This window comes from Dendrobates tinctorius, unplaced genomic scaffold (genome assembly GCF_039654945.1).
Source record: "Dendrobates tinctorius isolate UK_male_01 unplaced genomic scaffold, ASM3965494v1 ptg000129l, whole genome shotgun sequence".
NCBI classification, from domain to species: domain Eukaryota; kingdom Metazoa; phylum Chordata; class Amphibia; order Anura; family Dendrobatidae; genus Dendrobates; species Dendrobates tinctorius.
The window spans coordinates 37,871,252-37,994,686 of record NW_027361797.1 but is presented as its reverse complement, the minus strand read 5'-3'; the positions used below and the strand labels follow the sequence as shown (position 1 = coordinate 37,994,686).

Below are 123,435 nucleotides of genomic sequence, written 5' to 3'. Positions count from 1 at the left end.
AATCGAGGAACCTTGTTGTTTAGTCGTGAGGCCATGAGATTCACTTCCGGAGTGCCTCAGCGATGGCCCAACGGAGGATGTGACTCACTTCGTGCATGGCCAGCCTGCCCCTGACATTTGATATACGCTACAGCCGTGGCATTGTCGGATTGGATCCTAATGAGGTGACTCGCGAGGAGATGGTGGAAGCTCAGTAGGGCTAATCTGATCGCTCGTATCTCCTAAATGTTGATGGGGAGGAGTGACTCCTGAATTGACCAACGATCCTGTGCCGTGTGGTGACGAAACACTGTACCCCAGCCCAGAAGACTTGCGTCAGTGGTCACTACTGGCCATCGTACTGGGAGAAAAGACCTCACTTGACTCGGGGAGGATTTCAGTGTCCACCACTTGAGGGCTTGTCTGACCCGCAGGGACAGAAGGAACCGACGGTCCAGGGAGGACAGGTCCTTGTCCCAAGTCAACAGCAAGGCTTGTTGCAAAGGGTGGAGATTGAACTGTGCGAATGGGACAGCTTCCATTGCTGCCACCATCATTCCGAGAACTCACATGCTGAAACGAATAGAGTGAGAAACCAGACGGGAAAGAGTCCGCGCTGCCTGTCGCAAAGCTCGGGCATTTTCTGGAGGGAGAATGACCAGCCCGTGGGAAGTGTCCAAGACCATTCCCAAAAAGGAAATTTGCTGGGCCTTGTTGGGGAAGACTTTTCGAAGTTTATCTTCCAACCCAGGCGGGAAAGAGTATTTACTGTGATATCCACGGATTCCTCACAGGCTGGAAGGGACGGACCCTTGATCAGCAGATCGTCTAGATACGGCAGTTCCACCACTCCCCGAGCGTGAAGAATGGCCATGACAGCCGCCATGACCTTGGTAAATACCCTGGGGGCGGTGGCGAGTCTGAAGGGCAAGGCAACGAACTGGAAGTGTTCCTCATGAATTGCAAAACGCAGGAACTGTTGGTGGGACGAGCAAATCGGGATGTGAAGGTAGGCATCCTTGATATCGATGGATGCTAGGAACTCTCCTTTTTCCATGGAGGCGACAACAGATCGGAGGGATTCCATTCGGAATAGCCGTACCTTGACAAACTGATTTAACAGCTTGAGGTCCAGAATCCCCCAACTGACCAAGAGTCGCTTGATTCTTTTATAGAATCAGTCAACAGGATTCTGAAGTTGTATGAGGAGAATATTCCCGCTCCGGAACACGCTATCTCCTTTAAGAGGACTAAATGTGTGCGCAGGTTATTTGCCAGCCATCCAGAGTCCAAAGACATACGGACCGACTACATAAGCGTTTTACAGAGTAAAAGCCTACCGAGGCTAAATACCCTTTTGCTCCAGATCTAATGAAGGATTGGTTACAATCCCCTTCGGTGGACCCTCCTGTTTCGCATTGTCAGACTCAAATTCAGAGTCATGTTCGCTGCGAACATAAGGAGAGGGAGAGCAAGAGACAGAATTCGCCGCTGCTGAAGCGCAAGCGTGACTAGGGGACGCATCATGGGTCGGCCCCTGCTGGTGGACGGTTCCCGGCTGTCGCCAGAGCCCTGCTCAGGCGGTAAAGACACGTTCTGACTTAGAGAGGATTCCCGGAGGGAGTCTATAGCCTTGGTCAGTGATTCCACAGATCATGACAGGGACACAGCCCACTCAGGGGGACTAAACGCAGGGAGACCTGTCGCAGCGGCGGCGGGTGGCGTTTGAGCACAAGCCGGGTCGCAATCCGTGCAAAAACGGATTAGTCTTGGCACAGGGTAAGGCAGCCTTGCAAGTGGTAAAGAACGCAGTGTGCTTCTTAGTAGCCCTCTTAGCTTCCTTAGATTGAGACATAGAATCATAGAGTTGGAAGGGACCTCCTGGGCCATCTGGTCCAACCCCCTGCTCAAAGCAGGATTTGCTAAATCATCCCAGTTAGATGTCTGTCCAGCCTCTGTTTGAAGACTTCCATTGAAGGAGAACTCACCACGTCTCGTGGCAGCCTGTTCCACTCATTGATCACTCTAACTGTCAAAAAGTTTTTTCTAATATCTAATCTGTGTCTCCTCCCATTCAGCTTCATCCCATTGCTTCTAGTCTTTCCTTGTGCAAATGAGAATAAAGTTGATCCTTCTACAATGTGACAGCCCTTGAGATATTTGTAGACAGCTATTAAGTCTCCTCTCAGACTTAATAGCTGTCTACAAATATCTAAAGGGCTGTCACATTGTAGAAGGATCAACTTTATTCTCATTTGCACAAGGAAAGACTAGAAGCAATGGGATGAAGCTGAATGGGAGGAGACACAGATTAGACATAGCGCCCCTGAAAGGGTTAAAGGCAGAGCCTGGGCTGCAGGCAATGTGCAGAGAAGGGGTTAAGCTTTAATCTGAGGGCAGGTGCAGCTTACCCACAGTCCTGTGCTGTGTCCCCGGGAGGAATAGCGGTGGCCCTGTAGTGTCACCAGGTGATGTCCATCAGTGTGCGCGCCTCGCAACAGTCCCAGATCAGGCTGAGGTAAAAGACATGGCCCCCGAGACTAGCAGGGCGCCTCTCGCACAGAGCGAGAAGCGTGAAAGACGTGGGCGGCGGCGCTAACAGTGGGTGGCACTATGTAAATTGCGGCCTAGTAGGCCTAAAAGCCGGGGACTAAATTTCTGGGCCTACCCATGGTGAGCGCCGGACGGGGGGGCCGCGACGGGGCGCCTGTGTGCCGCTGCTGACACTAAGTCAGCGCTTCTCCTGGGGACCGGGACCCGACCCCATACCTCCACGCCAGCGCTCAGGCAGGCCGCGCTGTCCGGGGCCTTCCAGCTGCAGGTCTCTCATCCTCCTGGGCGATGTAGCAGAGCAGGAGGAGTTCTTAAAGGGGTATTGCTCAATCAATCCTCCCTATGGGCAGGGGGATGGAGAGCTATGGGGCTGATTCAGGGCATCCCAAGAGCGCGTCTGAAAACTTCTCTGTGTGCTCGCCCTCGTATCAGTGAGGGGAGACTGGGACCGTAAAGGAACCGTCGCCCAGAAGAATCAGGTATGCCCCAGTCGTCGCAGGAAAGTGTACGAGGAGGTATACTCCGCGTGCTTGCCTGTTGTTGGTTCGGGGGAGAGCAGGCCAATGAAAGGAACCGTCGCCCCCTTCACTCTGTTAATAAGAAAATAAAAATTGAAGAATCAAAATCGAAAATAAACACGGTGGGGTCTGAAGCCAGACCCAAGTGCCTCCTACAGACACTAAGCAAGAACTGGGGAAATCTCAGCCAGCGAGAGGGTGTATACTGCAGGGGAGGAGTTAACATTTTTTCTGGTTTACTTAGTGTCCTCCTAGTGGCCAGCAGCATAACACCCACTGTCTGTGTCCCCCAATGAGGCGTAGGAGAAAGAAAGAAGTATTAAAGGACAATCCTTACACAACACATCCAAAAATCCTGTCTCGCTGCTCCTGGGGGTTGACACATCGTACACAGGGACCCATGTTATCCGTATGTCTAGAACAATTCAGTGTAAACTGGACACAGTGGGGGGCGGGAGGCAAATGATGAAACCAGCAGTAGTTGATCAGGCCTCATCACCTTTATTTCTATTATTGTGTGCTTGCCAATAATTACATGAGTATGAGCCAGTGACATCACGCGGTACCTCATTCCCAGTGATGTCATCAGTTCCAGTTCTCTTATTGGTTCCTCCGCGTCTGCTCCCAGCACTTGACAACCCTATTGGCTGACCGCAGCAGAGCCGCGGGGCATCGTCCTTCCTTATAGAGGCGCATGCGCACATCTCCTTGTTACAGTTCATCCTTATGAGCAAATCGATTCAGGCCGTTATTGCAGTCAAAGCCGCGTTTGTGGACATCGTCTAGATTCTGATGTTGGCACGTGTGTAAACCCAAAATTCACCCAATCTTTTTTCTCAACTGGGTGTGCAAATTAATGTGAGGTTAGAGAACAAAAGGGATTTTAAAAAAAAGCAAATAAAGACCTCAAAAGAGCAGCTTTCTTCTTCGGAACAGTCTTCCTGCCACAGACCATACAGCATGCTGCATCCTCTGCCTTTGGTAACGATTTTGTGATGGTGCAAGGGTCCAACGGGGCGTCATCCAGAACAGATCCGATCTGGGCTTAGGTCACTGGATTATTCTACTGCCTGTTCCCTGGAACCATCAGGACTGTACTGTTCCTTTAAGATACCACATTCCTCCGTAACACACACAACAGTCCTAGGAAGAGAATCAGAAATTAATGTAGTGTCTCCTTTTTACTCGCTTCCTAATACATATTGTGCACAATTATCAGACAAGTATTTTGGTCATATTATTTTAACTTTTATTGCAACTAGTCAACAGGGTCACGAAAAACAAACATTAACTGACAAAGGTTTGCGAAGAGACCAGGAAGCCATTATCCTCCATTGCTGTCATGTTCCAGAACTGCAACCTCCCTGGAGCCCAGAAGTACAAGGTGTTCAGTGCTCAGAGACATGGCTGAGGTAAGGAAGGCAGAAACGCAACCACCACTGACCAAGGCCCAGAAGTACAAGGTGTTCCTTACCTCGGCCGTGTCTCTGAGCACTGAAGGCAGAAACCAGACCACTACTGACCAAGACACAGAAATACAAGGTGCTCATTGCTCAGAGACATGGCCGAGGTAAGGAAGGCAGAAACCTACCACTGAGCAAGACACAGAAGTACAAGGTGTTCAGTGCTCAGAGACATGGCTGAGGTAAGGAAGCCAGAAACCCAACCACCACAGACCAAGACCCAGAAGTACAAGGTGTTCAGTGCTCAGAGACATGGCTGAGGTAAGGAAGCCAGAAACCCAACCGCCACTGACCAAGGCCCAGAAGTACAAGGTGTTCCTTACCTCGGCCGTGTCTCTGAGCACTGAAGGCAGAAACCAGACCACTACTGACCAAGACACAGAAGTACAAGGTGCTCATTGCTCAGAGACATGGCCGAGGTAAGGAAGGCAGAAACCTACCACTGAGCAAGACACAGAAGTACAAGGTGTTCAGTGCTCAGAGACATGGCTGAGGTAAGGAAGCCAGAAACCCAACCACCACAGACCAAGACCCAGAAGTACAAGGTGTTCAGTGCTCAGAGACATGGCTGAGGTAAGGAAGCCAGAAACCCAACCGCCACTGACCAAGGCCCAGAAGTACAAGGTGTTCCTTACCTCGGCCGTGTCTCTGAGCACTGAAGGCAGAAACCAGACCACTACTGACCAAGACACAGAAGTACAAGGTGCTCATTGCTCAGAGACATGGCCGAGGTAAGGAAGGCAGAAACCTACCACTGAGCAAGACACAGAAGTACAAGGTGTTCAGTGCTCAGAGACATGGCTGAGGTAAGAAAGCCAGAAACCCAACCACCACTGACCAAGAAGTACAAGGTGTTCCTTACCTCGGCCGTGTCTCTGAGCACTGAAGGCAGAAACCAGACCACTGCTGACCAAGACACAGAAGTACAAGGTGCTCATTGCTCAGAGACATGGCCGAGGTAAGGAAGGCAGAAACCTACCACTGAGCAAGACACAGAAGTACAAGGTGTTCAGTGCTCAGAGACATGGCTGAGGTAAGGAAGCCAGAAACCCAACCACCACAGACCAAGACCCAGAAGTACAAGGTGTTCCTTACCTCGGCCGTGTCTCTGAGCACTGAAGGCAGAAACCAGACCACTACTGACCAAGACACAGAAGTACAAGGTGCTCACTGCTCAGAGACATGGCCGAGGTAAGGAAGGCAGAAACCTACCACTGAGCAAGACACAGAAGTACAAGGTGTTCAGTGCTCAACGACACGGCCAAGGTAAGGAGAGCTGAAACCCAACCACCACTGAGCAAGACCCAGAAGTACAAGGTGCTCAGAGACACAGTCGAGGTAAGGAAGGTAGAAACCCAACCCACCAATGAGCAAGACACAGAAGTACAAGGTACTCAGTGCTCAGAGACACGGCTGAGGTAAGGAAGGTAGAAACCCGACCACCATTGAGGAAGACAGAGAACTACAAGGTTCTCAGAGACATAACCGAGGTAAGGAGGAACACCTTGTACTTCTGTGTCTTGCTCAGTGGTGGTTGTGTTTCTGCCTTCAGTGCTCAGAGACACGGCTGAGGTAAGGAAGGCAGAAACCCAACCATCACTGAGCAAGACACAGAAGAGAAACGTCAAGACTCAGCCAATTAACATTTGCAGATATATTGTTCAACGGCTTTATGAACTGATGAGATGAGAGTGACTCTTGATGGACCAGACGGATGGGCCCTGTGGTTGGATTAGTAACGGGCACACATCTCCACTTCCAGTTCGACAACAGCAATGTGGAGGTGGGTACTGAATTGGGCTGGTATTACCAAAAATGAGCTAGTTGGACTGTTGTTTGGTTACAGATCGACTCAAAATCAAAGAGAAGCCTCTTGTCATGAGCAGGGTTAAAGAAATCACTGGTAAACACAGAGAACTAGGTGTTAAGCCAATTACCAAGCTCTGCCAGAACGGCGCTTACAAAGAGGGTTCATTCCTTGCACACGTCTTACCTTCAGCACCTTGTCCAGCTGCAGCTTACTGACACTTTCCCCAAACTCCTGGCTCATCCTGGTCTGGATGGCATTCCTACGCAACCTGTGGCCCTTGGAGAACAGTTCCAGCAGGGTTTGTCTTTCCTAAGGGACAAACATAACATGAACATTTATAAGCGCGGAGACCGGTGACCACGTAACACTGAAGCCCTAATGGCAGACAAACTCATATCAGTGGAGAGAAGGATCTGGCATATCCGATTTCAGAGTGCCAATCCTTTTATGTTCTTTGGGAGATAAGTCGAGAAGTCTGACAGCGGCGCTGAGAACACTCAAGTGATCGGCAAAACAAGGAAGCTTTTTGTGGTAGCAGCGCACCTGCCCGCCCTGTTCTGCATTCCCTCTGGAGCTGCTGAGTGCCGATCTGCTTTTTTCCAGGAAACCCATAGAGAATGAATGGAGCAGCAGTCAGGCGTCCAACCCGCCACTCCATTTTAATCGGGGTAAAAGTTACCCATCAATGAAAAAAAAAAAAAAAACTCTTGTGGGCTCAAGCAGTCAGACCCCCCATCAATCTGCAAATTTTCTCCTATCTCGTGTATAAGTGACCTAGCTATTAGGTGCAAAAATTGACCCAGCAAACCCAGTGGTGCATAAGTGACCAGACACCTCTCCACTCCTGGCCACGGGGGAACAAGGGGCATAAGTCTCCCGTTCTGGCAATCGATGGTAGCCCCATTGGTGGGATCCACAGTAATCCCAACAGTTACCATGTATCTAGCCGATAGGTAATATCTTGTTTAGGCTGGAATATTTATGTGTGGCTGTAGTGTAAAACTGTTTATTACAGGTTATTAAATGGAGAGGTGTCAGCAGTTCACACCAGACACTGTACTCCATCTTACCTTGTCATAAGGGTCCCCGCAGGTCCAGAGTGCAAACACTTTTTGTTCCTCAGGTGTAGCCGTGCTCTGAGGAGGGAACTAAGAACAGAAAAAAGCCTTAGATACCAAAGACAAATGTCAAGTCATTAGCGGTACTTTGGTTTTTACTAGGCCAAAGCCCATGTAAGGTGTTCCCCACTGCTTTTTAAAGGGAACCTGTCAGCTGTTTTGGCCGATATAAGATGCAGCCACCGCCTCTACAGCATTCTATAATACTGTAGATAAACCCCCCGGTCCATCCTGAAAGATAAGAAAAATAAGTCTTATTATACTCATCCGGGGGGGGGGGAAGGGTCCGGTCTGATGAGTGGCGCAGGTCCGGGTCTGGCGCCTCCCATCTTCTTGCGATGCCGTCCTCCTCCTTGCTTCATCGCTCCCTGGCATCGCACTTCTGCGCAGGCGTACTGATCTTACAACAGGGCAGAGAATTACACCTGCGCAGAAGTGTGATGCCGGGAGCGATGAAGCAAGGAAGAGGACGGCATCACAAGAAGATGAAAGGCGCCGGACCCGGACCTGCAACACCCATTGGACCGCACCGGACCGCCCCCCCGGGTGAGTATAATAAAAATTATTTTTCTTATTTAAATAATTTATTAATTATTTCTTATTTAGATCGGGGGCTTATCTACAACGCTGTAGATAAGCCCTGAAAGGCGGGGGCCGCATCTTATATCTGCCAAAACAGGTGACAGGTTCGTTTTAAAGTGAATCTCGTGTAGTGATAAAAAAAAAAATTTACAGACATTCTCACTTGATCTCCTGCCCCTCCTCAGCGTCGCTACCAGCGGCCCCGACACTCCTCAGCGTCGCTACCAGCGGCCCCGACACTCCTCAGCGTCGCTACCAGCGGCCCTGACACTCCTCAGCGTCGCTACCAGCGGCCCCGACACTCCTCAGCGTCGCTACCAGCGGCCCCGACACTCCTCAGCGTCGCTACCAGCGGCCCCGACACTCCTCAGCGTCGCTACCAGCGGCCCCGACACTCCTCAGCGTCGCTACCAGCGGCCCCGACACTCCTCAGCGTCGCTACCAGCGGCCCCGACACTCCTCAGCGCCGCTACCAGCGGCCCCGACACTCCTCAGCGCCGCTACCAGCGGCCCCGACACTCCTCAGCGCCGCTACCAGCGGCCCCGACACTCCTCAGCGTCGCTACCAGCGGCCCCGACACTCCTCAGCGTCGCTACCAGCGGCCCCGCCACTCCTCAGCGTCCCTACCAGCGGCCCCGCCACTCCTCAGCGTCACTACCAGCGGCCCCCGCCACTCTTCAGCGTCACTACCAGCGGCCCCCGCCACTCCTCAGCGTCACTACCAGCGACCCCACCACTCCTCAGCGTCACTACCAGCGGCCCCGACACTCCTCAGCGTCACTACCAGCGGCCCCGACACTCCTCAGCGTCACTACCAGCGGCCCCGACACTCCTCAGCGTCACTACCAGCGGCCCCGACACTCCTCAGCGTCACTACCAGCGGCCCCGACACTCCTCAGCGTCACTACCAGCGGCCCCGACACTCCTCAGCGTCACTACCAGCGGCCCCGACACTCCTCAGCGTCACTACCAGCGGCCCCGACACTCCTCAGCGTCACTACCAGCGGCCCCGACACTCCTCAGCGTCACTACCAGCGGCCCCGACACTCCTCAGCGTCACTACCAGCGGCCCCGACACTCCTCAGCGTCACTACCAGCGGCCCCGACACTCCTCAGCGTCACTACCAGCGGCCCCGACACTCCTCAGCGTCACTACCAGCGGCCCCGACACTCCTCAGCGTCACTACCAGCGGCCCCGACACTCCTCAGCGTCACTACCAGCGGCCCCGACACTCCTCAGCGTCACTACCAGCGACCCCACCACTCCTCAGCGTCACTACCAGCGGCCCCGCCACTCTCCTCAGCGTCACTACCAGAAGCCCACGCCACTCCTCAGCGTCACTACCAGCTGCCCCCCCCACTCCTCAGCGTCGCTACCAGCGGTCCCCGCCACTCCTCAGCGTCACTACCAGCTACCTCCCCACTCCTCAGCGTCACTACCCAGAACTGTGATTTTTCTGGGTAATACATTTATTGAACTAAACAGAAAACTGAATTCTGACCATTTTTGTTTTGTACTAGCCCACAAAACTTGTAGCCCAAAACATCACATTCTGTATAACCCCCTACATATTTTTTTTCATGGAGGTAAATACAAAACAGTTATTAGTGATGAGCGACCGTGCTGGGATAAGGTGTTATCTGAGCATGCTCGGGTGCTAACCGAATCACTTTGGCGTGTTCGAAAAATATGTTTGAGTCCCGGAGGCTGCATGTCCCGCGGCTGTCCAACAGCACCCCTGCATGTGTTGTGCCTATCAAACAGCCGTGAGACATGCAACCGCGAGGACTCGAACATAGTTTTCGAGCACACCAAAGTCACTCAGTTAGCACCCGAGCATGCTCAGATAACACTTTATCCCAGCACATTCGCTCATCACTGGTTATTATATATCACCCCTCTATAACACACTGACTCTAGATTTGCAGCTCAGTGTTGCTGAGTTACAGCCTCTGAATAGGTGCACTGTTACCCAAATCTGCAGGAAAATAAAGGATTAACTGAGTCATTATTCAGTAATCAATGCCATGTAAAGACGAATGCAGGGAATTTTTTTGTGTCGGTGACCTAATTAACCGGATTATAAGAGAAGGTGCACTGAACAATAAAAGCCTCTGTAAGAAAAACATTCCTGTGTTCAAGTGACCTGGGTACTATTCCTCTCTCATTCTGGTATGTAACCGCCTACATAAATACAACTGTGGACTGAATTAAAGGGAATATGTCAGTAGGTTTTGCTATGTATTCTGAAAGCAGCATGATGTAGGCGCTTATTCCTTGATTCCAGTGATCATAGAATCATAGAATCGTAGAGTTGGAAGGGACCTCCTGGGCCATCTGGTCCAACCCCCTGCTCAAAGCAGGATTCGCTAAATCATCCCAGTTAGATGTCTGTCCAGCCTCTGTTTGAAGACTTCCATTGAAGGAGAACTCACCACTTTTCGTGGCAGCCTGTTCCACTCATTGATCACTCTAACTGTCAAAAAGTTTTTTCTAATATCTAATCTGTGTCTCCTCCCATTCAGCTTCATCCCATTGCTTCTAGTCTTTCCTTGTGCAAATGAGAATAAAGTTGATCCTTCTACAATGTGACAGCCCTTTAGATATTTGTAGACAGCTATTAAGTCTCCTCTCAGTCTTCTCTTTTGCAAACTAAACATTCCCAAATCCTGCAACCTTTCCTCATAAGACAGGGTTTGCAGACCGGTCACCATTCTGGTCGCTCTTTTCTGAACTTGCTCCAGTTTGTTGATGTCTTTTTTAAAATGTGGTGCCCAAAATTGGACACAATATTCCAGATGAGGTCTGACCAAAGAGGAGTAGAGGGAAATAATTACTTCACGTGATCTAGACTGTATGCTTCTGTTAATACATCCTAGAATTGCATTTGCCTTTTTTGCTGCTGCATCACACTGTTGACTCATATTCAGTCTGTGATCTATTAGTATACCCAAGTCTTTTTCACATGTGCTGTCACTTAGCCCTATTCCTCCCATTCTATATATGCTTTTTTCATTTTTATTGCCCAGATGTAGTACTTTGCATTTCTCCCTGTTAAAAACCATTCTGTTAGTTGCTGCCCACTTCTCCAGTTTATTTAAATCTTTTTGAATCCTCTCTCTCTCTTCTCTAGTATTAGCTATCCCTCCTAGCTTTGTGTCATCAGCAAATTTAATCAGTTTACCCTCAATTCCGTCATCTAAATCGTTGATAAAGATGTTGAACAATACAGGGCCCAGGACAGAGCCCTGATGTATCACTTACTAGGCTCGTGGTGTAGTTTTGATATAAATCAGTTTTCTCAGCTGCAGATCTAGCAGTGCCTTGAACGCTGAGCCCTGTATGGGCGGCATGGTGGCTCAGTGGTTCGAATCCCACCAAGGACAACATCTGCAAGGAGTTTGTATGTTCTCCCTGTGTTTGCGTGGGTTTCCTCCGGGTACTCCGGTTTCCTCCCACATTCTAAAGACATACTAATAGGGAATTTAGATTGTGAGCCCCATCGGGGGGACAGTGATGATAATGTGTGCAAACTGTAAAGCGCTGCGGAATATGTTAGCGCTATATAAAAATAAAGATTATTATTATTATAACCCCGCCCACACCACTGATTGGCAGATTGCTGACAGTGTACACAGAAAGCTGCCAATAAGTGAAGCGGCGGGGTTACACCAAGCAGGAGGACTACATAGCACAAGACAACTAGTCACATAGTGATATAATCTGCTGATAAAACACAGATTTTTCTTTACCCCTTCACGCCATGGCTATTTTCAGTTTTCGTTAAGTCTTTAGTGATGAGCAAACGTGATCGGGTAAGGTGTTATCTGAGCATGCTTGAGCTCAAGAAATATGTTCCAGTCCCTGCGGCCGCATGTCTCATGGCTGTTCGACAGCCGCAATACATGCAGGGATTCCGTTTGTTAGATAATCCCCGTATGTGTTGCGGCTGTCTACTGCCGCAAAACCTGCAGCCGCAGGCAGGGCTGTGCAGTCGGTAAGCCAAACCTCTGACTCCACCAAAATGGGCTTGGGCAGAGATAAGTGTTACCAAGCCAAGAAACTGCAGATAGACAAGTATGAACTGCTGCAAAGTACTTACAGGCACCATGATCTGTTTACAGCCAGAACTTAAAACCGTTTCCTGCAGCATTTTATCCGAGATGCCGCTAAACAGAATATGTCCGGGAGGAAGACTGGCCAAGTGGAGATTAAATAATCGTTTAAGTTCATTCATAGTCAGAACATACTGCCTCCTAAACGTGGACTCCACAAACGCTACGAGTTCTTCAGTCACCAGATCCTTCTCTCTGTTCACGGACTCTTCTGAGTTCTCGTTTGTATGGACACCATTGACCATCCCGTTATTGAAGCTTTCGTACGTCGAGGTGTCCATGCTTTCGTCGTCGCTCATCGGCTCCTCTTTGATGTGGACGTCGGCCACTACGGTCACGCTGGAGGTCAGTTTGGTCTGTTCTTTCTTTTTCAGTAAATCCTTTTCCAACCGTTCCTTGTTCTCCTTGGCTTTGGCTCTGGCTAAGCTCAACACTTGGTCCCCTGTGATCACAGTGGATGGAGCTCCTGAATACAAAGCAAATGTAACGAGAAATGAAGACCAAGATCTGGTAACAATCGCACATCTACTGTCCTGTACACTAATGACACCACTTCATATAGTAAGGAGTTCTAGAACCCTGATACTTTTGATGTAACCTTTAGATTATAAAGTTGGCCAAGTAGACGGACATTTTCTGATGGACTTGTCACTCACTGCTGGTATGTCAAGGTTGTCATTTTGGATGCCAAGTTTAGAAATCACTGATCAATCAACTTCTATGATCTGTTGCCAGATCTAGGTTTCCATCTATGGGAGACAATGGTAACTGATCATCCATGATCAATTCATGCGAACCCAACTACAGCACCAAACAATGGCCGTAAAAATTCCAAGACGATAGATCATCTTTTTTCCCCCAAAAAAACCTGCCTTCAGTCAGCACCAGTCATGCTCGTTACATAAAAAACGATCACACAGTTGGCCTAGATCAGTGATGACGAACCTATGGCATGCGTGCCAGAGAGGGCACGCAGCGCTCTCTCTGCTGGCAAGCAGCATCGCCTCATCTATAAGTGTCCTCGTGCCGGAACTGCAGCTTCCTGCCTCACATGGCAGTCAGCGGCGAGGCGGGATGACATCATGCAGCTCCACGACCGCTGTGCCAGTGAGAGGTAAAAGGTGTGTGTGTGTGTGTGTGTGTGTATGTATATATAAGAGTTGTGTGTGTGTAATGATGGGGGAGAGGGCAATGATGGGAGTGATGGAGAAGGCAATGATGTGGTTGATGGGGAGAGGGCAGTGATGGGGGTGACGGGGGAGAAGGCAATGATGGGAGTGATGAGAAGGCAATGATGGGGGTGACGGGGGAGAAGGCAATGATGGGAGTGATGGAGAAGGCAATGATGGGGGTGATGGAGGAGAGGGCAATGATGGGGGTGATGGAGGAGAGGGCAATGATGGGAGTGATGGAGAAGGCAATGATGGGGGTGATGGGGGAGAGGGCAATGATGGGGGTGATGGGGGAGAGGGCAATGACGGGAGTGATGGAGAAGGCAATGATGGGGGTGATGGGGGAGAAGGCAATGATGGGGGAAGGGCAATGATGGGAATGATGGAGAAGGCAATGATGGGAGTGAGAGAAGGCAATGACGGAGGTGATGGGGAGTGGGAAATTATGGGAGTGATGGAGAAGGCAATGATGGGGAGAGGGCAATGATGGAAGTGATGGAGAAGGCAATGATGGGGTTGATGGGGGAGAAGGCAATGATGGGAAGAAGGCAATGATGGGGCAAGGGCAATGAAGGGAGTGATGGAGAGGGCAATGATGGGAGTGATGGAGAAGGCAATGATGGAGGAAGGGCAATGATCAGAGTGATGGAGAAGGCGGTGATGGGGGTGATGGGGAAAGGGCAGTGATGGGGGGTGATGGGGAGAGGGCAACGATGGGAGTGATGGGGGAGAGGGCAACGATGGGAGTGATGGGGGAGAGGGCAACGATGGGAGTGATGGGGGAGAGGGCAACGATGGGAGTGATGGGGGAGAGAGCAAGGATGGGAGTGATGGGGGAGAGGGCAAGGATGGGAGTGATGGGGGAGAGGGCAAGGATGGGAGTGATGGGGGAGAGGGCAAGGATGGGAGTGATGGGGGAGAGGGCAATGATGGGAGTGATGGGGGAGAGGGCAATGATGGGGGTGATGGGGAGAAGGCAATGATGGGAGTGATGGAGAAGGCAATGATGGGGAGAGGGCAATGATGGGAGTGATGGAGAAGGCAATGTTGGGGGAGAGGGCAATGATGAGACTGATGGAGAAGGCAATGATGGGGAGAGGGCAATGATGGGGGTGATGGAGAAGGCAATGATGGGGGTGATGGGGGAGAAGGCAATGATGGGGGTGATGGGGTAGAAGGCAATGATGGGGGAGAGGGCGATGATGGGAGTGATGGAGAGGGCAATGATGGAGGTGGTGGAATGGGCAATTTCTACATGAAGGTGATCAGGATGGGACATTTCTACATGAAGGGGATCATGATGGGGCACATAACTACAAGGGAACAATGATGGGGCATATTTCAGGGTAGAATCTGCTTGCATTCCATGCTAAAATCTATCTAATCTGCATTTTTTCCCCTTAGGCTATGTGCACACGTTGCGGATTCCGCTGCGGTTTTTTCAGCGCGGAAACGCAGGTAAAACCGCAGGTAAAGTGACCTGCGGTTTTGCCCTGCGGTTTCACACCTCTACTATGTTAAAGGTGTGAAACCGCAGCAGAATCCGCAGAAATAATTGACATGCTGCGGAAAAAAAACTGCAGCAAAACCGCGCGGAAAAAACCGCAGCGTGAGCACTGCGGTTTTGAAAACCGCAGTGCTAACATGGTAAAGTACCATGTCTGCGGAACTGCTGCGGTTCCGCAGGGCCAAAACCGCAGCGTGTGCACATAGCCTAAAGATCAATCCAACTGCTCTGTCTGGAAAGGGCAGTGTGAGTTGATCAGTTTCACTGTGTGATAAGCACGCATGAGCTTGAAGCCCCCTTGCTGAACAGAAGAGAAGACTGCAAAGGTAAGTTTAAAATCAATGAATTGTTTACATAATAGAATTGATCATCAGGGTTTAGGGACGGCGAGCACTGTACAGGGAAGAGAGTTGGCAGCTGTGGACTCTCCTCCTGTGCAGCGCTTATGACGATCACTGCTGAGTAGTTCTCATTCACTTTGAATGAGGGCAGCGCTGCAGTACCTTGAGACGGCCGCTACACGTTTTTCATCACACAAAATTGCCCGGGTGGCAGTTCGTCATAAATAATTGGGTTTTAGGTTGCAGTTTGGGCTCTCGGTCTCAGAAAGGATCGCCATCACTGGCCTAGATGGCCACTCAAAATCTCACCCAATTCCAAAAATAGGTGTATGGCTAGCCGGAGAAAAGAGTCAGCCAGTGATAAAGGAGATGTACGGTACGCAGGGTATACCTGGAGGTAATTATAGAGGTTTTACATTCGGTTCATAACCGCGTCACGGTGTCCTTTACAAATGCCGTTCCCGATCCGCCATACTATAGACACCAATGGCGCCCAAAGACTTATGATGGGTTAGTGGGTAAGTGTCTGTCTTAAACAGCAGAATGACGTTGCTACTAAAATGAAAGAATATGTAACAGCACCTCCAACAAAGAAGTTGTGAAGGCAGAGAGGTCAAACTTCACACAGACACTACACCCGAAATACAGTGACCAGGCCTTAATAAAGCGGGATTACACATCGGAAATAAAATCCTTAATTGAGCCTGTGTATATCCTCTTATGAGGTTTAAGGCAAGCCAAATAAAATGCCAGGACGGAGAGATTATTCCACAGAAGATAATCGTCGGCAAAGAATATAACAGGGAGGGGGGAAAATAGGATGACTTTAGATCCTAGTTTCCTCCGGTGGATCCATCATGGAGCATCAGCTTCCATGGCAGCATTGTCTTCAAGGACACATCCATAAACAGAAGCTCAGGGATACCATTTTGAGCCAATTCTTAAGTTTTAATCCAGATAAAAACTAGGAGACAACCATCAGTTGTTATAAGGCATGAGTAATGTACGTCGCTAGAAAATATAGTAGATGTGTACCCCTCCGTCCGTCCATTTTGGACCCACAACATTACCTGAAGATGTTTCCGTCTTTTTGGACATCAGATCTTCTTTAGACAAACTGAACACTTTCTCTAACCTGCAAAAGGAGACAGACATCATGTAGGCCCATGTAGAAGAAAGGTTGCACATCCGCGTAGGACGGGAAGATCACCGGACTTTAGCTGTCTCAACGGGCAGGATCCTTTTTGTATGGGAGATCCTGAGCCCCATCGCCATTACCTGCGCTGCCAAGTTCACACATACACAACTTACATAGAATTTGCTGTAAAAATAATGTAAAATCCCTTCTAATAATGAGCGGTTCATTTCATGTCACCTGATGCCGCACATTACAGTCCAGATATATACATTGTCTGGCACGGCTACAATAGTGATGGCGCCCCGCGAGCCCAGATGTAAAGAGACTGCCCATCTCTGGGGCCTTAGAAGAATACTTCTTCTAAAGTAAACCAGAGGACACTCTGATAGGACAAACCCTGCAGAGGATGAGTCCACGAGTTAGTTTTTCCAGAATGGGGGAACGGTGTCTACAGAACGGAGTTTCCCAACCAAGGTCTCTTACGAGAACGCCCAGCTCATGCTCTTCGAGTGGCATTATCTCCTTACCGGTGGTCCCCAACGTAGGTACGTGCCATCAGATGTTGTGACGCTGTACTTACTTGGACTGTATACCTTTCCACAGCATAGACTGTCTCTGGACCACGTCTGGATGCTTCTTCATAAAATCTTCATCAAAAGGCAGCATAAACTCCCAGCCTTTGTTAATTCTGGGTATGGCCATCTGGTCCAGGAAATCCTTCACATCTTCTTGGCAGAGCTAGGAGAAAAAAAACAAGTGTGCAACCTACGTTCATAGCATTAATACTTAGCAGTATAAATACTACGCTTACTATAAGATAAAGTGATTTGCAGAACCCGGTCAGGGATCCATGGCCGTCGGCCAACCTCCTATCGGCGGGAATCTCTGGGGCCTCCTCTGCCCAATAGGTCGGGACAAGGTCATGCGAGTCACTAAAAGCCTACAAATCAGAGGCGGCACCGAGGATTCTGGAGCTTTGAGGTGCTTAGCACGGGCTCCTGTACGAAGGCCATGGTTCACTGACATGGTCGCTGGGACTAGGGTCCATTCTCCGCCCTCCGCACGGGCTGTGTGAGATGGAAACTGACAAAGTGTTAGCTGCGGTACAGCTCTGCAGCGGAGCGGACAGCACTATAGAGCTACAGTTACAGATGTGTTTGTACTGAGACACAGATCAGCTCTGCTGAGTGTGATTATAACAAGCGATGAGCGCCTGAACGCCGCACAAGGGAGGGACAGACAGACAGAAGACGTCTGTACCATCTCTCAAGGCACACGTAACCGTATGATGAAAAATCTTTGTCACCATCATTGCCCCAATCAAAGTCTGGGGTCCAGTCTCATTCCCAAACTGGTCACAGTGGATCGCTGGGCCGACTGAAATATTCCACCTAGAGTTCTGCTAACACCTCATCCAAGTCCATCGGAGCACATCAAACAGCGCCTGCCGTCCGGAGCTGGGCAGATTCCCACTACACCTTGCGATCCAGAAGAAGGCGCCATCATTCAAGGCTCCAGGGCTGTGGAGTCGGAGTCGTGGAGTCGGAGTCGGAGCTCATTTTGGTGGAGTCGGAGTCGGAGTTGGAGTCGGTATAAAATGGACCGACTCCGACTCCTAAAATATATAATAAATTGGGTACAGTAATTCAATGCAGGATGTGCTGAATATTTTTTCATAGGAGTTTGGGAAAGTTATGAAATGTCCTATAAATGGCTGTTATATTCCTGATCTAAGGCTACATTCACACACAGCGTTTTTCCTGTGTTTTTTGAGGATACGTTTTTCAGCTGCAAAAGTTGATCATCTTTTTAAAAAACTGCATCACCTGAAAGGTTTTTGAGCTCATAGATAATGTTTTCAATAGCAAAAACAGATTAGAAATCTGCTCTATCTATCCATTTATCCATATCTGTCTATCCATATCGTATCTGTACCAAAAAGAATGAAAACCGGGTAGTACACCAATATATATTCTGTTCTATCTAAATATCTTGATTATTGGATCATAAAAATGATTAAATGTCTGAGGTTCACATTGTACTACAATAAATTTTTCACTTAAATATAAGCAATATGTGTGGGAGTCGGAGTCGTGGAGTCGGAGTCTGAGTTGGAGTCGGTGTAAGGGAAATTGAGGAGTCGGAGTCGCAGGTTTGGCTTACCGACTCCACAGCCCTGCAAGGCTCCTCTACAAAGTAGTAGTCCCAGCTCCTACCATCACAAAGCGCCCCCAACACAAATCACCCAAAACCAGCCTGACCAAGCCACCAACCTGCACGGCCTGGCAAAAGGCGAAATCAGGAAGACGGTACAGAAAGGCAAAGAGGAACATCTCAACGTCTGGAGGAATGACATGATCAAGTTACAGAAACTGACGCTATACCAGAACCTACAGAGGTAACTCCCCCTTTCATGTAAAATAATCTCTGGAGGCGGATCCTCGGGGAGATCTATGTCCGGCCCATAGATCTTAACAGCTCATTTACATATAAGAAAAAACGTTGATTTCTCTGGAATAAGACATCAGAACACAGACATCAAGGTGTCATTTTATCCAGCTTCCTATAACCTACAAGCCATACAGATGGCTTAGGAGGGGCGATCCTACTGACATGTGCCGGCTACACAACACAGAGAACACAATGGTGAGAATACGTCCATCATACCCATTCCGCATGGATGTAGACTTATAGTGGTCTTACCTTTGTCACGGTGGCCACCTCCTTCCGCACCACCCAGCGATCTTGTGTGAACTTCCACATCTAGAAAAGACAATCAGTAGTGACGACGATTTGCTCTGAGTCTAGATGCCGCATCCATATTGATTTTTTGTTGCTTGGAAGTATATGACATTTTGTAACCCTGCACTTCTGTGGATCGTATACTGTGAATTTAATTTTCGCACGGGAATTAAATTGATTAGCAAGCGTCCATCTTTAAGAAGGACTCCCATCTTATTAAATGACGGCTTCTGGCTTGGACATACCAATGACTTCATGATCTCCAGGATCAATACTAAAAATAAAGAGGGTAATTGCCAATGTTTTTCCTGCTCAGCAGCCCCCTCCCTACCATGTGGCTGTGAAAGGAATTGCAGCAGTCCCCATTCATCTGACTGGAGAGGTCTTACAGCTGTGGCGATCAGAACAGGAAAAAAAACTTAAGGGGCTGCAGCCTCAACAACGTGTCGGGGTCCCAGATGGGGAATCTAACTACACGCCATCACTTACTGAGACAGGAGTGCCCCTAAGGGATCTATGCAGCTGCAAATAGGTAACAAAATGAAGACAAGCCTCCTCCAAAAGCCACATATACAAAATCCAGCGACCAATATGAACCAAGTCTCTGCAATATTGAAAGCGCATTAGTCCATTTACACAAACTATGTCGAAAAGCCTCATGTCTTACTGCCCTCATCCCCCACAACTAACTAAGACAACTCTAATATGTCAAGGTTATCATACTCTAACTTGCTCTCCATTTTTTTTATTTTTTTTGAGTGTGTGGGTTCCTCTTAAATCAGCATTCTGCTGGCACTATAGGTGCTGGAACATCCTCTCCTTTACTCTCCATAATGCAGTGCTCCTGCCCTCCGCTGCCTCTCTGTAGTTTAAAAAATTGGTAGCAGATAGACAAATATCAGTCCCTCTTCCTGCAATCCGTCTGAGGGTCTCTGCTACTGGAGACGGATTACATGTGACACAGGATAGCAAATTACATAGATGGAAGAAAGCAAGTGGCCGGCACAAGTTGTCTAAATTTATTGAAGTGACCATTTACGTCATCATCTGAAGGGTTTCCCCCTTTATATCGCCGGTCACTGTATTGCTCTGTATTACATCCTATGCATACTTACAACAAAATCTCTTCCACGGCACAAAACCTCAGCGGAGACCCCACTGTGAGGGCTGGACGACTCTTTGGGGTACACAACATCACTGGAGTAAAATCATAGAATAAAGATTTATTTATTTTTTCCAGAGCAGTTTAGAAAATAAAAACAGATTGGATTCTTTGGGTAACACGGCAGATTTCTGGCACTACGGTGAAGGACAATATTCCATTAAAGTAGGAAAATTCTATAATTTCAATTATTACTCAAACATATTTATGACTTAGGACACAATTGTGATTTAGGAGAAAATAATCTGCCAAATATTATTAAATTAATGTATATTAACAAGGGGGATCAGCCGCCGATCGCTGGAAGCGCTGGCGCTCACCTCTTAACCACCCAGTTTCCCTGCACCAACATCGCCACCTGCTGGATGCACCGCAGAACTGCAATAGATTCCGTACCCGCAGCCATTAACCCCATCAGGTTTGCAAACGGAATTACTTTAACTGCAGAGAAAAAAAAAAAAAGTTAAAAAAAAAATATATATAGAAAACAATTGTAAAAATGATTTAATCCAATAGATATTGAGAATTGTGACCTTGTCAGGTATCCCACCCTGAACCAGGACCTTGTGGTACGTTATGTTGTGGCTTTCCGCTCCTGCATTCTAGGTCAGACATACCGTTTTTCATCAAGATCTTGATTTGATCGGCCAGTGGTAAAGTCCTCAGTTGAGCCATGGACAACACGTTGCTCGGAGCTACCGGCTTTTCACTGTACGGGGCGAAAAAAAATACAGAATTAATCAGAAATCAAATACATTTTTTCCAATCCTGGCATACTGCAGTGCACTGATTATAGGGGGAGGATGTATAATTTTTTTCTAAATAAGAGGTATATCCTCGCTGACATGAATGACCGAAATTTCTTTTTAAAGGCATTTACAGCAAATATAAATAAACTGAACTTAAAGGGGTTGGACGATGAAAATAATTCTCTCCTGTCCACGGGATAGGTGACAACATGTTGATAAATGGAAAGCGGACCCTTCAATCCTGCAATGATCGGCAATGTACATATGCTTGACCGCCGTTCCATTCATTCTCCATGGAGAGGATGGGCGCTGCACATGGTTTTAATTTCCGCCAGACCCATGAAAAATGGCCAAAATGACCAGCTCATGAACTTGAGTGTAAGAGCTCGCTCAGACAAGTAAATTTTCGGTCTTCGTGCACGACGAACCGAACACGGAGCAATCGTAGCCAAAGCACAGTATTCGGTAGTCTGACCCGGTTATGGCCACCATCTTAATGCATGACACAGATGGAAGCCGCTGCCGTCAGCACAGAAAGTTGTGGACGCGACTGGCCCCATCCTCTCATAACCATGTAAAGACCCGAGTTTCCCCACTGTTGATTGCTACTCCACCGCCCCATTCAGGCCAGTGTCAAACATGACTGCCAATTGTAGACAGACAGTAATCGGTCTAGTAAAAATCGCTATAATATCCATACAGGACATTATGTGAAATCCGATGGGCGCCATGGCATCCTGATCCCATCAGTTTTCAGGTCCCATCCACTTCCCAGGTGGGAACCACATGCGATCAAGCAGTCAGACACCACATGATAAAACATTCATGGTATACGAAATCGAGAGACGACAAAGTACTTACGTTTCTTCCTGAACGCTGGGAGGCATCAGCATCTGGAGATACTCACTGATCACAAAACAGAGGGAAAAGACTGTATAAACGGAATATACAGAAAAGCTATATTGTTCCTGTAAGAATATATTGCTTTATTATATATACTATTTTATCACAGCACCTGAGTGACTAAAAAGGGAAAAAACGTTTTCATATTGTGCGTTTCTTGCTGCCGCACGCGCTACGCCTCACGCGCTCAGCGCACTCAGGACAGACGCCTCACGCGCTCAGCGCACTCAGGGCAGACGCCGCACGCGCTCAGCGCAGGCAGGGCAGACGCCGCACGCGCTCAGCGGCGGCAGGACAGACGCCGCACGCGCTCAATGGCGGCAGGGCAGACGCCGCACGCGCTCAGCGCAGGCAGGGCAGACGCCGCACGCGCTCAGCGCAGGCAGGGCAGACGCCGCACGCGCTCAGCGCAGGCAGGGCAGACGCCGCATGCGCTCAACGCGGGCAGGGCAGACGCCGCACGCGCTCAGCGCGGGCAGAACCCACAGATGCTTACCTGGAAGATTTCATTAATTCTTGGTTTTCGGTCATGGTTTGATTTTGGCAAAGCAGATATTGTTTTTCATGTTCTGATCGACTGTCCTAAAAATAAGAATAATGTGTAAAAAAAAATTAGCTTCTACTCAACAAACTTAGTTGCATCTTTTAGGTTACGCTGGAGAAACCCCGCCGTCTACCCCTTACCTTGATGCCACAGTAGTGGAGATGCACCCAGGACTCCTCCGCTTGCTTCTTCTGCAGAAACTCATAGGATTGCGCCCTCCTCTGCTTCGCCTGCTCAGTTTCAGGGCGGGAAAAACGTACCTGCAAGTGGATAAAGCAACATTTACAAAGAAACAAAAAAAAAGAAAAAAAAAGAAACACTGATCGTAGCGGCTACTGAGAAGAAACACAGCATAACTCATGTCTGCATCGCCGTTACACCTTCATTGTTAAATATCCCAATCATTTCATTAAGAGATTTCACATATAACATCATGTAGCCAGGAAAACCTGCCGGAAATGGAAAAAGCAGACATCAGCAAACTGTGTCCAAGACCGTAGAGCCACGGACTAGTTGGCGGAACCGACAGAGCCTGATACAAGTCAATGGCCTCCACTGAGCACCATTAGTAGGTCCTGTCTGATAGACAACATGACGCAGAACAGGGTCTGGTACAAATCAATGGAAACCAAGACAAAGATGTATAAAGTGTTAGGATCAGTTTATAACACCAAGAATAAGAAGCGTCGCCATAAGACTTACAGTTACTTGCTTGACGTCATCCTCACCTTCATCCTGGGAGGAATCACCAGCAGCTAAGACAAAGCAATAAGTAATGGTTAGAACGCCGGAAGCGAGTGGTCACATCTGCCGTGCACGCGGCATCACTGCGGCCTACCGTCATTTGCAGCTTCTCGCTCTCGATATTTGCTATCCGCTTTATCTAAATATGTGAAACTGGGACGTAACTGCAAAATCCCGTGCAGAGGGGTCACGTGAATTTCACCTGCATTGAAGAGAAAAACAAAAAATAATTGCACAAAGAACAAGGGCATTTAAAAGGAGTGGACGACCCCTTTAAGGACTATACGGATGAATATTACTGCAAGATTGTTACTGCTGTTTTTTGTAAACAATGTGGGCGGTAGTGCGGGAATAGTGATGAGCGGACGTGCTGGGATAAGGTGTTATCTGAGCATGCTCTGGTGATAACCGAGTGTCTTCGGCGCGCTCGAATACTATGTTCAAGTCCCCGCAGCTGCATGTCTCGTGGCTGTTTGACAGAAGCAATACATGCAGGGACTGTCTAACAAACAGACAATCCCTGCATGTGTTGCTGCTGTCTAACACTCGCGAGACATGCAGCTGCGGGGACTTGAATATTATGTTCGAGCACGCCGAAGACACTCGGTTAGCACCAGAGCATGCTCAGATAACACCTTATCCCAGCAAGTCTGCTCATCACTAGAGTTTAAGTATATTAATTCATAAAAAGGTGCAAACAGCTAATTGTGGGGGTCCAAGATGTCAGACGCCCACTGAGCTGACCTGAAAGAGAAAGATTATACAACGACAATTTTACCTTTTCGATAAAATCCAACCGCGTAGCGAGAGGTGCTGCCTGCAGCTTGTATGGAGGAGAACGTCTGTTTGTCCATAAGTTTTCTAGAAGGAAATTAGAGACATAAGAAAAAAACTAAATATATATATTACACACACAGAGAAATGTATATGGTGAGAATAATAAACGGTGTGCTTACGAGGAGTAGGTGCTGGTCTCGTCATTGCAGGTTCCATCTACATTCAGTGCAATCTGTTCCCCTTTACTACGACAGTAATTCGGGCTGACTGTATTAATGGCCATGTCAATTTCCACCTGAAAGAACGCACATGGCGATGTAAGCGCTGTCAAATTCTGGACGAGTCGCTAAAGAGGGCAGATTCCGTCTGTATCTCCCACCTTCTGTTGCTTCGGTTTAATCCTCGCTGAGAGGTGCGGGACGCCATCATAGTTCATCAGCGACGGTCGGATCGGATACTGGGAACAGGAAAGAAACAACGTTCCACCGAGCTCGGTACATGTCCAGGGGTGAACACTTGTTTTTTTTTCTTTTTAACAGCTTTAATATGTCCACTACAATACCAGAGATTGCTCCTACCGTCCCCTCCACATACATGGCCGCCATAGGTTTCCACTACATGTAATAGCTAGACGACGACAGGCAACGTGATGGTGGATAAGCGGCCACAAATACAAAAGATGTAACCCGTTATTGATCGAGCCTAGGAGCCTACCTGGAATAAGTACAGCTTCTCCGCCAGGCTTTTGGCCAGATACACGTCAAGCTGCAAAATAACGAGGGTCAGTAAGGGGATAACGTATGGCTACGATAAGGCAGTAACGTGTCATCTGACGCGCGAGGCCACGTCTAGTTCATCCTGCCGATGGTTATGCCCACGGTGGCGCGATTGATGACCAAGCAAAGCCCTCGCCGTCTCCTCCCTGCACCGCAAATTCCGCACACTCGCCCAACTCTGCAAGAGCACTGCAGACACGGAGCTGAGGAGCAAGGAGGAGGACAGCGCTCGCGCCTTCGTGGTGTGACATTGGCAAGATAAGCTGGGCTGATCCTCACTGAGCGCCTCGTGGACTAGGACAGGTAACTATAATAGGCAAGGCCCCAAAATTTTATGAAAAAGGGGGGAACATTGGCGAAACAGTAGGGATGATGAGAAGAAAGATGCAGCACTCCCATCAGGGAATCCTGCCAACATTGGATCTACAGACTTGTTAGGGGAATATTTAGGAGACTGGTGAACTAAGTATATAGCTTCTGCTCCAACACATACATCTGATTAACCCACCGACTACCATCAGAACGGGGGCCCCAGCTGCCCAAACCTCCGCACATATACAGGATTATTAATAATGGCGATATACTGATGGTTCCACTTACCTCCTGTATAATTGGGTCGTCATCTTCATTTTCCATGCTACTGTAAGACAAACCAACGCCCTGCGCTCCGCTCCACTCCGGACAGAACGATGGCACCTAAACACATTGCGGTATACATTGAGGTCCCATGTAAAACAGTTTTCTCACTTACATTATATGTACACGTCGTCTTTTTCAGGCAGATTCTGCCTGAAAAAAATGGTAAAAGTGAAAAAAATAAATAAATAAATAATGAATATTTGCAAAGTAAACCTGATACTGAAAGGGAATGTGGATTGTGAGCTCCGATGGGGACAGCGCTGTGGAATGATGGCACTATATAAGCGACTAAAGGAAAAAAAAAATGGCAAATCAAGGTCTTATAAGTACACTCCGCACATTGCAGCAATTAGGCCAAGTATCCAATTCTGCAGCAAAATCCGATGCCGGCCTTCAGGTTTCTGCTGCGGATTTGTTGTACGACGCTAAACTGCAAAGGGGGAAATCCATAATGAAAATCCTCAGCATAAAAGGGAAAGGGCGTCATTGCAGATCCGCCATATCGGTCAATTTAGGCAGAATTTCAGGGCAGCGTGTGGATACGATTTTGATCCCAACAATGGTACCATAATATGCTGACTCACTGATGTTCCAGGAAGTCCGGGCTCTCCGGCTCTGGGCTCGGCCGGCTACTGAGATTATTTACCTTGCACAGAAACAATGGCTAACTGGGTCCGTGTGCTCTGACATGGCGCACACGGGTCCGTTACGTCCGCCCTGACATGGCGCGCACGGGTCCGCCCTGACATGGCGCGCACGGGTCCGCCCTGACATGGCGCGCACGGGTCCGCCCTGACATGGCGCGCACGGGTCCGCCCTGACATGGCGCGCACGGGTCCGCCCTGACATGGCGCGCACGGGTCCGCTCTGACATGGCGCGCACGGGTCCGTTACGCCCGCTCTGACATGGCGCGCACGGGTCCGTTACGCCCGCTCTGACATGGCGCGCACGGGTCCGTTGCACACGGGTCCGTTACGCCCGCTCTGACATAGCGCACACGGGTCCGTTACGCCCGCTCTGACATAGCGCACACGGGTCCGTTACGCCCGCTCTGACATAGCGCACACGGGTCCGTTACGCCCGCTCTGACATAGCGCACACGGGTCCGTTACGCCCGCTCTGACATAGCGCACACGGGTCCGTTACGCCCGCTCTGACATAGCGCACACGGGTCCGTTACGCCCGCTCTGACATAGCGCACACGGGTCCGTTACGCCCGCTCTGACATAGCGCACACGGGTCCGTTACGCCCGCTCTGACATAGCGCACACGGGTCCGTTACGCCCGCTCTGACATAGCGCACACGGGTCCGTTACGCCCGCTCTGACATAGCGCACACGGGTCCGTTACGCCCGCTCTGACATAGCGCACACGGGTCCGTTACGCCCGCTCTGACATAGCGCACACGGGTCCGTTACGCCCGCTCTGACATAGCGCACACGGGTCCGTTACACCCGCTCTGACATAGCGCACACGGGTCCGTTACACCCGCTCTGACATAGCGCACACGGGTCCGTTACACCCTCCTACGAGCCCTAATGGGTAGGAGAAGCTAGAACATTTTTTTTTTCTTTTTACGCAGAAGAAATAAAAATTGTAATCTGGCATTTTTACACTGGGACTTTATTTAGACTCGTTTCCTTTCAAGACCAGCTTTCAGCAGTCTCATTATCATCCCAGGCAGGTTCACAATGACAGATAACGCCTCTATACACAGCTGAAAACACGGGATCCACCATTCACAATAGTTGATGAGACAGACGAACCTGCTTCGCCTCAATTCGCTCCAATGACCTTTGCGAACGTTCATCAGACACTTTAATTCACAAGGTAGGGTCTAATGTACGTGTGAATTTTCAGGATTAACGACGTCCTGAAATCTGAGAAAGACGGGCAATTTCAGGCATTATGTAATACCATGAATATGGTTGGGCCCAGAAATCAAAATCCGCTGCTGGCAGCTTCCTGTGTAATTGCCAACCAGCGATGCCCCGAATGTGTGAGATGGAAGACAAGTCTGGAGACGCTGCAGGCCGTGGGAGCACGGTCAGGTCACACAGGCCGCTCACGAGCACTATACGGCTTGGCGTTGTTGTGTTGGAGAACTGCTCCTGGGACACTGTGGAGAAATAGCCACACCACCGGTTCCACGATCGATCCATTTTGCACGTCACACGCCAAACTTCCGGCATCAGTGTCTACACAAACCATCAGTAGGCATTTGCACCCCACTAGGCTACAAACCAGGCGTCCAGAAACAGTGACCTCACACAGCCGCTATCAAAGGACAGCGAGATTTTTTCAACACGAAACCGCCAGGCCCCTTGTTGCTCGTGCTACTACTTTGGCCAGCGTGGCCTGATCGTGCTCCCACGGCTGCAGCGTCTCCAATCGAGCACATCTGTGACATCACTGATCGGCAGCTGCAAAAGTAGCTGCCAGCAGCGGACACTGATGATTTACCTTCCCAAGTACAGAGCGGCGGAATCCATAATAGCCTCACTGGTAGCAGCCAAGGCTGTAAGTGCGCGAGGGTGGCACGGGAGGATCGTACTGAATACATCAGGACGCTCTGAACATGTTTTCCACATTTGCAGATCAGTAACGTGTCCGTCCTGTGATACGCAGGATTCCACAACATTTACTTCTTGTTGCTGTAATGTTGAGCAGCGTATCTATATTATAAAGATTAGATAGAGATGTACGGGGGTCAAGGTGGGAGCACAGGAACCGGGCGGATTTACACTGCAGGACGCTGTGGGGTCACTGCTCAGAGAGGCAGGAAAGGGCAGCAATGGGCAACAGTAAAGCGGGAGTCACACATAGCAATCTCACCAGCGAGACCTCTGTGTGACAGCGAGCGCCCCCCCCTGCCGGTATCGCTGCAAGAAACCTCTGGACATTTTTTTTGTTGCTGGTCTCCTGCTGGCCAGCACGCATCGCTGTGTGTGACAGGCGGGAGACCAGCGATCAGCTGTAAAAAATAATAAAAAAATATTGTTATTCTCACCTTCCGACGTCCCGCGCAGCCTTCCCGCCTCTCTCCACGAATGACTGCGAGACGTTGCGCTGCCGCGAGACCGTGACATTCTCACGGTCATTCTTGCAAAGGATCACTGGGACCGGAGCGTGGAGAGAGGCGGGAAGGCTGCGCAGGACGTCGGAAGGTGAGAATAACTATATTTTTTATTTTAATTCTATTTTTTTACAGGGATACGGCATCGCTGTGCTGATCGCTGGTAAGTCGCTATGTGTGACTCCAACTTTAAGGAGCAACAGGAAAGGGGGCAGTGGCCAACAGTAAGCAGGGACAAGGGGCAGCAGTAAGCAGGGGGGGGCAGGGGGCAGGGGCAGCAGTAAGCAGGGGGGGCAGGAGGCAGGGGCAGCAGTAAGCAGGGGGGGCAGGAGGCAGGGGCAGCAGTAAGCAGGGGGGGCAGGAGGCAGGGGAAGCAGTAAGCAGGGGGGGCAGGAGGCAGGGGCAGCAGTAAGCAGGGGGGCAGTAAGCAGGGGCAGCAGTAAGCAGGGGGGGCAGAAGGCAGGGGCAGCAGTAAGCAGGGGGGCAGGAGAAGCAGTAAGCAGGGGGGGGCAGGAGGCAGGGGCAGCAGTAAGTAGGGGGGGCAGGAGGCAGGGGCAGCAGTAAGCAGGGGGGGGCAGGAGGCAGGGGCAGCAGTAAGCAGAGGGGGCAGGGACAAGGGGCAGCAGGAGGCAGTGGAGAGAGCAGGGGGCAGTATAGTGGTAGCAATGAGCAGGGGGGCAGCAGTATACAGAGCAGTGACAGCTGGATGATGTAATCACACGGTTGTTATTGGGGAGAAGTTCCCGGCAGCTGTGGGATGATGGTCGCAGACATGGATGTGGGCACCTAATAAACACAGCCCGGGAGAGGCCTGTGCCCCGGGCCTGTATATCCCCCCCTCCGGCCTACCTGCCGCACGCGATTCCCAAGCGTTCGCTCCCAGCCGGGGCTCAGGCGGCGGCCATACTGCTTACAACGCAGACACGTGGGGAGCGGCTAACCTTACCCACAATGCACTGAGCTGTGTGTCTAGCGACATCATCAGGAGGTGGCGCTGTTACCCCATTCAAAAAATATAAACTCAGTGCAGAGATGAATAAATACAAAAGTACTGTGGCAGCGGTGGGATTCGAACCCACGCCCCCGAAGAGACTGGAGCCTTAATCCAGCGCCTTAGACCGCTCGGCCACGCTACCAGCTGCTGAGTTATTTTGTAGGTTGTAGTATCAACCCCACATGTATCTCAAAGAAATGTTTATTTTATATTTTCTTAGAAGAAAATGAATTATTTAATTTTATTGTTTGCTTTAATAAAAAAATCTCCATCCCGTAGATCTGACGCGCCACTCTCCCTCCTGTGGGTCCGTCGCGCCACTCTCCCTCCTGTGGGTCCGCCGCGCCACTCTCCCTCCTGTGGGTCCGCCGCGCCACTCTCCCTCCTGTGGGTCCGCCGCGCCACTCTCCCTCCTGTGGGTCCGCCGCGCCACTCTCCCTCCTGTGGGTCCGCCGCTCCACTCTCCCTCCTGTGGGTCCGCCGCTCCACTCTCCCTCCTGTGGGTCCGCCGCGCCACTCTCCCTCCTGTGGGTCCGCCGCTCCACTCTCCCTCCTGTGGGTCCGCCGCTCCACTCTCCCTCCTGTGGGTCCGCCGCTCCACTCTCCCTCCTGTGGGTCCGCCGCGCCACTCTCCCTCCTGTAGGTCCGTCGCTCCACTCTCCCTCCTGTAGGTCCGCCGCGCCACTCTCCCTCCTGTAGGTCCGCCGCGCCACTCTCCCTCCTGTAGGTCCGCGGCGCCACTCTCCCTCCTGTAGGTCCGCCGCGCCACTCTCCCTCCTGTAGGTCCTTCACACCACTGAGGAACATATAGCTTTTCTTTCAGCCAGATTCATAGATCTCCCCCATCTTTCGGACATACTTGCACACATTTCTGGAATGTCCACGAGATTCTTAGAAAAATGGGAGTCCTCCCTGAATCACAGAAAATTTTGCAAGCATCATGGGCACCACATACTCCTCTGTCAAAGCAGATTTACCCCAACTTTTTCTTTGGCATCTAAACAGACATGCAGGGGAGATAACAGTCCGTGAATGATCAAAAAGACGAATACTTCAAATAAGTATTTGGAAATGAATTGATGAAAGATGACACTTATTCATTTGGCCCATCATGGTCAGACCCACAGAAGTCCACGGACACATTTGGCCTTTGTACTGAGAGCACATGTGCTGATCCAGTGTCGGACTGGGGTGCCAAGGGCCCACCAGTAACCATCCATCCATCAGAGGCATCTATGTAACAAATACATCTTGGCACAAATGCTAAACAGATGCCTAACGGTAGGTGGACATAGTCTTAGATGGATGCACAGTTACAAAGCTCAAAATCGCATGTGAAGCACCAACAGGTCATATCTACCAGGGGGGGGGGGGGAAGTATACTGGTAGGGTCAATATTTAAAAAAATGGATTTGTCACCAGATTTCACAATTCAAACAGTATACATTATTAAATACTGTAGATCACATAGACCCGACGAGTCTGGTGTACTTACTTTGAAAAATCCATTTTCAGAATGGCTGTATAAAATTGTGCCTTTTAGGAGTCCAGCTAAAAACTTTGAGAACTCATGAGTCCAAGTATATTCAGTGCTCTCCAACCCAGCCTAAATGACAGCTGCAGCATGTACTGAGCAACCTGAGATTTCAGCAGCAGCAAGGAAGAGGGTCACTGAGGAACTGTCAATCATTCTGTGTGGGCAGAGATTAAGATTAAATGTTCAAAAGAATTGTAATGTATTTCTGACAGTTTTTATAAAGTAAGCACAGCAGCCTCATCAGGATGAATAGATCTATTTAACCCCTTAATGACAGCCAATACGTCTTTTTACTGACCTGAGGTATAAGAGAATAGCATCCCCATACAGGTGACAATCGAGCAGCTGTCGGCTGTCCACTATAGCTGACAACTTGCTTTATCACAAATGATCAGTGTTGGCACCGTCCATATCTGTTTAACCCCATAGTTGCTGCTGTCAAAAGTGACTACATCAAATAAATGGTTAATAGATTGTGGGGGCTTCCACTTTAATCTAATTGACACACCGAGATCATGATCGTGTGATCCTGATGTTTTCCATAGCAGTTCATGGCCAAATAGCGGCCTTAGTGTCTCTCGGATATAGCGGCCAGTACAGAAGTTAGCGACATTTACGTGGTAAACACACACTTTTTTCATTCCTGCTAAACCACTTAGCATTAATTCTCGAAAATCACCTGAAGGGTTAATAAACTACCTGACAGCAGTTTTCAATATGTCAGGAGGTGCCGTTTTTAAAATGGTATCACGTTTGGGGTTTTCCAATATAAAACACCCCAAAGTCACTTCAAACCTGGAAAGGTCCCTCAAAAAAATAAATTTTGTAAATTTCCTTGAAAAAATAAAAAAAACCTCCTAAAAGGCTAACAAAATAAATTAGCATTTTAAAAACAGCGCTGATGTAAGACAAACATGAGGGAAATGTTATTTATTAATGTTTTTGTGTGGTATGACCATCTGGATTAAAGGGATAATCGTTCAAAGTTTGAAAATAGCAATTTTTTTACATTTTTGTCAAGTTTCTGATTTTTTTTTTTTATAAATAAACACAAAACATATCAACCTAAATTTACCATTATCATAAATTATGTGTCACAAAAGAACCTATCTCAAAATCAATGGGATTTGTTGAAGCATTCCAGAGTTATCACCACATAAAGTGACATTGATCAGAATTTAAAAAAATTGGCCCCGTCACTAAGGGGTTAATTATATATGTGGTTTGTATTGTGAAGACTGGTGACGGGTCTGTCTGCTTTAAGAAGTATTCAAAAGCTATAACAACATCATACTGGAGATTCGTACATGTTCTTTACAGTAACAACATTCACCCAACTTGACATGACCGCAATACCCCTTAAAGGGAATCTGATAGCCACATGATGTTGGGACAGATACCCTGATTCCAGTGATATGTCGCTTACTTTACTGAGTGCAGCAGGTGTGATACAATCACAGTTCTCTCTGCTGCAGCTCTGAGGGTACGTGCACACGCTGCGGATTGCCGTGCGGATTTGGCCGCGTGGATTTTGTAAAATCCGCAGGTAAATCTGCAGGTCAAAAGACCTGCGGTTTTACCTGCGGATTGCTCTGCGGTTTTGCCCTGTGGTTTTTCATCTCCACAATGGAGGAGATGGCAAACCGCAGCGGAATCCGCAGAAAGAATTGACATGTCAATTCTTTCTACGGTTTCAAAACCGCAGAAAAATCCGCACCGTCTGCACTGCGGTTTTTAATATCCATTGGATATTATGGTACTGTACACCGCAGCAAAAATGCTGCGAATCCGCTGCGGAACCGCAGCAGAATCCGCAGCGTGTGCACACACCCTAATAGATGCTAATCAGTGGTGAGTGTGGTTGGACCAGGAGGCATGAGACAGCTAGTCCTGTAGTGATAATCTCTGCCCAAAAAAACCACTGGTATAATTGAAACAGCAAAATACAGGCCGGCAAGTGACACATTCTTGGAATTAGGGTCTCTGCCCCTACATCTTGCTGCTCTCAGATTTCATAGCAAACCCTGCTGATGGATTTGATTTAAAGGATTAAGAATATCCTTCTTCCCTACATTCTTAAAGCCCCGCAGTGAGAAGAAAGTGGAACAAGAGATTCATTTAAATAGAGCTGCACTAAATTTTTACGCACAGCAGACAGCCAGGGGCCTCTGTGTAGGGAGAATCAGTGAAGTACTCACCATTATAGCAGCAGTACTTTCCTTTTATTCTCAGGTTTGGTGGGGGGTAATCCTGAAAAAAAAGTGGAATGTGGTGTTGCTATAGAGCGAAAAAAAACTAATAGCACATCCTAGAGATAGCGCTTTATAAGACGAGAATAAACCAATGATCTAAACAATAACAGCACAAGCATATACGTGGGATAAAGGGAATCGGTCACACCAGGAAGCCTTTAAGCTACTAAAATGAATATTCCTGGTGATTTTAGTAAACCGGAATGAAAATGGTGCTTTGCGTTGTTTTATCCCTTTATGTGTACGTTTTCAAAAGTTGCTGGGACAAATGTTTTGCATATTTTGTCACGTAAAGTCGAATTTACCTACATTTTTTGGGGGGGTTTGTTTGTGTGTTTTTCGGCTAACAAAGACATAGCCAAATTTATCACGAAATGTCGGTGTAAGGACATATTGCCCTGCTCCCCCTTGAAGACATCAGTGCTCTGTATAATGTGATAAGTAATCTGAATAATGTTTTGTGGCTTGTGTACATCTTGTGTCATGTGAAGTGTAGGATGTTTGCCTATGTAATGCGATCACGTAAGGTATTATAAAAGCATAGTGATGTGATTCATGAAAGATTAGGACTTAGGACATGAGGTAGTGTTTGTATAGAATGTAGGTGAAAGGGTATGTTTACCCAGCAACAGACTGCAGGGATAGGGAGTGTTAAGGCCCCTTTACATTTAGCGATGCACCAGCGATCCCGACCAGCGATATGACCCGGTCAGGATCGCTGGTGCATCACTAAATGATCGCTAGTGACCTGCCACACAGGAAGATGTCACAGCGATGCAGCAGCTATACAGCGGACGATACTTACCTTTCAGACGCGGCGATCCTGACGTCCTCCCGCCCGCGTCCACGAGTCGCTCGTCGGCGCCAGCAGGAAGCGCCCAACGAGAAATGGAGCTGCGAGATCTCACGCGATCAGCGATGGACAGCGGGGGAGCCAGTCGGAGGTATCACACATAGCGATATCGCTGCTGCGTCACCAAATCGGTGATGCTTTAGCGATATCGCAATCTCTAAACCCCCTTTAATGTTGGGACAAGCCCACAGTGGTGGGGGGCTTAGTGCTAGGACAAGTAACCTGCTTCCTGAAGTTAGTCAGAGAGAGGAGTTCGAAATTTGCAGAAGTGACAAGTGTGCAGTGCTGCCTTTTGGGTGAACTACAGCAAAGGAGACGATGGGACAATGAGAAAACGTGACCAGGAAATGACAGAAGACACCAGCGTGGCCAACCTTAAAGGGATCCTTGGATAGGACGACGTATCATGAGAAACCCTGAGCTTGATAAACACCTGAGACTAGTGAAGGTCCTGAGCGATCCATAGCCATAGGACACGAGCCATTGAGCCGGGTGTGGAGAAACTCGCTGAACTGTACTGTGGCGACAAGCTAGGCTGTGATGAAGTATGGCGAAACAGTGTGCAATACCGGCCCTGGGGCAGACTACAGTGGAAGGAAACAATGTCTGTGAAAAGGCCTCTTGCGGTGAATGAAAAGTGCTGAAGACTGTGCACTCGCCATCTCTTGTATAGAACCCTAATCAAGTTCAGTAACCATAATCTCCATGTTTGAACAGAAGTCTCCTTTCCTAATCTGTGGAAAATGTGGTACCATCAGCTACCAGCAGCCTGCATGGGCACAAGGCCCTCACAACACTAACACCCAGCTAGGACCCACCATTGTCTGCAGGATGCCAAAGCGAGTGGGGACAGAAGCTCGCCCACGACTACCACGCTTGGGCATCTTACATCAGGAAACTGTGGGGCGACGGCTAAGAGCAGTAGGTTTGAATGTACAAGTTCCAGTCAAGAAGCTTTTCACCTCTGCAAAGAACTGGAAGGTCAGACTTGATTTTGCCAAAGAACACAGTCAATGGAAAGAGACAGATTGGTCTAAGGTGGTGTGGTCGGATGAATCCAAGTTCTGTTTGGTAGTGATGCCGAGCACTTACACCGCCCAATTGGAAAACATAATCATGTAAGGTACCAAACACCTACAGTGAAACATGGTGGCAGCAATGTCATGGTTTGGGGCTGGTTTTCTGCATCTGCCATTGGCCCTCTGCATAGAATTGCTGGAAATATGAATGCTACCATGTACAAGGATATACTGGAGAATGTAATGCTGCCATATGGTACCAAACCAAAGTAGGCAGGGGCTGGAAATTCCAGCAAGAAAATGATCCTAAGCACACATCCAATTTAATCAAAAATTGGTTAGCAAAGAAAAATGCTTGCCTTTAGCAATGGCCAAGCCAATCACCTTATTTACACCATATAGAGCCCCTTTGGGATGAGTTAAGGCCCTGTCACACTAAGCGACTTACCAGCGATCCCGACACCGATATGAAGGTGTCAGGATTGCTGGTAAATCGCTATGTGATCGCTGGTGAGCTGTCACACAGACAGCTTCACCAGCGATCAGCACAGCGATGCCGAGCGCCCGGCATCGCTGGCCATCCTGTAAAAAATAGAATCAAAATAAAAAATATAGTTATTCTCACCTTCCGACGTCGCGTTCAGCCATCCTGCCTCTCCACGCTCCGGTCCCAGTGATCCTTTGCACGAATGACCGCGAGATGTCACAGTCTCGCGGGATAATAAAGTCTCGCGGTCATTCGTGCAAAGGATCACTGGGACCGGAGAGTGGAGAGAGGCGGGATGGCTGAACGCGACGTCGAAAGGTGAGAATAACTATATTTTTTATTTTTTTTATTTTTTTACACCTGATCGCTGGTCTCCCGCTGTCACACACAGCGATGCGTGCTGGCCAGCGGGAGACCAGCGACCAAAGAAATGTCCAGAGGTTTCTTGCAGCGATCAGCGATACCGGCAGGGGGGGCGCTCGCTGATCGCTGTCACACATAGCGATCTCGCTGGTGAGATCGCTGTTACATCACAAAAGTTGTGACTCAGCAGCGATCTCGCTACCGAGATTGCTTAGTGAGGCGGGGCCTTTATGGGTACAGACCCCAAGTCGTTGTCCTAGCAAGAAAGATGAATTGTTTGCAGATTTGCGAATGGAATGGAGCAACATCCCTCAGGGGTTATCTTTATGGGATGATGGCCCAAGTCCCTTTGTTACATTTTGAAGGAACACTGAAAAAGTCTTCTTTCAATGGGTTGTGCCCATTGAACAAAGCAAAGTCCATAAAGGCATGGTTGGGCGAATTTGGTGGGGAATAACACGACCGGCTGTACTTCAGCCCCATAGAAAATGTTTGGGATAAACTAGAATGGGGATTATGAGCCTGGCCTTTGACAAAAAGGATAACAGGGCACCGAGTTATCATAGAACAGACCTTTGTTACATTAATAGATATGAACCCTCCCATCCCCCCTGGGCTGAAGGAACAATAGACTCATAAAAAATGATCACACATCCTAAACATGAAACAGGATTACTGTTTATTTGATAAAATAAAACATTGAAACAATGAATTAAACCCCCATACTACATGCGTTTTGCACATAAAAAGGTATTTGCACATTCGCTCAGCCAAGCTCCAATCATTTCGGACAACAGTGTAGACTTTATCTTCTGCTTTAATCAAACCTTGTACTGAGTGTATATTTTACCTAGGAGGCAACTAGCACATCCCCTATAGCATGTCACACAATACATTGCATATTTTTTTTTTTTGTAAACATTTACATCACATTTTTTAAGTTTTTAGTAAGTACAGTCTTTTAAAACTCCCCCCTTCCCTTCTATTAAAGCTGCATTTGTCAAGAATAGGAGCTTGTCATTAGCAAGTAGAAATCCTCCACATCAACACGTGGATTTCTAAGCAAAGTGTTTAGTAAGGATTTAAACCCCTAGCGTGCACACCCAAGTGTAGAAAAAGGTAAGAAATCGGAGACCAGTCACAAAAAGTTCCTGCACGAGATGTTCTCGTATGTTCTATACAGACCATGTTGCAGCCACCTGAACCCGAGAAAAGTAGAAGAAAACTCTCAAGAGTTGTTGTCTAGGGTTTCACATTAGTATTTGTGGGATGAAGTGGATGGAGAAAAAAAAAAATAAAAAAAAAAACTTCTCCCAAAAAGAATTGTTGGTAAAGTCCTATACGTTTCAATACCATCGGAGATTGCAGCTGCTAAAGAGTCAGGTGCATGAAGCCCAAAATGGTCAACTGAGTCATATCATAGGAATACATGTGGCCTGTACGCGGCGCTGTTGGAAATCGAACTTGTGAAAAAAGCCTAAATTTTTTGTATATTTAGGGTTTTTTTTCCCTACATATCATCAGATACTAAATATCTAAAAATAATGAGCACATTATACATCTCACCCAAACTTTGGGAAGGTAAAACAAATAAAAGGAAACTATTTTTTGGGAGAATTTGGCTTAAAAGGTACACCATAATTAGATTTTTTTTTTATCATAGTTAATCCCATTCCAATCTAACATGTCCCAAATAGTAAATTCTCAGATATCACACACCGATCACTTCTACAGTTACTGTATATTGACTGCATAAACTGAATTACCATCCGGTCCACGACCAGCTTTGATAAAGCAAGAACCGTGCTCATCTTACCCCATTATTAAAAAATGGCCGCAACCAACTAGAAATTTATAAAGCAAAATGGACCAGAATCATTGTATAATTTGCTGCAATAAAGCAATATAAAACTCTTATTTCATTCAAAAACTTAAATGACTAAGAAGAAGGGCAAAAAATGCTAACTAAAGGTCATTTGTGCACACAAAAAGGAACTAAAATAAAAAAGTGTGTGTAATTGTAGCTTATAAAGTTCTGATCAGTATGCTAAAAAAAACCAGAATTTGAAAGACCCCAAAAACCTAATATCCCAGCTTATCTCAGCAAGAATAGGATTTAAATGAAGGTTTTAAAGCGATGTCTTCAGAGCATTACCTATCAGAAATGAAGGCACACTCTGGAAGACATTTTTGGGCCAATGCCATGGGTATTTCAGCCAAAGGTGCCATATTATACCTTAGTATAAAAAGAAATACAAATACATAAATGGGAATTTTTAAAATAAAGTTCCACTAATAGTTTACCTATGATATATAATAGGATGTAGTCAATTTATCCCAATTGCCCTTTAAAAAAAAAATTCAGAGTTAATAGGTAGGCGGTCGTCGTTTGGGACCTGAAGCTATGGAGGACCAAGAATGTCCATGTAATACATGGACAGCTGATTGATTTTAATGTGGACCGTGTAATGCTCAATTTTCCCTGTGATGGCGCTGCAGGGAAATTTAACATTTGCAGCCAAGTTCCTTGTGGATCACAACTGATCACTGACAAAAGGACACCTTGTGATCAGCTCTTCTTCGAGGCACTCTTCTAACAAAAAAGGTGGTCAAAAGTAGACAAGGTCATGGTCAAGAGTAATAAAGACATCTAATCTGATGAACACAGGCGATATCTAAAAGGTACATTTTCTCACAGTCAGGTTGCCAAAAAGGAAAAAGAAAAAAAAAAAAAAAAAAAAAAAAAACACAAAACACGTTCTCAATGTTTTTTTTTTCTTAACAGAACCCCCATGATCTCAATGGAGACATTACAAAATAGGATGGGTCGAAATGACTGTCGTAAGTGATCATCTTCAGGCATGAATACGTTGGATCAAACAGAAAGCAATATGGCAGCTGGTACTTCATTCCTGAGAGATGGATCAGAACCTCGGGGTGCATAGGGCCTCAGTTAGCAGTTGTGAGGTCTGCTTAAATGCAGAGAAGAACCTGGGTATCTTGCCCCCTGTTACATGATGTATACGCAGGATCACACAGGATTACTGCTAGATCTGCAGACATTCTTTCTCATCATACAACATCTACGCTAATTGGGTTTTTTTTTTTACATTTTTTTTTCAGTGTAAAGTATTAGTAGGGTCCAGAGACGACAAAATAATTCTGTAACAAATATAAAATATAATCCACGTTCGAAGAGTATTTTCAGCTGCCATGTTCAGTGCATTACAGGCGTGGTTCATTCCTCCATGAGGGCCCAGGCTTCCTCTGCCTTCTGATAGTACTGATTTGCAAGTCTTCCTTTCATGGCCTCCATTGCCGATTCTGCAGCTTCTGTGTATAGGTCACCTAGGAGAAATCAAGAAAAAGATTACTACAAGTTGCATCTTGAATAGAAGAGGCATTAACCAAAAGATCAAAGGCTGGGAATGATTAATGTCAAACATACATAATAGCTGATACGCGGACTGATGGTTTGGCCCACTCTTTGGTCAGTAGCTCTGTGTCCACTATGAGAGAGTTGCAGTCAGACCCTTCTCACCGAGAATAAAAAGGATCAGCAGTCTTAAGTCAGATAATGTTGGATCTTTAATTCCCACAACATCATTTGCTGGTATTTGGGGACCCCAAGACACAAACTGTTGGCCGAGCCTGACGATAGCGGTGGGTTCAGCTGACAATCTAATATATAAATGGGGAACTTAAAACTAGTCACAAAAAGGAGATTTTTGTTAGTGAAGAGAGCTGAAATTTTCCACATCAGCCATGTCAGAGTGAGGAGACTTATAAGCCATGCATGCTCCTCTGGGAAATTATATCGGCAAATTGTCTCTTCAGAGAGCAAGAGGACTAAACTCTAGAGCCTCCTATTGGAAATCCTAAAAGTCAATATCGACTCTTGAATGTGCCTTGCCATATGATTCATGTTAAAAGCCAAACCAAAATCTCAATTTGCAGAAACTGTTTCGGGGTGTTGCTCCTCATCAGTGCAAAGTAGGAGATCTGTTTGGGTTAAAAGGTACGGCGACCCAAAAAAGTCACTTTTTGTATTCCCGTTTTCTTTATGGTGTTTACAAGTTAAAATTTTTTCTGATTTTAATAAATCATACTTTTACAGCAATAGAAATTGGAAACGACCCTGTTTCTCATTCCTAACCTATTAGATGCAGTTATTAAGGGATTAATCTTCTGAATGCCAGTTGTATAACAGAGCTGGCAAACAACCTGTATGGAGCAGCCAACTAAAGCTGGCCATACATATTAGATGGCTGTCTGCCAACAGCCATCTCAGCCGGCTTCCCCGAACACAGCAGCACTATTTCGGCCTAGTGCTACTCTGCGCGCTTTGAAAAAGCTGCCAACTGACACATCGGCCAGGGCTAATCGGCAGACCGAAATCAGACATGCCTGATCGACATCTCTTCCGGCATTCGGTCAACCGCCACCCCCATACACATTAGACCATTGATCAAACCCGCCAATAGTGACAAGTTTAGCCAACATAAGTAATGTGTCTGGGCAGCTTTACAGATCGCTCCCATCAAGGCAGGCCGATGCTCGAAACTTGTGCGCCGGCAAATCATCATTATATTTGCCAACATTCTTACCCACACAATTCAGGCTTTCTTGATAGATCATTCTGTTTATTATCTTGCCAGTAATCTGGTTTAACACTGGTAACTGGACATATACAACTCTCTGACCCTGCTATACCAGGCACGCCCCATGAAGAAGCAGGGTGAAACATGTGTCGGGACATCAGGTCAGCTTTCCTCATAAGTACGTTTGCCTATATCTTGGCATTTAATCATCTATGTGTATTTCTTTATTGACCAATGAAGGAGCCCATACTGTGGTTTGTGCTTAACATAAGTACCAAACTGAGATCTTGGTATGGTAAGAAACCCTCTATTATTTTGGGGCTGTTTTGCTGTTCCCTGTGTGTTTAATTGGTTACTATTATATTACTTGCAAGCATTAAGTATGGATATTAATATTGAAATAAATCAAGTGGATTTTTTTAAGCAAAATTGCACCCTTGTATTTGTCCAGCTAATGATGCTGCACTTTTGCCATACATGTTAGGCACAGATCACCAAAGGTTTTAAAATCCCATGAATTTAAATGTGTTAGCACTCAAATTCATGTGGTTTCTCCATAAATGGCCAGAAATGTGCCTTTCCCAACTCAGAGACCCTCCGGAACTGGAAAACTGGACGTCTGGGAACTCCTCTGCCAATTCCCAGAAGACGCACTCCGCCACATTTCAATGAAGAGATGCAGTGCGCATGTGAGACCATTTCCACTAAAGTCTATCAAATTTAAAGTAAGGAACTACGCAAGCAGCTAAATCTTCATTCAGCGTAGACCATGTTTCAAAAGTTGAACAACATAATAAAATTTATCTAATTAAGTCATTTTTAATTTTAAATAAAAATGTTACCAGATCGCTGTGGGTCCTTCTCCAGTTTAAATCCTCCAGTAAACAGCATCTCCGCTTCCCTAGCTAGCAGCAGGTATTTGGGTTCATCTTGGGTGCCATCATATTCCCCTCCCTCATCATAATCAGTCATGTTTAGTGCAGAATTGTACCAAAACAGAGCTTCCTGCCAGTCTTGTAACCTACAATACAATAAAAAAGATTTCTTTTTAACCATAAAACCCACAATAATGCAAAAAAAAAAAAAAAAAAAATTATATATATATATATATATATATATATATATATATATATTTCCCAAAAATGCAATATAATACGTAGTGAAGATGTCACAATTTTTATTACTTACCTGTCTGATCCAAGATTTAAACCAGTATCGTAAGCTCGAGCGATATGGATCATGGAGGGCCGGTCGCCTGCTTCTGCAGCCATTAATAAATAGTTAAAGCCTTTAATTCGGTTTTTCTCTGTGTCCTTTTAAGTAAGGAAATAATCCGAATAAATATTTCTAGAATTAGCAGCATGCACTGGGACATTCTAAGTGGCAATATCTCATAAGCAGAATTATAGAAGAGCAATTAGGGGAGATAAGCGGCCGGTAGGCACCGCTGGTACAACAACAGGGCTGACAAGATAAAGCTAAAAACAAACCAAAATGCCTCTTCACGAATCTGAAGTGTCTGACGAGTGGCGGCGCTATGCCAGAAATCTCACTCCTGGTGCGAGAACGCCAAAAGTCGCTAAATTTGGGCGCAACTCAGAGTTGCACCAAAACTTTGCAACTTTCCAAAGCTTTTATGTCAGAATTCTGGAGTGAAATTTTTGATGAATCACACCTTTCATGACTCACTTTATTATGCTGAATTTTTGTCATTTCAGTTGGTGCCTATGCAGAGCACAGCACCTAATGACAACTTTTACTCGCAGTTCCGGGTAGGCACTCGCGCTCTGCTCCAAGAATTTTAGACTTTGACGCCTGGTCCCCATGCTATACAACAAAGTGGGTGAAGGGGCTGCGCTAGCACCTGGGCATCCGAGCTTTGGGAAGCCCCAAAGGTCCATTTGCACTATATGAGAAGACCAATGTTATTAACAACCTGAAATAGTTGAGGGACCTGTTGGAGATTTTGCATTGGGGCCCACAAGATTAAAGTGATGCCCATGCAAGCGTACCCATAGTATCAGTACCATGTCATTGCATCCAAATAATCAGTACTTGAGCCTTATCAGCTCCATGAGAAAGCTTTACCTCCACAGATACTTCAGTCAGGATATGATGGGGCAGCTGAGAATACATAAGCCCAAGGCCAATAATGGCCTCCAGTTCTCCACAGTGAGCAGCATGTTCCAGGTGGAATATGGCAGATTCTTGATCCCAGTCCTGATCTTTTTCACAAAAGCGCCCTCCCTCATGATAGCGCACCATCGCCAAGTGAACCTGTTGTACAAATTAAATTAAAAATTTTTTAATACGCTATGATTCACACATGTATTCAATAACGACAAAAAATGTCCGTTTAATGTCACTAATGGTTATTGATATTAGGCCTCATTTATCTAAATTGTCAGACAGTAAAACCATCTGTTGCCCATAGCAACCAATTAGAATTTAGCTTTCATTTTTCCAGAGCAGTTTAAAAAAATGTAAGCCGAGCTCTAATTGGTCGCTATGGGCAACAAGTTGAGTTCTACTCCCAGTTTTGATGAATGAGGCCTAGTAGGAAAGGCAATTCGTTAAGCCTAATCTGATTGTTTGGGATTTTTTTTTCTTCCCTTTATTTGTATTGGATGAAAACTTATAGGAATTATACAGTGTTTGCTATTATTATCTGATGATAGGAAACAACTGATGGAAAGTGTCAGATTTTTACTACCTTTCCCAGAATGGATTTCCCAATTTTCTTTTCTATTTCCAGATTGTTGAGCCTCTGCACTTCTGAAGCGACGCAAGAGGATCGGTGGATGTGCACGCGGGATGTAAGGAATTGGTTCCACTTCTCCACCGACACCTAAATCACCAAAATAGAAAAGTTTTTGTATCGGCGGTTAAAGGAAAAAAGAAGAATTTCATGCAAATCATCATCATCATCATCATCAACGGCAGCTTTAGAAGTTGGTCAGCAAATGGTTACTAAAACGGGAGAATTACATTTGGCAAACCATTGAAACCGTGTACAATCTCGTAGACTGTAATACCGCGCTCTGCCTGGAGGTGTCAGTGTCAGATTCGCAGAGGTTTTTTGGCCTAATAAGTGATTACGCTGACAAATAAGGTGACCTTACCGACTAAAGATGGCCGAACCCGACGCTTTTGGTGTGACCGGCGGGGCCACCGTTCATTTGACAGATGGAAAAAAGTATGCCATATGTGATACCTCTTGATTAAAAAATAAAATAAGCCACCCCCCATTGAGAACGCATGCACACTCGTTCAAACCGAGCATGCATATGTGTGGCCACCTTCATAAAATAATCTAGTAGTTATACCAAACAATCAATACAGACCATAAAATAAAAAATCATCGATCTTCATGCCTACATTGTTTGTCCAAAATTATTATTCGGAGTGTTTTAAAGCAATAAGCCTTGTGGATCCAGCACAGACGATCTAAGCACCAGGACAGAAAATTTCCCATCCACCAGGACGGCCTGTCCTGGATCCATGGTGGCGGCGAGTGTGCCTTATTTTATGGTTTAAAACCACTTCCAAATTAATTTTTTTAGATGTCGAATAACCCCCTTTAAGGCAACTCTTAAGCTATGTGCGTGCCCAGCGTTCATAAATGAGGTCTAGGCTCGGTCGACGTACAAGACAATGCTGCAGATTGAAAGATCGCACTGCTTCCTACAGATCTAGAACCAGAAGAGAGGCAGTAAGTGTTGTCATAGGGACAGAAAATTACAGTAAATGCACATCATGTCATAAGAAATAATTTCAAAAGACAGAAAAGTGGCTGCTGGGGCTTTGTAAAGCTTTGCTGGCTATTACAAAGATGAAAGCGCATATTGCTCATGCACAGCTACACTTTGCAGTGCCATCAAAAGAAAAGATCAGCAAAAACGGAATCCAATAATTATCACGTTTATCCGTACGCGACAGTGAATCACGCCCTACATGTTGGGACATTAAGCATGCCACATGTCACACAGACGGGGTAACTGGATCTGGCATCAAACTCTGTAGCTGACATAAATGAAAAAAAAAACAAAACAATAAAATACGAGAAGCACAGTATTTGGATGGATGCCTCCAACAAGCAGCAGTCGGAAATGGTCGAATCTGAGGACTATGAAATAAAATGCATTATTCACAATATAATATGGAACTATGATCCATTTCTAAGTTAATTAAACAAGGAATCTGGAACATTTTTCTGTATTATTTAGACATCGGTTGTCCCAATAGTTTTGATTAAGCAGTGTTTATTCTGCTGCAGCTCTGCTAGTCCTCGCTATGATGAGCTCCTGCTGTGTAGACCTTGATATTCATGCACTGTCAATCCTCCCGCACTATCGATTGGCAGCTTTCTGTCTATGCACAGTGTAGGCCGAAAGCTGCCAATCATTGGTGTGCATGGGGTTATACAGAGCTCATCAGTGAGAGGACTAGCAGAGATGCAGCAGATAAAATCATGATTTTATCAGAACAGTAAGAAACCCAGTTACTGATTCATCGATGCAATCAGGGTCTCTGTCCCTTTTTTTATGCTGCCATTATATTGTGACTGCACTCTGGGAGACTTTGTGCTTCCTATAAAAGATTAATATGCATTACGCATCACCAATATCAGCTCTGTACAGATAATGAAGAAGCAAGGGATACTGAAATATGTGAGCTTGGAAGCCAAATAAGTGATTTTACCGATCACTACAAGATAATCTAATGTGTACGGTAGGCCTTTAGTTAAAATCCACCACAACTGTCCCTTTTTGATGGTGATAGTAGAGAAAATGATGCGATAGGTGACCTTCTGACTACGACGCATGATGTTGGGGAGATGAGGATTGGGCGGTTTGTAATTGAGATGCCCAATCCTTTCTGCCGTCATTGATGTCAGGCAGTGGCATACTTCCTTGTCCCCATTCAAAATATAAGAATGCTTGGCCACCATGTGTATGGATAAGTTGGTCAAGTAGATGTGGGCCAAAAGAATTACCGTATCTATGGTGTACGGGCATTACAACACTATTTCCAAGGTTACATAAATTACATACAGGAGAAAAAAAAATGATGATTATTTCACATGTCAACGTTGGATTCTGATAGCCGATGATATTAACGCTGCGCAATATAAACTAATATCTACTTTCAAGTTGACGATCCATCCAAACATGTGCAATGTGTAATATCAGCAAACAGGAATAGAAGCATTCACTGGAATCTCTGGCAGCAACTCATGCAGAATCACCAGTTTATTCCTGGGGCTGTTTTTAAGGTTCACATTGGCTTTTAAGTAAAGACATTTGCTCTATATGGAGAAAAATTAGAAAAGGAAAGAATAGATGATGTGATGGGTTAAAGATCAAAAAAAAAGTACAATCACGTAGGAACACAGCAGTACTAGCCACGTAATGCGTTCTACCAGACATAGAAGGCTCTGTTCACACGCCCCATCAGACTTTACGTTGTGCTCAGGTTTAGGAAAAGGCAAATGGAATAAGTGATCCGCTGCATCAGCCATGTAATGAAACGGAGAGGGATCCATTGATTATTACGGGGTCGGTCTGGGTTACGTTTCTTACAATAGAAGTGACAGCTGTTAAATGTACACTGGGGCTTGCAAAGTGTCAGCAAATATTGAAGTTTGGCATCGTATGGTGTGGCCATGATCTTAGGTGCAAGACCAAGCTAAATAAAGGAGAGGGAGGTGATGCCATACAGAGTTGTACTTTTTGTATATGAACCAGTACTGATGTCTTCTCAGTGAAGGGAGCTTACGATGGAGGATGAAAGATAAGCAAAGGCTGCTATTGTTGTAACACATACCTTCCCGAAGCTGTCCTCAGACTCGGACTCAAACCGTCTCCGGTTATAGTTTCCATGTGGCTATAAATGGAGAAGGTGAATACATAAAAAAAAAAAATCCATATAATGTTTATATCCCGTAGGAAATGAGACACAGAAAAAACACACAGTATGACAAACGTGCATGAATACTCTGTTGTAAAATATATGTAACATATATGTAACAGTAAGCAGCAAGTGAAATGTAGCAGTGATGTGGATGTATCTCTATTTTCCCTATGGCGATATAGAACTAGAATTTCCGGACTAGAAAGTTTCCCTTGACTGTCAGATTGGAAATAAAGTGATACTGTCTACTTTTGTACTTCACCACTGGGGTGTGAACACTAAAATGACGACCGATCCTATCCTTAGAACAAGACTGCACTGTTCATGTTCCTGTATAGAGATGATCACAATCAGCAATGAGAATTCCTTTAAATGGCTTATCCCATGAATCACGTTCATCATTTTGATAGACTGTTAAAAGAGGTTTAAAGAGCCAAATATCCGTTTTGCTTTCATGTTGCTCCCTTTTTGTTGCTGCCGATTTGTGCTCCTGGAGACAGGTTCTGGAGAAATCAGTCTCCTTCCCCCCTGGCAGCTGACAATGTAATCCCTTGTTGCTTTCCCTAAAGAATACATGTTCTAAGCTATTCTGCGATCCTCCTGCAGTGGTTCCCCGGTGGTGAAATCTTGACAATGACACGCATGGATCACTTTTTTAAGTGATAGAGAACTGTGTTTGCTGGGTGGGCTTTGGAGCATGCAGTTTTTGATATGGAGTGCAAGATTGGTACTAATTTTTTATGGTAGTTTCACCCAATGGATGGTGGTGGTTTCCTATTGATCAGTGCATTGGGTTGGTGTGGGCTTGTGGTGGCTGGAGTTCTCTATTCCCTTTCTGTTTAATCTCTCATCTTTTATGGCGGGGACACCTAACTTTGGACATAGACATCTAACTGCATGAACATTACTCTTAGGCACACCCGGCATAGTGCATCCCGTGGGTTATATCCGGCCCTTTAAGACTATTCCAGTCCGGCCCACCGGACAAGACACAATAAGGGCTGAAAACCCTGGCCCACGGGCCGCACCACGTGATCCCATACTCCGACCTGATGCCCCCACTATCTGCATCCTCAGGATGCAAAGAACAGCAAGTACAATAGTGGAGGAGGGGGCCGCAGCTCCTTCTTTCACCATTCAGCGTGTGCGGCTGAGGTAGCACTGTATTTATGGGGGCTAACATTTTATTTAGGGAGGCTACGTGAGGGCTAATACAGTATACGGGGGTGGCTGTGTGTGGACTCATACTGTATATAGGGGGTTGTGTGGAATCCCAATGTATATCGGGGCCATATATGGGCTCATACGGTATATAGGGGGTGTCAGCATACTTAATTCAGCTCAATGTTATGTGATAATTTTAGATTAATTTTAAATTGTAATTAATATTGAGCAGAATTAATTTCAGCTTATTGGATTTGTGCCCAAGAACAGTCACGGTCTCTCACGTGGCTCCTCAGGAAAATTAATTGTCCACCCTTGCTCTTAGGGGACAATAGTTATTAACCCTATAGCAGGTCAGATATTTTGTGATTTCACTCTGGGGGTCAGTAATAATTATGAGGGGGTGTATTTTTTTTTTTATCACATTTAGACCTTTTTAATAAATAGTAAAATAAGAGATTCCCCTTTAAAAATAAATTAAAACAAAAAACAATATTGGTTTTCAGTGTGCCTGGATTGGCTTACCCTGTGCTCCATTTCATCTGATTCACTTCTCTTTTCACTGGGACAACCACTGTCTCCACCATTTTCAGAGTCCTAAGAAAAGTAACAGGATAAAGCCAATGCTACGTTTGCTCAAAGTGAAAATAGTATTGGGAAAATGAAAAGGGCTAAGTGGAAAAAAAAAAAAAAAAAAAACTTACTCTATTGTTATTCTCTTCATTATTCAAGTTATCAACATCATTGAAGATCGGCCAACCTGTGCGAGGAAACACAAGCGTCACCCTAATGACCATCAGCTTGTGGATCAACGCTTCTATCGGCCGCCCAACCCTAATGCCATCAATAACCAGAGACAATCCCTTTAAGGAGTTTTTGGAATACGTGTGTGTCTGTATACTATGATGGAGTCCATACCATGCACATCGAATCTGTGGCCCTGAGGGGTGGCCGGGGAGGGCGAGCTTGGCAACGAGTCGAATGCCATGTCGCTCATGTTGTCATCTCCAGAGTTTTCCGACAACCGAGAGAGCAGAGGTGGACGGCTTCCAGACATGGTCCTAACCCGAGAGCTGCCACATTTCTCTTCTATGCCACGCACTACAGTCTGGGCAGATTGCTGAAAAAAAAAAATGCAGGAACAGAAAATTTTTGCAAAAAAGCTCATATTTAGATAGTAGGAAATGCACTGGATGCAGCAGATTAATATTATTCTCATGCGGGCAAATGGCAACTCAGAGGCAGAAAAAAAAAAAAAAAGAAAAATTCTTGACCATTGTATATAACATCCCCGCCCCACCCCCAGTGTACAGCAACCGTCCCCTCGAGTGCCGTCGCCCTTTACTAATGTGACAGAATGGCTGGTGGTGCAGAGCTCACCGATACCGGCGCAGTCCTGTAACAAGAGCCACCGGGGTAACAAGTCTGTTCCTGATATTTCTTACACCTAAATCTTCCCCATCACATGTGAGTGATAATATGGAGAAGTGGTAGAAACTGCAGCAACTCTGCCACAAAGCGGAGACCCCCGTATCGTTACAAGGTGGGGTCACTGAGCGCTGAGGGGCAGAGGGCAGAAAAGTCACCAATGCTCTGCTGACTCCGTAACTGCACAGTCCAGATTTCCCCTGGTGCAGCGGAGCTTTATGGCTGAGGAGCTGTATGCAGCCTTACATCACCAAGCACAATGCAGAGCATCGGATGGAGTGGTGTAAAGCCGCCACCACAGGACTCTGGAGTAGTGGAAACGCGTTCTGTGCAGTGATGCATCACACATCTCTATCTTGAGTCTGGTGGACAAGTTGGGTTCAGCAAATGCCGGGAGACCATGACCCGCCTGACTGCATCATGCCAATAGTAAAGTTTGGTGGAGGAGTAATAACGCTATGGGGTAGGTTTTCAGGGGGTTTGCCTAAGCTCTTTAGTTCCATTGAAGGGAAATCCTAATGCTTCAGTATACAAGACATTATGGACAATTTTATACCTCCAACCTTGTAGGAACAGTTTGGGAGAAGGCTTTTTTCTGTTTCAGAATGGGCATAAAGCAAGGTCCAAGGTTGGGCGAATCTGGAGTGTAAGAACCAGACCAGCCGAATACAGGCCAGACTGCAACCCAATCCTACACCTTTGGTATAAACCAGAACAGAGATTGTGGGCCAGGTCCTCTCCTGCAGCATCAATGTCGGACCTCACAAATGCTCCATCTATTACACACACTATATGAACAAAAGAATCAGGGCACATAATATATATTATATATGTGCAGACTGACATCAAAATGCTGTACACCGTCACTATGGGCTTTTTATAGTATAATCCGAGGGGCAGCGGCAGCTGCAGAGAGCTCAGATATTCTGATTCAGCAACATTTATTGCCCTACAAATGAAAAAAAGTTCCTAGGGGCTCCCTAGACGGGGGTCAGTCTGAGCTGACCGAACAAATCTCCGATGATGGAGCAGTGCCAGACATGGACAGGGGATCACCTCTCCACTACACTCCGAGGGATCCCGGGATCTATCCGATCACTGTATACATTTAAAAAAGGCATTAAGCTGACAGCTAAAGATAACAACCGAGAGTATAAAAATCGATAAAAAAAAAATACATTTTTCTAATTGACGTTACGAAACATTACACAAATCTCTTAATAATGTCTGTAAAGCGCTGTGGAATTAATGTCGCTATATAAATGAGTAAAATAAATACATTTAGTGAAATGTACCAGCATCTTGGCGGAGTTGTCCAAAACTGCTTTTTCCTGGGGGGAATGGTCGAAAGGTGTCAGCCCCATGCTTTTACAGATTTTGTTACAGGCATGGGAGTGGAAGAACAAGGCCATACCGCGCACTCCTGGGGAATGGGAAAAAAAAAATAAAACTATTCATTAAATGTCATGTAATTAATGCAAAATTCTGTCTAAACAAAACACAAAGACATTTAAGATCATTATTTTTAGGCCAATACGGGTTTGAACATTATGCTGCAATCCAACCCTTAAAAAAACAGGATATGCCCGTAAATGTCCAACAGATTCTTTTCTTTACTGTGCGAGCAGTGAGACTATGGATTTTTTACTGTGCGAGCAGTGAGACTATGGATTCTTTACTGTGCGAGCAGTGAGACTATGGATTCGTTACTGTGCGAGCAGTGAGACTATGGATTCGTTACTGTGCGAGCAGTGAGACTATGGATTCGTTACTGTGCGAGCAGTGAGACTATGGATTCGTTACTGTGCGAGCAGTGAGAATATGGATTCGTTACTGTGCAAGCAGTGAGACTATGGATTCTTTACTGTGCAAGCAGTGAGACTATGGATTCTTTACCGTGCAAGCAGTAAGACGATGAATTCTTTACTGTGCAATCAGTGGGACTATGGATTCTTTACTGTGCAAGCAGTGATACTATGGATTCTTTACTGTACGAGACTTGAGGCTATGGATTCTTTACTGTGCAAGCAGTGAGCGTATGAAACGATCTGACACATGATGTAATGATTAATTCACCACACAAGTTCAAGGAGACCCTGGATGACTTTCTTAAAGAAATATATTACAGGTTACAGGTACTAGATTCTGTGATGGGATATTGATCCAGGGAACCAGTCTGATTGTGGTTCATGAAGTTGGGAAGGAATTTTTTCCCTAATCTGCCTCATGTGGTTTTCGCTTCCTCTGGATCAACATGTTGGGCTATAAGGTTTAACTTGATGGACTTGTGTCTTCTTTCAACCTTAAAAACTATGAACTCAGGTCCCGCATCTTTCTACAGAACATTGTGTGCTGTTAGACATGAATGCAGATCTACTCCTCCATTCATTTCTATGGGAGCTCCAAAATTTGCAGAGCAAACTTGCTTTGAAGTTTTTGGAACTCCCATAGAAATTATTGGAGAAAGCCACGCATTCGCAGCCACCACTCCATTCCTGACCACGTACGACAATGCCATGTTCTAGAGGTGGGTCTTATTGGTGCATTTAGTAGACATTGAGGGCATTATGTTAGGATTTGCTCTAAGGTACAACAACCCATTACAGTCAGGTAATGAAAACATAAAAGGAAGTACCCAAGTTGCCGTCTCCATAGTCAGTTCCACATTCTGTATGAATTTGGGGGTCCGTGTACAAGTCTCCCACTCCTTGAATGTCTACAACAATCAGCTGATGCCCCGACCGCTCAAATGTAAAGTGGCTGAAAGCCTAAGAAACAAAAGAACACATTAGTCCACAAATGTAAAGTGGCTGAAAGCCTACAAAACAATAGAACACATTGGTCCACAAATGTAAAGTGGCTGAAAACCTACAAAACAATAGAACACATTGGTCCACAAATGTAAAGTGGCTGAAAGCCTACAAAACAATGGAACACATTGGTCCACAAATGTAAAGTGGCTGAAAGCCTACAAAACAATAGAACACATTGGTCCACAAATCTAAAGTGGTTGAAAGCCTAGGAAACAAAAGAATACATTGATCCACAATGTTCATACATCTTTATAGAGCGGTGCTATAAGTATGAAGTCAGAAATCATACCCTAGAGACACACTGCGAGTATCAATTAACACATGGATCGGTATCAATGCCGCAAAGAGTTGACTGAACAAGGCCTACCTGTGGGGTGAGGCGAATGTTGTCGTCTCGGACGAATCCAGAGTTGGAGTTATATTTTATGTATTTGCCTTCAATGTAATGCTCTAAATGGAATAAAGGTTTGCCGGGTCTGTCTTTCATTTCAAGGATGCACATCTGCATGATGTCCACCTGCATGGAGGAATCACATATTACAATGTTATACCAAGCTGGGGGGATAAAAACATTCTAACATCTATTCTGGTCTATGGAGATGGTTTATAAGGCTGTATTCACACATGTCAATTTCGGTTGCAGCTTTGAAGACAAAATGTCAATACAGACTCAACCTAGAAAAGGTCATGAGCCAGCGGCACGGGGTAAATACAATGAATTCAGTTGTGTTAATACATATAACAATTGTAAGCTTGTAGCACATTCATATAGCTGAGCGTCAATTAAAGGGACAAAACGGGAAGCTGTAAATCATTTTTTATGAACGCAGCCTGGTTGCATTGCAAGGTGCAACGCTCTCTAAGCCAGACCTACAGGGGGATTGTAGTCATGCTACAGCAATTCTCAGACGAGAGGCGCAACCAAAAATTTGCCCACTTGACGTTGCAAAATCATTTTAGAACTGAAATGTGCAAACAAGTCACTTGCAAAAATCTCCAAAAGTTCCAACAGGGTTGTATTTTTTTTTTTCATTTTCAACAGTCCTTGCAGAGTGGATCTCCCACTGATAATCATTATGTGACGCATCAACCTTCACATCGTGCACATCAAATGAATGGGGAAAATGGATATAAAATCCCATTAAAAATGAGCCTATTTTCACGAGTATTTTTGCCTGCCAACACTTAAGTATCTGCAGCAGATTATTCTGCATTAAAAACCGAAACATGCGCACATAGCCTTATAGTTGTTAGAAGTCCAGTATCTACAGACTAGTGTCTCACTTCTTACAGGTCACTTCAGCACTAACTTGGGAAATAGCCATAAAGCCTCACTGGATGAGATGGTTAAAAAACAAAAAATGTTTAGGCTTCGTTCTCTCGTCCAAGTTCCCTGCAAATTGTTGTCTTTTGGGATTTTCACATATGTTATAAATATATATGCTAAAGAACCAGCTCAAACCAGAAATGCTGCTGCTGGGACTTCCTATTCTGGTCTGGAAGCCAAAAAAGAAGATCGAACGATTGATAACGATGAAAAAAATAAAAATGAATGAAAGTAACAAGAATTGTAACAAGAATTATCTCAGTCTAATGTCAGAAAACAATCTAATACAAAATGTCAGTGTTTTCTATCCACTTAGTGTGTAAAGGCCCAAGGAAACATTACGTGAAAGTCGGACAAATGACGAGTTCAGTAGGACCAGCCAAACATCTGTAGGTTCTGGGGGCCTCCGAACTATCCCCCTACAGGTAATGTCAGCGGAGAGAAGGATTGTGCAGTCTGAATTTCAAAACCTGATCACTTTTTTCTATGGGAGACATGCTGCTGCCAAAGTGGTCATACCCCATTCAGGGCACATGCATGCATAGCCAAACAACATGTATGTGTAAGGGGAAACATAGGCAGGAATGGGGGCTGGGGGGAAACCATCAGCAGGAATAGCTGTCGGGGGTGGACATCAGCAGGAATAGCCGTCGGGGGGGGTGGACATCAGCAGGAATACCTGTCAGGGGGACATCAGCAGGAATACCTGTCAGGGGGACATCAGCAGGAATACCTGTCAGGGGGACATCAGCAGGAATACCTGTCAGGGGGACATCAGCAGGAATACCTGTCAGGGGGACATCAGCAGGAATACCTGTCAGGGGGACATCAGCAGGAATAGCGGTTGGGGGGGGACAACAGCAGGAATAGCGGTTGGGGGGGGACAACAGCAGGAATAGCGGTTGGGGGGGACAACAGCAGGAATAGCGGTTGGGGGGGACAACAGCAGGAATAGCGGTTGGGGGGGACAACAGCAGGAATAGCGGTTGGGGGGGACAACAGCAGGAATAGCGGTTGGGGGGGACAACAGCAGGAATAGCGGTTGGGGGGGACAACAGCAGGAATAGCATTTGGGGGGGACAACAGCAGGAATAGCGGTTGGGGGGGACAACAGCAGGAATAGCGGTTGGGGGGGACAACAGCAGGAATAGCGGTTGGGGGGGACAACAGCAGGAATAGCGGTTGGGGGGGACAACAGCAGGAATAGCGGTTGGGGGGGACAACAGCAGGAATAGCGGTTGGGGGGACAACAGCAGGAATAGCGGTTGGGGGGGACAACAGCAGGAATAGCGGTTGGGGGGGACAACAGCAGGAATAGCGGTTGGGGGGGACAACAGCAGGAATAGCGGTTGGGGGGGACAACAGCAGGAATAGCGGTTGGGGGGGACAACAGCAGGAATAGCGGTTGGGGGGGACAACAGCAGGAATAGCGGTTGGGGGGGACAACAGCAGGAATAGCGGTTGGGGGGGACAACAGCAGGAATAGCGGTTGGGGGGACAACAGCAGGAATAGCGGTTGGGGGGACAACAGCAGGAATAGCGGTTGGGGGGGACAACAGCAGGAATAGCGGTTGGGGGGGACAACAGCAGGAATAGCGGTTGGGGGGGACAACAGCAGGAATAGCGGTTGGGGGGGGACATCAGCAGGAATAGCGGTTGGGGGGGACATCAGCAGGAATAGCGGTTGGGGGGGGGGGCATCAGCAGGAATAGCGGTTGGGGGGGACATCAGCAGGAATAGCGGTTGGGGGGACATCAGCAGGAATAGCGGTTGGGGGGGACATCAGCAGGAATAGCGGTTGGGGGGGACATCAGCAGGAATAGCGGTTGGGGGGGACATCAGCAGGAATAGCGGTTGGGGGGGGACATCAGCAGGAATAGCGGTTGGGGGGGGACATCAGCAGGAATAGCGGTTGGGGGGGACATCAGCAGGAATAGCGGTTGGGGGGGGACATCAGCAGGAATAGCGGTTGGGGGGCATTGCTTTCATCCATACACCGTCCTCTGTTTGATGTAGATTTGAAGCAACAATTCTATTTCATAATAAATAAATGCTTGGACTCTGCACTTAAGATCGCAGATGCATTTTTTTACGTTTGTTTTTTTTCAGCCTCCCCTCAAAGGAAAAAAAAAAAAAAAAAAAACACAACAGACGCACAGTTCAACAACTTCATTAAATCACATCCACTTAGACAGTTAAACTCAGCAGATTTTCTGCACAAAAAAGCAGCACAAAAAACCACAGCATTTATGCTCCGTGTGAACACGGCCTTAAATGGGGTCTACACAAGTGTTGAACGATTGTGTATGGCCGACTGGTGCGGATTAATGTTGCATCGATGGGTCGCAATCAGCTTAATTGTTCCATGATACTGATTGTAAGGGACGGCACCCATCATTTAATTAGCCTATAATTACTGTTGTATCATAAGAGAGAATCTTTGTTGATCTACTAGGTTACAGGGGCCCTTATAGTGGTCTTCCACAGGGCCCTCTGCTCACTTTGCACATGTCCGTTACTGACTGGAGCTACATACAGCCTGTATACCGCACCGTGTAGGTCTGATGTTCCTAGAATATATTATATTTTCCTTGTATAGCGCCACCATACTCCGCGGCGCCTTACAGACATTATCTGATGAATATTCTTTACTAGACCGTCAGGAAATTATCTCCACATGTAACATGGTTATGGTGGTAAACAAGGCCGGAGGCGACCGGTTTCCCCTGGAGCAGGCGCGGTTATCTGACATGAGGCAGATTAGAAAGGAGCTGCCTTCTTGTCATGTCTCACAGACACATGAATGTTGTTATGGGCGAGACCGTGGGAGGTGGTCACACAGAGACACGGCCATGATTCAGTCTCTCAGGCTCACGTATCATGCACAATGTAAACAGGCCCAGGCACAATGTACAGCCTCACTTATGGCACGTCCCATAGACAAGTCGCCAGGGCTGCTTATATCGCGGGTACATTGTGTTCCCTGCGCTTCAGCTGTCTGTTCTCAGAGGTTTAGGTTCCACACCAGAACTGGAGACACGTGGTGCGGGTGATATCATAACATACACAAACACCATAGAAGCACTGACTGGACAGACGAGGATTGCGGTGACATGTTTCTGCTTACTCTGCACAAAGAAGCAAATACTGAAATAACTAGCTAACCTGCAAGAAATAATCGGCACCCAGGCTAACAGCGATACACAAATACTATAACACGCTTTATTACAAGGAGTGTATATATATATATTACACACACACACACACACACTAAATTACAGAGTGTGCATATATTACACACACACTATATTACAAAGTGTACATATATTACAAAGTGTGCATATATTACAAAGTGTGCATATATTACACACACTATATTACAAAGTGTGCATATATTACACACACTATATTACAGAGTGTGCATATATTACACACACACTATATTACAAAGTGTACATATATTACACACTATATTACAAAGTGTGCATATATTACAAAGTGTACATATATTACACACACTATATTACAAAGTGTACATATATTACACACACACTATATTACAAAGTGTTCATATATTACACACACACTATATTACAAAGTGTTCATATATTACACACACACTATATTACAAAGTGTTCATATATTACACACACACTATATTACAAAGTGTTCATATATTACACACACACTATATTACAAAGTGTTCATATATTACACACACACTATATTACAAAGTGTTCATATATTACACACACACTATATTACAAAGTGTTCATATATTACACACACACTATATTACAAAGTGTTCATATATTACACACACACTATATTACAAAGTGTTCATATATTACACACACACTATATTACAAAGTGTTCATATATTACACACACACTATATTACAAAGTGTTCATATATTACACACACACTATATTACAAAGTGTTCATATATTACACACACACTATATTACAAAGTGTTCATATATTACAAAGTGTGCATATATTACACACACTACATTATAAAGTGTGCACATATTACAAAAAGTGTGCATATATTACACACACTATATTACAAAGTGTGCATATATTACACACACACTATATTACAAAGTGTGCATATATTACACACACACTATATTACAAAGTGTGCATATATTACACACACACTATTACAAAGTGTGCATATATTACACACACTATATTACAAAGTGTACATATATTACACACACACTATATTACAAAGTGTGCATATATTACACACACACTATATTACAAAGTGTGCATATATTACACACACACTATATTACAAAGTGTGCATATATTACAAAGTGTGCATATATTACACACACTATATTACAAAGTGTGCATATATTACAAAGTGTGCATATATTACACACACTATATTACAAAGTGTACATTACACACACACACTATATTACAAAGTGTGCATATATTACACACACACACTATATTACAAAGTGTGCATATATTACACACACTATATTACAAAGTGTGCATATATTACACACACACACACTATATTACAAAGTGTGCATATATTACACACACACACACACACACACTATATTACAAAGTGTGCATATATTACACACACACTATATTACAAAGTGTGCATATATTACACACACACTATATTACAAAGTGTGCATATATTACACACACACACACACACACTATATTACAAAGTGTGCATATATTACACACACACTATATTACAAAGTGTGCATATATTACACACACACTATATTACAAAGTGTGCATATATTACACACACACTATATTACAAAGTGTGCATATATTACACACACACTATATTACAAAGTGTGCATATATTACACACACACTATATTACAAAGTGTGCATATATTACACACACACTATATTACAAAGTGTGCATATTTTACACACACACTATTACAAAGTGTGCATATATTACACACACTATATTACAAATTGTACATATATTACACACACACTATATTACAAAGTGTGCATATATTACACACACTATATTACAAAGTGTACATATATTACACACACACTATATTACAAAGTGTGCATATATTACACACACACTATATTACAAAGTGTGCATATATTACACACACACTATATTACAAAGTGTGCATATATTACACACACTATATTACAAAGTGTGCATATATTACACACACTATTACAAAGTGTGCATATATTACACACACTATTACAAAGTGTGCATATATTACACACACTATATTACAAAGTGTACATATATTACACACACACTATATTACAAAGTGTACATATATTACACACACACTATATTACAAAGTGTACATATATTACACACACACTATATTACAAAGTGTGCATATATTACACACACACTATATTACAAAGTGTGCATATATTACACACACACTATATTACAAAGTGTGCATATATTACACACACACTATATTACAAAGTGTGCATATATTACACACACACTATATTACAAAGTGTGCATATATTACACACACACTATATTACAAAGTGTGCATATTTTACACACACACTATTACAAAGTGTGCATATATTACACACACTATATTACAAAGTGTACATATATTACACACACACTATATTACAAAGTGTGCATATATTACACACACTATATTACAAAGTGTACATATATTACACACACACTATATTACAAAGTGTGCATATATTACACACACACTATATTACAAAGTGTGCATATATTACACACACACTATATTACAAAGTGTGCATATATTACACACACTATATTACAAAGTGTGCATATATTACACACACTATTACAAAGTGTGCATATATTACACACACTATTACAAAGTGTGCATATATTACACACACTATTACAAAGTGTGCATATATTACACACACTATATTACAAAGTGTACATATATTACACACACACTATATTACAAAGTGTACATATATTACACACACACTATATTACAAAGTGTACATATATTACACACACACTATATTACAAAGTGTACATATATTACACACACACTATATTACAAAGTGTACATATATTACACACACTATATTACAAAGTGTGCATATATTACACACACACTATATTACAAAGTGTACATATATTACACACACTATATTACAAAGTGTGCATATATTACACACACACTATATTACAAAGTGTGCATATATTACACACACACTATATTACAAAGTGTGCATATTTTACACACACACTATTACAAAGTGTGCATATATTACACACACTATATTACAAAGTGTACATATATTACACACACACTATATTACAAAGTGTGCATATATTACACACACTATATTACAAAGTGTACATATATTACACACACACTATATTACAAAGTGTGCATATATTACACACACACTATATTACAAAGTGTGCATATATTACACACACACTATATTACAAAGTGTGCATATATTACACACACTATATTACAAAGTGTGCATATATTACACACACTATTACAAAGTGTGCATATATTACACACACTATTACAAAGTGTGCATATATTACACACACTATTACAAAGTGTGCATATATTACACACACTATATTACAAAGTGTACATATATTACACACACACTATATTACAAAGTGTACATATATTACACACACACTATATTACAAAGTGTACATATATTACACACACACTATATTACAAAGTGTACATATATTACACACACACTATATTACAAAGTGTACATATATTACACACACTATATTACAAAGTGTGCATATATTACACACACACTATATTACAAAGTGTACATATATTACACACACTATATTACAAAGTGTGCATATATTACACACACACTATATTACAAAGTGTGCATATATTACACACACTATATTACAAAGTGTACATATATTACACACACACTATATTACAAAGTGTGCATATATTACACACACTATATTACAAAGTGTACATATATTACACACACACTATATTACAAAGTGTGCATATATTACACACACACACTATATTACAAAGTGTGCATATATTACACACACTATATTACAAAGTGTGCATATATTACACACACACTATATTACAAAGTGTGCATATATTACACACACTATTACAAAGTGTGCATATATTACACACACTATATTACAAAGTGTACATATATTACACACACACTATATTACAAAGTGTACATATATTACACACACACTATATTACAAAGTGTGCATATATTACACACACACTATATTACAAAGTGTACATATATTACACACACACTATATTACAAAGTGTACATATATTACACACACTATATTACAAAGTGTGCATATATTACACACACACACTATATTACAAAGTGTGCATATATTACACACACACTATATTACAAAGTGTGCATATATTACACACACACTATATTACAAAGTGTACATATATTACACACACTATATTACAAAGTGTGCATATATTACACACACTATATTACAAAGTGTACATATATTACACACACACTATATTACAAAGTGTGCATATATTACACACACACTATATTACAAAGTGTACATATATTACACACACTATATTACAAAGTGTGCATATATTACAAAGTGTGCATATATTACACACACACTATATTACAAAGTGTACATATATTACACACACTATATTACAAAGTGTGCATATATTACACACACTATATTACAAAGTGTGCATATATTACACGCACACTATATTACAAAGTGTACATATATTACACACACACACACTATATATTACAAAAGTATATACGGTATATATTACACACACTATTACAATGACCCACCTAGTAAAAATATATTAGTATGTTATGTAATGATTTCTTCTGCATCATAATTAAAAATAAATGCAGAATGTAATACTCCCTCCTCTATGTGACACTCCGCTAAACTTGACCACAGAAACAATCCCATGGGCCGGGAGCCTTTTCTGTACGAGCCCCTAATGACAGGTAGGTGCGGCAGTACAGGTTTGGAACACAAGGTCGTTAGGTCAATTCCTGTCTTTCTCACCTGACTGCCAGAAACTTGTGCAAACCAATCCATCAGGTAACATTTCTACATAACCATTGCAGAAAAAATACGTGTGAAATAAATAGTGAATTGCACGTTCAGCATATTTTAATACAGCAAGGGATAAGCGGCTGCCGGAATCTCCAGAGATGTAGAAAGATCAAAGTGACAACACACTTTTGTTCCATTTTTTCTACTTAAGTAGGATTTGTCGCCAAATAAGAGTTCAGATTTTGCTCTTATTTTATCCCCCTGCTCCTCTGAGTATACAGTTTTTCGTTCTTTAGAAGATATGGGGCTTTTTATTCAGTGCTATGGTCTTTACTAAGGGGGCGGAGCTCCCAGGGTCTTTATCCAGTGCAGCCTAGAGCCACACCCCCTTTAGTAAAGACAACAAAAATCAGCACTAAATAAAAAAGCCCACCTATCCCTGGAACTGTATCGTTGATTTAAGAAAAAAAAATAACCTATACTTAGAGAAGCAGAGGGAATAAAATAAGAGAAAAACAGGGATTTTTGTGAGTACTCACCGTAAAATCCTTTTCTCCGAGACGCTCATTGGGGGACACAGAGACTGTGGGTGTGTGCTACTGCCGTCTGGAGGCCGACACTAAGTATACAAAACAACAAGTTAGCTCCTCCTCCGCCGCATACACCCTCGCCCCGATAGCGGGCGGAAACCAGTTTAGTGCCAAAGCAGTCGGAAAAGCAGACAGGCAATTTAGCTCTACCGCAAAAAATCATATGTCTGAAAAAAAAGGACCACCCTACAAATAAGGGTTTATACCCATCAAAAATAAACAAAAGCCAACTGGCTATTAGGGTGGGTGCTGTGTCCCCCAATGAGCGTCTCGGAGAAAAGGATTTTACGGTGAGTACTCACAAAAATCCCTGTTTCTCCTTCGCCTCATTGGGGGACACAGACTGTGGGACGTCCCAAAGCAGTCCCTGGGTGGGAGCAACTCATCAATCTACACCGCATGCCTACCTGTTCAAAGGTGTGCCACTGCTGCCTGGAGAATCCTCCTACCCAGGCTCGCATCCGACGACGCCTGCGTATGTACGTTGTAATGTTTAGCGAACGTGTGCAGGCTTGACCACGTTGCCGCCTTGCATACCTGCTCTGCCGAAGCCTGATGCCGAAGCGCCCAAGAGGCGCCCACTGCCCGAGTCGAGTGCGCCCTGATTCCAGGTGGAACCGGCGTGCCTCTAATACGGTAAGCCTCTTGAATAGTAAGGCGAATCCATCTGGCTATGGTCGACCGTGAGGCCGCGAGCCCCTTCCTGCGCCCTTCAGGAATCACAAACAACGAATCTGTTTGGCGAAAAGGCGCTGTCCTCGACACATACCTCCTGAGGGCCCTCACCAGGTCCAGCGTGTGGAGCGCCTTCTCAACTCTATGTACTGGAGCTGGACAAAATGAAGGCAAAACGATGTCCTCATTAATATGGAACGAGGACACCACCTTCGGCAGGAACGGCGGAGGTGGTCTCAAGACTACTTTATCCTTAAAAAAGGTCAGAAACGGGGCTCTGCAGGATATGGCTGCCAACTCAGAGACCCGCCTAATAGAGGTTATTGCTACCAAAAACACGACCTTCCTGGTAAGGTATGGCAATCCGACCTCCTGCAATGGCTCAAAAGGAGCTTCCTGCAGGGCCCCCAGCACCAGATTAAGGTCCCATGCGTCTACGGGAGCTCTAAAGGGGGGCACTAGATGCGAGACTCCCTGAATGAAAGTCTTGACCTGCATAATACTAGCGATCTTTCGCTGGAACAAAACAGACAAGGCCGAGATCTGTCTCCTCAGGGAACTCGGAGCCAAACCTGCCTCCAGGCCTGACTGCAGAAAGGCCAGAATGTTGGGAACCGAGAAGGCCAAAGGCGCAACCCCGTGCTCTCGACACCAGAGAAAGAAAACTCTCCAAGTACCATGATAGATTCTCGCCGAGGCCGGCTTCCTGGCGTTAATCATCGTGGCTACCACCTCACGCCCAAACCCCGCCTGGCTCAGGACCCAGGACTCAACGGCCATGCCGTCAAACACAGGGCCCCTAAGTTCGGGTGGTAGATCGGCCCCTGGGACAGTAAGTCTGGCCGTTCCGGTAGGCGCCATGGCACGTCTGCGAGGAGCTGTACTAGATCCGCGTACCAGGCTCGACGGGGCCAGTCTGGGGCCAGCAGAAATGCCGGAACCCTCTCCCTCTTGATCTTCCTGATTACCCTCGGGAGAAGAGGCAGAGGGGGAAAAAGGTACGGGAGCCGAAACTGGCTCCATGGAAGAACCAATGCATCCGCTGCAATCGCTCGCGGGTCCTGAGACCGGGCAACAAACCTGTCTAACTTGGCGTTCTCTCTGGAAGCCATCAGATCCACGTCCGGAGTTCCCCACCGCTGGCAAATCTGCCGGAAAACCTCGGGGTGCAGGGACCCTTCTCCGGCCGCGATCCCCTGCCGACTCAGGAAATCTGCTGCCCAATTTTCCACGCCTGGTATATGGACCGCTGAAATTACTGAGTGGTGCCTCTCGGCCCAACGAAGTACGTGTTCTATCTCGCGCATGGCTGCCCTGCTGCGCGTGCCTCCCTGGTGATTCACATACGCCACTGCCGTGGCGTTGTCTGACTGGACCCGGACTGGGCGACCCACTAGCCAGTGCTGAAAATGCTGCAACGCCAACCGCACTGCTCGAATCTCCAACAAGTTGATCAGCAGAAGGGCCTCCTGGGGAGACCACTGCCCCTGTGCTGTGTGATGACGAAACACTGCTCCCCAACCGAGAAGACTCGCGTCGGTTGTGACCACCAACCACTGATCTGGAGGAAAGGGTTTCCCCTGAAGGAGAGAGGAGTCGCGCGTCCACCATTGCAGTGCCTGCCGGACCTGAAAGGACAACCTGCACTGATGATCCAGGGAGAAAGGACTCCTGTCCCATGCTGCCAAAAGAGCATGCTGCAGGGGGCGAAGATGAAACTGCGCAAACGGGATTGCTTCTATTGCTGCTACCATCCTTCCTAGCACCCTCATCCCAAATCGAATCGTGTGAGGGCCTGGCCGCTGAAGACTCCGAACCCCTCGCCGGAGCGCCTGGGCCTTGTCTCGAGGGAGAATCACCAACCCTTGGGAAGTGTCGAAAATCATCCCTAGGAATGGAATCCTCTGAGCCGGGGTAAGACATGACTTCTTCCCATTGACTAACCATCCCAGGCGGGATAGGGTATCCAGCGTAATGCCGACATTCTCCTCGCACGCCTGAAAAGACGATCCTTTCACTAACAGGTCGTCCAAGTATGGCAGCACTACTATGCCCCGAGAATGAAGAATGGCCATAACGACCGCCATCACTTTCGTGAAAACCCTGGGTGCCGTGGCCAACCCGAACGGCAGAGCCACAAACTGGAAATGCCGGCCATTTATCGCAAAACGAAGGAACTTCTGATGCGGAGGAAAAATAGGGATGTGCAGGTAGGCATCCTGGACATCGATTGAGGCCAAATACTCTCCCTGCTCCATGGCCGATATCACTGACCGGAGGGATTCCATCCGAAAGTGCCTGACCTTGATGAACCTGTTTAGGAGCTTTAGGTCCAAAACCGGTCTTACTGTTCCGTCCTTCTTGGGGACTGCGAACAGGTTGGAATAAAATCCCTGGGCCTCTTCGCCCTCTGGTACCGGGATAATGACCCTGTTGTGCAGAAGAATCCTGATGGCCCCTAGCAATGCCTCTGCCTGAGATTGCAATTTGGGAAGACGGGATTGAAAAAAATCTCCTTGGAGGGTGTCCGATAAACTCTATTTTGTACCCGAATGACACCAATTCCGCCACCCATGCGTCGTGTGCCACCTTGACCCAGACGTGGCGGAACCTGAGCAGACGACCGCCTACTCTGGTGTCCTCGGGTACCTGATGCCTCAAGTCATTTTGTAGAGGGCCTCTGAGACTTAGCTCCCCTTGACCTGGGTGGATGGCCCCGCATCCTCCCCAGCGGGTTGGCTCTATACGTGACCTGGCGCTCTCTGTCTTGGTTGTAACGAGCCGGGGCAGTAGAACCGGGCGCTGATGCCCATCCTGGGGCGCGAAATGCCCGAAAGCGCGCCTGTGGTTGACGAAAGGGCGGCCTGCTCTTCTGCTGTGGGAGAAAGCTACTCTTTCCCCCCGTGGCATCTGAAATAAGCTTGTCTAGCTTCTCCCCAAAAAGCCGATTACCCTGATAAGGCAGAGATGTTAACGACTTTTTAGAAATCGAATCGGCCCGCCATAGCCTTAAACACAAGGCTCTCCTAATGGCGATAGCGTTTGCTGCGGCTAGCGCCGCGCAATTAGCCGCATCCAAGGATGCATTAATTAGATAGTCTCCTGCCATCGCGATCTGATTTGCTGTCTCAGACACCTCTACCGACAAATCTCTGTCCTGCAGGACTTTGTTCAAAGACTCCGACCACGACATCATGGCCTTGGCCACCCATGTAGCTGCGAAGGAAGGCAAAAGCGCTGACCCCGATGCCTCATACACCGAGCGGGCTAGACCCTCTATGAGCCGATCCGTGGGGTCCTTAATGGAAGACCCACTAGGCACCGACAACAATGATCTTGAAGCCAGGCGCGACACTGGGGGATCAACAATCGGAGATTCGGCCCACTCTTTACAGAACTCTGGTGCAAACGGGTCCCTTGTCTCTAGCGTTTTCTGCCCTGAAAAACGCTTGTCTGGGCGTTCCCTGTGTCGCTGTATCGTGTCCTCGAATTCAGGATGGGTGCTAAACACCCTATGTGGGTGCCTGGCCTTTTTAAAAGATATCTTATGCCCTGCGGCCAGGGAGACGTCCTCCTCGATACCAAGAGTCTGATTGACGGCCTCAATGAGACTGTCCACTGTCTCCCGACACCCGGGAATATCCAGATCCAAGGCTTCCTGCCTATCCTCATCCGAACTCTGCTCGCTCTCAGACAATGGTGATGGAGAGCGAGATGCCGCACTCACAGATGCCGAAGCACCGGAGGAGCCCGGAGACGCCATATGGGTTCTTTCCCTGTACGTCTCTTTAGAGAGGGTACGGCCCCTGCAGGCCGGCGGCTCAAGTGAGGTGGATGAACCTTCCCAAACCGGAGAGCCATTGTCTCTACCCCTATCCGGGGCCTGAAGGGTCTCGATCGCCTTCGTAAGTGAAGCCATAGACCGAGATAGCGATAACGCCCATTCCGGGGGCTCCGACCCCCTGGGCTCCGTTGGCGGGGAGGGCTCCTGGGCGCGTTCGGAACTACAGGCCTCACATATCTTAATGGTCTGCGCTCGCGTGAACACAGCCCCACAGGAAATGCATGCGGTATAAAGGAAGGTGTGCTTCTTCCCTTTTCCAGACATAATATATAGAAAAAGTTTTTTTCCGCAGTATGTCTTTTTTTTTTTTTTATAGCATCCAGGGGTATGGGGAGAAGGAGGACAACCTGCCCTAGTGTGGCCAAGACGGGGTCGCACTTACCCGAGCTCCGGCTGCCTCCCCGTGCTCCTGTGCTGCTGCTGGCGCTCAACTGCCGTCTGGAGGCTCCCAGCTGCTGTCTCCCTGGGTAGGCTACGATGCTTCCTGACCGCGGCCTACCCCATTCTGACGCCGGGGCCTCCATTTTGTCCAGCGCCCGCCCAGTATCCAGGGGCGGCGCGGGCGCCAGACCCGACGTCACGCTGGGGGGCGGACCTTCCCCCTGCGTCCTAGGCCAACGCCGCGGCCCAAACTTCGGCCCTGCCCCCCGCCGCACCGGGGGGCGGGCCTTCCCCGCGGCCTAGGCCGCAAGCCGCGGGCTAAATTTCGGCCCTGCCCGCCCGCCGCACCGGGGGGCGGGCCTTCCCCGCGGCCTAGGCCGCAAGCCGCGGGCTAAATTTCATCCCTGCCCGCCCGCCGCACCGGGGGGCGGGCCTTCTACTCAGCCCGGCGTGCTCCTTCCCCCGCCCGGCCACCGAGCGCCGTGGCGAGGGAGAAGGGGAACACGCCGCTGCCCCTGCTGCGCCGAAGAAGCCCTCATGCTCTGCCTGCAGGCAGGAGAGGGGAGCCGCTCCAGCCCCTGGAAAGTACGCTGCAGCCCTGACCTCCCGGTAAACCGCATCTTCGGACGGTGCAGGCACCCTAGCTCCGTCCGCCTTGGCTGGGCGAGGAGAGGGACCGTCCGCCACCACGCAGTACCCGATTGGCGTAGCCGTGGGGCCGCACAGACTAGTCTTGTGCCTCTGTGCAAGCCCATGGTTTCGCTACCTAGGGGTGGACAGGGCTAAGTCTGGCATACTGTCCCACGTCGCGGGAGAGGGAACGTGGAGGGACACTCGCACGTGGTCGCCCGTTGATGGTTTGGGGAAATCGGATCCTTTCAATAGGATGCGTTGCCCCTGTCATATCTTCTTTAAAATAAAAAAGAAAAATAGATGTCTGGGGAAAAGTCCCAGAGATGTCCCTTGGTGCGGGAAAAGATACGCGGAGGGATACTCGCGCGTGCTCGACTGTTGATGTTTGGGGGAGATCGGACCCTTTCAATAGGGTCCGTCGCCCCAGTCTCCTCTTCATAGCAAGAAAATGTTAAAAAAAAAAAAAAAAAATAGTCTGGAGAGACCCAGACTGCGTGTGCCTCCATCAGACACTAAGCAAAAACTGGTTTCCGCCCGCTATCGGGGCGAGGGTGTATGTGGCGGAGGAGGAGCTAACTTGTTTTTTTTGTATACTTAGTGTCGGCCTCCAGACGGCAGTAGCACACACCCACAGCCTCTGTGTCCCCCAATGAGGCGAAGGAGAAAAATGACCATTTCTTACATGGTGATAGATCCCCTTGAAGCCCTAAGCCAATGCCTTCAAGGCCCAATAGAATGTTGATGGCTCTCACTATCATGGTTAAAATCTGCAGATATATTGATTAGGGCCAGTTAAGCCACAGTTCTCACCATTTCTGGACAGCAAAGTCGTCCAAAGGAAGCGAATCTGGGGCAGCCCTTTAGTGGCCGCTAATTGACTGCAGGGCTCATGTAGCATAACAATGTCATGTGAGCCCCGGGATCCCAGCACAGTCTTCGCTGGAATGGCGCCAGCACTTGAGGAGGGTACAAAATGTTTTTACTCTACGTGGGGGGATACTGTAATTGAGAAGGGATTGTCCGGGTAGTGGACAACCCCATTAAGGTTACAACCACATTACACTGGACGTGCAACAGCTGCGGTCTCATCTCCTCTTTCCTATTTTTTGTGGTGGAGGCAATGCGCCATTGGCCAGGAGACGCCGGCATCCAGGAGGGTCACGTAAAGCATCTGGGGGCAAATATGTACTATAATTGTGGTCTGCCGAGCATCCCGACAGCAATCTCTCGCAAGAAGGAAGTGGAACAGATGGTCTTCTGGAAGCCATTATTTCCTGACCAATGGCTAAAGCACAGCCCCAGAGTCACAGTTCCCTGCACAGGAGGCGCCTTGATTCAGAGTGGTTCCCATATATCAGAATGGTTTAGAATGCCCTTGTGATTCTTTATAAAATCTATATTACCAACATTAAAAAAGAGATTTTTTTTTCTTGCTAAATACATGCATTTGTGACTCAAAATAATTTTAGCAATTGGATGTTTGGCTTTTACAGGTTCCTTACTTCGCTGCGGTCTGGGGTCATAATTCGGCAGAGAGGAGTTAAAAAAACACACAGATAAAAGTTACAATCACTCAAGTCATAACTTTCAAAATGGACTCACTGACAGTTTTTCAGTTAGCTCGTTCTGCAGCCAGCACAAGACAGTGCAGCACGGAGGATACTGAAGGCAAACGGTGCCAAACTTTTGATAAAAACCAATTGTAAAAATTATATTTAGTCCCAAATACAAGCATTTAAGAAAAAAAAATAAAGGTGAACAACCCATCCCAGCTGCGACTTCAGCCTACAAAATTAAAAATAAATATCACTGCCCTTAAAATGCAAAATAAAATACCTTCAAAACATTAGTCTATGGTTCGTCCTCCTGTGTGAAGTCTTTCCATTGGGTTTGCAGTCGTTTTACAGATATCTTGGCCTCCTACATAAGTAATAGGTGACAACCAAAGGCAGCCATTAAACAGCACATAGTAACGTTCGCAGACCCTGGAGGGCATATAAATGGGATGTGGCGCTGTAGATTTATGCGCCATCACTGGAACCTGCAGGACAATGCTACAGCAGAGGACTGTAAAAATGACATCCAAGAACGCAATCAGACCCCAGCAGGATCGGTGCGCGCCTGCGATGGCGGCTCATCATGAGAACATAGCGCGGCAATCACAACTCGTCTCCATCCTACCTGCTTTGGGGGTTTGTGTCGGTTGTAATCCTCGCCCCACAACTTGGCCTCCATCTGTAGTCGGACATCTTCAAAATACACATCTCTGTCAACGGTTTCCAAATAGCGTTTGGCCACGTAATTGTACGCGCTCTTCCACTGCTGACTGTGCGAGAAATTAGACAGCTTCTTCCTGATAAATGATAAGGAGCAGCGTCAATGGCAGATATGTAAAAAATTTGCCTTTGGTGGACCGAAGCGTATGGCGGCAGGGAAAAATAAGTTTTACATTATGCCCATTGTAGACAACACAAAGCCACACAAGGGTCATCCAGTGTAAGAGCCGCTGCCTGCAGCCGCTCTCCACCTTACAGAATGGAAACACCTCTACAATTGGGGCACTTAGAGGGAATCTGTCAGTAGGATCAACCCTCCTAAGCCGTCTATATGGGCATGTAGGTTATAGAAAGTTGAATAAAATGATACCTTGATATCTGCGATCTGATGTCTTATTCCAGAGAAATTCAGGTTTTTTTCTTAATATGCAAATGAGCTGTTAAGATCTAGGGGCTGGACATAGATCTCCCTGAGAATCTGCCTCCAGAGCTGCTTATAAATGAAAGAAGGCATCACCAGTGCAAGACATATAGATCGGGAGAACAGACTGTCAGTCATTACAGATTCCCTTTAAATTTTGTTCAAAATGCAACTCCATCACATTACCAATTTTTTTCTAACAGTCGGGCGGTGACTGCTACAAGATGAATTCGAGTGTCAGTGCGTCATCAGTGTGGCCATTTCTACCATCAGTGGTTTTTATCCGAGTGTCAGTGTGTCATCAGTGTGGCCATTTCTACCATCAGAGTTGTCAGTGTGACCATTTTTACCATGAGTGTCTTTATGGATGGAACAATAAGGCTGTGTTCACACACAGTGGTTTTTTTTTCGCGTTTTTCCTGAGGATTTACCAAAAAACGCTTAAAAGAAGCTTCCCATTCATTCTAATGCATTTTGCACTTTTTGTGCATATTGATGCGTTTTTTTCCCGTAAAAAACATTAATTTCGCGGGAAAATTCCGCATTTCTAGCTATTTTCTATGTGTCTGGGGATGCGTGGAAAAAAATCACGGCAAAAACGTGCAAAATTTGCGGGGAAAAAAAACACGCGTTTTCTGGGAAGGAGTCCGGTTTCTATGCAGAAATTTTCTGCATACGTGTGCACATAACGTAAATGACAACCCTTCCCATATACATTGCAATGTTTAATCATGGACGGCAGCCGCATGTGTCGTCAGCGATTTTCACGGACCCATAGACTTCTATCGGCGCTTTTCAACCGTGATGCCAATATTAAGAAAAAAAAAAGAAGACATGGCTCCATGACTTTTGCACGGACACATGGTTTTTTGTCATCAGTATTTTGGACTTGGAGCATGTCCCTTCTTTCAGTGCTTTTCACCCATTGACTTGAGAGGGTGGTGAAAAAACGGTGAAAAAAAAAAGTATCAGGTTTTGCTGGGGGTTCTTTTGTGCCAAATGCGGATTCTATGGAATAGGACTTTTCTTTTTTGTCAAAACTAAAAACTTTATCAGCATGCACAAGAGACAAATCTAGCATGCCAAAACGGCACCAAAAAAAACACACAAAAAAAAAAAACCACAGCAAAAACACAAGAAAAAAACAAGGAAAACATTTTTTTCTGCAACTTCTTTCCTGCTAAGAGATCAGGTTTTGATGCAGAAAAAAAAAAAAAAAAACACCTTGAAAAAAGCCTAGTGTGAATTTACTCTAAAAGTTATCTCTTATCCCAAATGACACTTACTGATCACCGGAGGTCCATCAGGTAGGACCCTCACCAGAAAACAGGGCTCTCTGAACAGAAGAAAGGAAGGTGTCCGTACACAATCCTGGCTGAATTTAGGGAAAGTTCTACAGAGTCCCGTTCTCGGGATCGGTGGGGGGGAAATCAATAAGGATAATGGATATCGATCAATGTCGGGTAATTTGTAATTAAAAGGATTCTCCCATTTCATAAAGTGGTCACTAAGGTGAGGTTTTGCTCACCGCCCGGTGCCACGGATCCGGAGAATGCACTGCAGCATTTTCACTACACTGCAGCGCTCCCGTCTGCAGCAAGGTTTAGGCGATTGGTCCATGCTGTAGTTCCCTGCACAGGGGACCACCACCGATCCCATTCCTTCTCAAAAGACCCCCACCAATAATAAAATAATGTTCATATCCTAACAATATTTTTTTGTTTTCCACTTTTGGAAAAACTTGTATAACAAGTTGATGAACGCGTGGTTCCGGCTCTCGGTGTTTACAAGAAGTAAAGATTTGTGCCAAACAGATAAAAACAACCCAACATCTGAGAAAGGTAATAAACTGGGAACACATCCAGATCAGGAGAGCAAATAAAGGATTAGGTGCCATCACTGCAGTCTGCACTTTATCAGGGTTTGGTGGCAGTAAACCTTATCTGGGATCAATGTGTGCACCTTGGATAGTCTCAGTCCTGCAATGTTTAACCCCCCTCGTTACAATGTGGCCCTTTCTGTTCTACTTACACCCCTGTATTTAAATGTAAAAAAAAAAATTGGATTTCTATTTATATATTTTTTAATATTTTTATATATTTCCCAATAAAACAGAAAGCCTTCACTTACGTTCTATAGCATTCTCTCATGGCGCCACGTCCAAACGGCTGGAGGAATAAAACGATATGTAAATAATGGAGCGCGACATGCAGTTGCTTAAAATAAAAAATCCGAAACACTATACTGTGCGCTCGATCTAACGTTAGTCATATCCACAATTTACCATTTCGGGAAAACCCCCGTCCCAGATTATTTAGAAAAAATATGTGATATACTCCCCCCTTCCCAGGTCCAGCATTGAGGCTCCATCGCTGCTCCCAGCATCTGTGATTGTCTGCAGCGCTGAGGTTACATTGCCAGTGCCGCAGCCAGTATCTAAGCTCAGCGGCTCTGAGCACTTGTGCTGACAATCAGGGCAGAGCGGCAGAGGTCACTTCTTAGCTGTAGCATTGCCGACGTGACGTCAGCGCTGCAGACAATAAGACACTGGGAGCAGCGGCAGAGATTCTGTGCAGGACCTGGGGAGGGGGAGTAAAGAACAGTTAGTTTTTGTAAACATACTGTAGCCGGGAGAGAGGTTTCTCGAAACCAGAAAACGGCTTTAACATTATAGAAGCGATTTGCAGTTTAGCAGATCAACAATTCTCTGTTTTATGCAAAGCGTCTCCGTAGTGGGAGTAGCAGACGGATGAAGAATTCCAAATTGCTCTCCATTTTAGAGACTGTTGCCGAGAACAGGAAAGAGGCAAGAAATAGAAAATACATACCTGAGAGGCCATTTTAATTAACACATCGTCCTGTACCCACTGACCAGAGACAGCGTTGTACCTACAGAGGGAAACATCACAATTAAGAAAAAAAATAAATAAACAAAAAGCACAATAAGACTTTATTCATACATCAGTATTTCTATGCCGAGGCTAGGAATGTCAACAGAACAGGTGTCAATCTATCAATTATGGCTTTTCTCTGTAAATTCCGCTATACAAACACTGATGCAAAACACTGACTTGTGAACACAGCCTTACCCGTCTTACAAATAACATAGGGAGAAAAAAAAATTCCAGCTTGAAAGTCATATTCTAATTAGCCAATTTCTCTTTTGCACAGTAAAATTTCCTTTATACTGAAATCACTGGGAAGAGATAGGTGCCAGATTATCAAAGACTCTAGAGGGCAGCACGGTGGCTCAGTGGAGTCCTGGGTTCGAATCCCACCAAGGACAACATCTGCAAGGAGTTTGTATGTTCTCCCCGTGTTTGCGTGGGTTTCCTCCGGGCACTCCGGTTTCCACTCACACTCCAAAGACATACTGCTAGGGAATTTAGATTGTGAGCCCGGGGACATTGATGAAAATGTGTGCAAACTGTAAGGCTGAGTTCACACGTGGCGTCTTTTTCGCGTTTCCGCGGCGGTTTTAACCGCGAAAAATAAGCATCCCATGCATTCCTATGGGATTCCGCAATGCTGTGCTAATGCTGCGGTTTTACCGCAGCGGAATCGCTTCGCGGTAAAAAACGCAGCATGCTCATTAATTTTGCGGAATCGCGGCGATCCCACACCCATAAGAATGCATTGTTCTGCTTACTTTCCGCATGTGGCTGTGCACACCATGCGAAAAGTAAGCAGAACAATTGCGGATGGTACCCACGGTCCGGAGGAGAGGAGACTGTCCTCCGGGCTTTGGGTACCATATCCCTGTAAAAAATAGAATTCAAAATAAAAAATATTGTTATTCTTACCTTCCGAAGTCCCGCGCAGCCTTCCCGCCTCTCTCCACGCTCCCATTCCCAGTAATCCTTTGCGAAAATGCCCGCGATGACGTCTGTTCTCACGGGATCGCGAAGTCTCGCTGTCGTTCGAGCGACGTCATCCCGAATTACCGCGAGACGTCGCGATCCCGCGAGAACGTACGTCATCGCGGGCATTTTCGCAAAGGATTACTGGGAACGGGAGCGTGGAGACAGGCGGGAAGGCTGCGCGGGACGTCGGAAGGTAAGAATAACACCATTTTTTTTTTTTTTTTTTAAATTATTTTTTACATTTTATCTTTTACTACTGATGCTGCATAGGCGGCCTCAGTAGTAAAAACTTGGTCACACTTGTCAAATACTATGTTTGACGAGTGTGACCAACCTGTCAATCAGTTCTCCAAGCGATGCTACAGATCGCTTGGAAAACGCTAGCATTTTGCAAGCTAATTACGCTTGCAAAATGCCAGTTTTTCCGCGGGAAAATCGCGGGAATTTAAAATGCGATTTTCCCGCGGAATGGAATTCCGAAACTCTCGAGGTAATTTCCACGAGAGTTACGCTACGTCTGAACTTAGCCTTAAGCACTGCGGAATATGTTAGCGCTATATAAAAAAAATAAAGATTATTATTATTATCGGACAACCATAGCAAATAATACAAAATTCACATGAACAAGTAGAAAATCATTCAGATACTCAAGATAACACAAAATACTCCAAATCAAAGTTTTTATCCTCTTAATATATTGCAATCCTCATATTATATAGCACTGTGTATTTACAATTGCTCATTTTGTCTTTCTGCATAGATAATTCTTCTCTTTTCCATTAGGTCTATGACATCATGTGATTAATAACTGACTAGCTGACTCCTAAGCTGAAACAAGAGGTCAATTTTCCCTGCATGAGTCACCAATAACTGCAAAAGTCATTGGAATGGAGGAGGATCGGAGAAGATGGGTCAGGGGGTGAGGAGCGGAATGATTTCTGCAGGGAAAAGAAACTTCCTGTTTGTACATGGAGCAGAGAAAAGAGAATTATCTGGGTAGAAAGGCAAAATGAGTAATTGTAAGTACACAGTGCTGTATAATATGATAATTGCCATTAAGAGGGTAAAAACTTTCATGGGAGGAAGAGTGCTCAGCCAATCGCTTCCATTCAAAGGGGCAGTGCAGGGAGCTGTAACAGTCACAGCTCTCTATACACTGCAAGCACAGTAATCACTCACTTACCCTTTGATTGACAGCCTGCTCTGTAAATGTATGCTGCCCACAAACACTCCAGAGCAAGTGTCGGGGAGTGATTACAGCCAAGCTTACTGTGTAGCGAGCGGTCACTGCCCTAGCTCCCTGCACCGTCCCATGACTGGAAGCGAGCGGCCGCAGGGAGGATATAAGTTTATTTTCTCCTCGTAGCTGCTGCTCCTGTGAGGCAGCCAGACATTAATGTTATTGCCATTTACCTGCAGATGAATTAATCTCATAACTGAAAGTAAATAGTCGTTTTTGGACAGGCCAGGTACTAAAGTCCAGACAACCGCTATTAAAGGTGTATGGCCATCCTAATGGGGTATTCCAGACACCGGTGCCATTGATGGGGCCCACATCTATTATTGCATATTCTGGATATTCCACAAATGTACGAGAAGAGAACAACACCCCTTTAATTCTTTCGCTTCACAATATATTTCAGCTCTGCTGCAAAAACAAAAATTCTAGAATTTTTACAATGTTGTCGAATATTATGGTCAATTTACTGTAAATTATAACACAGTAGAGAATGCCCCATTTTGCTTGCAGAGGTTAATGGTGTCATATACCAGTACATTTATAGAAGCAGCATATGGATGTTATTTGGAAGTGGTGGGTCTGCATAGTTTTGTATAGACAGACTTCATATAAGGGGCCCATGTTATCCCCCTCTGTTCTATTCTTGGCCATTTAAGGGCTCCGCTTGATGTTACTAGAGCAGCTGAAACCCATCTAAACAGAGCTATGTTTAGGCCAGTCCCAGAGAATGGTCCGCATACAACGGGACACTAATAAAAGACATAAATATTAATGCGGATGTCTCCCTGCATACAGCATACACAATAAATTATAACTCTGGCAGCACAAGTAAAAGAAAAAAAAAATTGTGGAGCAACTAAGGAATATGCGTTCTACTGTGGCCCCATGATTGTGGGACACCCTCACACCCAGGGCTGTGGGGTACTCGGTAGCGGGCCCGATGAGCTTCAATGGGAGATGTCATGGCAGATGGGACCCGGCCCGTGGCCCTGGGCGCCCATTACGAAAAGGGAAATGTTTCAGTGTGCTTATGGTGGTGAAAGTGATTTGTGACGCCACCTGTGGTGTTCGGCAATAGAGATGTAAGCCGACGCTGCAGACAGATCCTCTGGGACAGATGGTATGGTGCAGCAATGATGTTATAGCCCTCCACAGGCAGGGCTGTAGTCCCAGGGCAGTGTAGGTGAAGTGACACTTAGATGGTGTAGTGTCAGGCGTGAGGGAGGTAGCAGTGCTGGGCAGGTTGGCGCAGGAATAAGTGGAGGACACCAGGTCATGTAGTTCCAAAGGTTTACTCACAGTCTGTTGCAGGTACAGGTGCCCGCATCCGTGCCGTGTCCTCCGGGTCAGGAGCTCAGCCAACTTCTAGGCAAGATGAAGTACTCCTTTCCAACACTCCGCCAACATATGTGCCTTTTCTGAACGTCTCCTCTTATAGCGCCTTTGGCCTTTGAGTAAAGTACTCCTAGTACTGAGTTATACTGGGGTTCCTCCTGTCAGATGTTCCTATGAACTCTACTTGTACGATAGACAGCTGTAGCCTGCTTCGGGGACTCCTTGCTGCTGAGTCCCGGCTCACTAATATGTTGCTGTTGTGCCCCCAAGTCTTGTGTGGGAATAAAGTGGTCACTACTTCTATTCCTCCGATGTCTGCTGCAGGACCATTAGTATCCGTACAACCTCGGGGACCGGACCCCGGCCTTGCGCTTAGAACTAAAAAAGGGTTCTCCTCTAACCCTGGTCCTTGTTCTCTTATTCTCCTTACGTTCCATACTAATCCTTGTTCCCAATGGAGAATCAAGCTTCCTTTCTCTGTCTCTTTCCTGTGCCAGCAGACCCAGTTCACTGTGGCCTGCTGCAGCACTTCCTTCTTCCATCCCTCTCCCAGGGATCTTCTCTTTCTCTCACTCTGTCCTTCTACATCCTCACTCACTGACTGAGGGAAAGACTGACTGACTCAAATCTTCCCGCTCTCTTGTGTGTACTAAACTCCACCCACCTCCCAGCACGTTTCGTGTTCCAAGCAGGGAGCCACCAAGGAGTGCTATGCTACACTCCAAGCAGGGAGCTGCCGAAGGTGCTTTGCTACACTACTTTGTGGTGTGGGGTGCAGGTGTTGGAGTGTGGTCAGGTGTCTCCACCTTACCTGGATGGTGGGGCACCACACCTCAGGAGGAGGTGCAGTACCTCTGTGGCGACTGAGCCTCAGGGGCGCCACAATTGGGACTGAGTGGGGCCCATCAGCGGCAGCCAAAGCAACCACCAATGTACTGGTAATACAGCACACAGACTGGTTAAAGGCAACTGTTAGGTGGCCTGAGGATTGCCAATAAAGGTCAAGTTACTACGTGACTGCAGACTTGTGAATCTTCATAGCGTGCACGGCGTCAGGATTTCATGGTGCTGGAAGCGCATGGGCGCATGATCTTAAGTATGCAATTTGCATACTTCTGGACACATTCCATCTAGAATGTGTGTCTAGTCACACACGTCTAGTCAGCACATGACTGCATGCAAATCGTACACCTGCGGGAGCGCCAACACTGTATAGCTATGTTTCACCATCTAATATGAATCAAAAGAATAATATAGACTTTATTTCCTTGGAACCTCTTTAATCAGTGCTTCCGTAGTTTTACCTCTAGGCCTACACAAAACTACATATACCGATCAACTTTACATCTGTATAGTAAGGCCACCTAAAATGGCATAAGAAAAGTCTCCAGCGTTGCATTTCAGGATCATTTTCCCACCTAACTTTGCACGTAGGTTGCTTTGGTAACTCTAAGGCCACGTGTCATGGAGAACTCTTCCAAATTTACTGAGAACATTCCTGGAACGCAACCAGGTTTCTAAGAGCAGGAGACAGGCAGACGTAAAATGTTGTACTCTAAGCACCGTGCTGGACTTGAATTGTATTTGCACGACGCTGTGACCAAAACACCGTCCTGTGCAAGAGAGCAGCATCCAGACTGTACAGCTACGTGACGTACATATGCTCAACATGTTAAAGGGGTTGTCCGGTGAAAATAAGCCATAACCTGTACATGGGGTATATGAGAACTTACTGATCTCAGTAGAGGTCCGACTGTTAGGAATTGCGCCGATTGGCAGAATCGGAGTTTTTTATATCTATTAGATGTTGATCTGCTGTCATTTATTCCGGTAGCCCTAAGGAGAATGGATAGAGCAGCACTTGGACGTCCGATCTGCCGCGCCATTTTGAAACTGGGCTAAAATTGCACAGTAAGGAGTTAAGATCCCCAATTCCATTGACCGATGCAAGTCCCAGCAGATTGATCCACACCAAGATGTAAGGCATCACCTTTTCACCGGACAACCCTTCTAAATACAGTGCAACATCTTCAAAAGACCACTTCTTTAAAAGGTGCCAACCCTTTATAGAGACCAAATTCCACTTCCATCAGATCTTGGCAACTCCTTTGATAAGACCGTCCGTCTAGAGGACCATGTTACAATGCAATTTTTCGTAGTTGTCTCAGGAAGATGATGTTTCAGGGCATCTGATTCTAAATAAACTTATGAAAAAGCTTTTTAAACCTGTGATCTAAAGTTGAGCAAAAAGATTTGCAAGTTCCCAGATCCAGCAGCTACATCAATAGTCAGCCGGGCCTACTAATCAGAAGATGTCCTGGGGATGTTGACAGGTAAGAAGTGGCCACTGGACCTGGATCCTGTAAAAGTTTTGATCACCTCAAATGTGATCCAACTTGGTGTATCGGCTGGACACAGTATGATTACATAGAGGTGATGTAATCCCCCTTGTGAGGCTACAAAAGTCCAAAAAGATTTATCAAACAGAATACAACCAAGATGGTGAACCCATGAACTCAAACTACTGACTAATGTTTAGATCCACAAACTGGCTTTTTAGGGCAACCTTCTTTTAGCTGACCATTTGCTTTAGTAATTAGGCCTGATCTTGTTAAAATTTTGGAGCATTATGAATGTAGAAGTCTGTCCTACAACAACTTCACTCTCATTGAAGTGTCTACTAAATTGGTGTCTACTAAAGTCACTCTTTAGGACAATTAAAGCATGACCCTGATGTTATGTAGGACATTAGCCTGGACATATTGTCCTCATGGGTGACTCAGCTTTGACGAACCTTTCATAGCATTTTCAAGCTACTATTTTGGACTCTCGAGAGAGAGGTTACAGACCTGTGTCGGATTGCATGTTCGGTATCTATATCTTCCAGGTGGAACTCTGCCCAAGGATCAGGCATCTGCTTGGCTTTTTGGATGGCATGTTTCCAGGCCTCCTGCGGAAGGCAGAGAGTGGTGGTGTTAGCTTGGTCCAAGAGTAGAGCAAAGAAACTAAGATTAAAAACTCCACGTTATTACATATGTGAATATGAGTGACTTATGGTGGTACTAAACGACATTTAACAGGAAAATGTGGCAATAAAGAGGTTGTCAAATTTCTATAATGCAAAACTAGGATGTTTTGCCAAGATCCATAGCCAACAGTTGTATTCTGTAGAGGAACCCAGCAACAGCAGCGTTTCATTTCCCTGCAGTGCCTCCACAGGAGAAAAAAAGCATTACACATTTCAAATGGAAGACAATGATCTCTCCATGTAATAATGTATGACATGTTGGGTCCTCCAAAGAGAGATGCTCATTATACTTGCTGATGAGGGGTCTGAGTTTGTGACCTGCTTCTGCCTTTAGGTTTAAATCAAGGACATTCCCTGCTTCAACCCCTAATCTGTTAGTCAAAGTGAAGAGCAACTAAAAAAGTCAAGTGATAAATGTAAAGCGTCTTTAGCACAAGTGTACACCATATATTAGATGACTTGCGAGTCTAAATTACATGGCAAGGCATGAAAGACAGCTCTGGGTACCAATTAGGTCAGATTTCTGGCACGTGTAACATGTATCAGTAAATCAGACTTTGGAAACTGATTTTGGAAACCAGACAACCCCTTTAAGCAAAATTTATTTGGGAAAAATTTATAATAACATTATTCTATATCATACGTGGATATTCCAGGTATACAATACAGTTTGATCTATGGGAAATGGAATGTTTGAGAAAGGAGATGAAAAAGTCAATATCTTCAAGGTACTATTTCTATGTGCTTAAAGGGACTCTCCGCACAGAATGACTGTTCGAACCACAAACCCTTGTTGTGCCAAAAAAACGTTCAGTGCACTTTCCCATCGACTTGTTTTCCATCTATATCTATTTTTTCTGGTTCTATAAAGTCAGAGCTATCAATCAAAGAAGAGAGAGGTGGAGGTAGATGGGAAATAATTATGCAGGAAAGTGCACGTAAATGTTTGGCCACACCAAGGGTGCACTGAGCGCCTGTGCTTGGTTTGAACAGTCATTCTGTGCCACTAGAGTCCCTTTAAAGGGAATCTGTCAGCAAAAGAAGGTCTGTTCAGAGCACAGTGCACCCTTGGCATGATGAAACTTTTCACTTACTTCCCAATTGACTGGGAGCTCTGGCTTTCCAGAAGGGCCGAAATTGATGGGAAGACATGCAGGTAGGGAAGTGTAGTGAACTATGGCCACACCAAGGGTGCACCGAGCGCCACTGATTGGATATTACGTCATTGTCAATTCATTAATCTATTAGCACAAAATGACTGTCCAAACCAATCAGCAGATCAGGTTTCTTAATCGTAAATACAAAAGTAGGATCTATAGGAGAAGTACTCAGCACAGAGAATTAGGTACCAAACAGTCTCAATACTATTATAAATGTCCAATTTCAAATGACACATACCCGACCTCGATCAGTCAAGCAGCCATGCTTAATATAACGGTGTTTGTCATTCTAGGAAATGCACGAAAAGCATTAATGAACCATCACCAAAAGCAATAAGTACAGCACATACATAGCAAACAGTGCACCACTGCGTGATCAGCACCCACAGTAATCCCAATAGTAATTTCACATTTGAGACAAGACAAAAAACAGAATATACACATGTATAAGGATTAGCTCTGAATCACGTACGGCCCAAAACTGGGGATGAAAGAGGAAAGGAGGCTCGACCCAATTGTGGCTTCTAATCCTTTCTGTAAATTCCTCCCTGTTATTCCAGTCTCTGTGCGGAAATATAATCTCCCCTCCTGATTACAGACCGAGCAAACAAAGCACCGAAGGACCGAAGAAAGTGAATTCAGCGAAGACTTTATGGGGAAGCGGGACCAGATTGGCAACTTCATCGGAGACACCCTTTAACATTTGCACGGCCCTAGATGGGAAAAGTCTCCCAAATGCTCGTTACTAAAACCTGTTAACACTTAAAGTACAAAGCCCATATGGCTCCAGTAAATGAAAAGTACAGGGCGTGCCGTGCTCTTGGAGACGCACACATAAAAGTCACATATTTTTCATCATTTTCTGAGCACGCTGAATGGGTTATCTATCTTTGGGGACAATTTTTTTTTTTTTATACTTAAATGCATGTATTCGGGGCCAAAAGTCCATTTTGCAATTGGATTACTTTAAAGATATTGCACCATTCGCATTCTATAGCCCCCGAGTGGCAAGGTCTATTGCAGGCTGCAGAATGAGTTAACTGAGAATCAATCAGTGCGCTCCCTTCTGACTGTAGAGCTTGCAACCTTTTTTGCTCTTTTCTTTTTCTGAGCTCCTCTAAGCCGATTTATGACCACATCAAAGTCGAATGTGCAGAGAAACAATGAACCTGTAAGTGTCAATTGGTGCAAAGTTTAATAAAACCCAACTGCAAAAAATGATCCAGTACATATTTATAGATTATTAATAAATGCCAATGTCAGGATTTAACATCATGGCTTCGGCTCGTATCCCTAGCCACAGTGACAAAAGTGCACGGCTCAAGGGAGAAGGGTGTAAATGCGTTTCGTTAGTGCTCCCTTAGCAACCTGCCCGAAAATAAACCATTCCTTGCACTTGAGAGATGTTGTATGGCTGCAGCGCCGCACACATTATACTTATTAGGGGGAGCGCGCGGCCTGGATGTGCTCTCTAGTGTAGGAGAGGGTGGGGGAAGTGTCGGCATTGTGGGTAATTACATGAGCTAATCCCCCAGATATTAATGGCGTGGATTGTGCAAACTCGCACACAGCTAATCTGCTGCCTTTCACTTCTACGAAAGATGTAAAGGAATGAGAATTGTTTTTTCTATGCATACACACAGGCAATCCCTGCATGTGTTGCACCTGTCAACAGCCGCGGGGACTGGAACATAATATTCGAGCACACGAAGACTTTCGGTTAGCACCCGAGCATGCTCAGATACCACCTTATCCCAGCACATTCGCTCATCACTAACCCCATCTCCGGGCATTACAATGCCAAGTTATATGGGATCTTGTAAAAATGGACAGCGCTGATGGTGTAGAAGAAAGCAGAGGGCCGCAGCTGAGCAGAAACTGCTTCCGGTTGTTGTACTTGTAATTCCACCGCCATCGCGCTGGCAGCTTCCCTTTATGCTTCAGTAACCCTTGTGTCCCCGGGAAAGCTCCACTCAACACTTCTCTTTTCCTAAATTCGTCATTGTGCTGGCGTTCCCCTAAAGTAAGGAATTGACATTTGCTTCTTCCCCTACTAACACTCAAGATGCATTTTTTGTGCATTTGAAAGGTAGATAAGGCCGCTGCTCATACAAATTTTATACTAATATTTCTTTGCAGTTGTTTAACAGCAGTTAAAATCTTATCAGGAAATTATTAACGGGGATGTCCAGGATTACCGTTCGTAAGATTAGTGGATTAGCATCAGTCCGACACCATGCACTCCCAATAATCAGCTGTTAGGTCCCATGGCCACTGAATATACACAGGAGGCGAAACACCCCAGCTCATTACATCACATAGTGGCTGTTATTGGGTACTGCAGCTCAGTGTCGCAGGACCTTGAAAATGGCTAGTACACGATGTATGAAGCCGTGGTGGCCACGGGACTTGATAAATGCTGATCTGTGGGGGTGGCCGATTTTGGATTCCAAGCAATCTGATATTGAAGTCATCAATATTAGTGTCCTAGAAAACCCCTTTAAATATTACTTAAAGAGGACCGGTCCCTTGTCATAAATAAGTATCTTTTATTTACAAAGTATAAGGCTATGTGCCCATGCTAGCGTTTTTAAACGCTCAGGAAAAGGATCCCCTTCCCAGAAATCGCGCGTCTTTTTCCGCGCGTTTTTTGACGCGCGATTTCTGGGATCATTGGGGATGGCTAAAAACGCTCAGCAATGCGGGAATTAATGAGCATGCTGCGTTTTTAGCCGCTAAGCGATTCCTGAGCGGTTAAAAATGCATGCATTGGCACAAAAAGCCAAAAACGCATGCTAATTAATTTGATGCATCTTTTAAGCGTTTCTGCAGCGTCTGAGCCGGCTCAAACTCTGCGGAAACGCTTAGCAAAACGCATCGTGGGCACACAGCCTAAATGTCCCCGTTCCCTTGAATCTGGCATGGTTTATTTTTTGCTCCTGCGGCTGTCCGTTACCAAGATACAGCCCACTCCTTCCTGTATGTATAGCTAGATATTTTATCCAACTGGGAGGGGACCTCGGGTGGACTGTTGATAGCCACACCCACTTGATTAACAGATTACATTTATATACAGGGCCATATTTCAAGAACAGAAAGACCCAGGAAAAAAAGAAAAACAACGTCAGATTCAGGAGAACAGCGGCATTTACACCAAGAGAGAGAAAAAAAAAAGCACAAAACATTTATGGCAAGTGACAGATCCTCTTTATAATTTTTTTTACAGGATGAAAATGATGAAATGGTAAGACAGGATGTTGAGAAGGCCGAACTTTTAAATTCCTATTTTGCATCTGTTTTCTCTCAGAAAGGAAATGTAACATCAACTGTTCTTCATTGTCCTATTAAGGGAATAGAAGAATCCAGGATATCTATAAACAGAAAGATAGTGAGGAAACACTTAGCTAACCTAAATGAATTCAAGTCTCCAGCTCCAGATGAATTACACCCCAGAGTACGGAAGGAGATAGCAGAAGAAATTTTTGAACCCCTCTCCATAATCTTTGAAAATTCTTGGAGAACAGGAGAAGTCCCAGAAGACTGGAGAAGAGCAAATGTTGTTCCTATCTTCAAAAAGGGGAAGAAGGTGGACCCAGGCAACTATAGGCCGGTGAGTCTGACTTCTATACCAGGAAAGATCTTTGAACAAATTATTAAACAACATGTATGTCAATACCTGGATAAGAATGAAGTGATTAAACAGAGTCAGCATGGGTTTGTAACTAATAAGTCATGTCAGACTAACTTAATTTCCTTCTATGACGGAATCACTGATTGGGTGGATCAAGGAAATGCTGTAGATATAGTATATCTTGACTTCAGCAAAGCATTTGACAAAGTCTCTCATACAATCCTTATTGAAAAAATGACTAAGTATGGAATGGACAAGGCAACTGTTAGGTGGATTCATAACTGGCTTAGTGATCGGACCCAAAGAGTGGTCGTAAATGGCTGCACATCCAGTTGTAAGAATGCCTCAAGTGGGGTACCACAGGGCTCTGTCCTGGGCCCTGTATTGTTCAACATCTTTATCAACGATTTAGATGAAGGAATTGAGGGTAAACTGATTAAATTTGCTGATGACACAAAGCTAGGAGGGATAGCTAATACTAGAGAAGAGAGAGAGAGGATTCAAAAAGATATAAATAAACTGGAGAAGTGGGCAGCAACTAACAGAATGGTTTTTAACAGGGAAAAATGCAAAGTACTACATCTGGGCAATAAAAATGAAAAAAGCATATACAGAATGGGAGGAATAGGCCTTAGCAACAGCACATGTGAAAAAGATTTGGGTATACTAATAGATCACAGACTGAATATGAGTCAACAGTGTGATGCAGAAGCAAAAAAGGCAAATGCAATTCTAGGATGTATTAACAGAAGCATACAGTCTAGATCACGTGAAGTCATTATTTCCCTCTACTCCTCTTTGGTCAGACCTCATCTGGAATAGTGTGTCCAGTTTTGGGCACCACATTTTAAAAAAGACATCAACAAACTGGAGCAAGTTCAGAAAAGAGCAACCAGAATAGTGACCGGTCTGCAAACCCTGTCTTATGAGGAAAGGTTGCAGGATTTGGGATTGTTTAGTTTGCAAAAGCAAAGACTGAGAGGAGACTTAATAGCTGTCTACAAATATCTAAAGGGCTGTCACATTGTAGAAGGATCAACTTTATTCTCATTTGCACAAGGAAAGACTAGAAGCAATGGGATGAAACTGAATGGGAGGAGACACAGATTAGATAATAGAAAAAACTTTTTGACAGAGTGATCAATGAGTGGAACAAGCTGCCACGAGAAGTGGTGAGTTCTCCTTCAATGGAAGTCTTCAAACAGAGGCTGGACAGACATCTGACTGGGATGATTTAGCGAATCCTGCTTTGAGCAGGGGGTTGGACCAGATGGCCCAGGAGGTCCCTTCCAACTCTACGACTCTATGATTCTATATTGCAATATTATTGGAATTTACCAATATGTCAATATCCGTTTCTGTTTGTGGATAGGAGCCGTCATAAAATAGTCTGCATCTGCCAATCAGCCGACATGGGTGCCAAGGGAAATTCTGCCAATTTTTCTAATAAAATATATAAAATATAATATTATATTATATAATTTTTTTCCCCTTTTTTTTAGGGACTTGCCCCTGAAACTCACAGGCATGATAAGGCTCAGACGCCTAAACAGTGCAGCATATCAGTCTAAACATGGTGATCTTAAAAATGGAGAGAAAAAAAATGGCTCCTGATCTAGTATTAGGAGTCTACGTGCCATGTAAGCGGTGGGCAGCTCCGACAACGAGACATGTAGACAACGTACAGAGAGCCTCTGCTCTCCGTCACAGCGAGGGTCACCGATGGTCTATGGCCTGGAGCCTACATTCATCAGATTAGAGCATCTACATCCTCGGTGATGACTGCCTGTATCCGTTTTACGGGAATGTCATGCAAGATAAGGACTTTTAATTTTGGGAAATCATAAAAATTAAATCAGACAGAATTCACTTTCGTCGGATCCTTTGTTGTCTTTGCAGGTTGCTACCAGTAATAAGGTGATCACCATCCCCAGGCTATTAGTATAGCATGCAGCTCAGCACATGCAGAGCACCACACATTATTTAACCACAGAGGCAAATCTATTGCAATCAATGCGCCGCGCAAATACAGGTATTGGCTAACGTCATCAGCTAAAACCTATATAAACAAATATCTAAGGAGAAAATAAGCGCTAGATGTGTACATTGTATTACACAGGATTTTATGTTTTATATCACCCATCTACAGTTAAGCCCCCTACTTCTTTAGCAAATGAGTACAATTATAACTCTGAAAAAAAGGTGCAATAGTGCACGAAAATAACATAAGGTACTTCATTAACATAATTTTGATAAAAAAAAAAAAAAAAAAAAAAAAGAACTTTAAAAGCTATCCCACAACATCAAGGTGACCCAAATCGGAACAGACCGAACCTTTAGTAAACTATGTACAAATAAAGCTGTGGCCTCCCTTTTCTTTGAACTGGACATTACAATCATGTAGAACCCATAGCTGGGTGTAAATTAGCCAGGTCTCAGTCCTCCTTAGCCCTTCACATTACATCATTTCAAAAATGACAGAGTTTTAATAGTAGAGGTTAGGAACATCAAAAATAGGATCACCCTTACGTGGTGGGATGGCTTTTACTTTTTTTTTTAATCAAAAGTACCCTATGTGATTTTCATGGACTATTGCTATTTATTTACTTACTGCAGGGTATTTGCTCATTTTGCTTTTACCTTAGGTTTTTTCTCATTAGCCAAAGGGGTGTGATCATCATGAAGGAAGATAAATTATATCACAGGAACAGAAAGGCACAAGAACAAGACGAAAACTAAAAGGAGATTCTGGAAAACAGCGGCATCATCATCAGGTACAAGACACACATATGACAAGTGGCAGGTCCGGTCTAAATTACAGTCACCCTTCCTTATAATAACAATTGAACACATACAAATAGTAAATTATTACACACCCTGAAGCTGAAGGAGTTCCTGGGCGATGAGCTGCTCCCATATTCGGCTTCCTTGGTCAGGCTACTAAAGAGGCGAGTCTTTTTCGTCTTTGCCACATGTTGAGATGACACATCATCTGTGATGGGACAGATATAGTAGTTATCTTCCTCGTCACTTTCAGCCTTGTTGCAATCTGAGCAGTGATCCTTCAGTATGTGGGCGTTATCCAGACCCTCCATTCTGAAGATAAGGTCTTCCTCTGCCATGTTTGCCAGGTAGCAGGGATTATTCGCTGAATGACCGAAATAGCCAGACTGCTGCTGTAGACGAGCATTCAGAAGAGGGCCTACAAGGAACATACGAAAACATGACCACTCAAAATGTGACACCAGCACAAGCCAGGGGTCATTTATCCACCAGTTATGATGCTAAACTATGGTGACGGGTACTGTATTGTCTACATTCCATGCATATAGGAATATGCCTACATACTTGTACATTGCGTCCCACCAGACGGGTGGCACTAGAGGTCCAGTCCAGTTCCTCTATTTGCTTCCTACAGGAGGTTGCCTTAAAAGGGGTTATCCATGAATTTTGTTTCTTTTTCCCTATGGAGCTTAGAACTTTGTCAGGTAGTTGCTAACCACCTGCCTGTTCTACCCTACGATGATCTCTTCCAGCTCAGAGTGGTCAGGACCGTTCCTTCTTCCGGTGATGTCCCGTTGACAGAGCAGCTTCTTCTCTTTTGCTCTGCACTGTCGAAGGGGCACCCTGTCGATGGAGCAAAGCAGGAGAAAAAGAGCTGCTCTTCCAACGTGATATCACAGGAAGCAGGAGAATCGCAACCCGAGCCAGGAAAGATCGTCTCAGGGCCGGAAAGATCGTCTCAGGGCAGAACTGATAGGTAAAGTGGTCAGGACCCTTCCTTCTTCCTGTGGCGTCCCGTTGACAGAGCAGCTTTTTGTCTTTTGCTCTGTACTGTCGAAGGGGCGTAGCTCCCTTCGGAATTGGCGCTCTGTCGATACAGCAAAGCGGGAGAAAAAGAGCTGCTCTTCCGATGTGATATCAAAGGAAGCAGGAGAATCACAACCCAAGCCAGGAGAGAGACTGTCACAGGGCAGAACTGACAGGTAATTAGCAACTAACTGCCGAGAAGGTCTTAGCCCCAGAGGGGGTAAAAAAATGTTTTAAAAAAAGTCCCTGATAACCCCTTTAAACAAAAAAGTAAATTACTATGAAATGAACTAGACTAAATCTTAAGCTTGGTTCTATTATAAGTGTGAACAAGGCCTCTACCACCCATCTACAGTTAATCGCCCACTTTAGCAAATGAGTACAATTATAATTCCAAAAAAAAATTGCATATAAACTAACATCAACAGGGTGTAAAGGGACACAATATAGGTAACTTAATCAAATGAATAGAGAACCACCTGTTTGTATCCTCCCTTCTACGAGACAATATTGGCTTGGAGTCTAGCCTAGAATCACACATCCACGTCCGATGTACGGTCCGGCCACGGGTCTACTTACCCGAACTCAACAGCGAAACACAAATTTTTTAATATGGCCGAAGACTATTCATAGGTGAATGGATAATTAACTATGAGATGGGGCCCCCTATATAGTAAAGAAGCACAAAAAAATAATCTGTAGCCAGTGTTATATTCTACTCAAATCCTCTATATATCTGATAATCCTTCTGGACGACTTTTCATTATAATGTACTTTTCTATGATTATGTGTGCAGTGAGCGTCGCTGACCTGGTCGTCCCAGAAAAGCCTCTTTCCATAATGAAATACAAGATGAATGTGTGTAATGCAGAACGACCGAGTACACGCTGTGCTCAAGTGAATGGTTATTGTCCGAAGATACCAGACTAGCTGCTTAAAGGGAATCTGTCAGCAGGTTTTTACTACCCAATCTAAAAGCAGCAGCACGATATAGGGGCAGAGACCCCGATTCCAGTGATGTATCACTTACTAGGCTGCTTGCTGCAGGTTTGATCAAAATCTCTGTTTTATCTGCTGTTGATCTAGCAGTTCTCTGAATGCTGAACACTGCATAACCCCACCGACATCACCGATTGGAAGCTTGCTGTGCATAGGCAAAAAGCTGCCAATCAGTGGTCCCGGCAGAGCTTTTGAAAATGGTTGATTACATGGAAGCAGGTTTACTAACACATACACACCACCAATTATGGAACATACAGTCACCTGTCAATGCAAGGGACCCTATGTGTCACCATAAAGCCTTTGGCAGAACTGTCGCTCGTTACAATAAAACATGGGAGTGGCAAAAAATAAACCCAAATCACTGCAACCTCCCTATTATCAGAATACATGTGCCACCTTTGGTAGTCTGTATTCTGCAAAAGCTGTGGCACAGGGGCTGTTTCATACTGCAAGCTGCAGACAACGTGTTATATGGTTTTTCATTCTATGGTCCTATTGTAGAATCGCTGATAAAGTGATCCGGATAACAGATTAGGGTAGGAATCGCTCATAAACCAGTGTAAGTGGCTCTAAACCAGATACCAACATGAAAGGAAACCATTTTCAGTCTCATAATAGAAACTAGTTGGCACCACGCCAAGATGAGCGCTGTCTGTTTTTTTTTTTGTTTTTTTTTTGGGGCACGAGACGGCAATTAAAACCTAGAGAAGGACATTTTGTTGGGCAAAAGACAATTAAACGGGTACAAAACAACCTCCTGTAAATAATTCAGCGGCATTGTCATGTAATAGGTCCTATTGTGAAGGTGTAATAAGTCAGCGCGCTCTTCGAGAGTTATCCGTCAAGCGGTAAATTATATACCGGGGCGCCATCTTGCTTCCTCTTTGGATAGGTTCATAAATCGGTCACTTGACGGTTTAAACTCCATGACAGTCCGTAACCAGAAAGCGAGCGGTCAGACCTTGGCGTCAGTGTGTTGGAAGCCGGAGAAGCGAGCGAGCGCAACGATCTGCGCGGCTCATGAGTGTCCGAGACTCCTTGTTAGAAATAAAGGCTAGCACATCTGGAGCGACTCCCGTAGAGGCGATGCCTCAAATTCCTGAAAAAGATGGAGCTGGCCTGGCTGTGATAGAAAGTGGCACAAAACACCGTATCGCCTCCATAAGGGGTGACGTTGCTGCAGATCTAGCAAAGTGACCAATGTCCACCTCCGAATGAGCCTACGATGGGCGAGTGAGCATCAACACTGGACCATAGACCACTTACCTCCTATGTAAACCTTGTCCAGACCTAATCCTTTTATAGCAGGGTAATGCCCCTGCCACAGCCCAAAAAATTATTCAGGAAAGGTTTGAGGGACGTGACAAAAAGTTGAAGATGATGACTTGGCCTTCACATTCTTCAGATCTCAATCTGATCGAACATCTTTGCAACATGATGACAAATTTCTGCCCTGCTGGAGAGCTCCTTCTGTACAGAGGTGTTACCCGACATTGTAACCCAGCCTGTGATGATAATGAGACTTCTGAAAAGCCTTCCGGAAAAAGCAGTCACATCTATTTTACCACCTGATACGGATGGTTATCAAGAAGAGGGCACGTATCTTGAACTATATGAAATAATCCAAAACGTAAAGGTTCGCAAAAAAGAGGTATTCCGTAAAAAAAAATATTTAATTCTTATAGAAACGACTAACAATCCACAAATTAGTGGTGGGAAAGGAGTGATAAGTAAATATTTTACCTGCTAGATATCGGCCCTGATGGGGAGGTGTTCGGATTGGTAACAAACCATGAATATTGCCGATGGGTCAATATGAAAGATCTCAATATCCATACATAAAGCTAATTATCATAAAGGCAGTGCAACTTCTGGAAATCATTTACTTCTACCAGATAACAGGTCTGCATCCTTGATGTAAGCGTCATGGCGGATTAGTAAGGGGAGCAGCGTCAGCCTCTTATTCACTAATGCACAGCAACACAATCACTATTGATCTGCGCCAGTGATTTACAAAGGCCATTCATGGCCGGTGCTGGCCTGCAGCCGCCACAATGCAAACCCTTAGAGAGTGGCTCGCAATGGCCAATTATAGACCTCTGCTGCATAGATTTGGGATTTGTTTTTTTCCCCAACAGCTTGAGAATAATATTACATAATGCATACGATACGGAGATGGCAGCTGTAATCTAGAAAGCCATTAGGGGTGATGCAACTGCACAAAATCCTTCCAAAATGCAGCCAAGGGTCTGACTGATGAAAGCTCCAGGAGGCCTCTGCAGGGGACACGCCGTGTGACACAACGGCACCTATTCAATATTACATGGAGACGATTGAAAGGGAATCTGCCAGCAGGTTTTTGCCATCTAATCTGAGAGCCGCATAATGTAGAGAAAAAGACCCTGATTGCAGTGATGTGTCACTTACTGGGCTGCGCGCTGCAGTTTTTGAAAAAAAAAAAAAAAAAATCAGTTTTATCAGCAAGAGATTATCACTAGACGACTAATAAACCTGCTGCCATGTAGTCCTCCATATTCATAAGCTCTATATAACCATGCCTACACCACTGATAGGCAGAAAGCTACCAATCAGTGGTGTGGGCGTGGTTATACAGAGCTCAGCATTCAGAGATCTGCATGGTGATTTTATTGACATTGCAGCAAGCAGCCCAGTAAGTGACACATCAATGGAATTAGGAAGTTAGCGCTGCTGCTGCTCTCTACCTTCCTACAGATGTAAGCGATTTGTCCAAAGGCAGGAGAGTGAAGCGGAAGCTGGTTTACTGCAGGGTTCACATGACCACACACTGCGACGCGATGGCCGGGAGAGACAGTGTTGCACCACTGGAACGACACTGGTACAGGAAGGGTTATTTTAGAAAGTAAAAAAAAAAAAAAACATATGGATTGAGAAGGGGTTGTCCTGAGTAGTGGACATTTCAGATTGCTGGAGGATCAAAATATATATGGTTATGTTTGCTTCTAAGCACTGTGCATATGCAATGTATCAAGCACAGATGCACTGTGCTAGACGGCAAGACAGCTTTTAAAGTGAAGCAGCGGCACACAGGGTTCTATCCATTGTTTAGGACACCACTACATGAAGGCTGCGAGAATAGCAAAAGCACAGATGCACTTTAGTGCCTTGTCTGATGGACATGATAAATAGAGTTAAGGGCTCCACATGGTTCTTCCTCTGATATTTGAAGATTTGCACTTTATTAGTCCAGATATTCAGAATCCGAGAATCTACTTTATTATTATTATTATTACTTTATTAATAGAATCCATTAACATTGATTGTGTATATGTATGTCTGATGAGGGTGTTTTAGAGAATGCTGAAGTTGAGCCGGGGCGCCAAGTCGAATTTCTGAGGTACCAACCTTCGCAGTCAGGCAGGGTGCAGACATATAGGGACCACCTGCGATATATGCCTCACTAATTTCTTTAGTACCCCTAATGGGCTTTTAAAAGGGGTTTTGTCTATACGTATCTCAATCACAAAACGTTTTAAAATGTCTATTAACGGTTCATTTTTACGTTTTGGTTTTTCATTTCAATTGGTCTTTTGTCTGATAAGTGGACCCCATGCATTTCATTTATATATACGGTTTTCTCGTCTTTCGACATTCCCACTCTTGGTTGAAGCATTCATTGTATCTCTTGGATCTTTAGGTATGCCTTCCTGGTCTTGCCCTTCAGATGTTCATCTTCTATCTCTATGCATGTCTTTGGGTAATACAGTTCTTTGTCTGCTAGAATGGGCCTCTTTAGTCTTTTACTGATGTTGCAGGCGTCCTGCTTGTTACCTTTTACCATTCGTCTTTCTTCCATGAAAAAACCACTTTAACTCACGCTCATCTGATTAGTAATGTAACGAATAGCAAAACTGGTAGCTGGCCTCCAAATGTCTTGTCCTATTTCCTCTCCACTGCGTCACAGCAGGTGTAACCTGTCTACAGCAGGTGAGACACAGATTACAGAGAGTAGTGGCGGATGCCTGCACTCTTGTCCGTCATACTGCACACAGGCACAACAGAGGCGCGGGCCATCGGATATGTAACTGGACTCTAAAATAACGAAAGTTCCAGCACTCACAGTGCTGACAGACCTCACAGGCTGGACAGACATCCAATGTAATCAAGTGAACGTTTGGAAGTTGCACCTTTGATTGAGGGCACTCTGAGGGCAAATCCACTATAACACAGTCATCGGCATTAAAGCTACAAACACGTGTTTTATTTAATAACTGAGGGTACACTTTAAGAGCCACCTAGAAAATAACGCAGTCATTCCTTGGCAATTCTCCCAGAAAGCTATTCACTCAGCATGTGATATGTGGGAGTGTAGAGCTGCAGGGTGTCTATGTAAAATAGTTTACAGCTCCAACTTTTATAAAACACAAATACAAACTCATATACTGTACAGAGATATTTTTTTCCTCTTCTCTTTAGGCCTCTGCACCGTTTTGAGATGATTTCTCCATGCCGGTCCATAATACACTCCTATTAATCTGAATCAATCCCTCCACTCATGAGCTGGAGCGAAGCCGATTATAGAAGAGAACACAAGCCGGGAAATCTTATCCCCGCTTCTGCTTGTAAAGTAACCAGACCATGGGATTGCAGTGGGGGAAGACTCCTCAAAACTGCTGAGCTTCACAATCAGCAACTTGTATGGGGACTCACCACCTGCCCCAGAATCCTATTACAGAGGATTTTGCATTCGACCAGCTCCATTCTGGACGCACTTTGCTCCGTCTTCTTCGTTAGACAGTCACAGCTCCATACTGGGGGCACCAACCAGTCTGTTATGAATGGGTCACCGAGGAGGAAAAAAGCAAAACACGCTAAGTCTCAGAAAACCAGAGAGGTTGGTAACTATGCAGACTGCAGAGCCCTGATCTTAACACATAACTAGAAGCAGTCATGGAGTGTGCCTACGGTGGTCCTGGACGCCTCGTCACAACCGGAGAGCTAAATAAGCCTAAAGTAAGAAAAGAGGAAATCTAACTCCCCAGAGCAGACCCCAAAGGAAAGACAGCCCCCCACATGTATTGACGGTGAAGCAAGATGAAAACACAAACACGGGCAGAAAAATAGGCTGAGCAAACGATGGGGCCAAACTAACTTGAAAGGACAGGAAAGGAAAGATACTGTCTGCAATCTGCCAAAAAACCCTACCAAAAATAATGTCCAACGCTTCTGATAACAAAATTAACCCTGAAGTCAGTAGACTTCTCCCACAATATCAGCACTCTGAAATATTCTGAGACAGAGCAAAAAGAGGCCAATCTAATAAAGGACAAAAAAGCAAATTGGCAAATACAGATAAATAAGAGTGGAAATTCAGCACAGCCCAGCCGGGCTGGCTGACCACACAAAAACTGAGTTGACCAACGAGAGCAAGTGTGAACATTAGCAAAAAAACAAACTTAACTTGAGATGACTGGAGCACAGCTGAAGTCCAAGACCTGAGAAACAGACTGAATCACCAGCAACAGGATAGGGCATTGGCTGTCTTATAGCCAGTCTGATACTCCGGAGATCCAATCACTATCCTCCTCGTCAGGAGGCAGACCATTACCAATTAAACTAACCTCACTACCTCCTGTCACTACCAGAGGGAGAACGGAAGGAGAACTCCCAGCTGGTGGAGCAGAAAATGAGCTCATAACACCAGTCCTTTGGTTTCCTACGGGCAACACTCTATGTCCAAAGCAATCATGTCGCACATACAAGAATGAGCTCCATTCCACCTGCCAGTAACATGGCTTCTTAAAAACACATAGTCTTTATGAACTGTTTACATGCATGACAATGACCAAACAAGACATGGCCTTCTCTCTGGTGTCTCCTTGTGACACAGGCAGCCCCATCTTTCTCTGCTGAAGCCCAATACCATGGGTCTTCTCTGCAGCTGCTATGCTCCCCCGCTTGGCCCTACAGCAGGGAACTGGATCGTCCATATTTTGGAAATCTTTGATCGTTTGGACAATCCTCTCTTTGCTCACTTCTTCACAGCAATCTTAAAGAATCAATACTCCGCCACTTCTGTGTCACCCGGTCAAGCACAGTAGCCTGCACCTCCTGACTCCCAATTAGAAGGGGATGCATATCACCAAAGGCAGCTTCATTCACCAACATGGAACCATGCCAGAAAGGCAACACTCCCTGCTCTTTATTTAGAAGCAACAGCATCCGCATGCCCCTAATCTCCTCCTCCAGATGTGGCTAACCGGGACACGTGTATGACGGAGTCAGACGTTATAGCTGTTGGCAGACCTCTATCTAAACTGTATAACTAACCTCTGCTGGCTCAGAGTGATCACAACCCACACCTGCCGACGTGGTCATGTCATCACAGCAGCGCCTTCCTTTCCAATCTGTTGTGTAGATAAAACATCTCTCTGCCAATGTTATGCCGATTAACAGCCGGCTCCCCGCCGCCTTACTGCGGGGAGCCGACTTTCATTCAGCCTAATGTCTGCAGTGATGCAGTGTTAGGCCGGAAAAGGAAGAGCTGCACTGTTGATGAGAGGTGAAAAGGACCCAGAAAATTGCCACCTGAGCAGGCAGAGATCGTTTCTGTGCAGAACAGGCAGTTTTCAACTACAAAGCCCCATACACAAAAATAATAACAGTCCTGGATAACACCATAAGATATATCCCCGCCTTCGTCTGTTTCCAGCGCCATTCCAATCCTCTTCTACATGAGCAGCTCACGCAGCCGCTTCTCTGTGTCACTTTCTCTATGAGACTCAGAGACAGATCCAGAATATGGTGCCCACAAACTGTACCTCTGTGTCTCTGCATGTGTCTCAGGTGATATCTAGCATCACAGAATAGGTTTTCAACATATATATATAGTTCTTATTTTACATCTGTGTACTGTCCAAATGGAAAATGGATACCATACGGACAGCACACGAACCAATGCAAGTCGATGGGGTAGTGCAGCATGAGCGTTTTATACACATGGTCTCCTATCCAAAAAAATAAATAACATAAAAAATTGCAGCATGCTCTATTCTAATCCATTTTTGGAAAAGACTCGCCCATTAAAGGGAACCTGTCAGCAGGACTGTGCACAGTAACCTACAGACAGTGTCAGGTCGGCGCCGCTATACTGATTACAATGATACCTGGTGATGAAATCCGTCTTGTTGTTGTTTCTTAATCTCTATTTTCAGTTTTGTGTTAATGATATGCTCGTGCCCTAAGGCTGTGTGCACACGCTGCGGATTTTGCTGCGGTTCTGGCCGCTGCGGGTGTACAGTACCATGATTCCCTATGGGAATCAAAAACCGCAATGCAGACGGTGCGGAATTTTCCGAGCGGATTATCTGCGGTTTTCAATCCGCAGAAAGAATTGACATGTCAATTCTTTCTGCGGATTCTGCTGCGGTTTGCCATCTCCTCCATTTAAGGAGATGGAAAACCGCAGGGCAAAACCGCAGAGCAATCCTTGACCTGCGGTTTCACCTGAGGATTTTACAAAATCCGCACCTAATCCGCAGCGTGTGCACACAGCCTAAGGCGGGTTCATGTATGTGGTGCTCTGATTAGGTATTCATAATGCAGACTGCTGATCCCTCACTGAGAGGCCCCATAGTTTACATAATGAATATCAGCACATACTGAAGAAAAAAAAAAAAAAAAAACGCTTCTGCAGGTAGGTGCCGACCGTGGCCCCTGCACTGCAGCATAATCACAAGTTTACTGTGCACTTAATCCCTTTTGCAGATTTACTTGAGCAAGGAAAAAATAAAAAAAAAAGTCACTTTGAAAATGGCGCCCGGGGCACCTGCGCAGTAGCAGCTATCGGTTTGTATAGAGATCCGATAGCTGCTGTTGCGCAGGTGGCGCCATCTTGCTGGAGAAGTAAAAAAAATGTCCTCCACCAAGATGGCGCAGCCTGCGCAACAGCAGCTATCGGATCTCTATACAAACCGATAGCTGCTACTGCGCAGGTGCCCTGGGCGCCATTGTCAAAGTGACTTTTTTTTTTTTTATGCTGCAGCGCAGGGGCCACGGCCGGCACCTACCTGCAGAAGAGGGTTTTTTTATATATATTCAGTATGTGCTGGTATTCATTATGTAAACTATGGGGCAGGTCAGAGAGGGATCAGTGACCAATCAGCAGTCTGCATTATGAATACCTAATCAGGGCACCACATACATGAACCCCGCCTTAGGGCACGAGCATATCATTAACACAAAACTGAAAATAAAGATTAAGAAACAACAAGACAGATTTAATCACCAGGTATCATTGTAATCAGTATAACGGCGCCGACCTGACACTGTCTGTAGGTTACTATGCACAATCCTGCTGACAGGTTCCCTTTAAACTCAATGGGTGCATAAAAAAAAAAAATGGAAACCACCTGTATGAGATACACTTTTTTTACGTATTTATTGAAGTTATTAGCATTGTAAACTGTATTTTGGCCGTTTTTGAATCTAGTAATTTTTGTTTGTTTTGTTTTTTTAACAACGTTTACCCATAGGCTTCTATACGAGAAAAAAAATGAAAAAAAAAAAAACAAACAAGTGTAAAAAAGCCTTTAGCTAGTTACCCATGTAAAAAAATTGCTGCATTATTTCCATATGTTTTCCGCAACAATATATGCCATAGCGATCTGATCTAATTGTTTCTATTCCATTATTTTTATGTTTACCCATTTTTTAAGCATTTTTGTTGCAGATTTTTTTTTTTTTTTTTTTTTTTTTAAGATGCTTTTGAACTGCGAATGGGCATGTATTTTCCCTATATGCTTCTATGAGGAGCATGAAAAAAAAAAATATTGCAGTTTTAAGCGAGGAATCTCAGAGTATTTGCACTATAAACACTGCATGAAATCTGCATAAAAAAAAAATCAAAATACCCCAAAAACAGAATAACCAGAGCAGATTGCTGTTGCACGTTTCGGCACTGACACTTGCAGAAAAAAAATACAACCTTTTTGCACGTGACAATATGGAGGAAGGGGGGTGGTTTGGGGTTTTTGTTTTTTGTCCAAAACAGAGCACGCTGTAGGTGTAGACTCTATGAAAAGAAATGCACTTGTAAAAATAAATAATGCATGAAAATCATAGATAGAAATAAGATGTGAAAAACAAAAACGTATGTAAAGAAAGACTCAATAATCGAACCGTAAATTTTTTTTTCGACAGCTCGTGTCGTCTATTCGTCTGGTAGAGCAAGAGTTAACCCCAAGACTGCCACCCTGCTGCTGATGCTTGCTTCTGTTGTACCATGTGCCCATCCATCGCCACCATGAAAAATAACAACACATCGCTGCGGCGAGGCGACGCACGGGGGACGGGAGCGTAAAACAAAAAAAGAAATGTCTAATATAATAAAGAATCATAATCATCGAGTGAAACGATGCTTATGGCGGAAGAAAAAAATAACCCTTGTGGTTGTCTGCAGCTGGTCCTAGCCATAAAAGGAAATATTGACCGGTCTATAGATACAGGAACAAAACAATAACAGACGCCTGCGGCCTCCTGAGGAATATACCAAGGATTTACTGGCAGGTTACCATTTTTTTTTGTTACATTTTGCATGAATGTATTGGGTTATTTAGATACAATAATATTGAGTGCACTGTGAAAAATCACATTTATAGCTATATGCAGCATCATACAGATTATGGAAGATGACATATGGTCAGGCCATGCAATCTGTCACCTGCCAGCATAGTCTAGGGGTCATCAGCATGGCACTTGGCATGAGGCTGTGGTAGTAAGGCCAAGCAGCAGTGCCCATTAGAAGACATTGCTCCTTCTTACCTTGCACTGATGGCACACACCCTGGAGATTCCTGCACAGCCTGGAGGAGGCAGGATCTGGAGGCTGGGTTGTGTTGGAGGGCAGCTGGCAGGCACACAATGAATGAGCACAAGGCTGGCAGGGGCGGCAGCAGCAGCTCTCTCCTGTTCTGTGGTCTCTCACACTGAACTAAGCCCCTCCAGCACAGCAGCAGCACAGGAAGATCCCAGGCTCTGCTGACACTCCTCCACTGCTGCTGACACTCCTCCGCTGCTGCTGACTCCGCCCCCTGCAGGCTCAACCTTCCATGTCAATCATCCAGTGACTCGCACGTGACTTCGGTGCAGCCAGGAGGCATTGTCAGCGAGGAGACCTGAAAACTCCAAAAATCCAGGGCTCAGACACAGTATAAGTGTATTTAAAAGGGATTGTTTCAAATTCTTGGTCTTTAAATGGTAAAATTGCAAAGTGCTTGTGAAAAAAACAAACAAACAAACTTTGCAATGTAATTCTTATTAAAATTATTTATATTTTGTTGTTTACTGCTCGTTGCCAAGGTTACCAGCCACCGCTGTGGTGTAGCAGCGGAGACCAAACAAGAAAGGTCTTGTAACTTTTTGGTGGAGCTGCTGATTGCCGCCACGCTCCTCCGATGCTGCAGAGGATAAGCCGTCTTAGGCTGTGTGCACACGATGCAGATATCCAGCGGATCCGCAGCGTATTTTACCTCGCAGAAACGTTGCATATCCGCATTGTGATGTACAGTAGCATGTAAATCAATTTTTTAAAAAAACACGGTGCAGACGCTGCGGATTTTTCCGCGCGGTTTTCCTGCGGTACAAAATCCGCAGCATGCTACTTCTTTTGTGCGGTGTTCCACCTCCCCAGTCTCCAAATCCGCAGGGGGAAAACCGCAGTGGAAAACCGTGCAAAAACCGCAAGAAAACCGCATGAAAAATGGAAGAAATCCGCAGGAAAAATGCAGGTCATTTGACCAGTGGATTTCTTCAATTCTGCGCGGAAAAATCCGCAGGGCAAAAAAGTACGTGTGCACTCAGCCTTACATAGCAGTATAGGAAAACCCAAAGTTCAGGCCAAACGTGCCACTGGTCCTTATGGTCACCCAAACAGGAGTGGCTGCCCTCTGGCAACCAGGCAGCCGTGAAGCTGGGGAGTGGCACACTGCTGCACAACAAAAAGGAAAACATCCCCTTTAACTGGGCAGGAAATGTAATTATGTAACAACTTTGGGCACAACCTCATGCACACTTGTTAGTAAGCCTTAAAGGTCTATTTCCAAAAAATCTAGATAATCCTATCTGTTAGAGGAAGGATAACTTACTAATTGGTGCGGGGGTTTGGGGGGGTACAAGTACGACCACCGGCTACCCCAGAGATACCAAGATCGGGACTCTGCAGCCCTGTTGAGAGTCCTAAATAAAACAGATGCATATGCGCAGCCTTCATTTCATTCATTGTCTATGGGACTGCCCAGTACAGCACTGTCTATGGGCTTTTTCTGTCAGTCCTACAGACAATGAATAAAGGATATAGCTGCAGATACACGTTCTCGGTGTTCCAGAGCCCAGACCTCTGGAATGCCAGGTGAGCTGTTTCAGGTTTCTAGCATTGACAGAAAAAAGAACAAAGCGACCAGCCTATGAATAGGGAACACCACATGTATGAGTAAAAAATGTATGAAGTTTATTGAATACATCCAACACAGACATGGAATAACACAGACTCCATAAAAACATGTGGAAAAGTGGTAAGTCAAATCATGAAATAATGATATGATAAACCTCCCACATCAACAGACCCCACAGACAATGTATGAATGAGCACTATAAAGTGTCTAATGAGGAACAGTCTCTAAAACAAACAAATGAAAAAAGGCATTAAACATGAAAAAACGCTTTATTTCTCCCTTGAGAAAGCCACTTTCTGGTGGCGATACGCGTGGGGTTTGCTCCCCCCGCACACTCATCCCACAGAAGCACCAGGCACTTTATTTTTCATATGCACTGGCATATTATGGAGCTTTGGTTTATTTGACCTTTTCTGCCTTCATTGTCTCTGCCATTTGTGGTCTGTATGTCTGCAATGACCTTATTAGAGGTGCAAGGGCATTAGTACTGCTGTCCCATATGGGCTTTTGATATTTTTCCATCTGCTCAACTTTTTTTTTTTTGTTATATGCAGTCCACAGGAGTGTGTGCTCATTAACTACATCAGTGAGTACATAGATGCCAGTTCAGGGGTTTCATATGTGCTTAATATATTCATGGTGCTGTGAATAGTTCTCTTTCCAAACCAGTCAGGCATTTTGATTTTTCATGTTTAATGCCTTTTTTCATTTGTTTGTTTTAGAGACTGTTCCTCATTAGACACTTTATAGTGCTCATTCATACATTGTCTGTGGGGTCTGTTGATGTGGGAGGTTTATCATATCATTATTTCATGATTTGACTTACCACTTTTCCACATGTTTTTATGGAGTCTGTGTTATTCCATGTCTGTGTTGGATGTATTCAATAAACTTCATACATTTTTTACTCATACATGTGGTGTTCCCTATTCATAGGCTGGTCGCTTTGTTCTTTTTTCTGTCACATATTTTTGACTAGTCTCTGGTGAACCCCTCTTTCCGGTGGTGCCCTCCATTTTTGTTCACATTACCAGGTTTCTAGCATTGGCTGCGGCGCTGATGTCACCCTCGCAGTGCAGCATCCAATCAGTGAGCTCGGAGTTGGGTGCTCCATCTACACTAGAATGCACCAATCAGAGAAGCTGTGCTCCCTGATTGGCTGCCGTGCTAAGGTGACATCAGTGCTGCAGCCAATGTCATATACTAGTGGCGGAGACTTTCCTGTGGACCTGGGGAAGGTGAGTAAAGGGATAAATTATATTTGAAAGGGAACAACCCCTTTAAGGTAAAACAAGGGTGGATTTCTGATATTTAGCATTTAATTAATGATGTCAAAAGGTGTTGTCTCATAAATGCAGCCCCTTGTGTTAAATCTCGAGGATTGACACGGTTCCTGCTCCTAAACCCCCTGCGATCAGCTGTTATTTCAGGAGTAATTCATCCTGATCATATATTTCCCATAGGGCGCCGCAGACAGACGGCCTTTTTTCTCGTACGAGGATCTTATCACAATCCTCGGACCAGGGATGGACTTGGAGTGAAATTCAGCCCTGGCAATTGAAAGCACAGAGGCCCATGTTGTTCCTCCCCCCTGATGCTCCGTCTCAACTGCAATCTGAGGTCGCTGATACTGTTAACAGCATAGACAATGAGAACCATGACTGGACCAGCCCATCTGGAATTTGCCAGAATTGCCAGATGGCCAGTCCGGCCCTGCCTCGAACTGACTCTTCTGACCTAATCTTGACAGCTGCGTAGAAATACATTACGATCAGGTTAGGAGAAGTGTTGGCCAGTCCATGCACTGCAATGTGATCCTCGCATGAGTTATGCGGCCGTCTGTCTGCGCCCTTAAACTGATCATACATATTAGAATATTATTCAATGATTTTGGGGGGATTGGTGTGCAGGAGACTTCCTTCAGCAGTTACCAGGGTACAGAAGGATCAAACATGCTAGATTTGGACATGCCTGATCCTTTGTTTCCGCATTCATTTGAACAGAGATGACCATTAATGTGTTTTTTTTTTATCGTGACGGGGGGGGAAATACACCAACAGATGTGTTTGGTAATGACATAACCACTCATGTCTGGTGGTCTATTTTCCCCCATCATCTTAAATAAAACACATTAATGGCTACCTCTGTTCAAATGAATGGTTTATTTTGCATTTTGTACCAGACTGCACCAGAGTTTTTCTGGCCTATAGAAGGGGCTTTGGGCAGAGGACCTCTTCAATACCATCAATAGGCCCTTATGGACAGGAGGGGTCTTCATCAGCGTCCTTATGGCCTCCCGTCGGCTGTTGTATGGCGGTGTACCTTCTCCTGCATGGAATAGCGCAGTCTGCTGTATTATTTCATACAACGGCATCCCGAAGGAAAAAAAGTACACTGTGAAGAAAGATTGTTTTAACATGGTTGATCAAGTCTGTGACCTATATCAGAGGGTACAAAACATACACTTGAACATTCCCCTATCGGTAAATGCTCCAGTTTAGTTTCTTGCTGTGTCAGGGAAGGATATATAAGCCGGCTCCATAATATGTTGACATTTGCAGCAAGCATCATAAAAAAAGCAGCTGACCTCTGTATCTGGACATGGAAATGGCACCTAAGTTGGGATCTGAACGTTGCCCTCAACCTTTGACTTGACCTCAGGCCTGTGCTGCCATTATATGTCACATCAGAAAGCGCATAAGGTACATAACTGTGGTGTTAAGATACAGGGGGCTTCACACTTTACGCAGATTTTCGTCATGGCCGCTGATGGATGGTGGACATATGGGATATGTCTTCATGTAATACTTCTTAATAGCACAGGCTAGGATTTCATGTGTGCTCTAAAGGTTTGGAGAAATGTCTCATAGATCCTTTTGGCATAAACACGTGAGAAGATCTGGCTCATATTTAGCATGATGGCCCTGTCTCATCAACACCGGTGTTGTTCAAACAAATCTTGACGAGAGGGTTAAGTACGAACTAATGCTCTTCTGATTCCATAATTGCAGAGTCCAAACTTCCTCTGATATTAACATCAGCCCAAAACGTGTGTGTTGGGAAGTTCATGGCTGAGCAGCTGCATTCTGCCTTACATCACCAAGCACAATGCCAAACATCGGATGGAGTGGTGTAAAGCCGTCACTACTGGATTTTGGAGCAGTGGAAACATGTTCTGCGCAGTGATGGATCACACTTCTCTACCTGGCTTCTGATGGATGTGTAAGGAGACAACTTACTGCCCACGTTCCCCCTTGGAGGCACATCTATTGTTGCAGTGTTTTAATGTGTAATGTGACGGGTGTTATTGGTAATAGTGTTGTTCCCGACAGTAGGGAGAGTTAGAGTTAATGTTTGTGACTAGCTAGAGTAAGGGACTGATCAGTCAGCAGCGCCGCGTGACGTGGGTGTCTCTAACATGAGTGGAGACCAAGGCTGAAGATAGTACGATTCTGAGTAGAGAGAGTGAAAAGTGATCGACTGGAATGGTGGTCTCTGTCATTGAACTGTTCAACATCCGGTCCTGGCCAGCCGAAGTCACCGGCAACAAATGGCCTGCAAGGGTGTAGCCCCCATAGCATAAGACCACACACCCAGCCAGGACCCCAATCTTCATGTAACGTGCTGGGGTGTAAAAGATCAGTGCCTTACCCACGGCTACCACCCCAGGCCTCGTTATAGATGTGTCTGGGTTCGGTGAATGCCAGAAGAACATTACCTGCCTTCAATGGTGTAACTTGAAGCTCGTGGGCCCAAATAGAAAATCTCAAACATGGCCCCAACTATTGGAGATCTTTAGTAGTGACAGTCTTTTTATATGGGCCAAAGGGATTTTTGGGCCACCATAGGCTTCAGGGCCCGTGTGCGATTGAAACCCCTGCACCCACTATAGTTACGCCCCTGTCTTCTTGACTGCTTTGTGCCAGTTGTACTGTTTGGTGGAGGAAGATACTGCTATGGGGCTGTTTGTCTGGGGTTAGCCTAGCTCTGACTTCCAACTTTGTGAGAACAGTTTGAGGAAGGCCGTTTTCTATACCCCATGACTGAGTCCAGTGCACAAAGCTCAGAGAATACTAGCCCCCCAGCTGTGAGCTTTAGTAAGGCTTGTTCTCAAAAATGGTGGGGAAGAACCCTCACCATTTTTTTAAATTATTTAAAAAATTAAAAAATACAGCGTGGGGACCCCTCTATTCTTGATAACCAGCCTTGTTGAAGCTGACAGCTGAGGGTTGCAGCCCCCAACTGTGAGTTTTGCCTAGCTGGTTATCATGGAGGGCACTGTACTGCTTAAGGAAAGTGCCCCTGACTGGGGTGCCTTTCCTCCCCTCCCCTTAGGGTTAATTGAGCTGGCCCACCCACGTTGTTTTGGGGCAGGTTTAGTGTTGTAGGGCCAATGGGATCAGGAAGGGGTTAGTGCAGCCCCTTCCTGTAGTTATATAGCACCAGTCACCAGGTCGCACTCCCTCTTTCTCATGGCAGCTGATCCTGGAAGTGCTTGTCGAGCACTGTCTGGCGGTATTATGGCAGACCCTCTTTTAGAGGCCCTGCGATTGCGTGTGCTGCAAGAGGGAGAGTCCTGGCTGCAGAGTTTCCTGGCGGGGATTGACACTCACCTGGGATCCCCACGGGCTGCGGCTTCTCTGGGGGCACCTGGTCTTGGTGGGGCTTCACCGCGGTCGGGTCCCGCTGCCGCCGCGGTGATACAGGAGGATCAGTCGGCGGCGGTTGGGTTGAGTGGAGGCAGGCGGTCCGGGCGTCGATCCCGCCCTCCATTAAGATTGCGAGACGCCTCGCCGCCGCTGGCTGGGGTTTCCCGGCGGCGCGCGGCTAGGCGGAAGTCGCCGCCCCCGGACTTCCGGTCCCGGGACACAGATCGTGCAGTGGCGCCTGCACGTGGGGCACAGAGGCGCGGGTCCAGGGTTAGGGAGGCTGAGGGTCCCGGGCACGTGAGCAGCATAGCGGCGGTGATTGTGAGGGATCAGGCCAGTCGTCACGGGGGAGTAATTTAGTGGGGGACGTGGGATCAATAATGGGAGGGAGGCAAAGTGCGTCCTCCTCTGGGTCACCTGAGAACCAGGTTATTGAGCAGCCCATTGCGCCCAGGGTGGAGGAACGGAGGAGGGGCAGCGTTTCCCAGATTGCTGTGGCGGGCGTTCAGGCGTCCTCGCCGCTCGTTGGTTTGTGTGTGCCAAGCACTGCAGTGCTTGCTCCTGCGCCGCAGGGAGGTGGTGTTCCGGGGGATGCTGGTCTGGGCCAGGCTTCGGCTACTGCCATAGCTGGTGAGGGCAGGGAGACTTCCGTGGCTGCTTCAAGGGCTGACTACTCCCCGAAAGGGAGGAGAGGCAGGCGTAGACGCCGGGGATCCTCCTCCTCCTCTTCCACTTACTCATCATCCCCGCAGCCGCGTCGGCATGGGCACCACGCATCGCAGTGTCGCCATAAGAAACCTAGGCACTCTGGCCGCAGAGCGCCCTCTCGCGGTCGTCATCGCCCCCGGTCCTCGAGACGTGGCTCTCCATCTTCATTGTCAGAGGTGTCCAGCGCGTCTGTGAGTCCCGAGCGGATCCGTGGCCCTCCTCCTGAGCGTCGGGAGTCGAGGGCTCGATCAAGGGCTCTCAGCCTGGTCGAGACGGGCGCGACTCCCGAGGCTACGAGTCACGGCATCAACGTTCTGGCGGGTCGTCCGGGAGCCGGAGTTCCTCCATCTATGGGAGTCCCTCCTCCAACGGTGCATCCGGGTGAGTTTTCCCTGTCGGGATCTTCAAGTGTGGATAATGCAGCTATGATATCTGTCTTGCGGACGTTGTTAGGGCAATTGCCCCCTACGGCTGGCTCAGCAGCGGAGTGTCAAAAGGTGGATTCCCCGTTAGCGGGGGTGTACAAGGATACCATGTTTTGTGGGGTTAGTGCGCTAGGGTCGCACATTGATGATGATACCAAAAAGAAGATTTGGAGTAATGACTATATTGATATTTGGTCGCTGGTCTCGGTGGATCAGCACACCGTGGATAAAGAAAGAAGGTCGGGTGAGAAGTTTTCAGAGAGAGTGCGTCCCAAGGTGGCTTAGACAATGAATAATTGGTTGCAAGCTTTCGCCGTACTGGGTTGCATTATGGGGCTGAAGCACCCGAGCCGCTGCTCCGAGCTGTTTATTTATCAGGATATGATTTACAATTCATATAAGGCTCATGGTGGTTCAGCTTGGTGGAGGTACGATGAGGAATTCAGGAGGCGGTTAGCCCTTCACCCGGAGATTGGCTGGGGGGTGAAGGCGACTGAGGTGTGGCTGCGCCTTATGATGATGCAGAAGCAGTATCCCTTTCCGTCAGCGGCTGCTGGACAAGGATCAACAGGTTCCGGTTCAGTGGTCGTGCGGAGACCGGGTACCTGTTGGTTGTTCAATGAGGGACATTGTCGGTTTTACGGCCTCTGCAAATTCCGACATTAATGTTCGGCTTGTGGAGGATCCCATCCGGCGTCCAGGTGTTCCCGCCCTGCGGGAAAGCTGCCAGTCAAGCCGCAGCAAACTGAAAGGAAAGACGCCGGTGAACGTGGTCGCGATGGAGCCTTGGTTAGACCGTTATCATAATAAGGAGGCTGCAGGTATGCTGCGTTTTGGTTTTTCAGAAGGTTTTTTCATCCCTTTTAAATTGCATAGGTCCCCCGGTTTTGCGTCAAACTTGAAGTCTGCTCGGGAACACCCAGAGGTCCTGGTGGCGAAAGTGCAGAAGGAGGTAACGTTGGGTAGAATGGCTGGTCCATTTGTATCCCCGCCTTTTCAGGATTTTAGAGTATCACCTTTGGGAGTGGTGCCAAAGAAAGACCCAGGTTCCTTTCGTTTGATTCACCACTTGTCTCACCCGAAGGGGTCTTCGGTGAATGATGGTATTTCCCCTGAGGATGCATCAGTTTCGTATGCATCTTTTGACAGGGCTGTGGCTTTGGTCAGGGACGCGGGTAAAGGAGCCTGGTTGGCGAAGTCTGATATTGATTCGGCGTTTCGTTTGCTGCCGGTGCACCCGGACTGCTTTCATTTGTTAGGTTGTCAGGTAGAAGGTGAGTTCTATTTTGATATGTGTCTTCCCATGGGATGTTCTATTTCGTGCTATTATTTTGAACTTTTTAGTTCATTTTTGGAGTGGGTAGTGAGGTGGGAGTCTGGAATGAGGTCTGTCACTCATTACTTGGATGATTTCCTTTTTGTCGGCCCCGAGGACTCGGAGGTGTGCAGCACTTTGCTTGCGACTTTCACGTCTATTGTTCGGACGTTTGGTGTACCTTTGTCACCAGAAAAGACCATCGGTCCGGTTCAAACCTTGTCGTTTTTAGGCATTGAAATTGATACGGTGGCAATGGTGTATCGATTGCCAGGCGACAAGATTCAGAAGTTGGTCTCGTTGATTGAGGGCTTCATGTCTGTTCGGAAGGTTACACTGTTGCAGATGCAATCGCTGTTGGGGTTGTTGGTCTTTGCGAGCAGAGTCATGCCGGTAGGTAGGGCATTTTCACGTCGGTTGTCGTTGGCCACGAAAGGGGCCTCTAGTCCGCACCACAGGATGCGGGTGACGAGGGCCAGGAAGGCGGATTTGGAGGTATGGCTCTCCTTTTTGCAAACCTTCAATGGGCATACTTGCTTTATGTTACCGTGCCGTGCCGTGCCGATTTGTCCTTGTTTACGTCAGTGGATGGAGTCGCTGGTTTCACGTCAGGCTTTGGGAACCGTCGGTGTCGTGAGTCTTGGCCGGATTTTTGGATCAGGTCGGGTTTTCGTCATGACAGGACACTGTGCGAGATTTTTTCAATTGTCGTATTGATTGAGTTGTGGGGCTATTTGCTGTGCAATCAGGAGATTCAATGGAAGACAATTAATCCAGGGGTGTCTCGCTGTCTCAATCATATGTCGTCTAGGTCTCCTCCGGTCTTGGGCCTTCTTCGTCGGTTGGCTTTGCTCTGTTTGAAATTCAATATTTGGCTTCGGGCTCAATTGGTACAAGGCCCTGATGTTTTGTTGCTTAACTTTTCCGATTCCTCTGATTTGCAGGTTTCCACGGTCCCTGGTCTCAATGCCCTTCCGGAAGTTTTCAGCTGCCCGCGGATTCTGTGGGATGCGGTCGGGAACAGTTGATGTCCCTCGTCCGTTCCTCTGTGTCCCAGTCGACGTGGAGAGCATATGGTAAGGCGTGGACGGAATGGTGTCAGTTGGCTGGTTGCAGACTTGTTCAGTCAAGTGAGGCTTTGAGATTGCAAGTCACGGTTGAGTACTTGTGTCAGTTACATAGTAAAGGTTTATCGGGCACGTCGGCACAGCAACGCTTGTCCGGCATTGCTTTTCATTTTCAGTTATTGGGTTGGTCTGATGTTACGAAATGTTTCATAGTCCGGCAGGCTATGAAGGGTTGGAGGAGGGTTCAGCCTAGCAACGAATGTAGGCGCCCGGTGTCCCTTGCCCTCCTTGGTCAACTCATAGGTATTGCAGGTAACGTGTGCAGTTCGGCGTTCGAGGCGGCCCTTGTGTCCGCCGCTTTTGGATTGGCATTTTTGGGGGCCTTAAGGATAGGAGAGTTGGTTCCACGTTCAAAGTTTGATTCGGGGTGTGGGTTGCGGTTTGAGGATGTGGTTTTCTTGGAAGAGTCCGTGCGAGTGAGAATATGTAAGTCGAAGACTGATCCTTTGGGTAGGGGTTCCTGGGTTTTGCTGCGTGCTTCCAGATTCTGCCCGGTTGCTTTGCTTCGGTCGTATGTAGCTGTTAGGGCCGGAAGTAAATTTTTCTTTGCGCATGCAGATGGTGTGCCTTTAACGAGGTATCAATTTCAGGCCGTATTTAATAGATGCTTGAAGAGGTTAGGAGTTCCAGCTGGTGAGTATGGCACTCATTCTTTTCGCATTGGGGCGGCTACGGAAGCGGCAAAGGAGGGTCTTCCTGATGTCGAAGTTCAAAGGATTGGGAGGTGGAAGTCAGCATGCTTTGCTCGTTACATTCGTCCGGATTTGTTATATTAACAATTTCTTTTCCCGCAGATTCCGTCAGACCGACTGTATGGTTGCTGGGACATTCCTACATCTTCTGGGCGGCGCAACGAGCCGAGTGTCGCCCGGGTGGACGGCACCTTGGATTTCGGGACGTAGCGTTCATGTGGAGAGGCATTAGGGGCCTGCAGTGGCCGCAAGTTTTACCGGAGGTGGTCTCAATTGCAAGGGGAGCTCGGGGGCCGAGCATCCTGGTGCTACATGCGGGGGGCAACGATCTTTGCTCGTACAAGGTGGCGGAGCTCCTGACTATGATGCGGGCCGATATGGAACGTTTTCATAGTTTTTTCCAGGAACTGGTGCTAGTTTGGTCAGAGATCGTCCCGAGGGCGGTGTGGCAAGGGGCCCGAGATGGTATGGCAGTTGAACGCTCGAGGAGGTCTATCAATGCCCGTATCTCTAAGTTCGTGCGTGAGAGGTTCGGTGTGGTTGTTCGTCATAGACAACTGGAAGGAAATAACAGTGCTCTGCTAAGGCCTGACGGGGTGCATTTGAACGACATCGGGCTCGATATCTTCTTATCCGGTTTGCAGGATGGGGTAGAGCAAGCTTTGCTATTGATGGGTGGGGGTCGGAGTCCTGTTTAGAAAACAGGATCCTCCGTGGCGGTGTAAGAAGGAATGGCACAAAGCTACGGCTCGCTGACTGACTTGCCTGCGAATACAGAGCAGGGCATTTGCGGCGAGCGCGGTTTTAAGAGAAGCTAAGTGCCTCTAAATTGGTTGTTTGAAATACATTCAATAAAGCTGTGACCGACCTTCACCCATCATTTGTTTTCCGAGTTTGATTTATTAATGGTTAAGTGGGGTAGAGGAAATGCTATGGGGTTTTAGCCCTGAGTCACAACAGTCAAAATACATGGGAACCCACGGCAGGTTTTTTTTTTAATTATTTATTTACAGCGCAGGAGCCGACTAATGAGTACACCCATCAGCCGCTCCTGCTCTCACTGTTATTAGAAGCTGCAGGTTTCGGATGATGGGAGTGATTGTCCCATCCGCTGGCACCAGTGACCAGAGGTAAATCGAATACCTCCGATAACTGATGAGCAATCACGCTGTTTTTGATAGCATGGGAACCATGGCTGTCTGACCGGCAGGGATGATTTCACCTCTAATCAGAAGCGTCGTTTGTCGTGCACATGACAGCATGACAAACACACAGTGTTCGGGTAGCCGAACCTGAACAGTAAGGCCTCTTTCAGACATCCGGTGTCAGGGGTCCGGTGGCCTGCGGCGAATAGCCGGGCCGCCGGATCCGGCCTGCATCGGTGACACCGGATGTACATGCGGCCCCTGATGCGGCTTGGAGGACATTTAAAGGAGCCGCAGCACCGGGGGTCGAGAGAGCCAGCCGGAGAGAGATCGGGAGGCGAGAGAGCAGCCAGAGAGACAGCGGGGGACGAGAGAGCAGCCAGAGAGACAGCGGGGGACGAGAGAGCAGACAGAGAGACAGCGGGGGACGAGAGAGCAGCCAGAGAGACAGAGGGGGACGAGAGAGCCAGCCAAAGAAAGGTATGGAGCGTATGGAGAGAGAGAGAGAGAGAAAGAGAGAGAAGGGGAGGGGGAGAGAGAGAGAGATGCGTGCCGGGCACTTGTGGGGTTAAAGCTCATAGTGCCCGGGCATGTGCAGTTGAAAAAGCCGGTCCGGCGCTGCAAAAAAACGTTGCAGCCAACGTTTTTTGCAGACGCCGGACGGCGCATGTTTGCCGTATCCGGCAAAACCCGGAGGCGCCGCATGTCCATCCGGCATGATGCGGCGATCATTACATTCTATGTGAAAAAACCGGATCCAATTCCGGATCCGGTTTACACAAATTTCGCCGCATCATGCCGGATTTTAAAAAACGGATGTGTGAAAGTAGCCTAACACGGAGTTCCTGGTGAAGTCCGTGTTCGGTGTCCATGCCCGAACAGTAGGTGTTCGATACGAACACCGAACTTTACTGTTCGGTTTACCCATATCAAGTGTGGTAAAACATGACTGACCACCCAAAGCCCGAATCCCAACCCCAGGTTATGATCTACAATGGGCACTGTGAGCCTGGACTCTCCTTCATCATCAGTCTCTGACCTCACAAATGCTCCTCTGGTTCAATAGGCAGAAATTCCCGCCTCTAGAAGAAAGTCTTCTCAGAAGCAGGGGTGAACGCTCCATATTAACGTCTATGATCTAGGTGGGATGTCGGAAATCTCCTGTAGGTCTAATGTGTGCGTGACCCAATACTGTTCATATAGTGTATATTCGTGTGCAGTGAGCTCCTAGGCTGGCGTGACCATGGTGGCCTTCAGAAGGTGACACTGGCTCTTGGTCCTCTGGTTTATGCATCAGGGATGTTATATCATTAAGGAACTATAAAACGGATTTGTTTTGGAACATGAAAACACACACGACTCCATGCTGTACTGAGGGCCAACACAATACCTTTACTACGTGGTATTTTTCACATTTAGGTGTTCTATTTGCTTGGTTTATTTTTTTCTCCTACTAGTAACTGGTTGTAATTTTTTATTTCTTGTATAGCCATCTGTGCTTCCTTATTGAGCTGGTCCCAAAAACATCTCAATATATTTCTGAGAGACCTCAGAGGGGGTCTGTGCTGTAACCCGCGGTTAATGCTTCTGCTCCCGAGGGCTCAAGAATGAAAGAAGACGTTCTTTACACAGTAGGTGTGCAGCACATTTTGTCCTGTAAGCAGGAAAATATTGACTCAATGTCAGGGAACAGTGAGCAAGCGCCTGTGATATATTAGGGAACGTTCACACTGATTCTTTTTTTCATACTGATGTACTGTAGATGACGTGCCAAAATCCGCCCATACACTGCCTCCCATTGTGTTCACTGTAGATCTGTGCATTGATAGCAATAATTATCATTACACTAACAGAACATATAGTCAGAAGGGTCATTCGATGCTCCTGGGCTCCAATGCAAAATTAGTAGTAGGACCCCCTCATATACCATGTACCATTTTTCCTCTTATGTAACAGATGGACCAGTGAAGCGAGGTGACTCCTGCACCCCCTGTATCTACGTCACTGCATATAGTGCTCTAAGACTAACCATACACATGAGATATTCATCTGCAGATCATTGGCAGATCCAGCATGAAATCTGCTGACAATCTGCCATCTAGATGATCACAGAAAACGTAAAAAAAAAATGAATGAACTTAGCACACAAATTGGCCAATTTATGAGAGCCCACCAGCCCTGACAAGGCGTACCTCTTTGATTGGACCCTAACCTCATATGTCTCTACTGAGCTGAAAGCCTACAAATTTAAGGGCAGCTTAAGATATTTTTAATTACAGCTGGATCCTGCCTACCATTAAATTTGTTGGATTTCAGCCTAGGATAGGCTGGCATATAAGGTTTAGGGTCCCAACAAAGGAGTACACCTTGTCATCGCTGTTGGGCTCTCATGAATTGGCCAATTTGTGCGCTAAGTTCATTTTTTTAACAAATTTTCTGTAGTAAGTTCCAATTTCATACATTCAATGTTTGCATATTATGGCATGTCAGAGCGCAGATGTGTTTTCCTGTATATGGGAGGGACAGGCAAGATAGCAGCCAGCTGGACGATCAACAAAGTCATAGTTCAGTTTACAGCTATCTAAAGTGTATAGAGGGGGATTGAACTGTTAGAAGGTCCCGCCAATATCAGCAGGTTCGGCCAACATTACTCAAATGTATATGGGGTCTAAAATCAGATGGATCTGCCAGTGATCTGTAGAGAAATATCTCATGACCATTGCTATTGGGTCAGGGTCAGATGGCCGTATAACTCATGCGAGAATCGCATCACACTGCACGGACTGGCTCGCCACCTCTCCTGACCTGAGCATAACAGTGTGATGTATTACTATGCAGCTGGCAAGCTCAGGTCAGGAGAGCAGACAGCCAGTACGAGGTTTACGGATGCGACTCTCACACGAGTTATACGGCAGTCTGACCCTGCCCTTAGAGGCAACTACATGCCTGTTCTGCCCGATGCTGATCTCTGCTGTCACAGTGGGGTCACAGGCCGCTCCTGCAGGCGATTCTGTGCCTTCTGCTGACGTCACGGCTTGTCTTCTGCTCTTATCTGTTGATGGGGCGTGACTGCCGATGTCATGCTGATTGACAGCCGGCTTCCCGCGGTATGGCATTATGTCGCCGGTAGTCCCGCCCTGTCAACAGAGCAGAGCAGAAGAGGAAGAGCTGCTCTGTTGATGTGAAGCAGCTGAATCGCCAGCAGGAGCAGTCAGAGACTACTCTGATCTCATGTCAGGTAAGTTAGTAATTACTTACTTGTTAGATTTCAGGCCCATAATAAATACAAAAATAAAATAGTCCTCTACAACCCAGTCAAGTGAGTGTGTGGCGCCCCTGAGGGTTCAGTCGCCAGAGGTACTGCACCTCCTCCTGAGGTGTGGTGCCCCACTATCCAGGTAAGGTGGAGACACCTGACCACACTCCAACACCTGTATCCCACACAACATAGTAGTGTAGCAAAGCACCCTTTGGTGGCTCCCTGCTTGGAACATGAAGCGTGCTGGGAGGCGGGTGGAGTTTAGGTTTTGCATCAAAAGAGCGGGAAGAGTTTAGGATTTAGGCAGTCTGACAGAGTCAGAGGAGGAGTGAAGATCCCCTGAGTGGGATGGATGAAGGAAGTGCTGCAGCCGACCTCAGTGACCTGGGTCCGCTGGCACAGGAAAGAGACATTGAAGGAAAGCCTGACTCTCTCCATAAGAAAGAAGGATTAGTATGGAACATAAGGAGAGGAGGACTAAGCATTAGGGTTAGAGGAGAACCCTTCTCAAGTTCACAGCGCATGGCCGGGGTCCGGTCCCTGAGGTTGTATGGATACTAATGGTCCTGCAGCAGACACCGTAGGAATAGAAGTTGTCACCACTTTATTCCCACAGAAGACTTTTGGGCACAACAGCAATGATAGTGAGCCAGGACTTGGTAGCAAGGAGTCCCCGAAGCACGCTACAGCTGTCTGCCGTACACAGGGCCGCCATCAGGGCTTTACTGCCCTGACTGGCGTATGAGGCCCGGTGGGCAGAGGAGGCCCGCATCGAGCCCGGTCTCCTCTGGTCACCAGGCCCCTACCGGTAAGTAAACCAGGGCCCTCGGCGCTGCCGCAGCGAAACGATATTGACAATGTGGGCCCGCCGGCCCGCACGTCAATAGTTAACAGCCACCAGCCAATAGAAGGCTGGCAGCTGACGTCAGCCGCAGCACGCACCTCGCCGGCGTCTGACGTCACTGTCAGTCGCCGGCTGGGACGCACTGCAGTGTGGAGGGAGCGCGAGCGTAGCCCGCCTCTGGACCGCGGCCAGGTAAGAAGAACATTTTTTAAATTTTTTAAAATTTTTAAGAGCTGCAATCTGGGTGGGGCCTGGGGGAGACTTAGACATGGGGGCAGAATGCTGGACATGGGCAGAATGCTGAACGCTGGGGCAGATTGCTGGACATGGGGCAGAATGATGAACACTGGAGAGCAGATTGCTGGACATGGGGCAGAATGCTGGGCACGATGGGGCAGATTGCTAGACACGATAGGGCAGATTGCTGGGCATGATGGGGCAGATTGCTGGACACGATGGGGGCAGAATGCTGGACACGATGGGGCAGATTGCTGGACACGATGGGGCAGACTGCTGGACACGATGGGGCAGACTGCTGGACATGATGGAGCAGATTGCTGGACACAATGGGGCAGATTGCTGGTCATGATAGGGGCAGAATGCTGGACACGATGAGGCAGATTGCTGGACACGATAGGGGCAGAATGTGACAGTGAGACACAGGAAGGGGCAGAATGTGAGGCACGGGGGCAGAATGTGACAGTGAGACACAGGAAGCTGCAGAATGAGATACGGGGCATGATTGGAGACACGGGGCAGGATCAAAGATATGGGGGCATGACTGGAGACAGATGGGGCAGGATTGGAGACAGATTGTGCAGGATCATGGGGCAAGATGGATACGGTGGAGACAGATGGGGCAGGATGGGGAGATCATATGGGGCAGAATGGATACTTATGAGGTCGTGATGGGAGAATGGATGGCTGAAGCCAGGAATGAGACACACGGGGGCTAGGATGCAGGATATTATTACCACAGGGTCTAATTAAGAGATATTATTACTGCAGTGATGTATTTATTTTATTTTTTGAGTATACTGTTTTAAATGGGGGGAGGGCGGTCCGGTTACTGTGTAGAGTGACACTATGTTGCCTTTTTTTCTTCATGTGATGTAATGTAGAAGTTGGGAAAATTAAGTAATATGTTCTGCAAGCGGAGCTCTAGGTAACTGTGTTATTTACTGCAGAGACGAGCCCTGGCTGGAAGACGTGATGGCGGTCTGTGCTGGATGAAAGATGAAAAGCAAAGATGAACTCTAGGACTTCAGCTAGAGACATCACTGGTGAGTTAGTGTGTCACCTATACACCAACACTATACACTGTATAGAGGCCTTGTGTATAATGTCATTGATCACTGTATTACCTGTACACCGACACTGCATACTAAGTACAGATCTCCTGTGTATAATGGCACTTATGGTAATAGTATCGTGTTTTTTTATTACTGATCAGTATTGTAGTATTCAGTCACTGTGGTGGTAATATGTGGTCTGGTCATGGTGCGGTGCTGTTCCTTATATGTGATATTATTTGGTCACTGTGGTTGTAACATGTGGTCTGGTCATGGTCTGGCGGTATTTGTTCTTAGTGTGTGTGGTATTATAGGTCACTATGTGGTCTGGACATGGTGCGGTGGTATTTTTCCCTTGTATGTGATATTATTGGTCATTTTAAAAATTGAAAAATAGAAAAAACCTAAATTGTATCACATATTTTAACAAATATTTAATAGGTTACAGTAGATAAGGGCATGGCCAAAAGAGTCTACCCTGTTATGGTGACAGCTTAAAAAATTTTTTGGCCAAAACAAAACCTGCCGGCTATATGTGTGATCTGGTGATGGGAAGAGTTTTTCCAAGAGAGAGCAGTGGGACTTTGGACAGTTCGAAGGGTGGAGGCGGGGCTGGGGTGGAGCCTGGGCGGAGTCTCAAGGGGGCCCCAAAAATTTTACCAGTATGGGGCCCCGAAATTCATAGTGGCAGCCCTGGCTGTACAAGTAGAGTTCATAGGAACATCTGACAGGAGGAACTCCAGTGTAACTCAGTACTAGGAGTACTTCACTATAGGGAGACGTTCCGAAAAGGCACATATGTTGGCGGAGTGTTGGAAAGGAGTACTTCATCTTGCCTGGAAGTTGGCTGAACTCCTGACCCGGAGGACACGGCACGGATGCGGGCACCTGTACCTGCAACAGACTGTGAGTAAAGCTTTGGAACTACATGTCCTGGTGTCCTCCACTTATTCCTGCGCCAACCTGCCCGGCACTGCTACATCCCTTGCGCCTGACACTACACCATCTGCGTGTCACCTCACCTATCCTGCCCTGGGACTACAGCCCTGCCTGTGGAGGGCTATAACATCACTGCTGCACCACACCACCAGCCCCAGAGGATCTGTCTGCAGCGTCGGCTTACATCTCTATTGCCGAACACCACAGGTGGCGTCACGAACTATTCATTCTAATCATCATAAGCACACTGAACATTAGCCCCTTAAACAATGGGCGCCCAGGGCCACGGGCCGGGTCCCAGCTGCCGTGACATCTCCCATTGAGGTTCATCGGGCCCGGTACCGAGTACCCCACAGCCCTGGGAGGGCAACCAAAGTGCATAGTGGCAGAAGAAATAAACATGGAGAAAGAAGGTTCCAGATCATATAGTGCTGGCAGAACACTAATGAAGAGATATCATCAAACCAAAAAGAGTGGCTAGCAAAGGAAGAAGCGCAACAATCAGGATAGTTTCCGGACATTTTAGATCTCTATGTGCACTAAATGCAGCTGTGGGGGACGAGAGCAGCAAATCCAAAGCTTTGACTGGTTTTGGGTAAAATGACGGATACATTCGAGGTATATTTTACCTCAGACCGCCATGTGCTTCATGCTCTAATTTCAACATTATTACATCGGTTTATTGAGGCTGCAAGAACCAAATATGGAGTAATTCTATTAATAATGAGTATGTCGGTGTCCAGGCTACCACATGTGCTCTCCATATTGTCTTTTTCCCAGTTTTGGGCTCAGTATTACTGTTACTTAGTAGACATGGGCCCAGCCTTCCTCATGGCTGCACAAGCCCTGCCAACACCACATCACCTGAGGGGAGGATGCTCAGCGGAGCAGGAGGACAACAGCGCCACCTAGTGGTGATGAGTGTGTACTGCATCTACAAACAGGAATCTCTGCTCTGCCATCAGCTCACCGCAGACTTATAGAATTAATAAGATAAAATTCGGAATTTCTAATTTATTTCAAACAATGACAAATATCTTGTATCGAAAACTCCTGAAATCAGATCGGTTTTAGGAAAGAGCTATGTTGAGTGAGCAGTCATATGACAACGACATGGTAGCGTGGCCGAGTGGTCTAAGGCGCTGGATTTAGGCTCCAGTCATTTCGATGGCGTGGGTTCGAATCCCACCGCTGCCAGGTAGATATTTTTTTTCTTTAACATTGTTTGGAAAATGCAATCTGAACATACCCCATGCAGAAATAAAAAAAAAAAATGATTTGCAGTACACTGTGAATACTGTAAAAGAAGATTGAGGCACAAATGGTATACATGTGGCCAAACAGATGGTCAAATAAATGACGAAATGTCACTCCAGGCCACATATACCTGCAGGACTAGATCGCGGACAACTGTACAGTATACAGAATAAACAAGAAGGAAGGCACAACAGTCATAAATGTCCATTAAAAGAAAATACTTTATTAATATAAATAGGTAAAATATAGACCAGGAATTAAACAGGGGGGGAGGGAAAACCAGCAATTATGGCATACAAATGGCAAATGCGGCCAATTACGTCACCAAGGTACTCCAGGAAATAAGAGTGATTAAATATATAAAGAGGGAAAATATCCCATAAACGCATTCATGCAACGATGTTCCCCCGGCAAAGATATAGCGTAAATCTGTATAAAGGATACTGTCAGATTACATAACCATAGACATGAAATGCCAAGACCAAGAAAGATAACGCATTAATAACAAAGATCCTCCCTTGTGGGAACTAGTGGTATGACATGTACATATGGATATAAAGTAATGAGTTAAATATACTGACAGTGTCAATAGCCATCTATATGACTAAGGGGAATCATCCGCCTTTGCAAAAGAGGTGCAAGCAGAATCGCCATATACATGATGGCATAAGTTACCTGGAGAGGACAAGGAGACGTGAAGTGGCCGGACACCGACGCGCGTTTCGGAGCGCTCGGCTCCTTCCTCAGGGCGCCAAAATCAAACTTTTCGGATTTTGGCGCGCACGGCGCACCGTCAAAAGTGCGCAGCGCAGGTCAAAGCGCAACTAGCGCACGGCCTGCGCACGATCTGCGCACCCTATGCTAAAGATAGGGTGCGCCGATCGCAGGCGCCGCTGTCCGCTAGGAGGCGGCGCTACAAGCAAGGGGCGGGCACGCCGGGCAGAGAGCCGGCTCGGGGGCGGAGCTACCCCCGGCCGTGCGTGCGCTTAAAAAGCGCTAATGTGAAACCGGCCTAAGGCTGCTCGTGCGCAGATTGAGATCTCGGTGGCCCTCGGCTTCAGGAAAATGGCTGCCAAGTTCTCAATCTGCGCATGTGTGGCCTCCGGCGGCCATTTTCCTGAAGCCGAGGGCCGCCGAGATCTCAATCTGCGCACGCGCTGCCACGGCTTCAGGAAGATGGCAGCAGGGAAACCAAAGATGCACTACGCACCGCCGACATCAAGCCTCAGCATCGCTAAATGCCTCTGCCACCGCCAGTTCCCCTGCTACACCACTGCCACAACCCCCCGGTAAGCCTGCGTTCGGACTATAAGACGCACCCACCATTTTCCTTCCAATTTTTTTGGGGAAAAAGTGCATCTTATGGTTTGAAAAATAAGGTATATATATTCACACATCATGCCCCCCTAAAAGATCATGAAACCTTTGGTGGGGCATTTCAACATTTAAATACTTACAGGGAAAATCAGATTTTTTTGTTTAACTCTGGCTGATATGTTACCCCAGTTACAGTGGAAATGCAGCCTCCTGCCTGCATAGCAGAGCTTATGGGGTCTCCAAGGACAGAGCAGCTACTGCTCCCTCCCTACATCCAGCGATCCCATGACCACTGGGTCCGGAGAAGGAAGCACTATCAGCACTTCCTATATATTCTATACACAGTGGTTGTTTAGCACTGTGTACACAGTGATCAGGAAGGCAGAGAGGGTAATAAGCCATTTCTGCCTTCTCTATGGGAAGTCAGGCAGTGTCTGACAGCTGGCACCCTGCTCCTGCAGCTGTCCGATCGCATGCAGCTGCTCTATTATACGGTGACATTTTAGACCATCCCTGCAGAGTAGAACATGGACCACCAGGATGTTTATGTTTTATGTAACCGTTGTTAATATCTAGTTTATTTAACCTCATCAGGACTTGTCCCTTTTGAGCCTTTAGGAGAAAGTAATTTTTTAGTTTTCATTTTTTTCATTGTCACATTTCACATTTCATTTTTTTGTTAAATAATAGATCTTTACTTAGCTTACAAAAATGCATACAAATCAACATGAAAAATCAGCATGAAAACCGCATCAAAAACACGTAAAAACCGTGCGGAATTTCAACTGCGTTTTCTGCCAAGAGAGGCAGAATCTGGGCAGAATTTTACAAAAGCAAATCCACAAGGTGTGCACATACCCTTATTTATCTTTTACCACTTTTGTACAATAATCATTTCAGTTATGGAATCAGTGATGCGGCCATTTCTTCAAAGTGTCCCAGAAGCAGTTTATTCAAAAACTAGCTGAAGAGCCCGGCGCTGCCCGGGCATAGTAACTAACTGTGGTTAGTTATAGCAAATTATAATTCTCCTCCATCCCATAGTCCCGTGCCCATATACCCATCATACATATCCTCCATCCCATAGTCCCGTGCCCAAATACCCGTCATACATATCCTCCATCCCATAGTCCCGTGCCCATATACCCATCATACATATCCTCCATCCCATAGTCCCGTGCCCATATACCCATCATACATATCCTCCATCCCATAGTCCCGTGCCCATATACCCATCATACATATTCGCCATCCCATAGTCGAGTGCCCATATACCCATCACACATCCTCCATCCAATAGTCCCGTGCCCATATACCTATCACACATCCTCCATCTCACAGTCCCGTGCCCATATACCCGTCATACATATCCTCCATCCCATAGTCCCGTGCCCATATACCCATCATACATATCCTCCATCCCATAGTCCCGTGCCCAAATACCCGTCATACATATCCTCCATCCCATAGTCCCGTGCCCATATACCCATCATACACATCCTCCATCCCATAGTCCCGGGCCCAAATACCCGTCATACATATCCTCCATCCCATAGTCCCGTGCCCAAATACCCGTCATACATATCCTCCATCCCATAGGCCCGTGCCCAGATACCCATCATACATATCCTCCATCCCATAGTCCCGTGCCCAAATACCCGTCATACATATCCTCCATCCCATAGGCCCGTGCCCATATACCCATCATACATATCCTCCATCCCATAGGCCCGTGCCCATATACCCATCATACATATCCTCCATCCCATAGTCCCGTGCCCATATACCCATCATACATACCCTCCATCCCATAATGCCATGCCCATATACCCATCATACACATCCTCCATCCCATAGTCCCGTGCCCATATACCCATCATACATATCCTCCATCCCATAGTCCCGTGCCCAAATACCCGTCATACATATCCTCCATCCCATAGGCCCGTGCCCATATACCCATCATACATATCCTCCATCCCATAGGCCCGTGCCCATATACCCATCATACATATCCTCCATCCCATAGTCCCGTGCCCATATACCCATCATACATATCCTCCATCCCATAGTCGCGTGCCCATATACCCATCATACATATCCTCCATCCCATAGTCCCGTGCCCATATACCCATCATACATATTCGCCATCCCATAGTCGAGTGCCCATATACCCATCACACATCCTCCATCCAATAGTCCCGTGCCCATATACCTATCACACATCCTCCATCTCACAGTCCCGTGCCCATATACCCGTCATACATATCCTCCATCCCATAGTCCCGTGCCCATATACCCGTCATACATATCCTCCATCCCATAGTCCCGTGCCCATATACCCGTCATACATATCCTCCATCCCATAGTCCCGTGCCCATATACCTATCACACATCCTCCATCTCACAGTCCCGTGCCCATATACCCGTCATACATATCCTCCATCCCATAGTCCCGTGCCCATATACCAATCACACATCCTCCATCCCATAGTCCCGTGCCCATATACCTATCACACATCCTCCATCTCACAGTCCCGTGCCCATATACCCGTCATACATATCCTCCATCCCATAGTCCCGTGCCCATATACCCATCACACATCCTCCATCCCATAGTCCCGTGCCCATATACCCATCATACATATCCTCCATCCCATAGTCCAGTGTCCATATACCCATCACACATCCTCCATCCCATAGTCAACCATTATGACATCATAATGAGCGGCGGGGCTCGCAACCTATGATGACATCAGCGTCGCCATGGCAACCATTATGACATCATAATGAGGGGCGGGACTTGATACACACACACTTTTTCCCCATTATGTAGATAGGGGCAAAATTGTTTGGTGAATTGGAACGTGCGGGCTTAAAATTTCGCCTCACAACATAGCCTATGACGCTCTCGGGTCCAGACGTGTGACTGTGCCAAATTGTGTGGCTGTAGCTGCGACGGTGCGGATGCCAATCCCAGACATACACACACACATACACACACTTGAGCTTTATATATTAGATATGTGGAGTGATGAAGCTTCTTTCAAATTATCTGGCCATATTAACCCCTTCACCCCCAAGGGTGGTTTGCACGTTCATGACCGGGCCATTTTTTACAATTCTGACCACTGTCCCTTTATGAGGTAATAACTCTGGAACGCTTCCATGGATACCGGTGATTCTGACATTGTTTTCTCGTGACATATTGTACTTCATGTTAGTGGTAAAATTTCATTCATATAACTTGTGTTTATTTGTGAGAAAAACGGAAATTTGGCGAAAATTTCGCAATTTTCCAGCTTTGAATTTTTATGCCCTTAAATCACAGAGATACGGCACACAAAAAACTTGATAACTAACATTTCCCACATGTTTACTTTACATCAGCACAATTTGGGAACCAAAATTTTTTTTTGTTAGGAAGTTATAAGGGTTAAAAATTGACCAGCGATTTCTCATTTTTACAGCACCATTTTATTTTTACGGACCACATCACATTTGAAGCCACTTTGAGGGGTCTATATGATAGAAAATACCCAAAAGTGACACCATTCTAAAAACTGCACCCCTTAAGGTGCTCAAAACCACATTCAAAAAGTTTATTAACCCTTTAGGTGCGTCACAGGAATTTTTTGAATATTTAAAAAAAAATGAACATTTAACTTTTTTCACAAAAAAATACTTCAGGTTCAATTTTTTTTATTTTACCAAGGGTAACAGGAGAAATTGGACTGCAAAAGTTATTGTGCAATTTGTCCTGAGTATGCTGTTACCTGTTTCGGCGCATGGCTGAACTGGAAGGGAAAGAGCGCCGTTTGACTTTTTCAATGCAAAATTGGCTGGAATTCTGATCGGACGCCATGTCACGTTTGGAGAGCCCCTGATGTACCTAAACAGTGGAAACCCCCACAAGTGACCCCATTT

The 123,435-nt window shown here is 46.0% G+C and overlaps 2 protein-coding genes and 2 non-coding genes across 8 annotated transcripts; 1 reads left to right on the top strand and 3 right to left on the bottom strand.

Moving 5' to 3' along the window:
• Positions 1-3,528: 3,528 nt before the first annotated feature.
• POLR3E (RNA polymerase III subunit E) lies at positions 3,529-29,414 on the bottom strand. 2 transcript variants are annotated; one of them, XM_073542985.1, is made up of 21 exons: positions 29,261-29,414; positions 25,296-25,391; positions 24,634-24,684; positions 24,299-24,376; positions 24,099-24,214; positions 23,921-24,003; positions 23,237-23,344; positions 23,101-23,153; positions 22,539-22,658; positions 22,351-22,436; positions 21,813-21,857; positions 20,820-20,911; positions 20,523-20,643; positions 20,156-20,237; positions 19,002-19,061; positions 16,879-17,036; positions 16,231-16,295; positions 12,128-12,606; positions 7,394-7,471; positions 6,507-6,632; positions 3,529-4,193 (listed from the first exon to the last, which is right to left on the bottom strand). In XM_073542985.1, exons 2-21 carry the CDS (start codon positions 25,329-25,331, stop codon positions 4,137-4,139), a joined length of 2,094 nt encoding a protein of 697 aa, XP_073399086.1. In that variant the 5' UTR covers positions 25,332-25,391; positions 29,261-29,414; the 3' UTR covers positions 3,529-4,136. The 2 variants fall into 2 exon arrangements, with proteins under 2 accessions (XP_073399086.1, XP_073399085.1); XM_073542984.1 differs by having other exon boundaries at positions 29,358-29,375.
• A 51-nt stretch (positions 29,415-29,465) lies between these two features.
• On the bottom strand, positions 29,466-29,547 carry TRNAL-AAG (transfer RNA leucine (anticodon AAG)). The gene has a single exon. It is a non-coding gene; the product is annotated as a tRNA-Leu (tRNA).
• Positions 29,548-36,574: 7,027 nt separating this feature from the next.
• EEF2K (eukaryotic elongation factor 2 kinase) lies at positions 36,575-99,140 on the bottom strand. Of its 4 annotated transcripts, XM_073542980.1 has the most exons (20): positions 98,913-99,140; positions 87,176-87,501; positions 80,907-80,957; positions 79,330-79,430; positions 72,871-72,931; positions 72,173-72,210; positions 69,527-69,698; positions 52,203-52,352; positions 51,658-51,790; positions 50,318-50,445; positions 48,513-48,714; positions 48,299-48,354; positions 48,120-48,191; positions 46,344-46,403; positions 45,766-45,825; positions 43,231-43,365; positions 42,606-42,794; positions 41,706-41,830; positions 41,360-41,538; positions 36,575-39,264 (listed from the first exon to the last, which is right to left on the bottom strand). In XM_073542980.1, the coding sequence occupies exons 2-20, from the start codon at positions 87,419-87,421 to the stop codon at positions 39,155-39,157; spliced, it is 2,268 nt and encodes a 755-aa protein (XP_073399081.1). In that variant the 5' UTR covers positions 87,422-87,501; positions 98,913-99,140; the 3' UTR covers positions 36,575-39,154. The 4 variants fall into 4 exon arrangements, with proteins under 4 accessions (XP_073399081.1, XP_073399082.1, XP_073399083.1 ...); XM_073542981.1 differs by lacking the exon at positions 80,907-80,957 and having other exon boundaries at positions 98,913-99,139; XM_073542982.1 differs by lacking the exon at positions 45,766-45,825 and having other exon boundaries at positions 98,913-99,138.
• An 18,909-nt stretch (positions 99,141-118,049) lies between these two features.
• TRNAL-UAG (transfer RNA leucine (anticodon UAG)) lies at positions 118,050-118,131 on the top strand. The gene has a single exon. It is a non-coding gene; the product is annotated as a tRNA-Leu (tRNA).
• Positions 118,132-123,435: the final 5,304 nt, after the last annotated feature.

Excerpts from the sequence above, each read along its gene's own strand:
- EEF2K (XM_073542980.1), bottom strand. The coding sequence starts at position 87,421 with ATGGCAGAGGAAGACCTTATCTTCAGAATGGAGGGTCTGGATAACGCC. Across the intron at positions 50,446-51,657 it reads CTATGGAGACGGCAACTTGG|GAGTGCGCGGTATGGCCTTG; the intron begins GTACTTCCTTTT and ends CCCATTCCCCAG. Across the intron at positions 48,192-48,298 it reads ATGAAGAGAATAACAATAGA|GACTCTGAAAATGGTGGAGA; the intron begins GTAAGTTTTTTT and ends TACTTTTCTTAG.
- POLR3E (XM_073542985.1), bottom strand. The coding sequence starts at position 25,331 with ATGGAAAATGAAGATGACGACCCAATTATACAGGAG. Across the intron at positions 23,154-23,236 it reads GCGAGAAGCTGCAAATGACG|CTGCTGGTGATTCCTCCCAG; the intron begins GTAGGCCGCAGT and ends GCTTTGTCTTAG. Across the intron at positions 22,437-22,538 it reads TCCACTACTGTGGCATCAAG|GACAGTCGATCAGAACATGA; the intron begins GTAAGGGGTAGA and ends TCTTATTTTTAG.